The 144,179-nt window shown below is 39.0% G+C and overlaps 1 protein-coding gene across 3 annotated transcripts; it reads left to right on the top strand.

Moving 5' to 3' along the window:
* The first annotated feature begins 34,492 nt into the window (after positions 1-34,492).
* Positions 34,493-142,891, top strand: SPHKAP (SPHK1 interactor, AKAP domain containing). 3 transcript variants are annotated; one of them, XM_081095502.1, is made up of 14 exons: positions 34,493-35,249; positions 54,507-54,585; positions 61,209-61,314; positions 84,438-84,551; positions 119,152-119,211; positions 120,777-120,911; positions 122,999-123,254; positions 124,573-128,338; positions 132,777-132,962; positions 133,287-133,313; positions 134,720-134,806; positions 136,892-136,944; positions 137,034-137,218; positions 142,046-142,891. In XM_081095502.1, the coding sequence occupies exons 1-14, from the start codon at positions 35,222-35,224 to the stop codon at positions 142,187-142,189; spliced, it is 5,226 nt and encodes a 1,741-aa protein (XP_080951628.1). In that variant the 5' UTR covers positions 34,493-35,221; the 3' UTR covers positions 142,190-142,891. The 3 variants fall into 3 exon arrangements, with proteins under 3 accessions (XP_080951628.1, XP_080951629.1, XP_080951630.1); XM_081095503.1 differs by lacking the exon at positions 54,507-54,585 and having other exon boundaries at positions 34,621-35,249; XM_081095504.1 differs by lacking the exons at positions 54,507-54,585; positions 133,287-133,313 and having other exon boundaries at positions 34,621-35,249.
* Positions 142,892-144,179: the final 1,288 nt, after the last annotated feature.

Raw genomic sequence — 144,179 nt, 5'->3', positions numbered from 1 at the left:
GTGTAGAAAGTCTGTCTCTGTTGCGCCCCCCGCCCCCCCTGCCAGGAGACAGAATGGCAATAGTGCTGGCTGAGGGAAAAGGGAGGGGATGTACAGCATTCCTCACACCAACTGGAAAGTGAAACTCTACTCCTTCTACCTGTAAATACTCTGTCACTCTGGCCAGCAGTATGTTACCTTATTGGTTGTAATGCTTGCATTGTTATATATATTTTTAAATAATTTAAAGGAATTCTGCAAAGCATTGTAATACCATCTCTAATACTTGGTGCTTTTGAAATACAAAAGCAATGGCTTAAGCCTTAAGAATTTCAATATTCTGTAATTCAAAAGCCAGTTGGAAATGAAAGAGTTGGTGCATATTAAACACCTGGGGAGGTTATCATGTAAAGTGGAGAGATGAAAAAGTCAGAGACACACTTATTAACATGCTGTAAGAGTCACTTTCCAGGCCTCTGTTCGCTGCTCAGTCAAGTCAGTGAATATGCCTAGACTGGGATAACACTTTTCTACAGTTTTTTTTTCTCTCTCTCTCTCTAGATTCCTTGGGTTCTTTAAGTTTCTAAACTGCCCACACTGATACTCTACTCAACATCTGAAGTAGGCAGATGAACACTGAGATTAGAATGCCTTTGCCTGGGTTCTTTCTTCTTATAGAAATAAACAAAAATAAAAAACAAAGAATGTGAGGGGTGTGGTCAAAAAGATGGATGATACATTCAATGGACAGTATTTCGGTCTTTGGGTTTCATATTTGTGGTGAATATGGGATGGTTTCCTCACAAGGAAAATTTTAGGGAACATTATTTTCAAGACATGGCTCTTTTATTTTGGGTGCATTTGAAAAATTCAAAGAGTTTATATTTAGCAGAGTAAAAAGAGGATAATAGAGGTCATGGTTTAGGAGCAGAGTGCAGCTCTGTAGAAGGTAAAGAATAACTAATGATGAGTTTGTGTTATGGTTGAATGGAAACTTCTCACCCCCCACTCCCCCTAAGGTTTGACTTCCTACATAAAACTAGAGATGTAAGGTACGGAAATAACAGTAATTATAATAATGAATGCATCAATTCAATAAATGTGTATTGTATGCTAGCTATCACACAAGCACTTTTCTAAGCACGAAGATTCTATCAGTGAAGCAAAAAATGTTAGAAATGCCTGCTTTGTAAAATTTACAAGCTAGTATAAGGATACAGAAAATAAACATAGTAAGTAGATAAATACTATACTATCTGAGAACGTAGTAAGTACTATGGAAAAACAGAGCACATTTATGGAGGATTCATTCAATAATCACTGCACTATGACCACATCCTCAGTCAAGTACTGTGTTAGATGTAAGGAATTCAGCAGCGTCCAACACAGCCCTGACCCCTAACGAGCCAGAGCCCACACTCTGACTGTCAGAATGCAGAGTTGGACAGTGCCAGGATGTGGATTGCTGCTCAGGCTCACCCAGCCCCACAGGGTGTTGCTCAGAGATCACAGTACTATTTCCACTGGGCTACACAGCCCATCTCAACACAGTGGTCCAGGCAGTCTCCTCTCATGGATCAGAGCTGGCACTGGACAGGAACCCATTTACATCCTGAGTACAGTCAGCATGAGGATGGAAGCTGAGCTGTCCATAAGTATATCTAAACAGGAAGCCACACTCATCCGAGAGACTGATCATTATCCAATTATCTCAGAAATTAAACCTTATTCATCTGAATGAATATTTTATGACATTTAATCAATACAGATTTCTTTTAGGTATAGTATCAAGGAGCTTTATTACATTTTCTCTTGCATGATGAATACTATCCCAGGAACAAATTATTCCCCCCCCCAATATATCTCTAATTATAAAATAATGCCCCCACTAATTAGTGGAATCCAAGGTACCAAAAAATCAAAATGATAAAAACTTTGTCAGCATACACTATATTCCATAGAACAAAGGACATTAGTAACATACAGAAAACTCTCTGACATTCTTTGCCTCAACTACTACGGAATAGTGATGGCATTCCTTGATGTCAGATGCTGTGTGGTTTGGAGAAGGCTTCCCATATATATAATTGGGGAGGGATTTAAAAGAACTAAGAGACTAACAAATAACAGCCTAACCACTCTACCTAATAAAAGATAGCATATAAACAGCACCTACAAGAAAGGCTGATCATAATTCCTTTATTTGGTATTCTGATATTTGCTTTTTTAAAAAAACTTAGCTAATAGCACAATACAAAGGAGAGGAAGAGTCTTGGAAAAACCTTTTAAGATACTTTTACCATCTGGTATCCCGTTTTGACACGTGTGTTCTTCTCTGTCAGCAATTTTCAAAGTTGATGACATCCTTGAAACACAGTGAATACTCTGTCAATCAGTGTTTCAAAGTATAGAGAAGCCTGAAATGTTTCAGATAAGATAGATAAAAATGCAACTGAACTTGTGAAAATAGCGTTATCACATCTTTATTTCAAAGATCAGTCATGAGAACAGCTAGTCTTTATCTGAGGAATTCTATTAAGCAGGACTCAAAGTTATACATGTATATGTATAAAATACACGTTTTTAAATATCCCATAAAACTGCTAACCTGAGTGACTATTTTCAAGGTTAGTGGTATTGCATCTTACATTTCTATATAGAATAACTTCTTTAAAATGAAAGTTCAGTTGTGATGCATTAGGTATTATATTGTTCACTAAAAACATGAACACATTTTAACATAAATATATGAAAAAAATTGTTAATTTTTCAGTATCATTATCCAAACTCAACACTATTTATCCACTTGAGGATAGAATTTAGACTAAATCATGTGGAATCAGTTAGGCTGCTGTACTGGCCCTATATTCTCTCACTGCATTTTGCTGTCCTGTACACTAACACTGCCTAATGAAGGTCTTCCCTTTGGTTATCAATAGCTCTGCTTTCCTCCACAAAGATTTTTTAAGTTCCTGCATCAAAAAACACTCTCACATAATGGCTCATCCCACCCCATATCTAGATGGTTACCTTATCAAGCAGGAGGAATGCCACCTTAGCAGATTAAATAAATTGTGATGTTTGCAGAACTGATTTTATGCATATTGGGACATCCATGTGATCCTACAATTCCTCCTCAATGATTCATTTGAATTCTCAGTCTCTCCATCTGGATTTAAAAACCTTTCTTTAAATTTTGATGGGTCCTTGACCTAAAGTAATATTTCTCAAAATATAGTCTAATCATGTACACTACACTTGATCATTGCTAATAAAAAAATGCAGAGTTGTAGACTTATTACGTTTTTCTTTAGGATGCACGTGATTATTGGGTATGCTGAAGGACTAAGTCCCTAGTTCTGCATATTCCCACTCCCCCCTCATTCTACTGACAGTTACAATTATTAAGAGCATTTTAATGCCAGAGAGACTGCCATTTTTAATTTCAAGGATATTAATTCAATGAAAAATAAAATTACAGCAGAAAGGGAAATCTATAGTTTAGACCATCGTTTTTAATGAAGTAAAATAAGAACATGATTTTTTTCTTTATATAATGTTGTTGAATATACTACAGGTAATTGTAAAATGATACTAAAACAGGGCTGAACTATTGGTTGTCTCATGTATGAATATCAAGTAGATAATAGTGTAGTGAAAAAGAGAAATATGTGACAGTAAGTGGAAAGACAGCTCAGAATACTTCAGGACATCCAACAGGACACATTTTCTCAGACTGAGATTTTAAAATGTCCTTTATTTTTGTCTTATTCTGAAGAGTAATTTTTCATGTTCAAATTCATATTTTATTGAATTAAAATTATTTTTCATTTATATAAATGCCACACCTTTATACTCAACCACTGTAGTGAACGAAAACTTAAACTATGAACCAAGATAGATAATGACTCTGTTCCAGCTCTTCCACTTAAAATCCAAGTTCCACTATGTGAACTTGGGCTTTTTACTTCAACCACTCTAGTTCTAATTTTCTCAGTAATATAATAACATTGTGCAGTATTTCTTAGAGTCATAGTGAAGACTAAAGAAGGTTATCATAGAAAAGCAACTACCATAACCCTTGGCATGTTGAAGGCACTCTGTCACTCTTAGTTCCAAGTAGACCTGCCTTTCCCTTTGTACAGCAGAGAGAACATTTCATGACTGCATGTTTTATCTTTCATAAATATCGACAGTTTTGAACTCGATTTCAAAAGGCTAACTGAGGTCATGGCTTTTTCTTTCTCCCCATAATGATGTTGAATATGCCATAGATAAATGTGAAATGACAGCAAAGCTATGCTTGACTATTAGTAGCTACCATGTGGATAATGGTGTAGTTAAATACACACAGTAGGTCTCCTTAACTTGTGTTACATATCGCAGGATCACAATTGGAGTTTAAGCTGAATATTTTAATTTAAGAGCTGAAAGCTTTTTTGGACTCTTTCTGAGATTCAGTGTATAAAGACACATTAAGAAATATCATGGATTTAGGCCATGCTACTACACTACCCAATTTCATATTAACCAGGGAGCAAGAATTTATTCTTGATACAATAATTTTATAGTTGTTACCTAGAAGTAATAGATTTTTCTTGCACTGAATAGGAAGGAAAGCATTTTTTTTAAAACTATCTGTGGTCAAAAAACTCTGAGCCTTGGCTAGAAATGATAGAAGCAGGTGCCATCTGGAAAGCAGACGACGCTAACTTCATTTGGGGACCACCTAGTAAAATCTAGTCTCTGCTTGTTAGGAACATTTGCTATTTCTGCAAGTTGAGCAAACTCAAGAAATATAAAGAAGAAGAGACAGGAGTCTCCTCTCCAATTTGAAAGGGAGAAGGAGTCCTTATGCCACCACTTCAAGTATCAACATAACCAGCTTTGCTCAAAAAATTCCACATTTAACTGTGTATTATGGGCTTTCATCATATCACTAACTCCATCTTCTCAAACACTTTCCTTCAAGTTCTGACAGTGAATTATATCTACATGTTAACCCTTTATTTTTCATGTCTTCGTAAACACAATTCTCTGCCTAAATGCCATGACCATTATCTCTTTATACTGAAGCAAACTAAAATAAAGTTTAAAAAATAGCAAAATGAATATCACTCACTAAAGTTAAATATATTATTCTAGTTTTTATGATCCTCTGTTTGCTAAAGATAGTAAAGTTTTGTCAATTTTTTTATTTACTGTGTAAGTCATACTTCAGTTACTATAAAAGTCATATACAATGTCAACCTGAACTCATTACAGAATAAACTTGAAATATATATTTTTTTATTTATTGCTTAAAGTATTACAAAGGGTATTACATATTAAACTTGAAATATTTTTATCAACTAAACATATAATGTGTAAGGGTAACACTGGCTAATTTTATGATTTAAACCGTAATCTACTGTGCAGAAGACAGTTAACATAGCAGGCCTGGGGCTGCTATGGTTAGAAGAGTCTGCTCTCAAGGTTGGCTCTTGACTGGATCTTGGCATGGCTTCTTAAAATTTCCCTAACTGATAGGGTTGTTTTGTTGTGTCCAGACAGTCTGTACATACAATGTGATAGGTGGTTAACATCTGCTGGGCGTGTGGAATTTTGCTGCTTGCTTGGCAGGGAATGCCTTTGTGGCCAGCTTTAAATGGGCTTCCCCGGGGAAGCAGCATCCCTCACAGGTTGCAGCGTTTTTGCTGCTGGAGGAAGATGTGCTCTGTGCAACCACTTACAGGAAGGAAAATGCACTTTGACCCAGACTCCGGTGTGCTTTGTCCTTACAGATCCATCCGTGATGTGTGATGTGTTAATGTGATAAATTTTAGGTATAAGACTCTCTGCTGAGTCCCTGAGTTCCTCTAGCAAATCACTGAACATAGGGGTGATCTTGGGAGTCCCCAAAAGAATTGCCCAATTAAATAAAACACTACACAGTATAAAATTTGCCTTTTTCAATCATGTAAGGCAGAACCAATCATTTTTTCCTGTCTTCTCTCATAGCACATGTATTTCCGTGCTTAACAACCTGCCATTACTACCCACTGCACTTAAGATCCCAGTTCCTCACGAAAACCTACCAATTCCCTGCCAACACTCATCTCAGTTCCTTTATCCCCTTGCTCAGTGGAATTCCACCACGTTCTCCATCCCAAAAGAGAGTCATTCATTGTATCCATTGCAGCCAAGACAAGTCTGCTTCTCTCTCCTCCATTCTCCTAATGCCATCACAAATCTACTGTTTTTCTGCTCTATCACAGCTCCTAGAATTTAATTCCTAAGTACATTTAGAAAATGTAAGCATTTTGATTTTAAAATTAATCTCCAGATCTGGATACTTTTGGCATAATTATTTGGGAGCCACAGATAGCTGAAACTGAGGTTAGCTGGCAATTCCTTTATAAGCTGCTACAGTTGATATAATGTCTGCTAAAATGTTGGTGTTCACAGTTTTCATCAGTTAAGATGTGTTGACTGAAAATAGGGAACACCTGACTAGCCATGGCTTAACCCATAAGGATATTATAACATACTCGCCAAGAACTCTGGGACAGGTGGTCTCCAAGCCTGGAGTTGTGGGACAGGTGGTCTCCAGGCTGCTCAGGAGCTCTACAGTATCAGGCCACTGAGTTGGCGTTTCTGCATTTATCTCAGCCTTCCCTTTTTAGCTGAAATTTGGCAACTGCTGTTCCAGACATCACACAACTATATTCTTATGGAATGTGGTGGGCAGGTGATGTGTTGATGGTAAAATAGCTTTTTCTTCACAGGGCTGGCCCTCTCTTTTACAAAGGAATAGAATCCTTCCCATAAGAGAACAGTTGGCTTCTCTTGGAATGGATTAGCCAGAAGTAGCTAGCAGACCCTTCCCTGTACTGGTCCTGGCAAAGGTAAATGCCATTCACAGGACTGGCTTAGACCAATCATGACCAGTCCCTGGTGACTGCAGGAAAGACTTGATGTTGCTACTAAACAAAGTAGGGATTATGTTAGCAGGAACTGTTGAGTAGGACAATTGTTTTGACACAAAATATTGCATCAGAATTATCTGGAATACCAATTAAAACACAGATTTGGGGGCCCACCCCTCTGAGTTCCTGTTTCAGTAGATTCCATGTCAAACCTGAGACTCTATTTCTAACAATTTCCTACATGATGCTCTGGAGGCCCACTTTGCGAGGCAAAAATAAGCCTCTATTACATGACCATAAGTTCCAGATGAGTCCAGGGTTATTGTTGGCTTATTTCACACATAAATATAGATTAATGTTGATCTCATTTACTGTTATAGACAAGGTATAGCACTGGCCTTACCTATGGTGGTAGGTAAAGGTTAGAGAGCACCCCCCCCCCTTCACAGTGGAAACCTGCACTGAATCTTAATAGTTTTAAAATCAAGTTTGGGATGTGTTTCATTATGTCAAATATATAAAGAAACAAACTATAAACTAACACAATTTATTTGTGCAAAAAAAATCAATTCTTTCATTCAAAATATTGGTCAGTGCAGATCATTCAAAATGATAAGAATTCTTTTAAGAAGGCTAAATGCAATATAAAGTATTTCATTTTTCTCCAAATTCCTGACCATATAAAATGAGAAGGATGATATTTTACATTATCTATAAGCATTACATTCTGGGAAATAGAATCTTGGTGTGGATTAATAACCTCTAACTAATTAAAGGGCTAGAAAATCAGTCAAGTGATTACAATTTGATGTGTAGAGTTTAGCAAAATTGAGAGATCATGTCTAAGAGACTATAGAACACATGCAAAAAGAATGATTTGATAAAGTTCATGGAATACATTTTTATTGCAGTAGGTCGGTATGAAAATGGTAGGTGACATATTATTAAAGAATGTCTGTCATTGGTACCATATGCTCTTGTTATGTCCATATTGGTCATCTATCATGTATCTACTGTGGTGATTATGTCCTGTTGCATGTGTGTGGACAATATGGAGAGGCAACAAGGTTTACCCAAATGAAGTCTCTAAGCCACAAAGGTACAAGAAAATAGACATTTCAATGGCGATTGGCCCAAGTACTATGATAGAGTATGCATGTGCATACTTGGAAAGCATGGGAAAGACTCTACAAAGGAAAGTTCTTCTGCCTCAAGTAGGATAACTTGTTTAAATTAGGGGTGGAGGGAGTTCCAAATTAGCATTGTCAGAATAAAGTCTGGCTGATTCTAGGGTGAGAATTAAGTAATTAAGAGGACACAGACAGTAGGGGGGTAAGGGCATGTGCTGAGGGGTGGGAGGGGCCAGGGAGAGGTCAATGAGGGGAAAAGGAGACATATAAACAATAAAGAATTTAAATTGGGAAAAAAACCAACAATACATAAATAAATAAGAGTACAGCCCTGCCTGGTTTAGCTCAGTGAATAGAGTGTCGTCCTGTAGACTGAGGGGTCTTGGGTTCAATTTCGGTCAAGGGCACATGCTCAGGTTGCAGGCTTGATTACCAGTAGGGGACGTGCAAGAGGCAGCCAATCAATGATTCTCATCATTGATGCTTCAACCTCTCTCTCCCTCTCCCTTCCTTTCTGAAATCAATAAAAAATATATTTTTTTTTTTAAAAAAAGAAAAGAGCACACTTGCTTTTGAACTCATTGTTTTATCCTGGTGAACTACAAATATAAGTTAACAAGTGCATAGTGAAAACCTATTCAATTAAGCATTTTCACAGAACAGATTTCTGAGGTTAAAATTTTAAGATTAAGGAGCTATTGAGTGAAAAATAAGTTTTATGTAAAGTAGAGAAATGCTTTGCTGTGCCAGAAGGAACTATCTTATAAACACATCACATTATATATGAGTGAGGAGCCAAAAAGACCCATCTGTGCTCCAGATATTATTTAACCGTCTAGAAAGAATGCAGGCTCTTCCTGAGGCCCTGTATTTGGATAAACACTTATGATCCCATATAACAAATTGCTCTTTTGTCATGGATACGTTTATCTTTCTTTTTATAAGTGTCACATTTTTGTTAATTTTTAATAACACTTCCTACACATCGCCTGTGCTCTTTACTTAAGAAAACTGGGCTAAAATCATAAAATCGGTTTAAATCTTACCATTTCAAAGATAAAGAATTCTTGGAAGAATGAGAGTGGGGGAAGTAAGAATTTTTCTTTTTACTTTATGCACCTCTCTCTATATTGTTTGAAATTTTTAACAAGCATTTATAATTTTTGAAAAACTTTCAAAGTAATATGGATGTGCAACCATTATTACTATGCATCTCCAGAATTTTTTTATTACCCCAAACTGAAACTTTGTACCTATTAAATAATAACACCTCACTCTCTCTCCCCTCAGCTCCCCAAAACCATTATTGTACTTTCTGTCTCTATGAATTTGACCACTCTAGGTACCATATATAAATAGAATCATACAATATTTTTAGTTTTGAGTCTAGTTTATTTCATTAAGCCGGTTCTTTTCAAGATTCATCTATGTTGTAGGATGTATTAGAATTTCATTTCTTTTTAAGGCTGGATATGTTTATTGGATGCCTATCCTACCTTTTCTTTATCCAGTCATTCATCAGTGAACACTGGATTGCTTCCAGCTTTTGGCTATTGTGAATAATGCTCTTATGAACACGGGTATACAAATATATATTTGTGTACTTGATTTTAATTTTTTGAATACATATTCAGAAGTGGAATTTCTGTATCATATGGTAATTCTATGCTTAATTTTTTGAGGAATCATCATACTGTTTTCTATAGCAACAATACCATTTTACACTTCCACCAACAGTGCCAAGCATTCCAATTTTTGCACATCCTCACCAACACTTACTATTTTCTGTTTATCTGTTTGTTTGTTTTTTTAATAGCAGCCATTCTGATGTTTATGAGGTGGTTTTGATTAGTATTTTCCTAACAATTAGTAATGTTGAAGATTTTTGATGTGCTGATTGGCCATTTGTATATCTTCTTTGAGAAAATCTAGCAACACACTTTGCCTATTTTTAATGGCATTATTTTGTTGGTTTCATTCTTTTGCATTAGATATTAAGTTTTCAGTACACTGTTTGTGAAAAGACTGTCCTTCCCCACTGAATGGTCTTTCACCCTTCTCAAAAATCATTTGGCCATGTATGTGAGGGTTTATTTCTGTGCTCTCTATTCCATTCCTTGGTCTATGTGTCTGCCTGTATTGCCACACTGTCTTAAGGACTGTAGCAATGCAGTAAATTTTGAAATCAGGAAGTTTGAGTACTCCTACGTTGTCTTTTTTCATTATTGTTTTGGAAAGTAATTTCTTCTGTCATTTTGTATTTCTTTTTTATATGAGTTATAGTCCCCCTCCCCTTATTTCCTGGATTACTGTCTTCTGTGTGTTTATTTGATTTTTTTATAGTGAAATTTTAAATTATCTTCCAATTTCCTTTTTTTGTGAATATTCTCTAACTATTTTGTTTGTGGTTACCTTGGAGATTACACTTAACATCCTAAAGTTTTAACACTCCTATTTGAATTTGTACTCCTATTTTAATTTCAATCACATACAAAAAAATCTACTCCTACATAGCTCTGACCCCACTCCATGTCAGTAATTGATGTCATAAAATTCTATCTTTATACTTTGTATGTCCATAGACTAATAATTTTTTTCATGCATTAGTCTCTTAAATCATGTAGAAGACAGAAAGGCATGTTATACAAACTAAAATTATAATACTAGGAAAGCATTAATTGACCCTAATGTTTATGTTGAGGATAAATCTACAAACATAATTTATAAACACTAATTTGGAAAATATGGTATGAATGTTTATATTAGTAATTAAATATAAAATGACAGCTTAAGCTTATAGTTACTTATACATTTATTTCTTCACTAAATTTGTATGCTTAATAGAAATAAAATAAAATTTTATTTAGAATATTTCCTCAGAACATAGTTCCATATAAATAATGGTTAGTCAAATCACTTTACTAATGTAAATTATATACTCTAGTTTGAAATCTCTTCTCATAGAATGATCAATTTTTATATTTAAAGTTCAACAGTAATATTTAAGACCAGCAAATAGTTTTCAATTCTATGATAAATGTTTTCAATATGTCTTGAGGTTTTAAGAACAAATTTTAGAAAATATATTAAATGAAAGTCACTAGGAAAGAAAAAACACTGAAATATGTATTATAAGCTAGAGTTCAGAAGGACAGTTCTGTTTCAAATGAATAGCTTCCATCTAACGGTTACATTGAACAGTTTGTTTTTATCAAATTCTGGTTTTAATTACTTGCACCTGTTATAAATCTAATTCATTTCAGTTTTTTCTTCATTGTTTTTTAAAACATAGGATAATGTCAATAACTTAAAATGTTTTTATAAGACTTCTGGTTAAATGTGTTTATTTAGACATTTCTTACCTCAGAAAACTGCACTGGTGTTGACCCAGTAAAGAACTGAGCGCTAATATGTAACTTAAGCATCCCTTACCTAAGTGTAATTATAAAGTAAGCTAGGAAGTAAAATCGTAGTCCAGGATGAAAGATAATTGCATCCAAAATAGAAATTCAAACAGGGGTGATTGTATCACTGAATCAAACTATAAAAGTCAAAAAGCAGCTGCCAAAATTAAATAATTTTCATAGTGTTTAAATCACATTTTGTTAATTTTGAAAACTCTTGTATTTCCTAAAACCTGGAGCAGCAACACTATGGCACATAAAAGAGGTTATTATCCAGACCCACAATTAAAAATAGTAATGGTATGCCAGCCACAACCACAGCTCTTCTCCTTCCTCAAGTTGAGTATTATGCGTGGAAAAAGTACGCAAAGCATGCACTACACAGTGATTAAGAGAAAAAGTCAATGCCAGATATCGGCCTTTCTTTCTCTATGACCTTATTCAGGTTTCTTAACCTCCCTTTGCCTTCTTTTTCTCATTTGTCAAATGAGCATAACAATTGTACCTACCTCAACAGTGGTTAACAATTAATTAATTAGTATATGTAACAGACTAGTAAGAGTTCTTGGTATATACATAACTGTTTTTAAAATGTGGTATTATTATTATTACGATTACATTTATTATTATCAAGACTGAGAAGAAATATTTAAAAATGGAGGATATAGACCTTTATGGGTTGAATTGTGTTCCCTAAAAATTCTTATGTTGAAGTTGTAACCCTCATAGCTCAAAAATGTAACCTTCTATAGAAATAGGATTGTGGCAGGTGTAATTAATTAAGTTGAGGCCATACTGGAATAGAGTTGACCCTAATCCAGTATGCCTGGTGTTCTTATAAGGAGAAATTTGGACAGAGACATGCATACAAGGAGAATGCCATGTAAAAATGAATCAGAGATGCAGAGATGTTCTCCAAGCCAAGTAAAGCCAAAGATTGCTGGCAAACTACCAGAAGCTAGAGGAGAGACCTAAAAGAAATTCTTTCCCAGAGCCCTTAGATATTAGCATTACTGCCAATATCTTAATCTTGGACTTCTGGCCTCCAAAACTGTGAGACAATAAATGTCTGTTGTTTAAGCCATCTAGCTGGTGGTACTCTGTTATGGCAATTCTAGCAAACGAATATACTGTTTTAAAACTGGTAATATTTTTAATTTTCTAAAGTAAAGTTGTAAAGACAAAAAGGAAGACTTTCCCTGCTGTACTCCTCTGAGTTTTCTATTATTTGGTAAGTGGTCATGCAAACGATGTTGCTTTTGAACCTCATGCAATCTAGTAAGAGGGCCTCCAACTGAACCCCTGAGAGAGACTAGAGTTACCCGGGGGCCTGGAAGACTGGCCTTGATTCACTGGCTGGAATCCTGAGGGGCCCCAGAAACTCACATCCACCATTTGAAGCTACATAGGCAGAGATCTCTGCCAGTGACCTCTTTGAAAAGCCTAATACATCACCTGGAATTTGAGGACTCACATGAGCTCTATATTGGCTTCTCTGGAGAATCCCATGATGTTTGACTACTTTCACTTGTTTCTTAGAGAGGCAACATGTTACAATGTTAAAAGAAAGCTGGCTCTGGAGTCAGATTCTCCAGGTTGAAACCATGGCTTCTCCATTTACTAGGGATGTTACCTTGGGTAATATACTCTAATATGCAAATAGACCGAACAACCAAACAACGGGTCACTATGCAGTGCACTGACCACCAGGGGGTGTGAGCGGAACATGGCGGGCATTGGCTGTGGAGGGATGGTGGAGCAGGTGAGCAGGGGATGCCAGACCAAGGCAGGGCGCCAGTTGCTGTCATCGGGGTGAGCCTCTGGTGGTTAGTGAAAATTCTTTGCCCCCGTGTGCTGCAGCCATCCCCACTCGCACCCGGTGCTGGTGCTGGAGCTGCCATTCGCACCCGCTGCCAGCACCCAGCACCGGTCCCGATTACTTGGTGCCATCAGTGGGTGCAAATGGCAGCTTCCAGCCCTGATCGCCCCTGAGGGCTTCTCTACCTCTCCCTGCTCCTGAGGGGTGATCAGGGCAGCAGCCACCACTCGCACCTGCTGCTGGCGCTGGCCCCAATTACTCTGCACCATCAGTGGGTGTGAGTGGGGCTGGCGCTGTCAGCACACGGGGCTGCTGGCAGACAGGGGACCAGGGCCATTGTGGGAGGGGTCAGGTGGGGCGTGGAGGATGGGCTGAGACCCACCCCTGTGACCACCAAAGCCTCATAGCCCACATTTCCTTTCAATGTGCACGAATTCATGCACTGGGCCTCTAGTCTATAATAATAAAAAGTGTAATATGCAAATAGGCTGAATGGCCGAACAGCAGAATGACTGTCCAGATGACTTTCGGACGACCTTCCAGACAAAGCCGGGGCTGTGAGGGCCAAGGCAGCGAGGGCTGTAAAGGCCTACTCTTGCAAGAATTTCGTGCATCGGGCCTCTCGTTTAGTATAATTCTCTGAACAAACTGGTATTCACTGAAATGTGGCAAAGAAATCTTGCAGTCAAAAGTTGGTCAAATAATTCTCATGTAGATCTTTTGTGTTTAACATTATGACTAATAAAGATACAATCTTATGGCAGAAAATATATGCTCTGCATAGTTTCAAAAGAGACAAGGATATTCCTCCCCAAACCTCCTTCTCACTACCTCATACCCCATTTTGTTTCTAATGGGATCTGGAGCCCTCAAGGAGCTGGGACTAGGCAGTGAAGAGTCAGGAAGGAAGGTTATACTTAGGGGGGATGCCAACAGTAACTCAATTAAGGAAGAGAAAGCTGAACTTTAAGGGATAGATTGTAAGGAAACTGAGCCTGAGAACCCCATACCAAGTCACGAGGGAGAGGAAAGTAGAATGAGACCCAGATTGGGAAAGTTCCTTCCTTAGAGGAAAGGTATCCAAATTAAAACATATAGGTCTTCAACAGATAAAGTCCAAGCAGTAAGTCCACAAATATCAAGCACCAAAACAGACAAGTGACTACAGGAGAACAAGCAGACAAATAAAATATTCTTATTTCTTCAAGGATCACAGGCATTGGAATTGCCAAATCCAGAATATCAAACAGTTATGTATCCAAGTATTAAAGAAATAGAAGATTCAAAGAGGAACATACACCAAGAGATAATCAAGAATAGTTACTTAAAATAGATATCTAGTGAAACAAAAATTGTATTTTTTTAAACCTTTATTGTTGAAAATATTACATATGTCCTCTTTTGTTCCCCACTGACCTCTTCTAACCTGCCCCTGCCCCCCCACCCCAGGCTTTCACCACATTATTGTCTGTGTCCATGGGTTATACATATATGCAAACAAGTACTTTGGTTGATCTCTTCCCACCCATCCACCCACCCACCTCACCTTTCCTCTGAGATTCCACAGTCTGTTCCATGATTCTATGTCTCTAGATCTATTTTGTTCATCAGTTTGTTTTGTTCATTAGATTCCACATATGAGTGAGATCATGTGATACTTGTGTTTCTCTGACTGGCTTATTTTGCTTAGCATAATACTCTCCAGGTCCTTTCACACTGTCTCAAAGGGTAAGAGGTCCTTTATTTTTTTTTTTTTTATTTTTTTTTTTTTACAGCTGCATAGTATTCCATGAGTAAATGTACCATCTACTGGTGGGCACTTGGGCTGTTTTCAGATCTTAGCTATTGTAAATAGCACTGCTATGAACATAAGGGTGCATATATTCTTTCTGATTGGTGTTTTGAGATTCTTAGGATACATGTATAGAAGTGGGATCATTTTTGTACAAATGTCTATTCAAATATTTTGTACAATTTTAAGTTGGGTTATTTATCTTTTTATTTTAATTTGCATGAGCTCTTCACATATTCTGGATGTTAAGTGTAAGACCTTTATCAGATATATGATTTGCAAATATTTTCTACCTTTCCATGGGTTGTTTTTTCACATTTTTATAGTATCCTTTTTCACATTTTTTATAGTATAGTTTCGATATAGAAGAAGAAGAAACCATCTGTTAAAGTGGACATATCTGACCAGACCCATTATTCCCCCTCATGACACAATTGTAAAAAAATGCCAGTAAATTCAAGCAAAAAAGGCTTCCCTTCCCAGAAAACCTACTTCAGATAATGATAACATTTTCCTAGTGTTTTGGTTGGCTCTTTAATGGCAGGCCACATAGTATCGAATGGCAGTTAGTCCAGTAAAAATATGCTGACTCAAGGCTGGCATTATAAAGGATTACTTGAGAATAGGCACATCATGATGAAAGTCAAATACACAAACAACATGTGATGACTCACCAGATTGGCTATAAACATCTGTCAAGGAAATAATCAAATGTGCCCAGAAGGAGTTTCTCCAAAGATAAAATACAATCTATCTATGGCATTAAACAGGAATGTGTTTAGAATGCAATTGAAATGTCAGTCTTTTTATGAGCAAATCCGTTGATGCAACCTATAAGTCACTACTCAGATTCCAGACCAGCATTAAAAATCGTGGACTGCAGAAAGAAAAAGGGAACAAGTACTGAAAGTATTTACTTTCTAAGGATCATTGGTTAATCCACCTTCTTTACAGTTTTCTAATGTTTGGGGGCCAATGCTTTTTCTCTTGTTATTGCTCAGAAAATCACATGGAATTATCCTTTATCTACCAGCCCTGGAATCATGATTACCCTTTTTTCAAAATATATTTATTTTAAATCACTTAGTGAAAATATAGGCAGATATTTTATTAGGCAAATAAACAAAACAATAAAAAGTATTATTAGTCTCAAAAGCATTAAAAAATTCTTAACAACAGTCAGAAGTAATTTTAATACAGAGAAAGAGTTTTTAATATACATTTTTAAAATTAAGACTAAACTATTGGAAGCTGGCTGTACAATATATATGTATATGTATACATATACATAATTTAAAATTTTTTTAAATTATTAATGTTGACTTGTTGAGTTTTGGTGTGCTCAATGCTATTAAAAGACCATCTAAATTTGTGCTGGAAATATGAGGAAAATACATAAATTTCCTCCCAGTTTTTTTAAAAGTCAGTAGATTTAAGGGCATTTATAAACTTTACAGAACAAAACACACCACCTTGAAAATAAGAACCACATCTGAGAAGTTATTTATGTTGGGAATTCTACATATGGGTGCATGTTTTTAATCTATAAAAACAACCCTTAGATGTCATCATTATTAATCTCACTTTACAGATAAGGAAACCCAAGCTCAAAAAGATACACAATTAATGTCTGCAGAGTTTATGAATATAAAACTGTGAATTCAAACCAAGATTGGTCTTGTTTCAAGGCCCATGTTATTTGCTACAAAATCAGGACGATTGTCAGCTTTACACATTCTTACCCAATGCAGGTCTCCGAAGGACTCATTTCTAACTTTGCTCATTCTCTGCTGGTTTCATTTATTTGTCCCATAGGTACATACTGAGAAATTTCTCTGCTAGTCAACATAACGTGGATTGAGGATAAAGATTCAAAGGTTATAGAGTCTTTAGGATTAGAAAGTGTTTATGGCCAGCTGTTGGAAAATCTTTCCAAGAGGGAGACACCTGTGAATGTAATTGTCCAAAAACAACTGACTGTGGCTGCCAAAAAGACCTCAGAGGACTGCAGCAAATATCCTCTGGGCAGTGGAATAAGCTGTGAAGAATGGCTGCAGTTACCAATAAGCAATGACCAACTGGTAATGGCAGAGGGGCACTGAAGGGAAACCCCGCAGTTAGAATGGTGGGGTCAGAAGGGGTTAGAATCCAAGCTCTACCATTCATGAGCTGTGCAAACCTGGACAGTTAGCTGAACCTTTTCATGTTCGTTTACTCAGCTGTAAAATAGGACAATAATAATATCCAATACCTTGTAAAAAAAATAGAATAAAACATATAAGGGTCCAGACACACAGAAAATACTCAAACACTACTATTATTCCTATCATTTTTCCTGTCCCTGAACTTTTCCGTCCCATACTTGAAAATTACTCTAACACAGCAGAGCATCATCGTCCACTCAGTTCCATGAGGAAAAATTATGATATGATAATGCCATTATCGGTACAGAATTTTCATTTTTGGAAATGTAGATATAGAAGGAAGTTAAAGTAAAAATAAATATCTCTTCAAAATGATTATTTTTCCCTCTTACGTACTGAAATACACACCATAAATATAATTGAAGTTGGTTATGGTCCTTTGAAAATGTAAACGCTCAACTAAGTAGATTTTGTTCTTTCATTTTGTCAGTCATTAGTCAGGACCATACATGAGTCACCTTCAAACTATGATTTGGAGCTGAGGCCTTCCTCTTTCCTCTTGCCAGATTCCTCACCGTTGGGTTCTTAATGAACTCACAGACCTTTAAAAAGTGCAGGTGTCTGGGTCCTCATTCCCAGAGGTTCTGATTACATTGTGTGGGAAAATGCCTAACATCAGGAGTTTTTACAGCTCCCCAAGCAACACTATGTGCAGTCAGGGTTGAGAGTAACTGCTTTGCCCATCCCTAAATAGCTTTATGATACACCTGCCATTGACGAATTAAAATTCCTTGTGTGGGTTAGAGTAGAAGAGAAAATTAATGAACTGTATAACATAGCTGATGCAGCACAGAAAGAGAGAAGGAAAAATTACTTCAAGATTAAGAAGCATGGATAAAATGGCATGCTATCTATCTCAGGATAGGAAGAAAAAGATAATATGGTAGATATCAATATGGCTAAGAACTGTTCATTCTTGAAGGAAGGTTAAAAACCCACAGTTTGAAGAAGCACATACTTTTGGAGGGGATAGAAGCTCAAGAGAACAGGGTTTGCTATTCTAAAATACACTTATATCCATTAGGGGTCAAACTCTACATAATAAATGGAATATGTTTGTAATTTAGTTATAAACAGATAAAACACCATTAGATGCAGTAATAAAGATGATAACAACTATACCAGACACTACATGAGGTATTTCTATTTCCACATCTAGTAAAACCCCTACAGTAAAATCATTATTATCTCCATTTATAGTTAAGAACACTGAAATCAAGCAACATTAAATGTAGGTTATAGAGGCTGAGCATGGCAGAGGCATAATTTGAGCCTAGATATATTTGGCTCCTGCAGCAAATGAGCCAAAGAATTACTTTGCTCTGAGCCATTGAGTGGACAATATCCTTTGGGAGACCACTGGTTATACTAAACAAAGAGAAATTGGATTCCTCATTAGTCACCAGCACAACTATTTGCTAAAACTTATTCTTTTTTTTATGTATACTAATTTCACATGTGATTGATTAAAAGTTCTTTCATGATGGCACATCAGGCAAATAATTTTAGGATAAAGTTAAGATTGCATATTTCTCTCTGCTTATTTACTAGAACATTACATAACATTCAGTAAATATATGTGGGCTTTATTATGGGTTGTTGTTGTTTTGTTTTTTGTACTTTTTGCAAAGGGGGTGAGATGTTATAAAATGGTCTCACTTTAATATACACCAAAAAGAACTGAAAGTAAAGTGTGAAAAATATTCTCAACAAAAATACAAAAAAAAAAAATTCAAAACATCACTGGGAAACTGGTCATTAGATTGTAGCAGTGCACACAGGATGATTTTAGTTAGTTAGTTTGAGAACCCACTGTGTTTTTGTATAATCTCATGTTAATAAAAGACCTGGTCCAAGTGCCAATCTTCCAGTTTCATCACAAATAAGAGTGTGTCGCTTCTTTTGTGAAATATTTTGTCTTGCTTTCCCCCGCCTCCCACCTGTCCCCCATACCTCTACTTCTAGATCTTTCAGGAAGGAGTGAGAACGGGATTAAAGGAAAGGGCCAAACGTCATTGTCTGCTTCCCTGTCCAGTTGCTGGAGCCTGTTTGATGCTCCATGTCCTCAGGGAGACAGGTGTTCAAATACTGCTTTTCTCATGGGCTTCAGGACTGGGTTTCCTTGGGAGGTCCTTCGGGAGCTCTGCTCTACACAATTTCCTGATGTGGCTGATGTGACTTGGACCACTATTTGTCACTCCCTCATCTCAGCTTATGTTTCAAAGTATAACCCATAGCCTTCCATGCTGGGGTCTCCTTATGTTGGCAGAGCACGCTCTTGGGGAAGGAACCAGCTGTGTTTTATCATGTCCACTAAGCCTAAGGAAAACCATGAATCCTTGTCTGCTGGAGCTGACCAGCAGATTCTGAGTGAAAGATGAGTGGATTACTCCAACACAATGTTAGCTAGTGAAAGAAAGGACTAAGGGACTGCCTGGCTAAATGAACCAGACAGCCTCAATTGCCTGCCTCGTTAGGCTTCTATTATAACAGCAGTTTGAGATAAAGTTTATCTTTTAGATACAATCAGTAGGGTAAGTAATATTGGGAGGACACATGTGTTTGTAATGTCCTTTAAGCAAGGACACCCAAAAATTAAGCATAAGGATTTCAGGAAACACCTGGGGGTTTGCACATGCACAGACTTGTTTGGAAAGGTCAAGGAATAATTAGGGGCACTGCCTTTGGCACTCCCCTAAGTTGGAATTCCAATAAACAGGGCAGGCGACCTTCCACACACTTCCCTTTTCTCAGAATGTCCTCCTTACAAACTTTCCAACCAAGTCTCCTGTGCCCCTAACACTTGTCCTCCCAAACAGCAGGAGCAAAGGCTGCCTGAGTGCTGCCTGTTCTCCTGCTTACAGAATTCTCCAGAGCAGCAGGCACCTGCCTTGATGTTCACTCATACTCTAACTCTAGGACATGCTATGAGGCTTATCCACACACAGTACTTTGCCCATCACAGCTCCAATTGGGCATAGAGATTTTCTGCACCATGAGTTTCTGTCTAGAATGGAATGCTGACCTCCCATTCTTGCTCACAATCCCAGTCTTGCTCAGTGTATTGGGCTTTTTGTCATTGTCTAGTGTTTGTTTTTTGAGGCTGTCTTAAGCTATTTGTTCTCCTCTTGTTAGTCTTCTAGCTAGACCAGTGGAGCAGTGAGGGTCTCAGAGTTGGTGTGATCAGCTCTTTATGCCATGGAGTGAGCTCTTACATGCTTACATTAACATAAGAGATAATCTCTCTCTGTCTCTCTCTGTCTCTCTCTGTCTCTCTCTCTCTCTCTCTCTCTCTCTCTCTCCCTCTCTCTCTTTTTCTTGCTTTGTGATTAGCACTCATAGGAGGCCTCTCCCATGGGGACAAGAGTGTAGGTGACTATTAGATTGATGTGGATTTAGGCAGATTTTCAGATTCTTATGCAGGATTGTAGGTAGCTCCAGTTTCATTACTTCTGATTTCTCTCTGAAATAAAAGATGAGATTGTCTATCAAGGGTACAAGAGGAGATGAAAGAGATGGTAGATTAAAGAGAATGGGGAATTTTGAAAAACTTTTTAAAAAATATAATAGATAAAGGTTGGGAGAGCAAACTAAAATGGGAGAACACATATAATTACATAAACTGTTGAACACCTACTACGTACCAAATAACACCCAAAAGGGAGGGAATGCTCAGGCTGAAGGGTTGTCAAAGATAAAATGCAATTATCCAACAATGTTACTGTAGATAGGCTAGATACATGAAATTTCTGAGATTTTTTTTTCTCAATCTGTCTCCAAATAGTTCACTTTTGAAATCAGAAAGATAGAAAATAACACACTAAAAACAATAAAATAAAGACATAAAATAAAATGAAGTGCTCAATTTTAGTAATACAAGTATTCTTTTCTTTTCATGGTAATTTGGCTTCTTAGACATCTCCATATATAGATGTGTGTTTAAGTATTTATATATGTTTATCCTATATAATAAAAGCCCAGCAGCCATAACGGCAGAATGACCAGAATGACTGCTCAATCAGTCACTATGAGGTGCACTGACCACCTCTTAGTCCCTTTCCCTGGCCAGCAGGCTCTGATCACCAATGGCGAACGGGGAACCAGGGTGGGTGGCAGGGGATATGGGCGGCACCAGGCCAAGGCTCTTGCCCTGCCGGTCACCCCACACACAGATGGTGACCTGTGGCAGGGGTGGGGCCAGCGAGTGGGCAGGAACAGCTGACCTCTCGGTCCCTCCTCTGGCCATCAGGCTCCCATCGCTGGATGGGGAATGGGGAACCGGGGTGGGTGGCAGCAGGGGGCTGGGCTGGCTGCCTGCAGCCCAGGAAGATGGACCTGATTGCAGGCTAGGCCTAGGAACCATACCCACGCACCATTTCGTGCTCCAGGCCTCTCGTTTTATGTATAATTTCTCTGTGCTGCATTTAAAAATTACAGTTTCCAATTATATTCTAAGGAGCCTATCACATAGATTTAAAACATACATTTTATAGATCTCAGATAGATAATTGGTGGGGAAAGCTCTAATTTTTCAGTACAAATGATCGGTTTTCAAATAGACCTTCATTGGTACACCTCATGGGTATACCCAGAACATACCATAATCTCTTCTTAAATGCAGCAAGTTGCCTCTGCTATTTTTAGTCTCCTGATTCTCTTTTCAATTGTTTAATCCACAGCTTGACACATCTTTGGAAATGATTTCTTGGTAAGCTTAATATATTTTATAAATGATCAAAAAGAGTCCTTTTATTCTCATGCTTCCCATGTGAGTTTTCCATACCCAACTTCATAGTAAACAACAACCACTTCCTGTTCTGGAAATGAACATGATAGTCAACATTTTCCTTGTTTGCTCTTTATTAACAACCAGCACTGCATGTTTTCAAAGCAGAAATATTTTATTTTCACATATAGGAAAGGACACGCAGAATTTTCACATTGCTTCCTTAAGTGGCAGATGCTATTGTTATATCAATGCTATTGTTATAACAATGCTATTTGTTCCTGGTTGACCTCCTTTGCTTTTTAAGGAGAATTTTCCTTTGTGAGTCATCTAATATGACTCGCACATTACTTTCAGTTGATATCTCATGTAAAGGCTATAATTCCCATTTTCAGAGAGCCTACAGACATACTTTCTTTTATGTTTGGAAGAAATCACCTCAATTATCTTTGATTTCCCTTCCTAAAGTTTTCTGTTATATGTGTCTCCAAATATCTCTATATATAAAAGCCTAAGCTACTGGTTGACCGAGCAGCCAGTTGACCGGTCATTATGATGCACACTGACCATCAGGAGACAGACGCTCAATGCACAGAATCGATCGGGCTCCCTTCTGTCTGGATCAGGCCTGTGGGGATTAGGCAGAAACTGGCTATCCAATATCCCCCGAGGGGTCCCAGATTGCAAGAGGGCACAGGCCAGGACAAGGGATCCCACCGGTGCACAAATCCATGCACCAGGCTTCTAGTAAAAATATAAAAATGAAAAAGCTCATTTTCCTGTAAGCAATGGATAACCAGAGTTACTCAGATGAAAGGGATGCTTTATCTGATTGTGGTATGTAGAAAAATGAGGAAGTGAGGGGGGAAATAAGGCCAAGGAAATAATAGCAAGTATATGGGCCCAGAAAGAATAAAAAAGACTTTTTTCCCTAAGAGCCATTAGAATAAAATTGATGCTCTGCCCTTCCACTAGATGGCCTTGTTTTGTAGTCTACCACAGTGGGCTTTGAGGCCTGAAGCCAAAGCCCAGTCAATGGGCAAGGTGAAAGGGTTAAGTTGCATCTGCCTGGTTGTGTTGAGTCAGCTATCACCCCCACATCCATGGCTCTATGTACTCCCAAGAAACCTATGCTCCAGGACTGAGTTCAGGTCCAAGAGGAAAAGCTCAAAGATTAAAATCCAGTAACAATGTTGATACCTTGATTTGAGTGGTGGTTAGATGGTGGTTTGACTTACTTGTCAAAACTCATTGAATCATGCCTATAAACCAGTGTTTTATTATTTGTGTGTAAGACCTCAGTAAAAATAATTATAAAAGTTAAAAATGAACTTTCAGCTATAAAAATGACCAACCTTATGGGACATGCTTGTGACACAATGCTATTTTGTACCGTATTCTTGACATAACCTATAATAATATAATTATCTCCTCTGGCAATTGTTGTGCCCAGATTTCAAGATCCCCAAGGGCCCACCAGGGAGCCAGTCAGTCCGATGCAAAAGCAAAGAGTCCTTCATTTCAAACTAGTTCGGCTCCCCGGCCACACTCACCGATGCAACGGTAAGCCCAGTGGCCGAGAGAGAGCAAAGCCCGATGGGACTGTGGGTTTTATAGGTGGGTGGAGTGAGGGCAGGAGAGGGGACTGTGGGCCCCGCCGATTGGCCAGGCACCAGTAGGGTCTTGTTACACAGGATGTGGTCATCTCTATGGCACACACGTCCCTTGATTGTCATTGGTTAGTTTAAAGAAATCCTGGGCGTGGCCAGCAGGGGCCTGAGCTTCTGGGAAGAAGGTACTCTCCTGAGCACATGGTGGCTGCCCCAACATGGAGGGTACGGGGCAAGATGGAGGGCGCCGTCCTAGCCCCCGCCCCCCCCAGGGCGAGCTGAGCCCGGGCTCCAGGGGCCAGTCCGGTTGCCGGGGGTCCAGCAGATTGACCAGTTCCAGCCCAGACAGGAAGTCCACATCCTCCGTCTCATCCCCGGGGGCGCCGGCGATCGCCTCCTCCTCCATCTCCTTGGGCGAGGGCATGCGCCCCGCCCTGCCACCGCTGCTGCCGCGTGGGTCCGGTCCGGGGGCGGCGGGCGGGTGGCGGCCTGCGCTGGGCTCCTGCCGTGGGCTGAGGAGTCGGTGCCCGAGGCCGCCAGCAGCGTGGTCAGGCTGTGCCTCATGGGGCCTGGCGACGACTCTCCCTTTCACAATTAATATTCAGAATTTAAAACAAAACAACAAAAACTTGGTTCCAGTTTTGGTACCACCATTGAAGTTAATTTCTGACTTTTTCTTTTCTTCTCCATTGTGAGAATTATATCTGGTTTATTAAAATCACAAGGTGGTTGTGAACATCACAAGAAGTACTCTGTATGAAGTGACTTTATAAAGTGACTAATAAATGTTTAAATTTAAATTCGGAACCCATTTAATGATCTAATGAGATGAAAAGCCCTTTCTTGACTAGATCTCATTCACTGTATAACCTCAAGCAGCTATCATAACACAGTGACTATATGCTACTGCTCAATAATTGTTTGTTGATTAAATAAATTAAAGAAGTGTTTATTTAGCACTAACTATTGCCAGGGACTACAGGTACAAAGGGAAATATCCATATAAATCAAATCAAGATTCTACATTGAAAAATAGCACATACTGGTATGCACATAATAAGGGAATTAGTTCTCTAAGAAGAATCGCACTTGAACAACAAAGAGGATTAGCATGGAAAGAAATTGGCACTTTTTGGCTCTTGGGCAGCAACAAGATCTTCAGAGAGAAGGGGTAAGAATACATATTAGCAATGAGGATTCAGTTGTCCAAAATAAAAATGACTGCTAAGACCAAAAAGAACTATTCATTCATTCCGGAGATAAAGAAAACTTTTTTTTTTTTGTATCTCTGAATAATACTGAGAAACATGGACAGAGAAAAGCAAAATTCATTGAAAAAATATTAGTAAGTTATTGACTTAATGACTTTATGCTTCCCCACGGTGTCATCAAAGCTCATATTGTCAATAGGCCCTTACAAATAAAACCTCTAGAAAAAGTTATCTTTCAGTTGCATTGAGACAATAAATGTATATCCTCTTTGTAGGAAAAAAAGAAGAGGACCTTCGGAGAATCAGAGGAACAAGTCTCTTGTGTTGTCTGAATGTTGGAAACTCTGGTTAAGGAGTTAAAACCGAGACACTGGGACAGGAGCTAAAGCCACCAGAGCTCTCTAAGCTCAGTTCATGAGGACCCTGTATTTGGAGAAGAGCTTCCTCCAGGCCACCAGAGGAATTTGTGTGGGTCTGGAAGTCACAGAAGAGTGCTCTGGCTCACAGGAACAAAATTCCTGGAGTTCATACACTCCACTGTTTAGTGATTTTACACAAACTTTCCTTAGACTTGCCAAAGTGTTATAATCACTGCAAATACTTCATCCAGACCAATCACTCATTTTGTCTCCTACTGGGGCAGCCAATTACTAGAGCTGTCCATTCATACTCACCAGGGATTCCAGAGCTGCAATGACTTTAAAATGTTAGACAAGGTTGCTAGGTCTTTTCAATCCTTGAAAAACTGATCTCTTTTTCAGATAGAGATAATTTACCCAAACCCCTGTCTGGTAAATTGAATGCAATTTGAAGAAACCCCTTAGTTATATCTGCAAGTATGTAAAACGGTCTATTCAAATTTATATTATATCGATCATTTTTTTTCTATAAATGAGTGGGAACATTTATTCAGTACTTCTAACGTCTTTCTTTTTAAACTAAAAAAAAAAAAAAAAAAAAAAACATTCCTATTACCAAGAAAAGTTCTGGCGGCACTGCCCATGTTTAGCTGTGCTATGAGCAAATCTTTTATGTGGAACACAAATGTTTGCATGCTGGTCCGCTAACAATTGAGCGCAGGGTAAAAATTTGTATCATTGTTGGCTCAACAGACCACCATCTGTGCAGAAAACTATTTTATCTCGGCCAGCAGGTTGGGTTCCTGAGACATCCTATTCATGTCATCACAGATATTAGGAATATCTCTGACAGTTATTGAAAATCTGAGACTGAATTCAAAATAAGAGTGGGTCATTCGGTCTGTGGATCCTTATGGAAATAAACCTTCTGTGACTTCTTCTTTAGCCAGGGAAGACAGTGTGGTGCCCCGGCAATTATTTCTTTGCCAGAAAAGATTCTAAATCTGGGATTTCACAGGTTGTTCTCTAAAGCAACCTGGGCTGTGAATTAGGAAATGAAAATAGTATATAAATATGCTAGAGGTGATATTGGTCTTCAGGGTCCCAATCAAGGACAATGGGTTGTATGCTCCCCCATGGGTGCCTCTGCACAGTTCAGTAAACATAAGGGCCTTGGTTAAATGCTCCCCGGGCAAGGCTTAGACTAACAAGAGTTTCTGCCTGAGCAAATCAGAGTGACTTCTCCAGACCTCCATCTCCATGTAACCCTCCTATCCCGAGAGAGTAACTCCTGCATTTTGTAAGGAACTTGGCCATAATTAGTCAGAGGATGTTTGAAAGTGGTGATTTACAAGCACGATTCACTTAAAGGCTCCAATTCATCACTCCCCCCTGATGACAAAGCACACGATGGCAAAAAAGAATGCATACTGGTCACATGATCCTCTCCTGGGAGCACATTTGGTTTGGTTAAATGTTCGTGAAACCGAAAGTTTCACAAAATAAAATGCTTTTACCAATGAGGCTGGAACTCCTTCAAGGATGGTGTTCTTGGAAAGGTTTCGCACGCTTCCAGATTTGAATTAATTGGGAAAATCTGCATGGCAGCTCCTAAGCTCATGCATCACATTCCAGAGCGAAGTATTGTACTCTTCCATCCCCTGGGGAGGCCAGGCTTGTGTACAGCTCACTGTGAATTTCAGAGTTGGCAACACATTTTTCTACCTTGACTGGCTGAGAATTAGGTTTTCACTCAGGGCTCCAGTCTGAAGACTTGAACCATTTAATAGATACAATCTCATTAATCTTCTTTGAAGAGAAAATCGTTTAAAGGACTTTGAGGGTGGGGACTATGGTACTAATTTTTGTGGGTGGGGGGACTGAAAAATCAGTTTTGTGCTAAGTGGTCCCTGAGACTCTTGCTGCCTCCAGGCCTCTTTCTAGTCTATTCTTCGTGTGCAGGGTATTCCTCTATCTCACAGAAACGCCCGTAAACTCTTTGAGATCATCCTCATGTCACTGACCACTTCGCTCTGCAGCTTGGTATCATGCAAATAGCATTAGACTTAAAGTGAAAGGACTTTATTTTCTTATCCCTACCATGAACGAGGTGCCAGGCACTGTGTAGCTCACTAACTGCTCTGATATTTCATTTTCTCATTCATTCATGTGTTCATTCATTTATTAACAAATGTTATTCGTCTTTTAAGCTAAGCTTTAGAATGGTATTTATACAGCAATAGATGATGGAGTTACATACCTGCTGCCCTCCGGGGACCTACATTTTTGTGAGGACAACAGCAGACTAAGCAAATTATCACAAAAATGAGTGTAAAGTTAAACTGCAATGCGTGTCATTGAGGGAAGGTACATAGGGCTGTGAACATACAGCAGAGGATTAGGACCAAGTTTGGGGTCAGGGGAAGCTTCTGGGAGGCACTGATGTTTGGATTGCAATCATCGAAGGATAGATACCATGTAACTAAACAAAGAGAAGAGGATCTTATTTGCATAAGGATAGTGTTCCAGGCAAAGGGAGCCGTATGACAATGGCCGCAAGGTAGGGAGGACCATGATGCACTCATAGACAGGAGGAAGGTCAGTGCAGCCAGAGGGCAGTGAGTGGCAGGAGGTGAAGTCAGCAAGGGAGGACTGGCCGATCATGACACACCTTGCACAGACTTAGGAATGTGTGCTTGCTGCAATGGCAAGCATCTGAATTATTTTAACTGCGCAGATAACAAAATCAGTTTAGTCAACCATCAAAAGATATATACTTTCCCAACAGGGTTGCTGCTTGCCTCAAGTGTTGTAACATTATCTAAGTGTTTTGTAAAGCCAAAAGCACTAATAAAATGAAGAGCTTTGAATTATTATGTAAAAATAACTATTACAAAAATATTTTAGTGAGTTCATAAAGAAAAAAAAAAAACAGATATCAAAACCCAGGGTTGAATAGTACATTTTCAAGAAATATTCAAAATGAAGGAAAAACCCAATATTTAGCCACAAAATTAGAAGATTAGTACTCTAATAGAGTATATGGTTAAAATGTACTACAAAAGAAGTAAAGCAAAACCACATGTAAAAACATTTTTTAACAATGTTTTCTACTTGGTATGGTACGGTCAAATGCATAGGGAATTAGAAGTCAGAAAGTGTGATTTGTTGTGTCAGTAATTTACCCTCTGACCTTAGGCCAGTCTTTTAAACTCTACAGATTTCAGTTTCCTATCTGAAAATGAAGAGATTATGCTAACTGTCTCTTTCCTAGTCTATGGTGAAATTTGTTTCTGTTGTTCATAAAATTGCTACATGTTGAAGGACATGTGAACATATAAAGGGGAAATTCCTATATTACATATTTTTAGAGTTTCTGACAAATCTTAAGCCACAACTGTGTATTCATGACATGCTTTATACTAGTTTATCATTCATAAACTGTTTCCTTCAAAGACTAACGGACTGTTCTTGGCCAAGTTACCAGGTACTTTGTTCTTTAATTTTCCAGGAAACATATAAGAACAACTGATCACTCTGAGTCTTATCAGAAAAAAATGTTAAGACATTCTATAAAAGGCTGATTAGTTTCGTTGAAAGTAACTATCAATTTCTTGGCTTAATTTCAAAATTGGACTTAAAAAATAATTTATTGTTTACATCTACTAGTACTTATATGCATGTTCTATCAATCCTATGAGAGGTCTTTTGTAGAAGAAAGATGACTGTTAACAATTTACATTATTTAGCTTAAGGGTTTGTATGTTGATAATGTCTTTAGCTTAGCTAAAATATGGAGCTCACCTAGATCCATTCATTATTGAAATTTACTTGAACCAATAGAATAGAAAGACTTTCTGTAGCACCTTCAAGCCTTCTTGCTAGATGAAAGTAAGATAGATGTGAATAACATTTGGTCTCTGTTTCAAGTTGTTTGAAAGTCACTTAACAAGTAAAACACTGATGCAAGTAAGTGCATTATAAGTCTGAGAACGTTACATCATAAAATAAATGAAGTAGACTTGAAACAAGCCTGATGTTCTTGGGAGGATGAACTGATAAGTGAACTGGCATATTTATACCATGGAATACCACTCAGCAATAAAAAGGAATAAATTACTGATACACACATTGACATGGGTGAATCTCAAGTGCATTATGCTACAAAAATGATACCAGACAAATGACCACAGGCTGCATACTTTTACATATAGGACACCCTAGAAAAGGAAACCTTTTGGGATAGAGAGATCAGTGTTGGCAGGGGTTACTTATGGGAGGAAGGTTTGACTACAAAGGTATGGCATTAAGGAATTTGGGGAGGAGGAGAGGGAACTGGTCTATACCTGGTTGAGGTGGTGGTTCTCTGACTGGATACACTAGTCAAACCTCACTGAACTGTACACACTCAAAAGAAGGTGAATTTTACTGTAAGTAAATGATAAAAAATAAATTTAATAATATGCCCAAAACAAACAAACAAAGTAGCAAAATGTAATCAGAATTCCTTTATTTCTCGCCACTGTACTGCTACCAACATAGACTGGACAATTGCTTTCTCTGTTGCTTCTCTGGACTCTTCTCCCATATTACAGCCAGAGTAAACTTTTGTACACACAAATCAGATGTCACTCCTCTACTCAAAACCCTCGGAGGCTCTCCATTTCTCTGAGAATAAAAACCAAGTCTTTTTTTTTTTTATTGCTTACAGTATTACAAAGGGTATTACATATGTGTCCCTTTTTTTCCCCCGCCCTTGAAAAACCAAGCCTTAAAATGGCCTACAAGGGCTTTTATGATTTGCTCTTCCCCACATCCTCTTCTAAATTCTCCGGTAGCTACTCCACTCCATCTACACCAACCTTGGTATTGACCCACCTTAAACACACACACACACACACACACACACACACACACACACACACACTCTGGCTGTGAGGCCTTTGCTCTAGCAGTCCCCCACCCCCACCCTCTAAAGCCGTCCTCCCAATATGCTCACTCCCATCCAGGCTTTCTTCAAGGATCACCTTCTCAGTAAGGCTGAACCTGAACATTCATATAATGCTGGAAAGTGCCCTTACCTGGTACTTTCAGTTCCCCTGTTCAATTTATATTTTTGGCCCTTATCTTTCATTAAACTAACTAGAGGCCCAATGCACAGAATTTGTGCACTAGTAGGGTCCCTAGAAGCTGGCGTGGGCCAACTGGGTACCCCCTCCCTTTCCCCAACCACAAGCCACCAGCCGGGGCCTTCCCCCAGCCAGCCCCGCCTCCTGGTCGAACTCCTGGAAGAACTCCCAGTCAAGGGGACAATTTGCATACTACACTTTTATTATACAGGACTAGAGGCCCAGTGCATGAAAATCATGCACAGGGGCAGGGTGCCTCAGCCTTACCTGCACCCTCTCCAATCCAGGAGCCATCAGGGGATGTCCTACTGACGGCTTAGGCCCACTCCCTATGGTTCTCTGTTCTCTGCCGGGCCTGGCTGCTTTGCTGCCGCCGCGGCAACAAAGCCACCACACCCCACTGTCTGCTCTCTGTCTGCCGGGCCTCGGGGCTTCGCTACTGCTATGGGGACGAAGCCCCCATGCCCTGCTGTCCACTCACAGCTGAAAGGACTGGGGGACTCCAGCGGGGCTGAGGGGACAGGTTGCCACCATCTTGTGGCTATAGGCACCACAATCTTTGTGGTGGTGTGATGGTCAATTTGCATACTCCCTCTTTATTAGATAGGATTATTTATAGGTTTTCCCTATTATTCAAAGGTAGAGTGTTTCTATGAAACTTTTCATAAGCCAAATGGCATAAAGTAAAGGAGCAATTACCATTAATTTATACAAAAAAATGTTTTGAGTATTCCCAGACCCAAAATAATTGGCAAGTTAAACCCTAACCTACCAAATCATACCAGCTAACAGAGAAAACCTAAAATAACACTAACTTATAGTAAAAGCAGGAATGATATGATAAATACACACTAAGCTTTGTACACCCAACAATGCATTCAAGCAATAGACATTCCATTGTATGCACTACTGGATGTGGACTGAAAGAGACAACCTCACTACCAGCAGAACCAAGCAGACTTCAGCAGTTTCCATGAATCTCCAGATCTGCATGTAAATAGGACCAATGGTGGGTTCAGGCAAATTCAGTTCATATACAATGTCTTTATTTTGTTCACAATCAGAACACTTCATTATGCAGAGTTTTACAGTAAGTTTAACACCCTTAGAAGCTCTCTCAGACTTTTCTGCTACCTTAGGACACATCTTGCTAACAGGTACACAAAGCCAATCGAAGTAAAGCACAGATGCTCACAGACACAGTCCAAAGCTGTGGCAGCTTGATGCTGAGATGCTGAGTGTAAGTTCCCCGGGGAACTCTCATAAAAACAAAGTGGCTTAACTAGAACTTTTGAAAAGTGGAGATACCCATATTTCTACAGGTGTTATTAACTGTGTATCCTTCTATTAGAATGTAAGGATCAGGAGGACAAGAGTTGTTGCATAGTCTATTTACTGATATAACCCAAGTACTTACAAAAAGGAGTCTGCTACTTAATAGGAGCTTCATAAATAATTGTGGAACAAGTAAATACTTAGAAGCTATGAAAGTCGATAAAGTTTGCTGGAACTCTTAGGGTATATAAAGGAAACCTGTAAGATCTGCTAAAAGCACAGTTATGTTTGCTCTCTGACCTGGCACTGTTGCTAGCACAGATATGGCCTTCTTAAGTGGAAGATTTAGAGTAGTTCTGTTCTAAGCCCAGCTCTGCATCTAACTTGTTAAGAAATCTTAAGCAAGTCAACTCCCTATCTCTGTTTTCTGTTCTATAAAATAAGACTTTTTGGGGGAAAGCTTTTCAAGAGCTGCTGTAGACTTGGGAGGGATGCATATAGACTTTGCACATTAGAACCACCTAAGAAACTTCTATAGAATACTGATGCCTGGGCATCGTCTCCAAAGACTCTAATAAGTGGTCTTTATGGAGTTAAGCATTGATATATAGCCAGGAATGAGAACCACTGACCCAAAGATCATGGTACAACAATGTTCAAGAGCAGCCGTCCATGCGTGTACATGAATGTGTCCAGGTACATATTTACTGTTAAAGTTGAATGTAAATCCCATTAAGCTGACCGTACTGAAGTGCGTTTTGTTGAATTGGTCAACATCACCAATGTTGCTGCAGACACCAGGGAGGCAGCACAGCCAAGAGTGGCCATAGCTGGGCTCAGTGGGGGTTCCTTCCCATTTTTCAATTTTTCTGCTACCTTTGAGTATACTAACTATTGATTTCCAAACACCGAAAGAATCACACCTCACTTGCTCCCCTTCTACACCTATTCTTAAAGCTAAGCAGATTGCCCTTCTACAGCTATCCTTAAAGCTAAGCAGGTTATTTGTTCATGCCAACCCAGGTGAATCTGGGTCATTCCGTGCAGTATTTTTTTCAAGTTGTATATTTTATCATTGAATCTTGAATCTGAAATTTCAGAATCCTCCCATTCTAGCCCCTCAAACTTGTTCCGGAAACCAGAACCAAAATAAATGATTTCTGACCGTGTGTTGAGGCCGTCTTAAAAGAACAGCACCTGGAGCCCTCCTGTACCCTTGGGAGCTCAAATTCTGATGGCCACCATCCAGGACCATCTGCTTAATGACACCTCCCTCTTCCTGCTCTCATAATTGGTAGCAGACTACATTTGGAGAGCAGTACCACAGGTACCAGAATTGAGAGCCCTGTTCAAGCTAAGACATTGAAAAGAAAACTTTCAGTCAAACTAATGTTTTGTAGGGTTCCATGATGCCATATTCTCCATGGTTTTTTCTTTTAAATATAAATTTCCCAACTGTTTATTTAAACACGATGAACAAAAAGTTACAAATGTCCTCCATTCGTTTTTGTGAAAGCTCACTGCTTAGTTGTTTTGACAGGTTCAGTGATCATTGCAATTGCAAAACACAAAAATGTTCTACTTTGTTTTGTAACTTAAAACTCTGAGTCTCAGTAATCAGAAAATTTTTGGGACTTTGAATGTACAGAGACATTTTTCTTATCTCTTAACAATCACACATCAGGGCCTTCTATGACAGGGCACAGATGGCCTGTCTCATTCCCCACTGCCTGAGAATTTGTAGCTTCTCTGTAGATTTCCAGGGTCTCATATGCCCAGGGAGGTAGCCCTCATTGAGCCAAGCCTCCCTGCAGGATAAAATAATCTATAAGGGAGCACTTTGATTCTCCCAAGTGCTATGCAGGTGTTGTTGGAGAACAGGGTGTATGGGAGCTTCCTGGTGAAATCTGGAATTGTTCCCCATACACAGAGGGCAATGAGAGACTGAAGAAAGAGGCAGACCACTCCAGATTGGTAGATGGTAGTCTTAATAAGCAAGGGAATTTATATACAATCCTTGCATTGGGTGACCACAAGATGAGTAGACCGTTAAACATTTACAGAGAGGCATTATGAGGTTCAGTCACGGATTCAATCCAGATGGTCTCAACAATAGCTTATCTCAAGGCTGTGTCCTTGGGGCAGCCTGTAGTGTGGAGAAGGCAAACAGAATGCATATTCCAAGAATGGGGGAGAGGGTGAGAAGCCTCTCATTGTCCCAGAGTGATGTTTACATTTTACATTCCCACAAGCAATAGATGAGTGACAGAAACTAATTTTCTCTGCATCCTCACTAGCTATTGTTCTTGTCACTGTTTTTTTTTTTTTATTTTAGTAATTCTGATAGATATATAGTGAAATAGCATTGTTTTTAATTTGCATTTTCTAGTAAGTTGAACATCTTTTCATGTACTTATTTGTCATCTGCAAATCCTTTTGAGGGCAATTTCAGTTTAATGTTCTTTGTCCAAGTTTTAGTTAGATTGTTTGTTTACAGTTGCATTTTGAAAGGGTTTAAAAATATATTCTAGGTACCAGACTTTTGTTGGATATCTGACTACAAATCTTTGCTTCCAGTGTGTGAAGCTTGTCTTTGAACTCCCTTAACAGGGTCTTTCTCATAGCAGACGTTTTTAAATTCAATAAAATCCAGTTTACCAAATTTTTATTTTATGGATTGTGTTTTTGTTGTCAAGTGCAAGAACTTTTGCCTAGCCCTGATCCCAAAGCTTTACTCCTAAGTTTTGTAGTAAAAGTGTTACAGTTTTATATTTTACATTTCAGCATGAGACTTGGTCAAGGCCCATATTTTTAAATTTATTTTATAATGAAAAATTTGTTTTTAAGGACCAGAGTTAACAGCACGATCATCTTAACAGCCGTTACTACTATCGATGTTTTTCTTCCTAAAACAACTGTCATTTTTGCTCAGGGAGACACTGAAGCAGGCACTGTGGGGATTTCTGTGACAGCCCTTCCTCGCAGGGCCTGGGTGCTGGCTCTAAAGGATGACCCCTGTCATTGGCTGTGTGCACACAGGCTTCTCACAAGCCAAGGATGCCTGAGTCACGCTTAAGCAAAATGAGTTAAGTGAAGAATTGTGGGAATGAAAACCTGTAAAGGCTAAGTAAAGAGAAAATAATTGGGGATCAAAGAGCATTGTTACATGGTAGAAGACAAACAAAAATCAACCCCGGAGATGTGGCCAAAGGAGTGGTAGGAGACCAGTGGGAATGTGGGCAGGAGCAGAGTGCAAATCTGAGAAAGTGGATGAACAACTTCAGGGCTCAGGCTGCTGATCCCCAGAGAAGAGGGGAGGGGAGGGGACAGCACAGCAGGGCGGGGAGAAAGAAATTCTGTTGGAGTCACTTCTGCCGGGCACCGGGAGCGGCAGGGAAGGCTCCGAGGGAGCGAGCGACAACTGCGACTGGGGCAGCCCTGGAGGAAGGCGGGAGCTGCGCAGAAGGCTGTAGCTTTGGCCAAGCCTTCTTGCCAGCTTAGAAGGGGCGACGGGGAGGGACCTTTCAGCCGTCGCAGCGCCAGCACTCCCGCCCGGGGAGATCTTGCCTCCACAGCCCAGCGGCGGTCCCAGCCTGCGCGCCTCTGTCCCCGCGCGCTTCGGTCCCCAGCTCCGGGAACCAGGTCCTTTCTCCTCAGCGCGCCCACCGACCATGGATGGCAGCTCTCTGCTCTCGGTCCCAAGGTAAGACCCTTTCCCCCGCTTTGCCCAGCCCAGTGCCCCGCAATCTCCGTTTTCGCCCTGGGTCGCTCAAACTTGCCCTGGGGGCGCCCGGGTCTGCGCGGGGCTCCTGCGAACTAGACCGAGGACTCTGCACCCCCAGTTAATTCGGGCCGGGGCTGAGCGAGGAGCGCTTGGGAGAAGGTGTCCCTGTCAACTGCCCGGGGCGCCAGGCTGGGTGCGGCCTCGGAGCGGGAGTGGCACGGATGGGGGTCAGCCGCCTGGAGGGCCGGGACCTGGGGTCTATTGTGCCCCAGGAAGCTGGAGCCGGACTGTATGCGGACGCAGCCTGGAGAGGTTTCGCACCTTGTAGGGAGGCGGTTTCCGAGGTTCGGATGAAAATAGGAGGAAGCAGGACTAGGGCAAACTACCCCCCATCCCGTCCACCCAGATCTGGGTGAGTGTCAGCGGTTGCTGGGTAGGGATGGAGTGAGGATGTAAGGAGTAGGGGGGGGGGGGGGCTTTGTCCCTAACCCCTGACCAAGACTAGGGACAGAAAAGACCTCCATCCGCCCCAGTCCACCCGCCTCTGCTGCCCACACCCCCTGCCAGACCGCGCTTCCTCCCGCATGTCTGCGGAGCGCGTTCCCTGACTCCACCCAGCCCTGGGGTCCGCCACGCCGGTGAGTCAAGGACGCCCCTCAGACGCCGCCGGGAGGGAGGCACGTGTTTCCCTGGTTTGCGTCTGCCCGGTCTTCTTCTCCCCCTTTGCCCTGTTCTGCGCTCCTCCGACTCAGTCCTTTGCGAATTTGAGAAACTGAGATTTTTCTCTTTTCATCCGCATAAACCTCAGGGGTAAATTGAGGCGGTAGCCCTGGCGGTGTTCCGCCCGCCGGGCAGGTGGCTTCTGCGCTGTTGGTGCTGGTTGCTGAGCGTCCGCCGATAGCCTGCTCATCCTTCATTCCCCCTTTCCCCCAGCAAACATCCAGGCAGCGCCCAGCCGACATTATCAGGCCCTGGGATACACATGTGAAGCTCGCGTTCTTGGAGAGCAGCAAACCCAGCAAGCACAGCCTAGGCACACATGCAGCAAGTTCTATATTGCCCAGGAGCCGCGATGGGGGTGCGAGGGGAGTGGGGGTGGCCCATGGGGACGGAGACTGCTTTTCAAAGTCGTCAAAGGCTGCCACCTAGAGACGCGAAGTGCTTATATTCTGGAATAAAATAGAGCTTTCCCACTCCACGGGCATTTACTCCTTAAGCGTCCCTTGCTGTCCAGGTAGCATAGGGCTCTGAAACGGCGCGCTGTGTTTTCTGTGCAGGGCCGGAGCAGCTCTCTGGTGAAAAATCTCTAACCTTGGGGCCAAACAAGGTCACGATACCACTGAGTCTTTCCATTCTGTCCTAATGCATAAAACGGACAGTACAAACCGCAGGAAGATTCTTTTAGACTTAAAAAGTATATTGCCACTGGTTTTTAGGAACGAGTGTGAGGCATTTTGAAAGTCAAGCAAACTGAGTGATCACTTTCTATACCATGTACTCTATCGCCTAAGGTCATTAGAACTGGAAGGGTGAGCCCTGTGGTTCCAGCATTCCCCGTAGAGACACTTTTGATAAGAGGTTGCTTGTTTTAAATCCCGTTTTTCAGATCAATATTACTGTGCTTGAATCGGGATTAGATTCCTCTTCAAAAGCTTGGACAGCTTTTAAAATATTAGAGATGCATTATGCCAATGATTCCTCAAGATTATTTCTGTCGTGGTCCTATGAAATGACCTGTTAAAGAGTCAGCCAAATAATATCGCTCTGTATTTTTTAGTAGCCTATAAAAATGGTAATAAAGGTTTAACAGTTAGAGCTTCTGAGCATTACTGTTTATTCCCAATACAAGTCATATTTCCACAAGTCAGTGTAGTAATTCAGCTAGTTTATTAGCATCCTTATTCATATAGAAAATTCACTTACCTACTCGATGAGTTAATTTGATTTTTTATTTCCTTGAATACAATAAACAATTTCCTTTCTATAATATTTAATTGGAAGTGATAGGTATTGATAGGCAAAAGTGAACTAGAAATTTAAAATATTGTGTAGAAATATTATATTAGTATACCACTTGCCACAAAACTTTGAAATTTAAAGAATTGATGACAGAATATACAAGCTTTTTGAAAAAAAATGTCAATGATCAGGGAAAATCAAATTGTTATTAATCGAGACTTGCATAAGAAATGGTTCTAGCCCTAGTGAGCTTAGCATGTAATTTCAACATGCCATTGTTTTTTATTCAATTTTTCTCAAACTATAGTCTCTGAATTAAAAACAAAACAAAAACAAAACAGCAAGAACAGGTGGAAGCTTTAAGAAATTTTGACACAGCCACAGGAAAACAATGAAAACCTAGAGCATGTGGGCACATGAGTTAAAAAGTTTGTGTGTATTCCCAAGAAGTCTAAGAATCCAGACACTGAAACCTTTACCTGCACATTTCTTTTTTGAGATCAAAGAAGTGTCATATGGCCGTAGCCGGTTTGACTCAGTGGATAGAGCATCGGCCTGCAGACTCAAGGGTCCCAGGTTCGATTCCGGTCAAGGGCATGTACCTTGGTTGCGGGCACATCCCCAGTGGGGAGTGTGCAGGAGGCAGCTGGTTGATGTTTCTCTCTCATCGATGTTTCTAGCTCTCTGTCTCTCTCCCTTACTCTCTGTGAAGAATCAATAAAATATATTTAAAAAAAAAAAGCAGTGACATATGGTTTGAGAGAACTTCTCTCTAAAAAATTAAATAATATTCAGAACACTGTGCTTACTTTTATTCCTTTCATTTAAATACATATTACATGGCCTAATTATTGACATAGTTAACAGGACATCTTAGAGTAGCTAGGGTTTCAGAAGTACAAGTTAGTTTAAAAATATATAAAGGTATTGTATTAGCTTTCTAGTTGCTTCAACAATTAGTTGCCACACAATTAGTGGCTTAGAATGATACACGTTCATTTTACCTTGCAGTTTTGTCCATCAGAAGTCTGACCTGGGTCTTACTGGAATAGTCAAAGTGTTGGCAGGGCTGCATTCCTTTCTGGAGGCTTCGGGGTGGAAGGGAATCTGTTTCCTGCTTTTTTCCAACTTCCAGAGGCTGCCTGCATTTCCTGCCTCAACTCCTGGCACTCTTCCTCCATCTTCCTATCACTCTAACCTCTGACCTCTTCTTCTTCTAGGAACTCTGGAGATTGCATTAATCTCCAGAAAATCCAGAATAATCTCCCTATGTCAAGGTCAGCTGAGCAATAACTTTAATTCCATCTTAAATCTTGATTCCACTTTGCCACACAACAACATAATCACAGGTTCTGGGGATTTATACATCGACATCTTGGAGAACCCATTATTCTGCTGTCAGAGCACAAGCCTTAATTTAAAAATGTATCATGCTGGCTCTCAAATGGCAGTTGAGATTCTACTAGGGTTCTATTAGGAATTTCTCTCTCTCTCTCTCTCTCTCTCTCTCTCTCTCTCTCTCTCTCTTTCTCTCTCTCTCTCTTTTTCCCTCCACCCCCTTTCCTTCTTCCCTCCCTCCTTTTTTTAAAGATGCAATTTTATTAAATCTTTTAATTAAAGTTTATACTTAATATTATTTTATATTTGTTTCATATGTATAGCATAGTGGTTAGAAAATTACATACTTTGCCAAGTGGTCCCCCTGATATTTCCAGTACCCACCTGGCACCCTTCATAGTTATTACAATATTGCTGACTATACTTCCTATGCTGTGACTATTTTGTAACTACCAATTTGTACTTCTTAATCCCTTCACCTCTTCCACCCAGCCTCCCAACCCCCTCCCCTCTGCATCCTTCTTTCTTAAATAAAGGAAAAGAATGACAAGGCTATTTGTTCCTCCACTGTAATATGTGACTCATTCAGTGCAGCTGGGCTGAAACCACCACCAATTCCTGAAGCTTATTCAAGAACATAAAGCCAGAATCAGTGTAGACCTACAGAATTCACTTTTTGGGACGTATGTTTGTTGTAATGGTCGTTCAGCAAATATCTCTAATTGTGCTCCTAAGCATAGGTGGGATTCCACTTGCTAGTCTCTGTGGTAGAAGGCATGGCCATGTGACTTGCTTAGGCCAGTGCAAAGTGTGCAGAGAAAGGTGTGTCATCCCAAATGGAAATTTAAAAGAGGCTATACGTGATTTGCCTCATTTCCCCCACTTTCTGCCATAGCGAATAACATTTTCATATGGTGGCTGCTTTATCAGCCTGAGTTTCAGCATGAACAGAACTTGAAGCAGAGCCCTCAGCCAATCCATGATGGGCATGTGGTAGGAGCAAGAAATAGACCTTTGTGTTTTAATCCTCTGAGATTTCAGAGTTACCTGATACTGCAGCATAACCTAGCTCACCACACCTAACCCTGCCGCCTGGGGGTAAAATGGTAGGTGGTCTCTTGTGAAGGTTTCCAAGGGACTTCACAGAATTCTCTTATTGCTCTGGACTTCCAAAGCTCCCCATCGCTAACAGTATGCTCCTGGATGTAGTGATGTGAGGGTGGGTTGGAGAAAGGGAGGAATGGCACTCACCCTGATCAGTTGTTGAAGCAGTCAGGAAGCAGGCCTTACGGGCCAGCCCCAGGTAATAACAATAAATACTGCAGCCTACAGTGCTCTCCTCCTAGGCACACAGAGTGTGAACTAGGAATCACACTCATCTGACATCAGCTCACACATTTCCTATTTCACAGATCATACAGCTGCTGCAATTTAAGGATATAACAGTGAACCATATATACATTTAACTCATGCAAATTCAGTATTATATGTTTATTTTCTTTTCTGTCTTTATTTCTCTCTCTTTTTATTAAAAAATGTAGTAAGCTTATATTTAGCTTGTATAGTCTATTGCATATTGTACCTTGCTATATAGTACACACAAATCACTTTTGAAGGCCTTTTTTACAAACTCCAACATGCCATAATTCATAACAAGCCTCTTATGAGATTTGCAAAGGTCATTTTGACTTCACGCACCATTTTCAAGATAAGCAATGACATTAGACCTTAAACCCCCATTAGATGTTTCTAATACTGCACAGTGATTGGCAAAACAATGATTTTGGTAGCATGTCAACACAAGAAGAGGAAGATTGGAGAATCCATCATCAGACAACAAACACTGAGCAGACATTCCCTCCTGATACCTTCCAGATACCGGAATGGACTAAGACAGAGTTCCTGACTTCCTTGCATGTCACCTTGCGGGCAAAGGGATTTTAGATGGAAGGAGACAGGCTAGGAAGTAGATATGCAGCAGCACACACTAACTGCAGTTTATCTTTTCATTTCTTGAGTGACCCCTTGAGAGAGAGTCTAAGACCTCACCAAATCAATCTTATTTGATTCACAGCAGCATTTGACATAATTGACAGATGGTCCCTAACGTATCAAAACAATTTTTCCCTAATGAGAAATGTACCTATAAAATATGCCTTTTGAAATATCAAATGCTTTTCTCTCTGTGCTGGAGAAATGGGAACCCACTTAACATGGTTAGAACCATAAAGGACTTTAGTAAAGGTCACCTCACCCAACCCCCTTCTTTACAGATAAAGAAACTGAAGTCAAGAAAAGTTAAATGAATCAATCAAATCTTATAAATATTTAGAGATAGAGCCAAGAATAAAGCCCTAAGTTTCTGATCCCTTTACTTAGCACTGCATTGGATTTGCTTAAGATAATAATAATAATCTCTAAAATATAGTTAGAAGCTCTTGGAATTTTCTGGAATTTGTCACCCATGTCTTCTTGATGTCACCTTTCTTATGTTCCTTAAGAAATATACTATTTCATGTCTCTATTTCACTTCAGCTTTTAGAAACCCCTGGGACAAATTTCAACTTTGGTCATAACAACCATGTGGGAGCTTATTACCTGAATACTTGTGCTGTTTTTAACCATGATACTGACCTCTTGTTATAATTTCTATTTTTCCTTAGCACTGAATTTTAACTTGTTTTTTGCCATTTTATTTTATATATCTTTTCTGTTAGCTGTCATAAGTTCCTAGTGGGACAAGATGGAATATGCATCATTAAATTCGTCATGCAATCAATTACTTTCTTTATAACCAAAGCAAAAAGAAAAAAAAAGGTTTCTGCACATTAGAGGAATTAAATTGATCTGTGGCAAATGGAACTCATATAAAATAATGGTCTATTCATATTTAATTAGGCTTTCTTTAATGAGACTGATTATATCTGAAAAGCTATAAATGGTTACTTTGAAATGATTAATTATAATATTATGATTAAAATAAAACCAACAGCTTTAGAATAAATATATAATAAAATAGAATGCTAACATTTTGAGATGTATTTCTCAATTATTATTACACATAAATTTTAAATATACGTGCATATGTAATGATATCAATTTGTATATAGAGTATTAACGATTAAAAGTGTCCTTTTTAGTTCATACATTTTATATTTTAGTGTACTTTGCTTAGGTATTAATGCATTTAATAAAATCAGAGAAATCTTAAAATATTTAATTTTCTTCCAGAGAGACAAGGAGAATTTGTAATGTTTCTCTTTTTATTCTTCATATTGTTTAACAACACACTTAATTTTTTTGTCCTAAAAATCTATAATTTTGAACATAATAATAAGAACATAGTAAGAATGAAATAATTGACTTTTGACACATTGTGCCTATGAATAGACTTATCCATTCACTCACAGGTGGAGTAGTCAAAGTAAATAATCTATCTGAGTAACTCAAACCAAAATTCAGATAAAAAATAAGGAACCAAAAGAATATAAATAAGTAAAGAACCAAGTGAAGTCATTTTTTTTTCTATATAAAATCTTGGCCCTGCATAATGTGTTCATTGCTGACTCATGCATTCAATATAACCTGAATATTTTTATTTTTACTTTTTTTCTGAATGAATCAACAGTGCTTTAAAATAGCAATTAAAAGGTGCATATACTTCACGTGTGTAATTTACAACAAGTCAGGCATCTGTGCCGGCATTCTGTTAAACTGCTAGTCTTTCTTTCTTGCAATGGTGGGAAAAATGTGAGTGTGTTGAAATCATGTCATTGTTATGCCCAGATTTCAGGATCCCCAAAAGACCACCAGGGAGCCAGCCGTGTCTGATGCAAAAGCAAAGAGTCTTTTATTCAAACCCGGGTCTGGCTCCCCTACCCTCCTTACTGACACAGCATCAGGTGGCAGAGAGAGACCTAGCCCGGTGTGAAGAGAAGTTTTATAGGGGGGTGGAGTAAGGGGAGTAGAGGGGACTGTGGGCCCTGCCGATTGGCCAGGCGCTAGTCGGTGTCTCGTTACACAGGATGTGGTCATATTGATGGCCTGCACTTCCCTTGATTGTCATTGGTTAGTTTAGAGAAATCCTGGGTGTGGCTAGCAGAGGCTTGGGCTTCCAGGAAGAAGCCTTGCCGAGCACATGGCTCTGCCCAAAAATGGAGGACCCGGGGTAAGATGGAGGGCGTAGTCCTCGCCCTTTCATCATTTAGAAAATGAGCCACAGTTTTATCACATGAGTCACTTTAAAAGAAGTGTCTAAAGAAAAGATTTAATGTCCAGAGAGCATGTTATCCAGAGAAGCTGTCATCTCCACCTTAATCATACTCAGTCATTGTAGATGGTAGACATTCCTCATGAAGGAGAAAGGATATGGACAAAATATTAATAATGACATTTTCCTCAGTATTTCTACTGGGTCTGAGATCTGTTCCATAGGATGGGGAAGGGCATATATAAAGAAGAAAGCATAAAAGTTGAAGATCTAGATCAAGGTTTAACTTTGAAGTTTAGATGGGCTGGTATGGATATTTGGGGAAAATGTATAAGGAGAAAGGCTTATTTACTTACTTGAAAAGAAAGTATGAAAACTAGTGACTTGAATGCCATCCTAATCATGTGAGGATAACTAGAACCTGAAAAGGAGCCCATAAATTTATTACAAAGAAGATTAAATGACAAGTAATTTTAAAAAATAGTTAATATGTTTGGGAATTTATCCTTAAAAATAATAAAATATGTAAAATTTGTTTTGTCAATATCTTAAAACTACAAAGTAAATGTGAATTATATAATAAACAAATAATGAATTGTTTTGATTGGATTGGAAGATCATAATTATTCCTTCATAATTGTATATTAACTTAATACTTTTTCCCACAAGATCATAAACATTGCCAGCTCTGTAAATATAGTCAGTAACTTCATCAGTTTTGCCAATGCTCCCTTTAATTCTTTGATTTTCAAATACTCCTGTGAAGAATCTGTCTATCATCATCCTCATTGATTTTCTCCTTTTCCGGTATGAACTGATCTCACTCTGCCAGACTCTCACTGGGTGTTGGTTTGACATGTGATAAGGAGCTCTCTAGCATTAGAATCATCATTTTAATTGATTAGCATTTTACTTAAATAAAAGTCAAATCAGCAACCACCCAAGGTGTTGAGCAGTGGGCAGAGATAAACACTCGGTTTAGATAGGGAGGGATCTTCACTGGAGACTAAATTGTTAGTGATCAGTCCATTTGCTTTCCTACATATTCTTGAAATTGCAGTGACTAGCTAATGAATAGCAAAGACACCAGGACTTTGGGAGGACAATTTTCAATTTACAATTACCAGATTTTCTCCAGGGAGTGACACTGCTGAAAATCTTTTTAATTTTCACAAACATTAGCTGTAGATGAGCAAATTATCTAATGGAGCAATACAGGTGCAATTGAATGTTTCACGCACTCAAACAAGCTTCTGGGAAATTTTCCACTATAGTTAAGATTACAGAAGTCTTTCTGCTTCCAAAATATCTCACAATTATTAGTCTATTTGTAGTGCACAGGTATTAATTTGAATTGAATGTGTGAAAAATGGTGATCCAGAAAGATAGGAGACCCTCCATAAATGGCAATCCCTTTCTTTTCCCTTTTTATAGGACCACAATTTTGCTCCAAGTCTAAAACGCAGCAAGTAGCTCAATTGGATTAAAGCTGTGTCATGGGTTGTCTGACAGTGTCTGTAATGACCAGAGCCTTGGTGGTGAGATAGATCCAGTCTAATCCCTATAGTCATTGATTCACTGATCCCTGTAATGGGTCCCACATGCTTCTGAGGTGGGTGACAAAAACGCTGCCATGGAAAGTAGCTCCTTTATGAAGAGCTTATCTTATATCAAATATAAGATAAATATAAACCTCTGAAAAATAAAATTTATTTATTCATTTATTTATTTAGTATAGATATTGACCCCTTATTGTATTCCAGGTGATATCAGCTGGGTATGCAATAATAAACACAAATAAAGCCACTTCTATTGTCATGGAACTTCAATACCAACGAGACAAAAAGACATTAGTCAAATATCATCAGTGGATATAGAGCAAATTGGCAGGTGTGCTCCAAAGGAAACGAAGTGATCTTTGCAAACATATAACAACAAAAAAGACTTAAATGGGAGCGGTCAGAAAGTCCTCATAAAGAAGACTGCTGCAGCAGTCAGAATAGAGTTGGAAAGGTGCTGGGGCAAGAGAGAAGCAGTGGAGTATTTAGACTACTCCAGGTGGGTGCCTGGAGTGCAGGAAATGAAGAAGAATAGAACGCATGAGACATGAAAGTTAGATTGGGGCCAGGTTATGTTAAGCCTTGGAGGCCACTGGGTCTTCATCCTAAAAACAGTGGGATGTCATTGTGTCATTGTTTTTCAAGCTAGAGGTGGCTAGAAGTGCTACTTGAGATAATGCATATAAAGGAAATAGCCAAGTGCCTGGCATATTTTAAATGTTCCATAAACAGGAGCTGTTATGGTTGCTTATTAATTAGTAGCAACTGTCATTAGGAGGACACTTTAAAAATATTTCTTGAGCTTCAAGCTAAGGGCATCCTGAACCAAACATCCAATAGGTTGGCCATATGCCATGCAGTAGGGGAGGCAGCCCAGAGCATCCAGAGAGCTCCTTTATGGTATGTATGGAGATGTATATTAGTTACCATGTTCTCAACTGCACATACAAGGAAGAGTTCATACTGCCCCATACCTCATGCCATACCCTTTTCTCATTCCCATTTAAATCACCTCAATTTTGATTCTTTTGGTATTTTTCTTGTTTTTCTGGTGGGTCCCATGTTCACTCTCTAAAATTGGCAATAAAATTCAGTCTTTGGACTCTGACCTTTCATATTCCCTGTGACATACCTTAAACTTGCTTTTGATTCTTCCCACTCCTGGCTATTTTACTCACTACCGGAATGGAGCTGGAAGTGGTTGGCCTCTTGGTCCTATTATAAAGGGTAAAATAACACAAACTATGCTGAAAAAGAAAGAAGTACAATCACAATTATCTTGAATATTTTATTTTCACAGAGCCCTGCTCAGGTCTGAACAAGAGGAAAGTAGGTGAAGAATGCAGTTAGGACAATTTGGACAATAAATAGGAAATTGTTTGATTGGATGATCAACAGTGAACACAGGCACTGATTAAATTCACTAGATCATTGCTGGATTTCCCTGTTGCCTTGTTTTATTGCACAGTCACGGAAGGAACAAATCTGTGAGTGTGGTATCCATACTGCTGTAAACTTGCTGACCTTTGCAAGAGTTATCAGTCACAATTAGCTTCACTAAACTGGGCGGCTGTTTTACCCTGGCATTTCCACATCAGTCTTGTATACTTTGCAACAGACTAATAACTATGGCTTAATAAGAAGCAACACTATTTAAAACTTGGTTCCTCGTTTCTCTTGGTGACTTTCCTTTCCTTTTAAGGATCGCAGTTATTCAACCAAGACAAAACAACTGCTGATCTTGTGTGGCCATCTAAGTAGTCTCATGGACATGGTGATTACCAGGGGGTGGGGGAGGTAGAGGAGGGTATAGGGAAATAAATGGTGATGCAAGGATGGAAGGAGACTTGATTTGGGGTGATGAACATATAATACAGCGTTCAGATGATGGGTTGTGGAATTGTGCACCTGTATAATTCTGTTAGCTTGTATCACCCCAATAAATTCAATAAAAAGGAAAATAAAATAATTAATAAAATATTAATTATTATTTCATCCTAAATGTTTATTTCCAAGGCTTTCTAATGAAGGCTTCCTTAGCAATTGGTAAAAAGTCTGACTCACCCAAATTTCAGTGGTTTCTGTAGTTCAATTCTGCCCTCAGGTATACTGCTCCCTAGCTTTCTTCCACTGCCTTCTCCTCAAAATGATACCTTCTTTACCCCCATCTTAATCAGCCTAAGTAAAAGAAGAACCTGCAATGAGGCAAATAGACTCACAATTCCTCTGAAAGCAATCTCTATAAAAACAAATAGAAAAAGAGAATGGCAGGTGTCCCATTGTTAGTTATCCAGCTGTTTCATTCTATTCTCAACAAGTTCTGCTCTCATTGAGATTGTGAGTGGAGATCCCTTAAATATTCACATATGTATTCAACCTTTCAGATCACTTGGAAATTTTCTTCCCATGATATTCAATACACAACTCTTTTGGAACATTTATTTACTTTGCTTTGGGTGCTATGTTGACAGTTCTTTGTCGTGGAAAAAAAAAATCCAAAGGTATGTAATTGGAAGACTTAGGTATAAGATCCTATTCTTTGACTTTGGCAAAATTATTTAACTACTTGTCTATTAATGTTTCCTGATCTGATTCACATTATTTGTAAGCACAAAAATACTAGGCAACCTATGTGAAAATTTTTATTTTACACAAGTAGCATTCAAATGTTATTTTGCTTAATTTTTTACATGTTTTACTTGTAAATGTTGCTTTTCTTGTCTCCTCCAAAACATTATGAACTCCATGAAGGTGAAGATTTTATCTGCTTTGTTCACTGCAGTATCTTGACCACTTCACACAATGCTTGTTGCTCAGTAGCTATTTACTGAAAGAATGGAAAAGGAATGTGCAAAGAGATTCCTACCTTGTTTATCATTGCTTAGAAAGGATTATGGCTTCTCTGCTTTTTCTGCTTACAAAGTGGCTGATGAAACTGCAAACAATTATTAGAAAGAAATTCCATTTTTAATTGAGCATTTCAGGAGAAATTAAATGCCTGTGTGTTTGTGGAAGATCTTGCCTTAGAAAGTGAGATGCTCAGAGTAATTCTGAATCAGTGACCAGAAATTCTGGCATCTATACTAATAAAAGGGTAATATGTTAATGAGACCAGGTCGACAGGACATCTTCTGGACATCCAACTTCCTTCCAGACAAAGCCACAGTGGCGGGGGCCGAAGCAGAGGTGGTTAGGGGCGATCAGGCTGGCAGGGGAGCAAGCCGTTAGGGGCAAGATCAGGCCGGCACGGGGGAGCAAGCAGTTAGGGGGCAATCAGACGGGCAGGCAGAGGCAGTTAGGGGCGATTGGGCAAGCAGGCAAGTGAGTGGTTAGGAGCCAGCCGTTCTGGATTGTGAGAGGGATGTCCAATTGCCGGTTTAGGCCTGATCCCAGCAGTCAGACATCCCCTGAGGGGTCCAAGATTGGAGAGGGTGCAGGGCAGGCTGAGAGACACCTCCCCCCCCCCCCACACGAATTTTGTGCACCAGGCCTCTAGTATATAATAAGCATGACAATTTACTAATATTAGTCCTTGCACATACAATTTTGGCTGGAGGGATAAGTTTCATTTTACCATGGGGGAGAAGAATCAGGCCAGTCAAGCAATCCTACATTATTATGTCAGGAATACTGAAATAAATAAAGCTTCTTCAGGATTTTTCTCTGGAGTCTTATCACAATCCTGATGTTGCTCCATCTGAGAGGCACATGTCAGCTTCTTTGGAAATCATAATGTAGACACTACAAAAGTTTGTATAAAAGATAGTGATCATCTCAAAGTAGGTCTTGAGGGGGAAAAAAGAGTCTGTTCTCTTCGTTGGCATAGTTTAATTTTAATCTGTCACGAGGGAAGACATTTCTAAGTGTGGTGATCTTCTATATAGGACACAGTCAGTTCTATTCTGCCCAGAAACAAGCTAGTAAACTGATTCCTGCTGAGTTCCCTCCCTGAGCTGCAGTTAATGGCTCCTCAACCTACAGGCTTCGCTTTCCTCTCTTTGCCTGTTCCACACAGAAGTTCTATGGCCTGTTTGCGACTATAGTTTGTAATGAATATTAAACTTGCAGGATTTCTCTCAGAAATGTTTACAGCACTCTTGAACACTTTAGAAATAAGGGAATGACTGCTTAAGGCACTGAGCTGCCTGGCAGTCTCTTTACATAATCTCTCTAGATGGATTTGCTCATTCTCTGCTCTCAGCTCACTTTTCTCAGTGACATCTAATGAAGCAACAACATAAACCTGCTGTGCCAATGGCTATGTTGTCCTAATAATGATGAAACACGTTCATCTGCTCCGTCTCAGTAAAATTCCATGCTCTGCTTCCCCTAGAAAGAATGAAATGTGATTTCCAAGAACAAGTCAAGGTTTCTTAAATTTTGGTTACTTGGTAATCTATGGAATTATAAAATTATATATATACATATATAATATATATTATATATATATATATTCATATTTATTTTATGGTATTTTTAGTGAGCAACTCTTTGTTTGTGATGATTTATATGGGGCATCATACTCATGCTCTAATTAATAATAATTGCATGTAGATTATAGCTATTTAATCATTTGTGTTCCGATTGCTTTTTTCCTCTCGTCATCTACCTTTAGAATGCAAAGAATTCTTACCCTACCAAATTTTAACTCAGAAATAGCTCCTGCTGAATGAGTGAACAGAATATCCGTAGTTAACCTTCCAAAAGAGACTCAGGGCCCAGCTGTAGGCCTTGGTTTCATCTTCTGAAATCAAATAGTTTGAGTATAGGTAGCTTTAAGGAAAAAATAAGAAAATGATATCAGTGAAAAATCAATCATTGAAATTAATTTGGATGAAAAATACAGTTGAACTCTTTGATAATGCCTAATAGTACCTTGGAAAGGAACTAGTGGTTAAGAATATAACATGCACAAAAAGAAAGAATGCTGCTATATCATTTTGAAAAATGTTTTGTCAGGTGGGCTAAATAATGACCCTTGCAAAAGGATAATTGGCTTAAAAATAACTTATCTATAAACTGTGTAAAGATATAATTTAGCCAGTAATATCAATTATTTCAATTTCTGAAGTGCTGCCCAAATGAAAACTTTATTATTTTTAACTAAAATTTCCCTCTCAAATATAAAACCTTAGAGGAATACCACAAAATCTCTCTAACATTCTTTGCACATTGATAATGATTTACAGATTGATTTGGCTCATGTACTTTTTTTCATGAAGTGGAAAAATGCAGATATGTATTTCTTTTGCAAGCTCAATGTATTTAAGCATTATATACTTAGGGCCTAAGATAATGATCTGCATTTTGTCTGGATTTTTATTAATTCATTTACTTTTTTTTAGTTGAGTGAATTCGTGAGAGGAGGAAGTGGATGTTTGATTCTTTGCTCCATTTTTGCATCTCATTCTAAAATCTGATCATCTTGAAGTGGCATTTTAAAACTGAACTCCAGTGAAGAGTCATACAAAAATTGATCATTCTACCTGCCTTAGATATTGGATTGTGCTGCTCAACTTCCATTAGGGTAAAATGCTTTATGGGGAAGCAATTTAGATCTGGCAAGGAGGCAACAGGCATTCTATCTAAATTCTGTATTGGAGTCACTTACCTAGCTTTTTCTGCAAAGTGAAATCTTTAAACACAATGACAGTTATTATAACACAAAAAATATAAGGTTAGTAAGATTATCAATAAATTAACGTATTATGTTTTCTCTTCCTGGATATTTTGACAGGGATAAATGTCCTCTAAAGTATGCCTGTTTCCATGAAAGAGATTGTGTAATATATATTAAGACTATATTTTCTAAACTAAAAACCAGGACACCTATCCTACAAAGTTGCTTTTTTAAATTACAGTCCAGTAAATGATTTTAAATCAGGTCCATCTTAAAAAATATAAGCTACATGGTCAGTTTAGCAATACATTAACCTTCATAAAACAAGAAGACAATTTTATTATTATCATTGCTGTTTTTGCTATAGCTTGCTGCTATGGAATGAAATGCATGAATAACTAAATATCTTTAGGCCACCTAATTATGTACTTCCTTCTCCCTGTTACTGTTTCTAATTCTTTATGAAAGGCTCTTTGGGAGATAGGTCAGTTCTACCTAGTCTGATCTCCTCTGCTCACAAACATTAGGTCTCCCTTGTCCTACCACATTTCTTTCAACTTTGAAACCACTAGTATTATTTCCTCCCTTTGTGCATCTTTTCCTACACTTTCAGGTAACCTTTAAAAGCCTTTGAGTTTTAATTCCAGTCATATAACAAAGTTATTCATCAATCCTCTTGCTGAAGATGACCTAAATTTCAAGAAAACATTTTTAAATTTACCAAAAGAACTAAACAGATGATAAGAAAATAGGAATTATTACCTAAATATCAACAGGCCATCAAAGATAAATAGAAAATCTTAGAAGCATTCAGAAAAATAAAAGAATATATATATATATATCCATTACAGGCTAAAAATTAGATTGGCAGCTGACCTCACAAAAGCAAAAATGAGATTTCAAAGATAATGAAGTGATATCTTCAATGAGTGAAGGAAAACAATTGCCAGTTTAGAATTCTATGCTCAGTGAAAATAACTCCCAAGAATAAAGATACATTCTTAGAAACAAAAACTGGAGTATCACTTTTTTTTTTTTGGTTTTTTTTGTTGTTGTTGTTGTTGTTGTTGTTGTTGTTATATCTTTTTATTCTTCTTTAATTTGGAACACTTTCTCAGCCTTTCTCTGGCCTATATGACATTGACAATTTTTTTGTTTGTTTGTTTTATTCTTTTAATTAAATCTTTATTGTTCAGATTATTACATTTGTTCCTCTTTCCCCCCCCCCCCCATAACTCCCCTCCTCCCAGTTCCCGCCCCACCCTCTGCCCTCACTCCCCACCCACTGTCCTCATCCATAGGTGCACGATTTTTGTCCAGTCTCTTCCCGCATCTCCCACACCCCTTCCCCCCCCCAAGAATAGTCAGTCCATTCCCTTTCTATGTCCCTGATTCTATTATAATCACCAGTTCATTCTGTTCATCAGATTATTTATTCACTTGATTCTTAGATTCACTTGTTGATAGATGCATATTTGTTGTTCATAATTTGTATCTTTACCTTTTTCTTCCTCTTCCTCTTCTTAAAGGATACCTTTCAGCATTTCATATAATCCTGGTTTGGTGGTGATGAACTCCTTTAGCTTTTCCTTATCTGTGAAGCACTTTATCTGACCTTCAATTCTGAATGATAGCTTTGCTGGATAAAGTAATCTTGGTTGTAGGTTCTTGGTATTCATCACTTTGAATATTTCTTGCCACTCCCTTCTGGCCTGCAAAGTTTCTGTTGAGAAATCAGCTGACAGTACCTACCTTGTAGGTAACTGAGTTTCTTTCTCTTGCTGTTTTTAAGATTCTCTCTTTATCTTTTGCTCTTGGCATTTTAATGATGATGTGTCTTGGTGTGGTCCTCTTTGGATTCCTTTTGTTTGGGGTTCTCCATGCTTCTTGGACCTGTAAGTCCATTTCTTTCACCAGGTGGGGGAAGTTTTCTGTCATTATTTCTTCAAATAGGTTTTCAATGTCTTGCTCTCTCTCATCTTCTGGCACCCCTATAATTCTGATGTTGGTACGCTTGAAGCTGTCCCAGAGGCTCCTTACACTATCCTCGCATTTTTGGATTCTTTTTTCATTTTGCTTTTCCGGTTGGGTGTTTTTTGCTTCCTCGCTTTTCAAATCATTGACTTGATTCTTGCGCTCCTCTGGTCTGCTGTCGGGAGTCTGTATAATATTCGTTATTTCAGTCCGTGTATGCTTAATTTCTAGGTGGTTCCCCAATATAAGACTGAGGGTCTCATTAGTTTTCTTGTAGATCTCATTAAGTTTATTGGCGGCTTCTAAACAGCTCTTGAGAGACCATAAAAGTGTGGTTCTGAACTCTTATCTTCCATTGACAATTTTGTCCTGTTTCTTTGTCTCCGCATTTTGTTATGCTTCCTTGGTGCACCCCCTAGTGGTCTTTGTGCGCAGTCTTATAGTTAAACCTTGATTGTTGTAGCTAATTCCAGGGAGGGTTTGACCTCCAGGCCAAGTGGCTATGAGAATCTGCTGTGTCAGCAGTGAGAGAACTTCTGTCCTCTGGGGAGGTGCTAATCTAGCCTTTGCCTGAGGCTATCCGGCAAATGCCTCTGTGCAGGGCCGGTCGCACAGGATCAATAGGGTGGGCTGAAGAGAGCAGTTATGGCGGCTCTCAGTCCTGTCCCCAGGGGCTCTGCCTCTCTGAGTCCCAGCAAGGGCTGCAAGCCTCGGAGAGAAAGCTGCACTTGCTCTGACCGAAGCCAGACAGTCCCGCTTCTCCCGTTTGAGTCTGGGTTCCTAAAGACTCGCCTGTATCTGGAGCTCAGAGTCTGCGACTCCCTCCCAATTGAAAACGCCAACCGCACCCTCCGCCGCCATCCCGCTCTGCACACTCCGCACCTCAGAATTTGACTTCAGCACTGCGCCTCCTCTGAGTGTCCCTATGCGTTTCTCTTTCCTCCTAGTTGTAGGACTTCCACTCAGCCAGCGTTCCTGTGGTTCTGGGTGATGTCCCTTACGTTTTTTGGTTTCACTTTTGAAGTAGTTGTTCAAAGCAGCAAACTCCGGCGTTAACCTATGCCGCCATCTTGGTTCCTGGAGTATCACTTCTTGCTAAAGAAAATTATAAAATCTTGACTTCAGGCAGAAAGAAGTAAAGAAGAAAGGGAGTTTTATCTACTTAGTAAATCTAAGCAAATATTTATTTTATAAAACAATATTAGTAATGCCCTATGATTGTTCAAAATTATTAGCACAAGGCAACAATACAAGTTGAAAGGAGTTAGTTGGATGTAAAGTGTTCTAAGAGTTTTGTATTGACCAGTAGGAGGATAAATATGTTGATTAATTTTAGAATGTGTTAAGGTAAATATAGATATCCTATTTTCTGGGATAACTACTAAAGAAACTGGGAAAGAAAGGGTAACTTTTAAACCACTCAAACATTGACAAAAATCAGTTGATCTAAATGGGATAAGAAACCCAAACTCTCAGCATTTTCAGTTTATTTGCTTGTGTACATATAAAATTCAAAGGATCTGAAGATAAACTATCAGAATTAACAACTGAGTTTAGCATGTCAGCTATCAATCAAAGCACACACATTAACTATATTTCTTTATATGAGCCAAAAATAAAAGGTGAACTTTTAAAAAATCATTTACATGTTATCAAGAAATATGAATTTTCTAGGACTAAATTTAAAGAAAGTATGCAAGACCTAACCCCCCCAAAAATTATAGCCCCAAGTGAATGACAAAGATTGGAAATTTTATGTGACCACAGGTGGTTGCCCCTTCTCACCTGGTTCTGTACCCCATGCACTTACACCAGGTACCTCCTATGTTACCTCTGATGTCTAGTTCCTCTCTGGCATCTTCATCCACACAGCAAAAGTTTCTTGAATTCTAATGAGGGACCAGTAACTACCAGCAATGCACATACAAAGAAAACTTCCCTGACTCCTTGCTTACTTTCTCCTATAGATATTGATATTATTGTTTATTTTTCATAGTTATAGTAGCTTTGAAATTGATTTGAGGTAATATACTATTGACTTGCATTGAAAAAAGGACTAGAGCATGCATAAGGTAAGTATTGTATAGAACCTGACTTACGGGGAACTTAAAGAAAATGAAATAAATGTCCATAAAATCTGTTGTCCTGCTCTACTCCTCATATTAATTTTAATATTAAATATATTAAGCTTGAGAAGCACAAAGTGTGCTCTTTATTTGTCAATACCCATGAACCAGGTTGGAAAAGTCTACATCTTATCTACAAGATGTAAATTACCTTTGAAGCATCAAAGATGTGAAGCTCCATCTAAGACAAAAATCCAGCCTATCTGAAAATATGCATGCAATCTTTGAACACTTATCAGATATTTTTTAATTGTTACAACCTTATTATCTAGCTACTATTGTTCTTTTTAAAGGCAGGCCTGCTGTGAGTGTATCTTTCTCTTTGAATGATACTAAAACTTCTGTTTCTTTTTCCCCCCACTGCTCTCCTCTCCTCCTCCTCTCCTGCTTCCTCTCCACATCTGCTGGTGTTTGTAACTCCTTTATTATGGGTGTGGCCCTCTCCATCAGCCATGTGGGTAGCTGAGCCAAATTCACCCACCTGCCTTTCTGCTGCCTTGCCCACCAGGAACCACTCCCAGGAATCCAGGTTGGTTGTAGGGTGTGGGGTACAGGGGATTAATACTAGTACATCCAAGTCATGACCAGGGCCTCCTTTTTTATTCTGGCATACCATGAGCCCCCTGGGTACCCAAGCCTCAGATATTTTACCCTGCTTTTGCAGGCTTCCTGGTTTACGGTATCACTTCCACCAGAATGCAAACTCTGCTGTGCACCTTAGCTATTTTTGCCATCAAATTGTACTCTTTCTGTGTCCTATCCCTTCTGGTCCTGCTATCCTCTTCTAGTTTAAAAGCCCCTAAACCATTAATAGGGAATTCAGTATAAAGCTCAGACAGAAATTCTTAGTTAGGCAGAGCTATCCTCATCCCGGAAATCACAAATGGAGGATGCTTTTCTATTTCTTTCACGAAGGCCTAGGCCTGGCAGCGCTTCTGGTAACGCTTCTCAGTGACTCAAATCCCCTCTTCTCGCAAAGGAGTGACCATCCAAGCCGGTGCAGCCGCCAGACATCTCTTCCTGCTAACCCTCACCCTTCGTCTGCATTGCTCTCCTCTGAGCCGCAAACAGTTCTTTAGGAGTTAGCATGTGAAGATAGCACGTCACCTGGCAAAGAGCACAGACTTCGGTCAGGTTCAGTTAGGCTTGGACCCCATGTGAAGGCACTTAGTTAACATATATTTAAAATGTCGGGGATAGTTGTTATTTGGAGGTCGCATAATCAAGTATTGTCCAGGCCAGCACTTGGACTAAAAATGAGTGTGACAGACTCACAAAGATGTTGAATTTAAAGGGACCTTAAGTCCACCCATTACTACCCGGTATAGCCTGGTTTACATTTTTTTGAGAAGAAAAAAACTCATGTCATTGTCATAGAAGCAAAGCATTAGAAGGAATGTTAGAGGCTACAGTGGAAAATAACATGGTATAGCATTGAGAAGTAGGTCAAATCTCAGATCTGTTATCTACCAGTGATAAAACTTCGGACTCTGTATTAACCTCTAATCCTTGATTTCTCATTTATAAAAAGGAGTATAGTTAAGTGACTATGCAAAATGCTTTATAGAGTTCTAGACACCTGCTGTGCATTAAATCGTGCTCATTTTTGTTAGAAATACTATAAAGAAGATTGTATACCAGAGTGAAGCATTTCCCTAGGTATTTTGGTGAAAGAACAGAAACCATTGGAAGCTGAGGTAGTTACTGGAACATATTCTGTACGAAAGCTTAGATGCAGCGGAATGCGGGGACATAATGAGTTTTGACCATCCAAAGAAATATGCACCTAAAACTTTTTAAAAATTAAGTAAAGCACCTTAGGGATAAATAATTCAGTAGTAAGCACCTAACAGCCTTCATGGATAAACATATATTTTGCAACATGAACTTAGCAACAGTGATGTATATATTTTTCCCTTATAGTAAAATAATATATTTGCATCTACACATTTATAGAATGTAAGTCTTAAAGATTTTTTCATAGCCCTTATTAAGAAAAGGAAACAAATGTAAAAGCTAAGCTAGCATGTTCTCTCACTTGATTCTCTTTTCTGAACAATGAGTTTTCGTTTCAAAATTATTTCTCAAGGTCTTGGTGAAGACTGACACTGTGAATAGCTTTTAAAGGTCCAAAGACAACAAAATTGATAGTAAGTGATTAAATGCATGAAAGCATTACTTGCCATCTCCTCTTTACTCAAAGGTATATAGATTCACAAAGCATAGCATCTGAAGTAAAGAAGGCTGTTCAATACAGTTCATTTTATAAGTATATATTTACTTTACATGTATTACATATTACTTTGTTGGTATTAACATTGTTCTATAGTGCAACTCTTTTCTTATGTTTCACTGGACATATCTGATATATCTGGTAGTGAAACAGTCTCCACTGAACAGTAATCAATATAATTTTTCAGGATAAAAGATTTCAGTACATTACTAGTAAGTACTGAAAATAGGAAATGACCTGCCATTGGTGTTTACTAATTATGTCCCAAATGAAGTAACAATGTTATAATCATGTCATTTTTTTTAACAATAAAGATTGAATTAGAGTGTAATTCATTTGAGGCCAGTCTTTTTGCTAAGAGTGAGCTAGTTTGTGGTTAATAACGAATGACCTTTTATACTCTCTTTATTGTCGTTTAATAATGCCTCACAAAAAATACACAAACTTAGGTCTTCAACAACATATTCATGATTTGAGAGCAAAAATAATAGTGAAGATGTCAACAACCTTTTCTTAAAAAGAAATAGCCTTCATTTTTAGATAAAATATCATAGTTTCTGTTGCATTGTTACAATGTCCTTTCTTTGAAGAATTATGGTGAGAACAGAGGTAGCAAGGTTTTTATTTTTTAATTATCCTTATTTTTGGCAAATGAAACGTTGGCCACCTTATTATGTTATTGTTGTTGTTGCTATTTTTTAAAAAACTTGAAAATTGCAATCTACAATTATTCAGCTGCCTTTAAATGTTGAAACAATGCATATAACAATGGTTTCTAAATATCTTCAAGGTTTGGATAGTTGTTTCCTTGGAAAAGTTTACTGAAATTCTATAGAATTAATGAGGACTTTATTGGTCTTTCAGCCACAAATGAACTGGTGACATATTTAATTTGAACAGATGACATGATAAGAAAATCATGATATGATGTCTCAAAACTAGACAAGAAATATATAAGTATAGAAGTAAAAAAAAGAGTAAACTTCTTACTTCTTATCTAGGAGATGAAACTAGAGAAGGAACAGAAGAGTATAAAAGAAAACTTTTGCACCATACACTTGTCAAAAATGTAAGACAGATTTTATTTGAGCTACTGCAGTAGGAGAGAGAGATGTCAGTGCAGAACTGAGCTCTACTTCAAATACAACAGGGAGAAAAGGGGGATTTATAGCCAGTGGGCAGAGTGAAGGGGTTAGTGAATGGAATATTTGTAAGAGAAAATATCAAGGATAGGGCAATTCGAGATTTGTTTAAAAGAAGGCTCAGAGTAGCCAAACTAAAGTTAGGAGGGAGTTTTTGCCAATAGATTGGTCAGAATCTGAACATTAGAGAAACTAACACATCATGTGATTTTAAAAACAAATCACATTTTGAAAGACTGACCCAAACCACTGTGTTTTGTTTTGTTTTGTTTGTTTTCTGTCATGTAACAAGTTAATCTTTTTGGCTGAGGATAAAATAAGAACATTCACTTTAGCAAACTTTTATTTTGAATCAAGCAAAGCTGTATTTTAAAATCCTCTAAATTCTTCTTGGAGTGTATCATTAAATTATTTTTTTTTATTTTTTATTTATTTTTATTTTTTTACTGATTTTTTACAGAGAGAAAGGGAGAGGGATAGAGAGTTAGAAACATCAATGAGAGAGAAACATCGATCAGTTGCCTCCTGCACACCTCCCACTGGGGATGTGCCCACAACCAAGGTACATGCCCTTAACCGGAATCGAACCCGGGACCTTTCAGTCCGCAGGCCGACGCTCTATCCACTGAGCCAAACCGATTTGACAAATTAATTTTAACCAGAACAACTCCATTCCTTACTCAAGATCTCTTCTGACAGATGTGAATTTTTTCCCCCAGTATTGAGATGAAAGGATTTAGAAGAAAGCTCAAGAATAAATATCCTTAATAGCACTGAGACAATCCAACCAATGGCAATTACTAAATTACAGTTTACTAAAAGCATTTTTAAGAGGGGAAGAAGATAAGGGCAATTGCAAATCTTATTTTTAAAAATCTGTTAAAATCATTAAACTTCACACTATGTTTACTTGATATGTTAGTAACAAACAACAGCAGCAGGATCCCTTTTCATTAGAACTATCCAGGGAAATTCTCTAAATTATCTCTTTAGATGTGGCTTATCCCACCATCTGTTACCACTGCAGAAAATTTAACATTGAATTCAAGCACCCTTTTGTTCATAATCCTTTGAAGCCAACCAGGATGCTCAGGAAAATAAGAACAAACAACACTAATAAATACTAACTGAGCATCCATCACTAGCTAGTGCTATTCTAGGTCATAGAGGGTCCCCTCACTTTCACTACTTATAGCCTAAAGGAACGGACAAATATTACAAAATTATATGCCATTTTGACAAGTGCTACAGCAAGGCATGGGTCTTGTATGTGCTGTTGTAACATACAAGAAAAGTGGCCATCTCACTTCTTGGGATGAAGTGAGGGTGGAGATATGAGCATGGAGATGTGAGGGTGTGAGTGTGTGCATAAAGCAATGGAGAAAGGTGGTAGAGGAGAAGCAGCCTCCTTGACAGAGGGAGGGAAGGAGGAAGGTGCAAGAGGTGATACAAGTGGATAGAGGAGGAATTATCCAGGTGAAAGGAGGGGGATTGGGAAGGGTATTCCTAAAAGAAGGAACATCAAGTGCAAAGCCCCAAAAGCAAATGAGAACGTGTACAGTATTTAATTCAGTATGTCAGAAAAGTGCTTCTTAAGCTGTAATGGGTCTATTAGTTACCTGAGTTTAATGTCAAAATGCAGATTCTGATTCAGTAGTACCAGGGAGGGACTTGAGTTCCTGGGTGGCTAACAAGCTCCCAGGTGATGTCAAGCCTCCTGGTTCACAGACCAAACTTTGAGTTACAACACACAGAGAACTCAATTCCAGGCACTGGATGGTTCTCTGGGGAAACAGCTGACTATAGCATAAGCCATTGTCATTATTGATGGTGACCTACTTAGTCACACTGCAAGGCTCATTAATGATTGCAGCACAGTGGCAACTTGGCGCCTTACTCAGAAATAACATTTTCTTTTTTTAATTCTTTATTGTTTAATTTTTAATTCTTTATTCTTCATTATTACGTATGCCCCCTTTTCTCCCCCATTGACCTCTCCCAGCCCGCCCCTACCCCCAAGCACATGGGAAATGACATTTTCTGTAGGAGAACATGCCTCTCTTCCCATAATATTTCTAAAGTCCATATTTCAAATTCTGCTTTTGTATCTTTTTCCCCCCACCTTGATCTCCTTCCTGATTGAAACCCATTTAGCAGTTTCAGCATGAAACTGCTCTGAAAGGATGTTCTTAATAAATATTGTCAACACTTGTCAAAACCAAAGGAAAATATCCCAGGGAAGAACTTGCAGCCTTACCCATTAGCAGCAAGTTATGAGGCCGTATGGTATCTTGACAGCAATTCTTTTAATGTCAATTTGAACTCATTTTAATGAATCCCCGAGTTTCATGTTGCTGCCATCTCTGCCTCATCCTGTAGCAGCCAATGTTCTGCTTCTCTGGAGACTAAGGCAAGCGTCTTTGCAAATACTCTAAAAATTCCATCTTCATTCCAAAGGCATGGGAACAGACTGTGCTGTGTTGTAAAGTCACCTACTGGAAATTGACACCCATGGTCTAAAAGATAAGTTTATCTACATAGAGTTTAGGATATCAGGCATCATTGAATTGATTTATAATGTGTGTTCTGGAGACTAGAAGATGCTTTCACTTTGAATTTTGGTGCAATGGCATTGAATCACATTTGTTATCAAGTAACAGACTGATTTTAGTCCCATTGTGTGACTCTACTGCCTCATTTAACTCTCACAACATACTAATATATGTTTTTAAAATTATTTTATGAATGCTATACAGACTTAGCTTTAGAACAATTGGAATGAGCCCTGAAGCCAAACAAGACTTTCAAATTCCCTTCCTCACCTTCATTCCTACCAGGATCTCACAATCATCTTATAGACAGAAGAACTTTCATACCAAGATGTATGTGGATAGTAGACTTACCCTTCCTTCCTAGCACCTGCCTAGCTCAGCAGTTCTAAAACATTTTTATATATAACAATTACTGTAGCACCTTGTCCACTCGAAGTCATACACAATGTGCTTTGTGGAAAAACAAGAAATTTTCCATGTGTGATCTTTTCCTTTTCTCTATGTTTCTGTTACTTTTGAAAGTTCATGCTCTTTTCATGGTATCATCCTTCCTTCTGATTATATATGTTCCCCTCATTTAAAAAATAAAATGAGTAAAGACAGAAAGACATTATTGTTTTAACACTTGCTTAGAAAAGAGGTTAACAAAACAGAAATAGACTCCTAGATGCAGAGAACAGACTGATGGTTGCCAGAGAGGAGAGGGTTTAGGGGGTGAGTGAAAAAGATTAAGGGATAAAGAAGTAAAAATTGGAAGTTACAAAATAGTCGTGGGAAATATAGTCAATAATAGTCAGTAATAACTGTATGGTGCCAGGTGGGTACTGAACGTATTAGGCAAAGCACTGTGAAGTGTACAGTTGTCTGACCACTACACTATACACCTGAAACTAATATAAAATAATATTGAATGTCAACTGAAATTGAAAAATAAATTTAAAAAATAAAATTAAATTGTTAGAAAGATATTAACAGAGCCAGAAGTCAGGCAGATGCATGGCACCCACCTAAGCACTGGGCTGCAGTTTTATATTCACAGTGGAATAGCTCACAGCGTCTCCCAATTACAAAAGTGAAGCCGATATAGAAATGTCAGCAGGAGGATTTGCAGCGGGCAGCCAATCACCAATCTGAAATGATTTTTTTATAAACCCCATTATGCTTCTTCCTGAATATGAAGAGGGCTCACTGGAATGTGTTCTCTTTTGTGTTTTGGCACAAACAGCAACTCTGAGTCACCACTGATGTGTGAGGTTCCAGCAGCCCAGCCGGGTGGGGCCAGCGGCAGCTCAGGAAGCAGCCTGGGAAGCTCCATCACGGCCTGTAAGAAGGTAACCTTGTCCAACACCACCTTCTACTCCCTGATTGAACTTGAACACTAGTTTAGTTTGACTTTTCAAGCACTTTTTCTAAAGCAGAAACAACAAAACAAGCAACAGAATACCCCACAATTTGTTTGCAATAATCCCTAGTGACATTAAAACATGTAATTCTTAGAAATGATCAGAAAACTCAAGCAGTTCAGAAAGATGTGACTTGAAAACAATAAGTGTCCAGGGCCACAGCACCTCAATTCCAACCTCCTCTTAGTCCCTCCTCCCACACTTAGCCAAGGGGACCAGCTTCCTGGATCTCCATTCAGAAAAGTCTTCACAGGCTTTGAATGGCACACCCTATATTAGACACCTAAGTCGGTATCTAAGAAAAATGCATGGCCCTTCTCCTTTTGATATTTTCTTAAAGAGAAGGGTGTGCTTGGCTTATTTATTAGGAGAAACAACATTGCATGTCTTAGACTATAGACTTTTGCAACAGTGAAGGGACCTGAAGAGAATTATGCTCAGTGAAATAAGCCAGTCAGAGAAAGACAAGCAAAATATGATTTCACTTATATGCGGAATCTAATGAACAAAATAAACAAAATAGAAACAGATTCATAGATACAGAGAACAGACTGACAGCTGTCAGAAGGGAAGGGGCTGAGGGGCTCTGTAAAAAAAAAAATGAAGGGATTAAGCAAAAAAACACAAACTTGTAGACACAGACAACAGTAAGGTGATTACCAAAGTGAAAGGTGGGTAGGGAAGGTAGAAGAGGGTAAAGGGGTGGTAAATGGTGATGGAAGGAGACTTGACTTTGAGTGGTGAACACACAATACAATATACAGATGAAGTATTATAGAATTGTACACTTGAAACCTATATAATTTTGTGAACCAATGTCACCCCGATAAATTTAATAAAAATTTAAAAAACAACTGATAAACAAATCTTGCAGAGACATTTGCAAAAAGTTGTCATTTAAACAACATAAAATCATCTACTTTAACAACTTTACCTTTCCAGCCAATTCAACTTAAGGGCCAGAAACTTAATTTCAGATTCAGTTATTCCCCTGGAAAAAAGAGAGTCATTTACTTATTTAAAAAGCGGGTCTGGGAACTCCTGGAAGAACTACTTGAAAAATTAAGACCAAAACTCGATCACTTATTCTAAAGGACTTCATCAGTATATATAATTGATGAGAGAGAGAGAGAGAGAGAGAGAGAGAGAGAGAGAGAGAGAGAGAGAAAGACTGATTTGTTGTTCCACTTATTTATGCATTCATTGGTTGATTTTTGCCTGTGCCCTGACTGAGGATCAAACCTGCAACCTTGGCATATCAGGACAACACTCTTAACCAACTGAGCTACCCAGTCAAGGCCAGTACATATATATTTTATGCTTACAATATATTTACAAATATATCTACAAATAGAAAAGTTTTAAATATACTCTCACACATTCCACAATTATTTCTAGAACAACCAGTAGTAAGTTGAACCATCTGAAATTACCTTTTTTACAGGTCAGACTGATGAAATGTTTGACAATTTCCTATGGTTCAACCTAAATACAGTCAAAATTCTGTAAGATCTTGGACAGAGATGCAATGGTAGATCACAAATCACACTATTGAAGCATTTAGAGTGTAATTTTGGAGATCATACTGGCTTCTCATGTGAAAAGTCAAACAAAATTCAAAACTCAAATGATAATTATATAACTATCTCACAATAAGTCAAGATAGTATAAATTAGGTGAAAAAACTAGTATTATGGGCATTAAAAGCTTAAGAACATAGGCAGACCCTGGGCCTGCAATAGATAGCAACCTTAAGCAGGAAAGTAACCTTAGTTTGGACTTTGGAGTATGATTAAGATTTGAATGAGTGAAAAGAATACTCAACCAAATTTAGGAAGGGCTGCCACAAACTAATGCAGAAGAACTCAACACTTTTGTGTACTGGTAATATAAATTTTTCATAGTGTATTTCTTTCATTTCAAATATCTTCTTAGGCTTACATAATAATTTCATTTAAAGACAGTTTAGCCCAGTTGGTGTGGCTCAATGGTTGAGCCTTGACCTATGAACCAGGAGGTCATGGTTTGATTCCTGGTCAGGGCATATGCCCAGGTTGCAAGCTCGATCCCCAGTGTGGGATGTGCAGGAGGCAGCAATCAATGATTCTTTCTCATCATGGCTGTTTCTATCTCTCTCTCCCTTTCCCTTCCTCTCTGAAATCAATAAAAATATATTTTTTAAAAAAAGAAAAGACAGTTTAGTAGACATATATGCCATTCATCATACACCATGTGAGTTCTAATAGTTTTACTTCTTTTGGAAACAGTAGCTCAGCAATATTTTCTTCTTTGTATATAGAACATATACTCTCAATAAAAAGATATGGACCATTGAATGATTTATTACCCTTATTTTATTACTGCAAGCTGATTTAAATGATTATGGGTCAATTCTTAAAATCTTGTAAATCACAGATAATGGGACTAGGAAAGTGAGGATCTATGTGTTCATATACATATATAATGTATGTTCTGTACAAAAGAGGCAAAAGGAACAAGGACAGCTATATCTTAGAAAAGCTGTCCAGCTGAATCACCACTCTTCACAGTCAATCACCTTTAATAAGAGTAACATGGAATGCATGCATATAAGCATAACCAGTGGACATAAGACATTGGGGGATAGGGGAGGCTAGGGGACTGTCTAGGGCGGGGGGATAAAATGGACACATATGTAATACCCTTTGTAATACTTTAAGCAATAAATTAAAAAAAAAAAAAAGAGTAACATGGATAATTGAAATCCATTGGTAATTCTCCAGACTCATTTCATGCAATAGCTTCATCTTCTTTCCCATCAAATCTTCTTATCAGAACTGACATGTTACTAATTTAACTGATGAAAGAAATAAAATAAGGGTCCAGGAGAAAATACATTAGTCAAATAACCAGCCTTTGAAAAATTACAAATTGACTTCATTTTTTCATTTGCTTCCTGGTGAATTGTTAAGGTTTTCAGGAATCCTACCCAGATGCAATTGCTTCAGCTTCTCTTTGCTGTTGGAGAAATGTGGTCACTGGAATTCATAGCTATGAAAAACTTTGGCATCTGAAAAGAGACATTAGTAGATTTATTTGAAGGAGGAACTCATCTATAATAATAAAAGCATAATATGCTAATTAGACCTGACATCCGTCCTTCTGAAAAAAGCCAGGGCTGTGAAGGAATCTCGGGTCCCAGGTGCCTGCCAGCGGTTGGAGGGAAGCCCAGGTCCCAGGTGCCAGAGGGAAGCTGGTGCTGGCAGTCAGGGGAAGGAAAGCTTACTCTTGCACAAATTTTGTGCATCAGGCCTCTAGTTAATATATATTTTTGTCAGTGAGGGACTGCCTTTTCCCAGACTCAAAGTGACCACACCACTTCTTCACAATTTAATACTGTCTTAGAGTTTTGTTAATAGACCCATTTTTTGCTCTCAGTAGTTCTGCTATGCACAATAAGTTATATAGTTATCCAAGCTCTAGCCTCAGAATTATCTTTTCTTTACTGCCTCTCCTTTTTCTGATATTAGGAAAGTTATGAGATAAATTCACACTGAAGTGTTAGTGCTTGCATGGCTTAGTATAGCTTTGACAAGTAAAATCTGTTTTTATTTAACTACTACTACTACTGATGAACTAGTACCATTGCCTCCCTTAACTGACATTGATAACTGAGCCTATTGAACTTGGACGTGGCTTCAGAATTCTACCCATCATGAAGCTCCAAGCAGATACAGTCAATTTATCCAAATTGGACTGTAAGGTAACCTCTATGTCACTCTAATTTAATGAGCATGAAACCAATGGAGAAATTTTAATGTATGAAATATGATTCTCCAAAATAATGCATTTAAAATTATAGAATTTCAAAATAGTACAGAAAAATGGGAGCAAAAGAGTTGCTAGTGGACAGTGAATACTAGAACCTTCCATAATATCATTTGAACTGTATCTCACACAAACATTGCCTGGTGTTCCCCCTTCTCATGAGACCAGTCCTTCTTGTAAGACAATACAGCCACCACTGTTAACCTGAATCACAGGGATTTTCCTTTAGATGAGCTAAGTGATTATAAATGCTGTCCTTTTACATATGTTAAACACTAAGTGAAAGATCTTTGCATCTCCTTAAAATAAATAAAAATCTGTTATCTTTAGTTTGGCAGTTGGACGTGCGTAACGAACTTGAACTTGGAATTTAAAGACCTGAGTTAGATTCCCAGCTTTCTCCTCTTACTGTGTGATCTTAGGCCAGTGACATAATTTCTCTGATTCAGATGTGTTAGTGTTGATATGATGTTGAAGGTTTGTGTGTAAGTACTTGGCACACATAGTTGATGCTCAAAATTTTTAGTTGATTCCAAATAAATGATCTTTACACAGAGGAAATGTATTGCAATAGAATTTTAAAACTAATTTTAAAAGTAATCTGAACACAACCTGCAGTGTGCCCTCATTGTTGAATATCTGTTAGATTTTCCTCCACGTTGAAAGCATTTTAGTCAATGTCATATCTCACAATAGCTGGACATTTTCAATCCATGCTTGACTTCATGATCTGAAGACCTGCTATTTGGGATATAATAGAACCAAGTCTCTGAATAGGACTCATTCAAGGAAAGAATTGTTGGAGAAAATCAACACCCCAAATATCTTCTTTTTATGTGATGTTAATGAAATCCACCTTAAACTTCTTCTTACCAAAGGCAGCAGACTGAAAACATTTCAGTTTCCCAGAGGCAGAGTTTGATCTTTATATGACTTCTGATCAGCTCTTTGAAGTCTCGAGAGCATTCTCTGCTGTGACCAGCCTCCTTTAAACTGACTTAAATTAGCTGCCGATATTGGCACAGATACATCTAAAGAATGACAGAATGGATGTCCCTGAGTGCTTCCTTTTATTCTGTAAAATACACTTTCATCTAAGCCCATATCTTTCTGATGACATGTAATTAATTAAAGCAATTCAATTAAGGAGTTCAGGCATGGGCATACAAATTGGGAGGCTCATGCACAGTTTGAGCCATATCTCTAAAGACATTTTTATTAGTCAGAACTGTATTGCTCTTGACCAAAAGCCTCAAATTTCAGGAAGCACATGATGAAAAAGAACTATAATATTCTGTATCTGTAGAAGCTGTTTCCATAAAGGAAGGAAGAACTTTAAAAAAAATAAAATTGAGTAAATAAAATTGAAAACAAAATCAGCATAATTGAGTGTATTTACCTTTTTATGGAAGGAAGACTCTAGGCTTTTCCCCTTGGAGTATAAAACATGCCCAGCTCTGTAAACAGTTTCTTCTGACCAAGCAACCTGGCAATGGTCTTCAAGCCCAGCTCTGAATACCTTATCCAAATTTTGTCAAATGGCTGGGTGTCCTGCGTTATTGCCGTTCTGCAGGAATAATCAGAGGCACTGAAGAAAAAGGGATATTTTTAAGAAAAGAAATGGAATTGTCTTAGTAAAAGTGATATTTGAAAAAAGTGAATCCAGTAGATCCAAAGCTGACTCCTTTGAGCAAAGGAAGACTGAAATCTTGGATCTCAGGAGAGGCATCCTTGGTGTGGATGGGAGAGTGGGGAAAGGAGAGGCGAGACCTGTATACAGACAGTGGGAGGAGAAACAAACTGCTGAGATGCGTGCGGGAGTCAAGATCAGCAGGACTCTTTGGCTATGAGAGTTAAACAGAAGAATGAATTCTGACTATTTAGGCCAGGATATACATGAGTGGTAGTGCCATTGAGGTCATTGAGAAGAGAGCTTGGGAGAGAAGCTACAGAAAGGAACCATGGGTTCAGATTCAGGCCAGTTGCATCTCAAGAGCCAACCACACAGTTTCCTCTAGAGCAGTGGTTCTCAACCTTCCTAATGCCGCGACCCTTTAATACAGTTCCTCATGTTGTGGTGACCCCCAATTCCATTGTTACAAACTGAACATAATTAAAGCATAGTGATTAATCACAAAACAATATGTGATTATATGTGTGTTTTCCAATGGTCTTAGGCGACCCTTGTGAAAGGATCATTCGACCCCAAAGGGGTCGTGACCCACAGATTGAGAACCGCTGCTCTAGAGGCAATTTCCCTGACTAAGGACACTCCTGTAGGCCCTGGAACACACTGACATCCAGGAGCCATGGTTGCACTGAGGCCACAATGCAGATAGCAAGGCTCTGGAGGGGACTAATTTCCTCCGCCGTCAGCAAAAACAGGTGGAAATGCTGCATGTCCTCTCCTGCCTTTGGAGCAGCCTGGTCCTTGAAACAGAGAGGTGGGGCTGTGCATGGAAGCTCATTCTTTGGAAAATGTAAATTCGGAAGTCCTATGCAGGAACCGTTGTTTAAAACTACCAATTATGGCTTATTCTTCAGTTTGGCTAGGATCCACTTTCTTATTCCAAAGTCAGTATATTCAAGGACTTCTATTCAGGATGCTTCTCCACCTCCCTTTGCCACCAACAATTGCTATACAGTGCTTAAGAATCCAACATTCTTACTCTGTTTCTACCGCTCCGCTTCTTGAGTGCCCTTTTGGCTGTGTGTAAAGAACTCCTGGAAGAATCTTGCTGTGTCTTTTCTTTTCTTTTTAATGAAAAAGTGGGACTCTGAAAACCCAAAATAGCTCAGAACATTCTGTGGAATTGAGAATTATGTTGTACTGTTGGAATTGGGCAAGAGATCTTTCTTTCAGAATTCTTGTCATTACCTCTGACCTTTATGTTATATACTAACTACCTCTAGCCAGAAATGGAAGGGGTCTGACATTTTTTTAAATATCTAATTTGGCATTCAACATTTTTCTTCCTGTCTGCGGTATTTAAAGACAGGCTTGCCATCCGTGCTTCCTAACACAAGCCTAAAGGTACTTCTCTTTCTTCTCAGTCCCCCATCCAAGAAACCCTCTCAGCTTTGTAGCCTGGAGTAGACACTATGCTTGCTCTAGTCCTAATAGCACTCTCCTTTCCTGTATCCTGCCAAGCTTGCCCTGCTGATTAAAGTGCTCAGGTTTCAGTTCTGCCAGTGTCAGAGGGGGAAGGATGTAGCCCAGATCAGTTGGAACAGTCCTCTAATGGGCATTCTGGCTCATGAGCCCCTCATCTGGGAGGCCACATTTACTAGGCTTATTTCTGTGTTTTGGGATTGACACCCCTGAAAGGCCTCTGCAAGGACTCATACTCTCCAGGATGGAGAGCATCCAAGCAGGTGTGTCTCTTAGCAAATTATGTGTCCATTTGCATACAACTTGCAACTTGAAAAGTAGCTGTTTCCACTAGCTGCTTCCAAAGAAGAGAAAAAAGTCTGATAAATGACAATGGTTACTTTCTTCTCTTTGTCAAAGGCCAAAGGCTTGCACTAACTCAGGTGATCCATGAACATCCAATCTAGTTTCCCTCTGTCCCATGGCAAATTCCTGCCTGACCTCCACTTTGCACATCTACACAAAATCATCCCAAATCAATGGCAGGGATGTGCATTATATATTTTCCTACATGCATAATTTTATTTTACATTTTGCTTCTCCTAACATTAAAAATCACATCCTTCTCACATATTAATATGTCAGCATTATACTGATTCGAAATAGCAATTAGTCAACTGTTCTCTATTTACGTGTCTAATTTGATTTTGTTTAAATGATTGCTGACCACTCATTAATTAAACTATATTTGCATTTCCTGAGTATGTCTGTTTTTGTAACTCTTGCATTTTGTGCTTGAGACACAACCTCTGTTATCACTTTTATGTGGAAAAAGCTCTGATCAACTTTCAAAGCATTCTCTAGCCAGCTGGCGTCTGCATGATATGGCAGAAACAAACAAGCATGGTTTGAAACTTCTGAATTGTCATCGGTGACAGTTCTTGTGCCGGCTTTGAAATACAATGTTGTTTTCAGGATTCAAAACAACCGTGCGGCCCATGAAAAGCTAGCACCTGCCTGAAACTATCAGTAAAACTGCCTGGTTCACTTTTTGCCACATTAGGATGCACTGTGGCCCAGGTCAACATTTGAAGTCTCTTAAGTTATATGCATGGGAATATTCATTTCAAAGAAGAGACCTCATTAGTAAACTAGTGGATTACAGCAGAGGGCGTGTGCAGGGAAATAACTGGAGATGAAGCCTAGAAAACACCTAAATTGGGCATAGAACAATACCCTAAACATTGGAGCTTAAGAAATATTCATGGAATGATTAACAGGAGAGAGCAGAATTAAGATCTGTCTTGAAGGCTAGGCCATAGTCTGGTAAATATCCCATAACATTGTGGGCTTGCTGACAGCAAATATTGTCTTTCTTCCTGGTTTCCCAGGGCTGAGCCTAGTGTCTAATGGGACTAGAAGGTAAAGCATTCATGTGTATTGAGTCAATCAATTTAGGTTAAGGTCCAGAGACAATTTCATAATAGCAGTAACCATATTTATAATAATAACTGCTATTTGTTAACACCTCAAATAATCATATCCTTTTATTTTTTCGAATGTCAATTAAAAATCTCTCCTCATGATGGGTAACGCCACCCTCATTTTGTCAATGGGGAAACTGAGTCACAAAGAGGTTAAGTGACTTGCCTGAGGCTGCACAGTTAATGAAAGAAAATGGAACTTGAACTAGATTTGTCTTCAGAACTTAAGTACTCAGCTCATACTCTGGTTTCAGTGAGCAAGGTGGATCTGGAGGATTGGGGGTGAGAGAAATAGAGAAGAGAGATGGTTATAATGTGAATTGTTTGGTCCCTGTGGGTGTCCAGGCTTCCCTACCCACCCTTCCCAAGTATTGCCCCCATCCCTTTTATTCTCCAGGGCACCATGGTGAGTTTCCTCATATTACTTACCATAATCTGTAACAAAATGTGTGTCCCAATGCTCCTTTATCTGTTGTTTGGCTCCCTTGCAGACTTTAAGTTCTGTAAACATGGAGATCAGTTTTGAATTAGTCTATTGTGTTACCTGGAGACTCGCCCATAAGATGCACTCAAATGTTAAGCGAATTAAAGAAAAAATTAACTTTGGAGGACAGACTATAAGACTAGAAACAGACAAAGAGGTATTCCAGATGGCACGGGAGTAGCAAGGAGAATTGTTCTGTCGTTATCTGCAAATAGGGAAGCCAAGGAGTCAGATTTCTTTTAGAGACAGGAATAAGGGAAGGAGGGGCTGGGGTTTAGACACAGAGAGTCCAAGGTGATAGCAAGAGATCCAAGAGTCACAACTAACAGTGAGACATGTGAGAAGCCAAGCTCCAGGGAAAGGTCAAAGTGGAAGCTGTAGAGCAGGGAGTCACCCTCCAGGCGGTAACTAATGTCCTGAAGGCCCGTGAGCTCTCAGAGGAAAATGACTGAGGGGAGTGGAAAGAGGAAAAGACTGAGGCTCTTATGGCATCAGAGGAGGAAAAGCAGGTTAGAAAGAGGGACGTTCCCTCCCCACCCTCCCCAACACCCCAGACAACTGAGATGCATCTTTCAACATTCTGGTCAGGTGCGCCCTCTCTTGTTAGCCCTCCTGCAGCAGGAACTGGCCACTCCATCCTGGGTGATACCTGACCTGGGTTGCCATTGATCAAAGCACCTGCTTACTTTATCACAGTCCTGTGACTGCTTGTTCTCCCTACTAGAGATTAATTCCCAAAAGGACAGCCGTCATTTCTGTTCATCTTAATATTCTCAGTGTCAAACATCAAAGAGCACAACAAACTTTTGTTGACCGAATATTGACTTAAGGAGGAGATTAGAGAAGCAGGAGGAGGAACATAAGAATGGAGCATCACAAATAATAAACAAGAAGCCTGGCTGATGTGGCTCGGTGGTTGAGCATCAACCTATGAACCAGTAGGTCAGGGTGTGATTCCCGGTCAGGGTACATGCCCTGGTTTCCGGCTCAACCCCCAGAAGGGGGCATGCAGGAGGCAGCTGATCAATGATTCTCTCTCATCATTGATGTTTCTCTCTCTCTCTCTCTCTCTCCCTCTCCCTTTCTCTCTGAAATCAATAAAAAAAAGTTTTTAATTAAAATAATAATAATAGAGGGGAGAGAAAATGGCGGAGGTTTAGACAGATGTGTCGGTGCCTTGTCCCGGAGCAGATAAGGGCGGGCAGCTGAAACGGGTAGCATACAGCCCGAATAAGCAGAGGAGATTCAGCTGAGACAGTCTGCAGCCAGGAAAGACAGAGAAATCCTAGATAAAGGGAACGGTTAGAGGCTGAGGCTGAAACCTCTCCAGGTGCGCCGGCACAGCCGCGGAGACCGTGCCATCTTGGGTGACTGTCGCCGGCATCCAGAGACCAGCTACTAACCCAGCAACAACGGCTCTCAAGCAGCGCGACTACGTGAACTCAGAGGAACTCGGCTTCTCCCCACAGAAAGGTTAGACTTTCCCCAAAGGTGCCGTTTGCAGTTTAGGTTGGAGAGTGGAACGCGCGCAGGGGGGTGGGGGCTCTGCGCCCCACAAAGACCGCGGCCGTTGGAGCCAGCGTGACCCACGAGTGTGGAAGGGCACCCCCAGGGCTGCTGGCAGAAGGGAACGCTATAAATAAGCCCACAGTTGGACGGGACACAAACGGGCAGCCTCAGATTACGCCAGTTTGCCGGCTACTCGGTGCCAGGAGCCAGAGCGCGCGCAGAGACTTCGCGCAGATTTGGAAGGTGAAGCGTTGCGAGTTCGCACAACTTCCCAGGCTCTTAAATCTGTGCGTTTGATTGTTGAACCCAGTGCAAGGGACTACCCAGTTGGGGTCAGTCACAGAGCTTGTAAGGGAAGGCTGTTTTGGGGGAGCCTGGGAAACAGAGCGGGGAGTGACTACTGGAAAACCAGCTCTGGGCGGAGGACATTCCCAGACCAGCTTCCAGTACAATAGAGAACACCTGGTCAGAGAGGTCCTATACCCTCGGAGGTCAATCCCGACGCACTGCCACCCAGAGGCAGAGCCATGAACTGACTCTTCTGTAAATACAGATAAGGGCTGTCTGGGAAACCAATGTAGCCTGCCTTAAAATCAGGACTGTGGCTTACAACACAGAGGAACAGTGTATCAGAGGAAAATTCAACATTCTCCTGAATACCTGGTGTGCCAAAAAGAGGAGCAGAAGATCTGAAGCACCTTCATTACAGCCCATTTTTTTTAATTATTTTTTTTTAATTGTTTCACCTTTTAACTAAGAAACCATTTATTTTCTTTTTTCATCACCTGATATTACCCTTTTAATTACTACATTTTTATTTTTAACCAGTATTATTACTGCTGCCATTTTACCATTTTTTTTTAAAGTGTCATTTTATTTTCTCTTTATTTTATTTTGGGACTAAGGTTCTCCATTCTATTTTCATCGTTCCTTTAGCATCATTTTCCTCTACCTCAATTGTGCTGCTGTGCTAAAACTCTCTTCCCCACTTTTCCCCTTTTGCTGTCCTGTTTCTCTTACCCTATTCCTGCTTTAGATTTTTCCTATTCTTCATACGCCCTGTCTAAATTTCACCCTACTTATATATCCCTTTTTCAATCACCTGCTCTAAATCCTTATCCACCTCTCCCTTATCTTTCTTCACTATCCAAACTTTTTATTCTCTCCTTTTCTCTATTGTTCTGTTGTTGCTTGCTCGATTGTTGAGTATATTGTGTTTTTTTTTTTCTTTTCTTTCCTTTAAGGATTGTATGTGAGGTTGTTCTGCTTTTTCTTTTTCTTTTTCTGTCTCCCATTCCCCCTCCCCACCCCACCCCCAGCCAGTTATTTTTGTGCTTCTGCTTTCCCTTGCCTCACTTGATATTATTGGCTGTTTGTAGTTTGTATTCACTCCAGAGATCCGTTGCTGGAATTTGTTGGGATTAGTGGCGGTTCTATCGGAGTTTTCTCCTCATATGAATAGTCTCCTCCCCTCTTCTACTTCATTCTATTTTTCTTTTTTTTTCTTTTTCTTCTTCTTTTTTTTTCTCTTTTTTCTGTTTTTCTCTCTATCTTTTTCTCTTCTTTCTTCCTTACCCCCCAACTCTCTTAGCTTGGGTGGCCATCTTTATTTGGGGTTATTAATACCGTAATTCATTTGTGTTCAGTGCCTGGTACGTTGTGCCTTGTTGTGTTGTATTTTGTGCCTTTAAATCAACTCAGCAGATCCAAGCAACAGCGGCCTCCTGATCTCCACACGCTCTGTCTGAGGAACAGCTGCTGTGGGTGAAGCCTCCCTCCACCAGCCAGAAGAGCCACAACAGCTGTGAACAGCACCCATCAGAAGACCCGCTAACAACAGAGGAGCAGCTGCTACCACAACCGCCCAAGGAGCAACCACAGCCCGAGGAGCCACTGCCACCTAGGGAGCAGCCACTGAACGACTCAATATCTATATACGTCAGTGAGATCAAACATGGGTAGACAAAGAAATCCCCAAAGGAAAGAAAAGGAGGACTCACCAGAAAAGCAGCTAAGTGATACAGAGGCATACAACATGACAGAAAAAGAATTCAGAATAAGGGTCCTAGAGTGCATACACCGGATGGAGGAAAAAATCGACAACTTATCCAAGAAGCAAGAAGAAACAGATGAAAAAATCGACAACTTAACTAAGACCCAAGAAGAAATGAAGTGCGATATAGCTGCAATAAAGAACACCATTGAAAGTATCAACAGTAGACTAGGAGAAGCGGAAGACCGAATTAGTGAATTAGAAGACAGGGAAGCAAAACACACCCAAACTGTACTTCAGTTGGAGAAAAAAATTAAAAGACAGGAGGAGAGCCTAAGGGAGCTTTGGGACAACATGAAAAGAAACAACATACGAATAATAGGGGTGCCAGAACAACAGAAAGAGGAACAAGGATTAGAAAACCTATTGGAAGAAATAATATCAGAAAACTTCCCTGAGGTGGGGAAGAAAAAAGTCACACAAGCCCAGAGAGTCCCAAGCAAGGTGAACCCGAAAAGACCCACACCAAGACACATCATAATTACCATGGCAAATGTTCAGGACAAAGAGAGAATCTTACAGGCTGCAAGAGAGAGACGGAAAGTTACATACAAGGGATCTCCCATTAGATTATCAAATGATTTCTCAACAGAAACACATCAGGCCAGAAAAGAATGGACGGAAATTTACAAAGTGATGCAAAGCAAAGGACTGAATCCAAGAATACTCTATCCAGCAAGGCTATCATTCAAAATTGAAGGGGAAATAAGAAGCTTCACAGACAAAAAAAGGCTAAGGGAGTTTATCACCACCAAGCCAGCAATGCAAGAAATGCTAAAGGGACTGGTGTAAAAAGAAGAAATAAAAATCCCAGAAAGAAAACAGCCACACACACAAAAAAAGAAATGGCTACAAACAAGTACCTTTCAATAATAACTTTAAATGTAAACGGGCTAAATGCTCCAACCAAAAGATATCGAGTGGCTGAATGGATAAAAAATCATGACCCATACATTTGCTGTCTACAAGAGACCCACCTCATTAGAAAGGACTCACACAGACTGAAAGTGAAGGGATGGAAAAATATCTTTCAGGCTAATGGAAAAGAAAAGAAAGCTGGGGTAGCAATACTTATATCGGACAAAATAGACCTCAAAGTGAAGGCCATAACAAGAGATACGGAAGGCCACTTCATAATACTAAAAGGATCAATACAACAAGAAGATATAACCCTGATAAACATATATGCACCCAATGCAGGAGCACCCAAATACATAAAAAATCTTCTGGAAGATATCAAAGGAGAGATCGACAACAATACAATCATAGTAGGGGACTTTAATACACCACTGTCATCACTGGATAAGTCCTCTAGACAAACAATCAGCAAAGATACAGCAATACTAAATGACTCACTAGATCAGATGGACTTAATAGACATCTTCAGAACACTTCACCCCAGTGCCACGGAATATACATTCTACTCAAGTGCTCATGACACATATTCAAAAATAGACCATATATTGGGTCACAAGCAAAGTATCCCCAAATTCAAGAAGATTGAAATCATAAAAAGCGTCTTCGCAGACCACGATGGCATAATATTAGAAATAAACTGCAATAAAAACAACCCAAAATACTCAAACACCTGGAAGCTGAATAGCATGCTATTAAATATTGATTGGGTTACCAATGAAATCAAAGAAGAAATTCAAAACATCCTGGAAACTAATGACAATGAAAACACAACAATCCAAAACCTATGGGACACAATGAAAGCAGTCCTGAGAGGGAAGTTTATAGCTCTACAGGCCTATCTCAAAAAACAAGAAAAAATGGTAGTTAATCAGCTAACTCTACAACTCAAAGAATTAGAAAGAGAGCAACAAGAAAACCCCAGAGTGAGCAGAAGGAAGGAGATAATAAAGATTAGAGCAGAAATAAATAACATAGAGACCAAAAAAATAATACAGAAAATCAATGAAACCAAGAGCTGGTTCTTCGAAAGGATAAACAAGATTGACAAACCTCTAGCCAGACTCACCAAGAAGCAAAGAGAGAGGACCCAAATAAACAAAATCAGAAATGAAAGAGGTGAAATAACAACAGACCCCACAGAAATACAAATGATTGTTAAAAAATACTATGGACAGCTCTACTCCAGCAAACTAGACAACCTGGAGGAAATGGACAAATTCCTAGAAAAATACAACATTCCAAAACTCAATCAGGAAGAATCTAAAAATCTCAACAGGCCAATAACTATGGAAGAAATTGAAGCAGTCATCAAAAAGCTTCCAGCAAACAAAAGCCCAGGACCAGACGGCTTCACAGGGGAGTTTTACCAAACATTCAAGGAAGAACTAAAACCTATCCTCCTCAGACTACTACAAAAAATTCAAGAGGAAGGAACACTTCCAAGCTCATTCTATGAAGCCAGCATCACCCTAATACCAAAACCAGGTAAAGACAACACAATGAAAGAGAATTACAGGCCAATATCCCTCATGAACATAGATGCCAAAATCCTCAACAAAATCTTAGCAAATCGGATCCAGCAGTACATCAGAAAGATCATACACCATGACCAAGTAGGATTTATCCCAGGGATGCAAGGATGGTACATTATCTGCAAATCAATAAACGTGATACATCACATAAACAAATTGAAAGAAAAAAACCACATGGTCATATCAATTGATGCAGAAAAAGCATTTGACAAAATTCAACACCCATTTTTGATAAAAACTCTCAGCAAGGTGGGAGTAGGAGGATCATACCTCAACATAATAAAAGCCATATATGACAGGCCCACAGCCAACATCATTCTCAATGGACAAAAACTTACACCATTTCCCCTAAGAACAGGAACAAGACAGGGATGCCCCCTCTCACCACTCCTGTTCAACATAGTACTGGAAGTGTTAGCCATTGCAATTCGGCAAGAAGAAGAAATAAAAGGCATCCAAATTGGAAAAGAGGAAGTAAAACTGTCCTTATTTGCAGACGACATGATATTATACATACAAAACCCTAGAGACTCCATCAAAAAGCTACTAGACTTAATACGTGAATTTGGCAATGTAGCAGGATACAAAATTAACCCCAAGAAATCTGAGGCATTTCTATACACCAATAGTGAACTTTCAGAAAGAGAGATTATAAAAACAATCCCGTTTACCATCGCACCAAAAAAACTAAGCTACCTAGGAATAAACTTAACTAAAGAGGTAAAAGACCTCTACTCAGAAAACTACAGGACGTTGAAAAAAGATATAGAGGAAGACATAAACAGATGGAAGAACATACCGTGTTCATGGATTGGTAGAATCAACATCATTAAAATGTCCATACTACCCAAAGCAATCTATAAATTCAACGCACTTCCCATTAAAATACCAATGGCATACTTCACAGATCTAGAACGAACTCTCCAAAAATTCATCTGGAATAAAAAAAGACCCCGAATAGCTGCAGCAATCCTGAAAAAGAACAAAGTAGGTGGGATCTCAATACCAGATATCAAGTTGTATTACAAAGCCACTGTTCTCAAAACTGCCTGGTACTGGCACAAGAATAGGCATATAGATCAATGGAATAGAATAGAGAGCCCAGAAATCGGCCCGAACCAATATGCTCAATTAATATTTGACAAAGGAGGCAAGAACATACAATGGAGCCAAGATAGTCTCTTCAATAAATGGTGTTGGGAAAATTGGACAGATATATGCAAGAAAATGAAACTAGACCACCAACTTACACCATACACAAAAATAAACTCAAAATGGATAAAGGACTTAAATGTACGACAGGAAACCATAAAAATTCTAGAAGAATCCAAAGGCAACAAAATCTCAGACATATGCCGAAGCAATTTCTTCACTGATACAGCTCCTAGGGCACTTGAAACTAAAGAGAAAATGAACAAATGGGACTACATCAAAATAAAAAGCTTCTGCACAGCAAAAGAAACCATCAACAAAACAACGAGAAAACCCACTGTGTGGGAAAACATATTTGCCAATGTCATATCTGATAAGGGCCTAATCTCCAAAATCTATAGGGAACTCATACAACTTAACAAAAGGAAGATAAACAATCCAATCAAAAAATGGGCAAAGGACCTAAATAGACACCTTTCAAAAGAGGACATTCAGAAAGCCAAGAGACATATGAAAACATGCTCAAAGTCACTAATCATCCGAGAGATGCAAATCAAAACAACAATGAGGTACCATCTCACACCTGTCAGACTGGCTATCATCAACAAATCAACAAACGACAAGTGCTGGAGAGGATGTGGAGAAAAAGGAACACTTGTGCACTGCTGGTGGGAATGCAGACTGGTGCAGCCACTATGGAAGACAGTATGGAGTTTCCTTAAAAAACTGAAAATGGAACTCCATTTGACCCTGTGATCCCACTTCTAGGAATATATCCCAAGAAACCAGAAACACCAATCAGAAAGGATATATGCACCCCTATGTTCATAGCAGCACAATTCACCATAGCTAAGATCTGGAAACAGCCTAAGTGCCCAACAGTAGATGAATGGATTAGAAAACTGTGGTACATCTACACGATGGAATACTATGCTGCTCAAAAAAGGAAGGAACTCTTACCATTTGCAACGTCATGGATGGAACTGGAGAGCATTATGCTAAGTGAAATAAGCCAGTCAATGAAGGAAAAATACCACATGATCTCACTCATTCATGGATAATAGAGACCATTATAAACTTTTGAACAATAATAGATTCAGAGGCAGAGCTGCCTCAAACAGATTGTCAAACTGCAGTGGGAAGGCCGGGGAGGGTTGGGGGGCAGGAGGTAGGGGGGTAAGAGATCAACTAAAGGACTTGTATGCATGCGTATAAGCATAACCAATGGACATAAGACACTGGGGGATAGGGGAGGCTGGGGGACTGTCTAGGGCGGGGGGATAAAATGGACACATATGTAATACCCTTTGTAATACTTTAAGCAATAAAAAAATAAAAAAAATAAAAAATAAAAAAAAAATAAAAAAAAATAAAATAAAATAATAATAATAAACAAGGAGAATTTGTCCACTGTTGTGCCAAGATCAATAAAATGTTAAGATGGAAATTGTATTGTATAAATTGTACAGCATTCTCACATAACAGCTATCATGTATCAATTGCCTGCTCTGTTAGGAGTTAGCCCTTTACAAATATTTTGTTATCTGAGCCTTGGAACAACTTTGTAGAGTTGCTTTAATTGTACCTCTGTAATAGATACAGAAACTAACTCCCACTGAAGTTAAATGACTTGCTCAAGCTCACCCACGAAGTGATGAGATGGAATAGAATTTCAGTTCTGCCTCCAAACTTCTGTGCCTAACCATAAGTTACGGTCTTCTCCAATCTCAATTACTTTAAAAAAAATTTAAGGCATTGTTCTCAGCAATGTGTAGGGCAGTGTCCAGGCTCCTGTAAGTCTATCTCACCCACCCTTTTCCACATCAATACTAAACTCCTGCAATTTGGTTCTCTCTATAAAAAAGAAAAGTGTAAAATAGAGCAGAAGGATTTTTTTTCTTTATCGTTTAGGACATTCATGAAATTTTAAGAGCAAATGTGCCATTATTATTTCAAACTTGTGAATGCACAGCACGTTCACTATTAGCTCTTCATCTGAAATAACTGAACCTGCAACTAAAAATAGCAGATAAATAAATGAGCCATTGAGAGCCTGCTGAGTTTTATTCTTTCCCCTTCAGAAAGCGACTCTCTCAGTGGGGAGATTATATTCATAAAGCTTCAAAATCATTAAATTCTCAAGCACACATTCTTCCTTCAAGCATTTTTTATTTTTTAAATCGTTTGTCTAACCGTTAAGCCAGAAGTTTTTCACAGGTTATAATTGCTTTACATATGATGCTAAGTGGTTTATTGAAGCCTGCATTTTTATTCCCTTTGCTTATTTGCCTCTTGATGTGCTTGGGAAAAGGGAGGAAGGGGGAGTGAATGGAGGAGGAAGAGGTGAATTACTGGATGTTATGTGTAGAAGGGACCTTTAGATGACTTGATTTAATTCTTCACAAAGAGCAAACTGAGGCTGGGAGCTAGTGGGCAAGTTTACTTCACAGACAGTAGAATCGGGATTGGAATTCAACACTCCCAACCACCAGACCAAGGCCCTGAAAGAGAGGAGGATAAATGCATAGACTGGGATTTGGTAAAACCCAAGAATGAGAAATTATAGAATTTTATCAATTGCAATGGAGCACTGCCTAATGAGGGCTTTGGGGCCAGAGAACCTGACTCAAATCCTAGTTACCCACTAACTGGACAAATGATTTACCCTTCTAAGCCTGGGCACAGGGAATAATCATTTCTACATTAGCCAATGTTTATTGGGCTCTTGCTATGAGCCAACCACTGTGTTCAAACAAATTAAGTATATTAGCCTTTAAATTCCACTTCGTAAGTCTGAATTATCCCAGAGAGTTCTCAATAAGTCTACTATTATTTGATAAATAATTACAGAATAAAATTTTTAAAATTAATTTATTTTGAAGATCTAATTGTCTTTTTTTTTTTAATGTGCCCTTGAACAGAATTGAGCCCAGGACCCTTTGATTCACAGGCCGGTGCTCCATCCACTGAGCCAAACCGGCTAGGGCAAGAATAAAAGTTTTAAATGACAATCTCTAAATATTTATAAAATGTATGAGAAAACATTTAAATTATTAATATGATCAGGTACACTCTGTTTTAAGTTATGATGAATAAACTTTAAAATTTAAGGTTACATCTCACCGAACAAAGATGCTCTCTTCAAAATATCTCTTAAGTGTTGAAAGATTTAGTTTCATTTCCGATTCCACTTCCTTGTTCTGCCATGTGGGCTTCCTTTAAAGCACAGGTGCACCTTAGAGAAGACAGCCAGTACCCGGGACATAGAATCTCCAATGCAAAGTCTTTCTAGCACTTTCCACTGAGTAAGCAGGTCCATAGGCTGTTGACTTTTTCCTCACTCCTAGGATAGGGTGAGACAGGTCTTTATATAGTTTTAGTTATTTATTTTAAAAATAGGTACAACAAATACCTTAAAATAGAAGATTCGACAGATTACTCTTTCTGTGCTTATTTCCCAGAAGAAATCCAACAGGTAGCCATTAATTATCTCAGTCATGTCTTGAGACTGTTTCTTTCACATCTTGGGGCACCTCACAGGCTGATGCTTTTTGGTGCCTCCTTCTCTGCCTCTCTGTGTTTCACAAGGAAAATATGCTGATCCAGCTCAGCACTTTTCTGAAAGACCCAAGCGGAAGCAGTCCAGGCCCTGGCTCAGATGGTAAGAGTGTTGTCTGGATATGCCAAGGTTGCAGGTTCCATCCCTGATCAGGGCACATACGAGAGACAACCAAAAAATGCATAAATAAGTGAAACAACAAATCTCTCTCTCTCTCTCTCTCTCTCTCTCTCTCTCTCTCTCTCTCTCTCTCCCCTCCCCCGCCGTCATCTTTTTCTAAAACCAATAATATTTTTTAAAAAGAAGCCCAGAGCTTAAATTTTGAGGAGTGAGCTAAGAAGTGATTCTAGGCAGAGGACTTACTAAACTGCATTATACAGTACTACTAATTAGCATATTCATTTGATGCCTCCATTTTAAATCTCTAATGTTCTCATGATGCTGTGAAGGCTTTTTTTTTTTTTTTTTATTGATGGCTGTTCCAAATTCTAAAACTCAAAACAAGGTGAGGAGCAGAAACATAATGGCATGAGTTTGGGTTACTGTTAACAGAAACAGATGCAAAGGCATGCTTTCCTTTGCGAAAGTGAAATACTTGCCAAGTGGATGAATTCAATTACAATTTACATCACTGAAAGTGTCTCCTTCTTAAGGAAAAATGTCACGTCAGCATTTCATTAATTAAAACTAACTTTAAAATGGAAGTCCATAGGAAAATGTACTTATATTTATTAAAATTAGATGCACATAACTTATTAGAAACACATCCAAAATTAGACCCATTGGTATGGGTTATGGGAGGCAGCATTGTTACATGATTTCACTCACACATCTTGGTGTCTTCAAAACCAGACCCAAAATTGGGCTCTGAGCACTTGGCAGGAACTCCAATATCTCTGAGCCTCAAGATCATATTCAAAAGAACCATCTCTGTGAAGAGTCTAACCTTTACAATAATTTCTCCCTTATAGCATTGCAATGAAGATTAAATTTAAAGCTAGTATGTATAGGAACATTTAGCCAATTTCCCAGCACATTCTAAACATGCAAATAAAATAGTAAAAATTATTGATACTACAAAATGCAGAACTAAAATGACACTTTTGATGAGAATATTTGCTAAAAGAAATTGTCTTCACACATCTGAAATGCTTTCAATCCACTAATTTCAGGTGAAGGCATCCAACTTTCAATTTTCCTTTGTAGTCTGTCTCAAATAGTAACAATGAAAACCATATATTGAGAGGATAACCTGCTGTCTGCATGACTTATCAACTCACTGAGTACCCCAGTGATCCCACCTGGGCAGGGGGGTGGGGGGGGGTGCATTATTAGCTCTGTTCCAGATGTGGAAACTAAAACTCAGAATTTACATCAGCTGCCCCAGTTAATCCTGCTACACATGAGCATGTTAGGTTTTCAACCCAGTTAGCCCACCTATGCTCATGCTCTTCAACTCTACTTTATGCTGGAAATAAAAGGGGGCAGTAGTGGGGAGGGGAACTGAGAGCCTATTTCTTACTTTAAATAAATTAACCTAGGACAGTGATCGGCAAACTGCAGCTCACGAGCCACATGCGGCTCTTTGGCCCCTTGAGTTTGGCCACGAAGTTTCAATCGCACTGTACGTGTGCGCCCGCACGTGGTATTTTGTGGAAGAGCCACACTCAAGGGGCCGCAATTTGCCGACCACTGACCTAGGGCAATAGTTCTCAATTTTTTTTTGGAATCAAAATATCTTTGCACTCTAAAAAAATGTATTGGGGATATCACAAAACTTTTGTTTATAGGGGTATATTAATTGATACTTCTGTATTATATAGTATAAATTAAAGCTAAAAGATTGTTTATGTTTAATTACTTATTTAACTTTAAATAATAATACCACTTAAAAAAACAACTTATTTATTTAAAAAATAATGGTAATAGAATACTAAATAAGCACATCACATGTGAACACACATTTCTTGTAATATGTTTGTTTTCCAAAACAAAACATGTTAGTGAGAAGAGTTAAGGAGGTTTGCTTCTGCATTCATTCTGTTGCACTATCACAGGCCATGTGGAATCTGAAAAGCCCCACCGAGTACTCACGAGACCACGAAAGTGAAAGGGAAAATAACACCTCCCTATTAGTATAAAATCGTTTCACCACTGGAGCCTCTGAAAGATCTCAGGGACCCCCCGCAGGTCCAAGCTCACACTTTGAGAATCGTAATTGAGGTAAAACCTGTAAGCGAGCTGAGTTCTAGTGCCAGCTTCAGTCTGTAGTGACAACCCACGTTCATCTTTCAACTACCTGCTCATCCACAAACGTGTCTCTCTACACTGTTCTGGAAAAGAATGATGAAAATTTGTCATCTCTAGGTAATAATAAACATTGAGTGGGGAAAGATTTAAAGGTAATAACATCACTTGGCTAAAACAAAAAATGTTATAGAAAATGTGTCAGATAAATATTTGGTTAGCTCTCTCTTCAGAGACAAAATTAGTGTATTTTTATCTTTACAGAATGACAACCCTTTGTTGCACAAATGAAATGTAATTGAAGTGTCATTCTATTTTTCTGGCATTAACCAAACTAAATCTGTTATATTGCTGAAGTAAAGGTATTAGTCAAATATTAGCAGACATGTATCCTAATAAAATAAAAGGTACCAGGAGACCATCGGAAATCTTACACAAGATGAGAACATCTTATAAAATATTTAGGTAGTATTTAGACATGGAAGAAATTGAATCTAATGATTATTTATGAGATTGCATCTTCAAAATGTTTTGGCTAAGATATACAATTTTTATTCCTTGCTTTAATCCAAGCCCAGGAATAAGGTATTTGTAAAGCATATTTGGTTTTGTTAAATCATGTATTCAAGTGTGCGTTGCATTAGCATACTATTTCTAAATGGGAAAATGATGGCTGTGAGGCACTGTACTCATTCCTGATCATTTTTAAACTTAAAATAGTACCATAGGTGTTCTAGACGGATGGTGCCCTATTTCACAGATAAGTTAGCAAAGCTGAAGAACTGAAGAATGATCATTTCAGTAGCAACTTTGCACCGAAAGGAAAAACATTCCATTTTTTTAAAATTGAAAATATTCAGTGAAAGAACACTTACACTAAAACAAAGTTTGATCTCCATTGCCCATTGCACCATTCCCCACAATAAGCATCTGACTGCAAATTATGCACAAGTCACACATGCATCGTCGTTTTCAGATGCTGGATTTGATGAGAGAGGAAGCATCAGTATTAACATCAATTTCAACGTGTTCCTCTAACATCAATTCCTGCTTGGGTATTTTACACAGTCTAGAGGTACTATTTTCCTGCAAGTTTATTTTTCTAACATCCAGAGACTCCGAGGAAAAGGAAACATCAAGTTTCCTCAGAAAAGAGCTGCTTGTTTACAGAACGCCTTGCCAAATAGCACTGAGAAGGCTTCTCGGTTCCCTCAGGTGCTTTGCAGCAAGAGCCTGCTCGAGTCTACAGACTACTGGTTGCAGAATCAGAGGACACCCTGCCAGATTGGGTTCGTGGAAGACAAGTCCGAAGACACAGCTTGCGCTTCCGTAAGTAGATACAACCCGGGATATGGTCCGAGAAAGCGGGGAATCCAGCTCAGGGACTCGTGCTCAGAATAGGAGTTTCCTAATTCATTAAAGATGAGGTCTCCTCTGGAAAATCCGTACTGGTTACTATGGACTGTTAATAAAATGCACAGAGCTCACTTCTCTATGCCAATTCTGCTCATTTCAACAGGTTAATTAATCTGATCAGTGACCAAGAAAGGAAAAACCATGTTTATATTTCAAAACTGACAGAGAAAAAGATTCAGAAACAGAATTGTATGATAAGAAGTAACAGGCCATGCAGGAGCTCTCTAGGATTCTTTTCAATATATTGTATAACTCCTGCTAGTGGGTTATTTCCCATCATGAAAATTGTGTAACATTTCTGTACCATTTTTATAAGTTACAGTCATTGTTTGAAAACCTTTTCAACCCAAGAAGTGTACAGGCATGAGTTTTAATATACCGGAGTTAAGCTTTATATACGAAACCTTCCTTTTCAAGGGAAGAGATATTCTTACAGCTTAGAATGTGAGTACCTACGGTTGTTGTGTAATATGCTCCTTCCTCTATGTCCTACAAGGCTCTATGTTTCATTTGAATTGAAACCGCCTGGATCTTATAGGGTCATGATTACAGAGATCAGGGGAGAGCATTTTCCAAAAGGAGAGCAATGTAATTCTCATGACTAAGTTGAGAGCATTAGCTCTGAGCTATTCCTGGAGGTAAGATGCATGCCAGCACTTCTGCTGAAAGAAAAAAAAAGCTGAAAATGGGATGGAGAAGTTTTTATATATAATGAGCAGAACCAGATGAACTGGCAAATAGAGGATGTAAAACATTTCACAATGCAGAGCCTCACAGCACAAGGAAAGCGGAGTCCATTCAACAGACTTAATTTGATCTCTTGGTTTGGGCAAATGATTTGAATCTGCTACTTTGGGGATTTGATCCCTTGTCAGGAATACTAGTTGATGGCTAAAAATCTTTGGGGTAAACAAAAAGGATTAGGTGGAAAGTAATTAATACTGATACCTTCGCTGCAAATTCAGTTCTGAGATGAGTTGGAAAATTTGGGCATTAGCCGATACTGATCTCTAATTACACAGTTATAAATTGTAAATGGAGAGAAATGCAGCGTGAACAATGTCAGCTATACTTTGGTCAAAGTTGTCATCCAAGCAGCTCCTGTATTAAGAAGTGTCCCATTTGAAGTTGGGGCACAAAAGTCTGTCTAGCGGAGGGCAAAGAGGTCTTCTCTACACTTTATATTTTTGGAATCTGGATTGCTGATCTACAATTAGAAATGCTAAATTTATAGCTAAATTTAAGATGACCATCGAACCCTCCTAGGTGAAAGAAAACTCTCCTCCACCTATCCCAATGGACTCAAATTTGGACTTAAAACTATCTGACTTCCTTTCTTAATTCTTTGGCCCTTTCTAGTGTCAGATGACTCAGTGAGGTTGAGCTGATTCATCTTGTCTTTGTGGTTCTTCCTATTCTTTCCAAAAGGGGAAACATCTAAGCACACATGAAAGGCATAGTAGAAGATTTGTCTCCCCACAATAGTTCACAATCAATGAAACTGACACAGCCGAGACTGGTTTGGCTCAGTGGATAGAGCGTCGGCCTGCGGACTGGGGGGTCCCAGGTTCGATTCCGGTCAAGGGCATGTACCTGGGTTGCGGGCACATCCCCGGTGGGGGATGTGCAGGAGGCGGCTGATCGATGTTTCTCTCTCATCGATGTTTCTGACTCTCTATCTCTCTCCCTTCCTCTCTGTAAAAAATCAATAAAATATATTTAAAAAAAAAAAAAGAAACTGACACAAATGTTAAAAATTGTCTATGATTCTAAACCTAAATTTCAGGATCCCTTTGACCAATTAGCTCTGATCTCTCAAAAAGTACCCCATGGTCAGTTTCTTAACTTATAATTCCTTTCTCTTTTTCTCATTTGGACCAGATTTCTAGGATGGGAAGAAGAAACAGAGTCTGTAGTTGGGCGTTGCTAAGGGGCAGTTATTATCAAAGGAGAAATAGAGGTGAACTATAAAGATGGTGGACCAGGACAGGGTGTAAAAAAACTTGATCAAAATAGCCACACAGGAGTAGTCCAAACAGTCAAGGGGAAGGTACTTAATTCCTTTTCAAAAAATTCTCCCAAGCCAAAACCGGTTTGGCTCAGTGGATAGAGCGTCGGCTTGCGGACTGAAAGGTCCCAGGTTCGATTCCGGTCAAGGGCATGTACCTGGGTTGCGGGCACATCCCCAGTAGGAGATGTGCAGGAGGCAGCTGATCGATGTTTCTCTCTCATTGATGTTTCTAACTCTCTATCTCTCTCCCTTCCTCTCTGTAAAAAATCAATAAAATATATTTAAAAAAAAATTCTCCCAAAAAAGAACTTTATTTTACAATAATATCATCATTATTAAAGTTTAACTTTTAAAAACTCAGTTTCATAAAAATCATCCCAAATCTAAACCTACTTACAAATAATCACAGCAGAAACCGAGGAACCTGTAGCGGTGTTGTCCCGTATTTTATTGCTTTGTATTCTGTTCACAACTCTGGGGCACTCTGTTGTACATGAACCATTGCTTCTTTCACTCATTTCTTCCTGATCCACATTAGTGGCCAAGTTTTTCATATTTAATTTTGATTGACTTGGTACTCATTCTACTGAATTACAAGTACAGTTTATGAATTTGCTGTGTCTTAGAACTAAGTACCGCAGTGAATCAAGGTTTCTGAGTTCAATATGCCACTTAAGAATTTTATTGACGGACAATCTCAGGCTTGGAAAGATTCAGGGTGTTGCGTGTGGGGCTCAGTATGGCTGTTTTTTCTTAAGCATCAAACAATGATTTTTAGTCATTATTTTGATAGGGAGCTGCATTCATTTCCCAGCTGAAATGAGAAGTCTTAGTGAAGAGCAGTTTAAAGCAGTCAGCATATGACAAGTATGCCAAATGAGGACTATCTGCCAGGAAGTCAGGAGCCCCCTGAAAGTCACACTTAACAGTTTTTCAAAAGGTAGCAAATATGAAAACTGTGCTTATCTTTTAACTACGTAGCATTCTCCTATAAAGCTATATAATTTTATATTCTTTCTGATTTGCCATTCTGGAAAAAAAAAATTGTATGCTAGCCTTCTGGGTATTATTTTAACCTGATTATTTTTTTTAAAGGGAATGTGGGTACTCTGATAAGTGCTCATCCAGTAATCTCCATGACCCAGCCCCCCAGCCCCCAAAGTAAGAGCTTATTATTTAAGCACGTAAGCCTGAGTCAAATACGTAATGAAGTATTTATGGGTCTTGAGATTTTTGCCACTATAAATATAGTCAGATGAATAGATCTGAGTGTACTTTTAAACCTGGTGTTCATACCATTTCTCAACTGTTTTAAAATTTATTTTGACAGAATGCATTATTAAATAGCTCAGACTAGCTTTGAGTTTCAAATTTCATACAATTCCTGCTATTATTGTAATTTTCCTCTGAGTGGAAAGTCTGTCAAGAAAAACCAACAACAAACAAAGTTTCTCATTAAAATACCTTTAAGCTTTAAGGAATTTGACTACATAATTTTGATTTCTTTTTAGTAGAATTATTTGTTTGTATTAACATGTCTTCCTTAATCAGTTCTCTCAAACTCCCAGGAAAACTAGTTAAAAGTGATAGCATTTTTTTTCACAACATAGAGTCTCAGGTTGAAGCATCCTATATAATAAAAGCCTAATATGCTAAGTGTCCAGTCGGACATTCAACCAATCAAAGCGTAATATACTAATGATATGCTAAGGTCACTCAACCGCTCGCTATGATGTGCACTGACCACCAGGGGGCAGATTCTCCAACTGGTAGGTTAGGTTGCTGCTGGCCAATCGGGACTGAGCGAGATGGGCCAGACATGCCCTGGAGACCTCCCACGGCCCCTCCCCAGTTGGCCAACCTCCCGTGTCCCTCTCTGGCCTCGATCATACACCAGTCAGGTCCCTTGGTCTGGCCTGCACCCTCTCACAATCCAGGACCCCTCGGGAGATGTCAGAGAGCCTGTTTCGGTCTGATGGCAGAATGACTGGTCCCTATGATGCGCACTGACCACCAGGGGAAAGATGCTCAACACAGGAGCTGCCCCTGGTGGTCAGTGCACTCCCACGGGGGGAGCACTGCTCAGCCAGAAGCCGGGCTCATGACTGGCAAGCACAGGGGTGGTGGCAATAGCCTGTCCTGCCTCCACAGCAGCGCTAAGGATATCCGACTGCCAGCTTAGGCCCACTCCCCATGGAGATCGGGCCTAACTTGGCAGTCAGATATCCCTCCAGGGCTCCCAGACTGCGAGAGGGTGCAGGCCAGGCTGAGGGATTCCGCCGCCCCCCCACCCCCAAGTGCACGAATTTTGTGCACCATGCCTCTAGTAAATAAATAAAGAAGAAGAAATTTAAAAATGGACCTGGCTAATGACCACTGTGGAAGTCTGTTTTTTAGTTAAGAGTATTATTTCTTTCTTTTGTAACAGTGAGACATGCTCACCCTAGAAGTTTCTTAGGAAATGAGATAGTGCTAAAAGCAGAATTTCTGCTTTTCATGCTTGGATAGTACACTCTTTTTGAGAGCAGAGACAACCCTCACTTACTATTCCAGATAGTACTCAGCCCATCAGCTGGTCCATAGCATCTGTAATGATGGAATTAATGTAATTGCAGAACCTGGAAGCATTCAATGTACTTGCCAGAAGCACCTGAATGGCTGAAACGGGCGCAGGAAGTTTTCCCCTTGCTAAATGATGCCTTATCATTATCTATAATAATAAAAGCATAATATGCTAATTAGACCGGATGTTCTTCCATCATTTTGGATAAAGCCAGGGCTGCAAGGGAAGCCCGGGTCCCAGATGCCAGAGGGAAGCCAGTGCCAGCAACAGGGGGAAGGAAAGCCTACTCTTGCACAAATTTCAGCCTCTAGTTTTAATATAATCATTAATCAGACAGCCTAAGTCAGTAGTGGCTCGGGTAGTTTAACTAGACACCCAGGATGAATTCTTCTAAAGCAGGGTATCTCAGCCTTGGACACTATGTTGTATTAGGCCAGATGATTCTTTGTTGAAGGGCTGTCCTATGCATTGAAGGATATTTAGCAGCATCCCTGGCCTCTGCTCCACAGATGCCAGCAGCACCCATGCTCCAGTCATTTGCCAGAACCTAGTGGTAGCACCAAGGTCAAATATCACTTGGTGAGCATTTATGCCATATGCTAAACAAACAGAATGCACTAGTATTCTCTTTTCTGCCAAGCTCACTGAACTTCTATTCGTGAAATTACCGAAGCCAAGAGCTGGAATAAACCCAAGAAGATATATTGCCCATTTCACTCACTTTTCAAGTGAGAAAACAAAATATCAATGCAGGGAAGGCTTGCTCAAGTCTACAGAGTAAATTAGTAGCAAGACCAGCTCTAAAGCCCAAATTCATCAGCTTCTAGTTCATTGAATACAGCACTTTTTCAGTATCCCAGTAAACCCTTCCCTCAATATAATAATTTTATTAAAATGCAATAAAAGATACAATTTCTACATTGTAGAATTATTTTTATTTGAAGCATAAAAGATTTGTATTACTAATCCATGCTGAAAACCCTAATTTGGTATTATTGAAAAGTTTTAAGGTATTTAGCTTTTCGGTTGTTTTTAGTGAATTTAAGATTGTCACATGTTCATATTTAAATTAGTCAGATTTTAAATTTTTTAAATTAATTACTGTGAGGTTATATGTTATAAATATCTTGTTATCATATCAATAGGTAAACATGTTATTAAGATATGATATGTCTGTACAACTGAGCCAAAGTAACATAGCCCTTGGTCATCTCCAGTGGCAATGCCTGCATTTACTCATCCAGCTGGCATTGACGGGGTCTTATACTATGCGGACTACTCTTCCAGAATCTCTGAACTGCATGAAAAAAAAATGAACAAATATTCTCGGCATCTTAGAAGCTCAAAAAACTGGACATTTAGATAATGTAGCAACTCTGGAAACTAGTTCCCCTTCCCCTTAGCTTACTTTGTTTGATATTTTAATTTTTTTTTAAAAAAACTGGCCAGCTTGTTTTAGTGAAGTCTATTTCCCCCTCACAGGTTAAGCCTTTCACCACTCCTCAGCGATGCCAGCCTTAGGCCTGTGCACAGTCACTGAGGAAGACACTGGTCTTAGCAAGGCTCTCCTTGTGTCATTCCCTGATCTTTCTTTCGCTTTATTGGGTCTTACAGCCCTGCCTATGTGACTCCACTGTTTACTATCAGGTTGCTCTATTGCCTTTAACAAAGCTCGGTACTCTGCTCCCATTACATTTAGGCAGGTGTCTTTTTTAAAACCAGTTTTGGATTTTGTTCTGACCCATTGAAGGCTCTTCTTAGCTATGCCTTCTTGTTCTCTCTCTAAATTAGCTGGTCTGTGTTTTAGTTTACTGCTCTTAATTAAGAGGAGCTCTTGTTTCTAGGAGTGCCCTTAGGCTTGAACTTCCCTAAACTCTGTTTCAAATAATCTCAGTCCTTTGGGGAGAGTTTCTGAGCTCTTCTCTTATAGAGAGCCTCTCCTCCTGGGCAAACTTTCTGAGCCCTACGCACTGGGTAGTGAGTAGCCTCTGGTTTTCTTGGCTGTCCTCCCAGTGAGTAACATCTGCTCTGTAAGTAAGTGGAAATGAGAGTGTTCATGGATTCTTGGTCTGTCACATCTGGGGTAGCATCTGAATAGGGCCTCCATGGAGGAAAGAAGCCCTTGACTTCCTGGCCTCCCTCTCCAAGAATTCAGCCTTTTCAATTTGGAGTTGGAGGGGATGAGAAATGCTGGCAGCCTCTGACTCTTAAGTGAGATCAGTAACCTTTGCCTGTGAGCTGCAGGCAGGGGAGTCCAAATGGAGTTTCTCTCCAGTTGAGCTGGGGGGAGTGGAGGCAGTGGAAAAGAGGAAGTGAGGTGTGCTATAAATACCACAGACTCAATTCTGAGTTTCAATAGATTTTCCTGGAAAATGCTTCTTCATATTCTGTATATTTTCACTTTCTAGACACTTTCTAGAGAATTAAAATATTTGTGTTTATAGTTTTTGCCAGCTTTGCTAGTTTCACTACAGCTCCTCACCTTCGTCCCAAACCTGGAACCCTCTAGAGTTTCTTCTTTCCAGGCCATTTCACTCTGGTACCTTGAGTTTGTGACCCAAGCTAGGTTTGTAACTGGAGAGTCAGGAAGTTTATCTCCCATGAAAGGTAGCTTAATATCCTTTAGCGTTCAGCCTTTTTGTCAGGAAGAGTTGGCATTCTGTCATGAAAGTTAAAACTCCTAATGCCCCTGAGGAAGAGCACCTCATTTTTGTATAAAGTTGAAAAGTGAATATTTTGTTGAGAGAGCCAATATTTTCCCTAGGGGAAAAAATGGAGTTCCTTGTAATACATGGAGTCCAACTTCAGAAGATGCTTTTGTTCATTTTATTCTAAAACATTTAACAGGTGTCATTCATGCCCAGCACAGCCTTGAAAACTTATTAAACAGCATTGATTTTTAATTTTTTTTTCAGGAATGTATTTGAAAATAAGCCCACAAAATAAACTCTTTGCAAAATATTTCCTTTGATTAAGTGAACTGAGTTGCAATATAGTTGTTAGCTGGAAGCTATGTAGACATTAAAAGAGGTCAGACAGAGGATGCTAAATGAGAAATAGCTAAAACTCAGTCATTTTCTAATTGCATAGCAGACTCAGTCGTCTATTTATGTCACTCATTTGTTCTCACACAATCACATTATCAGCCTACAAGAGAATGTAGTCATGTAATCTTGAAACCACCATAATTTTCATGTGTTGTCAACTGTAAATTCATCAATAGATATATCTGTACCAAAGAAGATTCTCTGGTTACTGCAATTTTTGTCTGATAGCATGGATAAGTCAAATAAGGTAGGTGCAAGCTAAAATAACTTATATTAAAATCAAGGTTAGTCATTTATCGTGACAAATTCCTCAGTGGCTTGGTCTCTGTAAACTCAAAAGTTCCTTCCAATGTTAAGACTCTTTTCAAACACTTATATATTCTTGTTGACAGTGCAGTGTTGGAAGAAAGTGATATTTTGCCTAATTAGTGAGAACAGCATAATGTTGGGGCCTTTATTTTTTTTTACACTGACCTTCAACAAGGTGTTGTGTTGCTCAGCAGTCTGCTATTGTTCTAATGTTTGGTCTGTGAAACACATTGTCTGAATTACCGAAGAAGTAAAAGAACCAGGGTTGTATTTTGGGTTTACCTTAGTAACCGTGAAGGGAATTCATCAATCAAGGCCACAAGCTTCAAGCTATTCTTATGACAGCTCAGTTTCATTGACTATTTTTCTTCCTTCACTAAATGTGTCTTCAAAGATGCCCTTTTTCCTCAGTTCGTCATAATCCATTCTCACTCTTCATATAGGCAGAGCTCCCTTTATCTAAAGAGAAGTTCTTTGAAAAAATAAAAGCCAAAAAATGGACTCGAGCCCTGTTCATGTGCCTGGAAACTGAAGGGAGGCTTACCATGCTTAGGAAAAGTCTGTTTTGTTTTTCAGTTTATGAAAGCACTTTTCAAAGTTAATCAACAGTGAACATTTTAGAGGATTGCCTAAAATGAAGCTCTACAAGACATTTAAGATGTTACAGAAATAATGGCTTCCTCTGGTGCATAAAAATTGTCATCACATCATTTGTTTGAAAATAAAACCCAAGAAAACTTGACTAATTTATAATAAACAATATTCATGTATGAATATATGAAAATGTGAAATGAATGGACAATTCATTTCCACAACAATTTTCCACAAACTCTCTCATTCTTGTTTCATCCTTTTTCTGCTTTACCTCTTAGCTTCTTCTAATTTAACTACTCCACGTGTTCTAAGAAATTACATGTTTCATAGCATTTTCCCCTGACTTCCATCTGAGAATTAGACAGGTATACTGCCTTTTCTTTTTCCTCTAAAAATCTGGCATCTTTTAGAACAGTATTGCTTCCTGCTTAAATCCAGCTTTTGTTCTCCAAGCTGTGATTACTACCAGTATTTTTAGTCCTGTAAACCCTAATTTGCCATCCCATTTTACTGTAGTCTGTTAATCACAGTCTTCCAGAAATCACAAAAGCCATGGTCATGGTGGTTGAGAAATATCTGAAGTGTGGTTTGCAAGTCAGAAAGAGAATCAACGCTTGTCAGTTCTATAGAAAAGAAAAGCAAGTCCTCGGTAATTCAAAGAGAGTGTGATTAGAGGATACATTCTGTTATTTCTGGGCCTTTGATTTCAGGAAGTAAGTTGACAGGGACATATAGGTGCACATCTGAGCTCTAAATCTGATTAATTTGGAAAAACAGACACATCTGTGTAAATCCAGAGACCATGTACTGAAAGATCGCTACATTCATGGCACAAAAGAAAAAAAAAATGTAGGCATTATAAAAACCCCTTCATATTGAGTTCCAGTTTTGTGATGATATTCTGTAATTTGAATTTTCTCCCATAATTATGTTCTTTTTTACCTTAATAGTCATTTTACTATAATGGCAACTAAAATAGACATAGTTCATGACCTCTTAAAGTAAAGTTTTTCTTGGCTTTGGAATAGAATGACCTCATTTTTCTTTGATAAATTGGTTATTGTATGCTGAACAGAAACTGGATTGGCAGGAATATATGTTGAGAAGAAGAGAAAGAGAAAGAAGGAAGGAGAAAGGAAGGTGAAAAGGAAGAAAAGAAGAGAAGAAAGGTAGACAGGAGAAAAAGAAAAAAGGCAAGCAGACGCAAATAAAAGGCAAAGTCCTATACTATGGGGGCGGGGGCTTCTGAAAGACGTCAAATAATTCAAGATTAGTTTTCTCAGGGGCATTAATATAGAGCACAGATGATGTATTTGAAATTATATCAGTTAACTCCATTACAGAATAATTTTGTATTTAAATACACTTTTGAATCATGGCATATATTTATAGAAACTTTTGCATTATTAACACCCCTTTTCAAATTATCAAAAAATACAACCTGCCTTCGTGCTGACAATTGCTTGACTTAAGGTTATAAGGAATAGGAGTCCATTTGACCTTGAATTCAATCTCCAGAAGGCCATGTCCACCTGCGTGGTGATTTTTGCAAGCTAAACTTTGAAGCTGCTTTGATTGATTTTAAAATTTTCTTAACATTGTCATTAATAATTCATTGAGTAGTTCTCTCCTAAATTAACCACAGGTCATTGGGAATGGTTCCTTGATCTATCTCATGGCATGCATCACTGCTAACTTCAGACCCAAAGTCACTAACTTTATTATCTTAAAAAAATGTTAGATGATGCTAAGAGTAACTGCTAAAGTAGAATTTATCAAACCCACTCACAGAAGGGCTGAGGTATGGACCCGTCCCCATGGTTCACAGAGCCCAGAAATTATGTGATTGTTGGCATGCTGATTTAATTTGGAGAGCATTGTTGCACAGCTGAAAATCTGGGGAATACATTCCATGTGGAGGTCTTAGGAGCATCAGGCTTCTGTTTATTTATGCTATGGGTTAGCCCCTTCTGCATGTTAATCAGTACATTAATTAGATCATTAATATTACTGATATGGATGTAAGGGAAAGGATGCTCGCACATATTGCTGGTGGGTACTTAAATCATTCAAATCTGTGTAGAGAGGAAACCAAAGCATTTGTTAAAATTGAAATTACTATGCCCTTCAACCCTGGAATCCCACTTTTGAAAGTGAATCCATAAAAGTAACTGAAAATAAGAATCTATACATGGCATTCTTCAACAGAAACAAACAAATCAAAAATACTGGAAGCAAAGTGATTCCCATTAATAAACTGGTTGGATAAATTACACCACCTCCAGCCACGAGATGGGAGGCAGTCGTTGTAAAGACGATGATGGGGCTGTATCACTACACTTGAAGGAATTTCCAAACTGTAATGTTGAATAAGAAAAGTCAAATATAAAGAACGGTATTTATAAAGCAATGTCCAAATTCCCAATTTATATGTAGATACATAGTTATTTGTGCATACACATACACAACAATATATACCATATGTTAAATTATTATCATAAAATCAGTTTATGGAAGGAATAAGGATTTTATATGAAAATGACAGAGAAAGGAGTAGGGTCAATTAAGTTGTAAAAAAAATAATGTAAAGACTAAATTTTCTCTTAGCCTACTTTCACCATCCCCCCAAATACACTTTCATATGTTGTGGATAGAAAACCCAACATGTATTATGATCCCATTTATTGATAACTATAGTGTGTGGATGCAAATTTAGGAAAAATTTATTTAGTAACTATACGGATGTCTGTGTGAAAAACCCTGTTGCAATATACATACTAATATTCTGTTACTCCCACACAAAATTCTTGTATTTGTGTACACACATTTACATATTAATAGATGATAGATTTAGGTAGTAGAGAGATAGAAATCCAAATCTATAGACATGTAGATATATATATATTTGGAGAAAAATGTAGAAAGCATAATAAAAAAAAATTTATTATCACAATTGTGTGGTTATTGGATAGTGGGAGAGTTTATCAGTTTCGTCTTTAATAACTTTTATTATTTTTGTTTTGCTTATTATAATGACCATATTATCTGTAAAGAATAAATTAAAATATTTTAAGAAATAATTTTTTAAAAGCTAGATAAGTTGTGTCCACAGAGTGTTCTGCAGAATTGGGTGGGGGTGGAGATGGGGGGAGATTCACACTCAACTCCAATTCAGTGTGATACTCTATCACCAAAGACACAAATGAGAGAAGGGGGAAACCATAGGAGAGGGAAGAGCTATGTCAGTGGAGGTGATGGACAAAGTGAAACATCCAAAGGAGATTCTTGAAAAGATGTGATTTTCCTTTAAGTTGTAGCATGAAAACTAGAAAAACAGTAATTGGACAAAGAAGGAGAGATTTCTAGGCAGGTATGGAAACACAACCAAAGGCAAATACAAATAATCACCCACCAGGTTTAATATTTACATTAAAGAAAGATCCTAAAGCATCTCTGAACAAAAGAACTTCAGGAGTTACATGATTTTAACACGAGAATGCAACTACTTCATAGTTATCTGGTGATTGATTTTCATTTCATTCCTTAAAAATGAAATCCATAATAATATTAAAATCCAAAGGAATAAAACCTTAAAAGCCAGAAGTGCGAGATGTTTGAAACTGTAAATGATAACAAAGATTTACTAAAGATAACTAAAGAACATCTGAACATAAATGTTAAGGTGCTCAAAATATTAGTGCTGACCTATTCTAGCCTGCTTTAGTTGCTACTTTTAAAGTTTGTTTGGTCCCAAAGAGAAATTCATATACCCATCTCCTGGTATTTAATAATGAATACTGATATTTCAGTGTTATGCTTGTACATTTGTAAATAATTCATATGCAGTCTCTGAGTATGCCCTGCATCAAAGTCTTTTATTCTCAAACAGCAGAAATCTTTTTTCAAATGAAATCTTACCTTTCTCCCACTATACAAACAGAGAAAATGGTAAAGCTCATTTGAAGGTGTGAAGCCCTATTTGGAATAAAATTCACTCACAGCTCTGGAGGAGTGGCCCTCAAAGAGAAGACTGAGTGGCAGTGTCTCTATGGCTGTCTGTCCATCTGCCTGGCTGGCTGCCAGAGGGCCTGTCTGATGGCTGGCTGGCTTAGCCCCCAGGAGGACCTGCCAGTCACTAAGCCAAGATCATTTTAATGGAGCTTATGAAATGAAGTACCTCTACTTTCCCAGATTTCTAGCTCCCTGTGTTACAGTTCAGGCCATCAGGGGGGCAGTGAGGGGCAACCAGGCTGGCGGGGGGGGGGGGAGGGACAGTTAAGGGCAATCAGACCAGCAGGCAGAGGTGGTTAGGGGTGATCAGGCTGGCAGGGGGGGGGCAGTTAGAGGCAATCAGGCAGGCAGGTAGGTAAGCACTTAGGAGCCAGTGGTCCCAGATTGTGAGAGGGAGGTCTGACTGTCGGTTTAAATTGGCAGTCATACATCCCTCAAGGGGTCCCGGATTGGAGAGGGTGAAGGCTGGGCTGAGGGGGACCCCCCAACCATGCACGAATTTCATGCACCGGGCCTCTAGTAATTTTATGTTTAGCAAACTGCGTTAGCTTAATATTGAGCTTTTATCCATGCTCTTTCATTGAGCAATTTTAAGAATCAATACATTGTTACCTGTGATTGGGAGCACTCATCAACATGCCCAGTAGTTACCAGTGAGCCCCTTGAATTCAAATAATGGAGCCTCAGTAGCAGATAGAAAACCCAAATGCCCCCACCATCTTTTAGTTCTTTTTCCTCCTCCGCTGAAAGAGAAACAGAATAGCCTGCCCTGTCATCACCCAAGAGAAAAAAGCCAAGAGTGTTGAGTGTTTCAACAAATATTTTGTGGTTTGGGCTTTTAAAGTCACATCAGTGCAGTTGAATTTTCAAGTGAGGTGAAGAAAGACAACCCTGGGTATGTTCTGCCATAAGGAATAGACACAATGAAGCAAGACAGATGAGAGAAACAAAAGGAAGCTTCATAGAGAGGATAATCCATAAAAAAAACCCCACATATACAGTGGGTGAATTTGAAGAGATTATCGGCTCTGGTCACTTCGTGAATTTCTTATGGAGAATGGATGCTCCTGTAGAACTCTTGGTTCAAACAGTTCTATGAGCTGAGAAACGTGTTCCCTTGCACGTGGACACTGACATGAGTGTGATCTGTCACTTTCTGAGCCAACCATGTGCAACCTAGAAACGCGCACTCCTGACAGCCCTGGGCTCGGGCGCTCCACCCCACACAATGGGCTTTGGAGCAGCTCCGAAGAGGGACAGAGGGTAATTGGGTAACCTTTTTAAAAGAAGATGAACTCCAAAAAGGCACAGATTACCATTTTATAGAAAACGAATTACTTTGTGTCAAGGTGAGATCCACGGGGAGAGATAAGCTTGGAAGGTGCTAAAAGGATGTGACCCATGGCAGATGATGAGGTCAGATGTGGGCCCTGGGACCACAGGTCTTTGAAGTTTCTGAACAGAGACATAGTTCATCTGTAGAATAAACCACATTTCATTGGAAAATTATTTGGGGACAAAATACAATGGAAGATATGAGAAACATGACAAAAAAAAAGCATTCGGAGGGTCTCTGGCTTTGATCAATTGTCTAATTATTAGAAAAAGCTAAGCATACCTCTTTCTTTCTTTCTGGTGCTAATACAGGCTTGGTTTTGTTCTCACCTCCTGAGGGCATATGGAAGTTGTGCTGTGAACTATGCTCTTCTACCTAAACCACAGGTGCTGGCGCCCCCTGGAGTTCTACAGAGCACACTGCACAGCCCTGAGCGGCAGCCACAGGAATCACAGACAAAAGCCTACAAGGCCAATCACAATGAAATAACTGAAAAATCACTGCCAGAAACAGAATTACCCTTTGACCCCATTTCTTTTTTATCGATTACCCTCTGTGCCTCCATGTATAGCCACATTTTTAAAAACAGTTTAGACTTGCGTCTTCGGCCCTCAGCACTCCACAGAAACTGCTCTTGCCAGGTTTATGAAGGACCAATAGAACCTTCTCAAACCTTATCTTTTTTTTAACCTCTTGGTGATGCTGGCAGTCCTTCCTTGAATGAGTGTCTGTCAAGGACTGTGAGAGGGCTGAGGTTTTTTGTCCTACTTCCACGCTAATCAGCTTATTGATTTATGAGTGCTGGGAAAAGACATGAGGCCGGCTCAGAGAAAAGGGATTTTCTTACTCTCAGCACAACAGTAGCTAGAAAAGCAGTGTGATTGTGTTAGTTCTTCTTGCCTCCCAAGAACCACAGGGGTGACACATGTTGACTTTGCATCACAACCAAGGAATGCTGAACTTGGAGAATTCACTGCTTTAATAGAGAGCCATTGTGAGCCCATGCTTTGTAGCCAGGGAGGGGAAACATTACATCATCCTTTATTACTATTTTCTGCAAACAAAGGGCTGAGAAATGGCCCTCGTAAAGATCAGACCGGGCCTTGCCATTTTGGCATACCCAGCAAGAACATACAAGAATATTCAGGATCGTGGCAGATTGCGTCTTCCAACAGTGTCTGCCCTCAAGTTCTTCAGCATCACACGCACCTGGTTTTCTGGCTTTTTGTCTGGCTATTCGTATGCTTTCTCAGCTCTCCAACTCTGTCCCTAGGTCAGTATTTTAAAGAGTCTACACTGGTCCCTCCTGTCTTCTTATTCTACATCTTCTTTCCCTCCCTGATCTCATGCTTTAATTAACATCTGCATTCAGAAACACAAACTCAAATCCCCACAGGGATGAGGCAGGTAATATAATCACATATTCATCAGCAACTCATTTTTATTGAGTGGAGATGAAAATATTTAATATACTACAAACATGACTGAGACAGAAGAAACAGTTTAAAGTAAAACATTTTAAACAATATACTCTAAAAATAGAAACAGCCCATTGATAAATGTTTATATTTATTAGACCTTGATCTGAAACTAAAAATTTTCTTCTACAAGAGATGTTGATGGCAAGTTTTCTTTTTCCATGTACAATGTGCAAAACCAAATTCGGCCACGATGCTTCTGGCCGTGTGTAATGTTTGATATCATTATGTTCCATAGTGGAAAATGGTTCTCAAACACAGGGTACACTCTGCCAACCCTGGGTAGACCCATGCCTCTTATATTTAAGGTAGTTAATGTCTGGGAGAGTTATAGATTTCTGGTGTCCCAGTATTATCCTTTTTAGATTCTAGTTTTTAATGACTCCATATTTCTGTAATCTCCATTGGTAGCACTTCTTTCACAATCTAAATATTAAGAAAGAGAAATTGAAAATGGTAATGAACTCTATTTGCAGTTTAACATCAACCAGAGGAATATTTTTAAACATCAGTCTTTTAAAGGTGTGGTGAAGGTAGTTCATTTTTATTTGGGGAACTGAATTAAGCATATAAACATGGTCCAGGCTGTTTTTTTCCCAAATGATATTCTCCAAATACATCATTTCAGGATGACTGGACCAATAAAATCATGATTCTGATGATTCGGTGGTTAGATATGTTTCTCTGGCAACTAAAATGGCCAAATAGCCTGGCTGGCATGGTTGAGCATCAACCTATGCACTAGGAGATCAAGGTTCGATTCCCATTCAGGGCATATGCCTGGATTATGGGCTCAATCCCCAGTGTGGGGCATGCAGGAGGCAGCCAATCGTCGATGTTTCCTTCTCTCTCTTCCTCTCCCTTCCTCTTTGAAATCAATAAAAATATATTAAAACTGGCCAAATATTTCAAGCAATCAAAAATACACGAAGAACTCAATGTCTTCCAACAATTTAAACTCTCTTCAGCACCTTGTTATACCAAAGCTACCAAAATTGTGTAGTGCTTCACGTCCAGCTCATCCAGCCATTTTATCTTGGCTCATGATATAGGAGCATATTGAGTTCATGGAGTTCATTGCTATGTTCATAACACTGTCTAGTTTTAACTTTTGAACCAAAACAAATAAAATTAGATTATAATGTATTACAAAAACTAAAATTTCGCATCCTTGAAAAATGTTGTCACTGTGTATATTAGTTTCATATGTCTTACTTTAACAACCACCACTGTAGAACCACTACCTCTTACTAATTTTAATCAGTCTGCAATAAGCAAGGTATGTCACTACCTGATAGTATACCATCAGGAGCACTATATCCAAAAATTCTGGATTAAATAAAAATTGTTATCAACACTAAAGAACAAATACAGCTAACTGGATGGTACCACATAGACAGATAGATGATAGATAGATGATAGATAGATAGATAGATAGATAGATAGATAGATAGATGATAGAATAAATAAGATAATCAGATAGACATCAATTTGTGCTTTTAGCAGACGCCACAAATAATGTTTTCATGTAAAATAGATAGTGAAATTTTGTCAGTAGCTTCAACATGCCAAGTAACATTTTTTCCAGCTAGAATTTTGTTTGCATAAGCTCGTTTCTGTTCAGGACACATGCTTTCTGCTGCACTCAATAGACTTTATTTAATAAATCTGTCATCTGGAGAGAGCAATTGCCCAGACAAAGTTATTCTCCCTAATGCATAACTAATTCCACAGAACCATCAGTTATTTTACTCACATCCAAAACAAATGCTTTTTTTTTTTACAGATCACCAATTGTTTCAGCGTGCGTCTTTCCTTTATACCTGTATAGCGGTTTTATGATGAATTGTTCCATAACCTGTATTATGATTTTGTTTTGTTTCTTTTAAACACAAACACACTTTGCCTGATAAACATGTGGGTCAGATCCACATTTTCACAAAGAAATGGGCTCTCTGCCATTTTTCTCAAAACTCAGTCTTGGCATTTTTATTTTTTCATTTATACAGACCTTGGTACAGAGACAAATTTCTGTACTGTTAAAATAATTACCATAAAATCAACAATGACAAAGGACATTTGCCATTAGACCTCAGGGTCCAGGATACAATAGGAAGTGGCAGAGACTGGGTAGCAGGGGGAGCACATACCACACTTGACAGGGTCTGGGGAATTATTTCCACATAGAAATAAAGTCTTATTGTCTCAGATTTTTTGCTTTGTAAAAAAAAAAAAGGCTAGAAATCCAGATTTTTTAATATGAAATCCTTCAATTGATTAAAGATAACTTAATTTCACTTAGTAAAATACAACCTATTCCACACTAAACACATTTCCATGCTTGGTATCAGCTAATTTTGGACAAATGTGCCAGTTTGCAGCCTCTGAAAGGAATTGGATGATATCCATTATATCAGGGATAATTAGGCTGGAGTCTAGACTCAGTCCTATAAGGTCCATTCATTTTTCAAAGAAAAGTGGTTTTTTCTTCCCTTTTATTTCTTTCCTTTTTCTTTTTTGTAGTGGCCACAGCTAATGCTATTTTCCAAGAACATTAATTTGCTGGATATCCAGTCCAAATCGTGCCAAGCACAAATCCTTGTCTAAATTACATATTGTACATTCTTATTTACCAGTTCATATATAAAATTGAGAGTCCAAGTAGTAATAATAGTATTTGTAATGATGATAAAATAATAGTAAAGCTAATTGACTTAAGTTCTTATTCCTGATCATGCTATCCATATATACACATACCTTACAAACAGTACAGTCCATCATGCCTACTATGAATATTCCCCATTATTATGTTGTGAAGGAGAAAGTTTAACACTAAGGAGAGACAACCTCATATGTAATATTTGAAGCACACATATCAAAGTGGAGAATTTGATGGTGCTGTGAAGGTTTTCTCTGGTTGACCCCAAATTCTGTGTGGTTCATGAAGCCATTGTCACCAGCTTCAACCTGTGCTCTACTCTTGGAGACGAGGCCACTGTTTGTGTCCTCTCATGGGCTGCTCTTGGTAATGACATCTCATCTTCCCATGGTCCTTCCTCAGTCACCCATCAAACTTAGAGCACTTCCTGGGAACTTGTGACTTCTCAAGGTCAACAGCACCTTCCCCCCTCTTCCTGGGAAAGATCTTCCAAGCCCTGCCATCCATCCTGGCTCCTGCTTCTGGCTCTTTGTGGCTTTGTCCACCCCACCAATTGAGCCTAACATTAGATGCCTCTTGGAGAGAATCCTCAAAAAACTGGATTCAACTGCAAATATATTAAACTCCTAAAAGTGAATATCACATTCCTATCAATAATCCATGGTTAAAAAAAAATTTTTTTTTGCTAATTACTAGGATAAAATGCTGAAAATGTATCTAATTCCTAATCAAAGTAAAATCCTGATACTCTAACCCAGTGGTCAGCAAACTCATTAGTCAACAGAGCCAAATATCAACAGTATAACGATTGAAATTTCTTTTGAGAGCCAAATTTTTTAAACTTAAACTATATAGGTAGGTACATTGTTATTAACTTAATTAGGGAACTCCTAAGGCTTAGGAAGGGCCACACTCAAGGGGCCAAAGAGCCGCATGTGGCTCGTGAGCCGCAGTTTGCCAACCACAGCTCTAACCAATCCACTATCTTTTAAAAATAACATAGCATTAAATATAACATACACAATATAACCTGTTATATTACATATAACAGTATATTATATAATATATAACATAGTATATGATAAATGCTGTGCTACAAGACAGCATAGTATAGAATAGACTTGATTCTATACTGCTTGGGAATGAATCCTGAGTATCAACCAGCAGCTCTGTGACTGCACAAGTTGCTTAACTTTGCTGTACTTCGGGTTCCTCACATGTATTTTGGGGATCATAATAAGATCTTCTTCATAGGAATGTTATAGGGACCAAATGTTTGGCCCAGAAAACGTATTATGAAAGCATCTGCTACCATCTCAGTTCTGAGAGTCTCAACTGAGCACCTGTAAATTGCCTTGTAACTCTTTCTGATTAATTTATGCATAAGTATCAAATTGTGGAAGCTCTGTAGATATTTCATTAACTTTTTCCCTGAAGATTCATTTCCTTCATTATAAAGAGAGACAGAAACCATAAACGGGAGCAGTTCACTGCATTGCCGCATAGTTCACACCTGGCTGGATCCAATACTGCAGGCATTTCATGTGTGAACATCAGGAGTATAAAAAACACAGTCTCTTCTTGGAATATCTGATGAAAACCCTTCAGTTGTGATGTTACTAGAAGGAAATTTCACAACCAGGCATCAGCAAAAAGTGTACAGAGTACCAGTGTGATGGTATGAGGAGGTGGCATATCTGAGAGATAGTTAGAACTAGATGAGGTCATTAGTAGTAAAGCCCTCAGGAATGGGATTAGTGCCCTTGTAAGAGTCAAGGGAGAGCTTGCTTCTGCTCTGCTCTCCACCATGTGAGGACTCAAGGAGAACTCAGAAGTCTGCAAACTGGAGGAGGGTTCTTACCAGAATCTAATCATCCTTGCTCCCTGCTCTTGGACTTCCAGCCTCCAGAACTGAGAAATAAATTTTTGTTGTTTATAAGCCACCTCTCACCTTCCCCTCATCTGGGGGTCTTCTCTTCACTGGTTTTGCATTGCATTCAGGATAAAGACAAGGTCTTCAAAATTCCCTCCAAAGTCCAGCATAATATGAAATCTCATCCCTCCACCCTTGACGTCCACCATGTGTGTACTAACTCCTATACTCCAACAACTCTTCCTTTTCATTTCTTAACTGCACTATCCTCCCTCTTGTTAAAAAAAAACCTTAAAAATGTTACCTGTTCCCTACCTGGAACTCTAACCTACCTACTGCCTTTCCACCCATCCTCCATCCATCCCTCACACCACCTCTAACACTTTTGGGTCTTGGCTCAAAGCTAGCTTCCTCAGGAAGCCTTCCTTCTCCTCCTTTATCAGTTCAGCGTCCTCTGGCAAAATCTCTAAAGCCCCTGGACTCTCTCTCTTGCAGCTGTGATTTCACAGTTATTACTCTCACAGGCACGCAAATATTTTCCTGAGGAATGAATGAAATAACTCAAAAGTTTTGAACTTCAAATATGCATGTAGTAATGAAGAACACTAGGGGAGGACATTGTTTGAAAAAGATGGCCTTGCTGGTGTTTTGCTTTGCATTAGAGAATTTTATTGCCTATAATCTTAATAAAATATTGTAAGTTCAGTAATATCATGTCAAGGCATTTTGAGTCTATAATAGACAAGACTCCTATGAACAAAAATGTGTATTTAATCTTCATTAACTAAGGCATTATTTCTAGCATACTCTTTCAAGAGTATACTCTTTTAAGATATTTTAGAAAACTTGTAGAGAGCATCAAAACATTTTCTGCATCTGTAATATATTAGATGATTTTAAAGGAAAGGTGGAACATAAAGTGAAGTCAATTTCTGTTTTCAGTTATGCCTCCCTTCTTAATAGCTCAGTGGCATTTGAGAGCATATATTTAAGTTGTCAAATGCAGATATTTAATGCAACTTCTTTACTTTATTGAGAGGTGCCTTGTTGAGCCCTGGTGATTTTTTCTTTTATTACTTATCTAACAATGAGACCATCTAAACTACTCTCAGAAATACTGCTATACCAACCCACCTTAAAATATGCCTGAACTCACACATGCAGGCATTCAAAGGAAAAGAAGCTTTTCCAACACAAGCCACAGGAAATGTGAAGGTGATCATGCATACTCATATTTCAAGGCTGTCTGATAATTAGCTTAAAGTGCATTTGGCAATATTTCATAAGCAAACTTTTATTCATGCTTTTACTCCCTGAGGAAATATGGTTTCCTCTGTCTCATGTTCTAATGTAATACTTCCTGAAGAGCAGAGATATTATTTTTTGCTTATTTACTTTACCTTCTTGTTCATATTCAAAGTGACAACATTTTAAGACACTCTTGAGTCAGAAAGCATGAGAATTGCTAGCTCAGTGCTCAGGGAAAGCAGATTCCACCACATTATGCCAAGATTTATGATATCAGAGCTCCCAATCAAATAATGATAGCCCAAAATAATATACGGTTGGGCCAAATGGGACATTTTATATGGACAATTCAAGATATCTCTATCTTCATTTGTGACCTAGTCATTCTTCATTTATTCAGCAGCTATTTATGGAACATTTTCTGTGCTGTGCACTCTGATACATGCTGGGTACACACTGATAGACATCAGTTCCACTCTTCAAGAGTCTACCTTCTAGTTGGGCAAAAAGACAGGAAATAATTACACAAATAAAGCTTATGCAAATTGTGTTAACTGCTGTGAAGGATAGTGCAAAGAGCTGTAAGAGACAACAGCAGGGGCATTGCAAGAAATCAGTTTGAGGAAGTAGCACTTAAGAGGAGGTCTGAAAGATGAGAAGAAATAAATGCATTCCCTTTTTCTACCCTCATTCTGTTCTTCAAGACTGAATGTGGAGATAGGGTATGCAACAAATAAAAACTCATGCTATGGACAGCAGCATCAGAACTATCTTATCAGTGTGGTACTGATTCTCACACCTGGGGTCTCTCAACTGTTGAAAACACTGGCAGCAATGTGCCCCAAAGAACTGGAGTAGCAATTTGGAATCCTGGGATCTCAGAATTGTGCTTAAGTCCTGAAATAATACTGTTGGCAATTGCAAGAGTCAGAGGTTCACCATAAAGGACAGGTTTCAAGAGACCAATAGACTTCAGATGACATCCCAGTCCCCACCACCCACCAGGAGCCCCAGTGCCATCAGCTGTCATCGGTATGCATATAACACTTGCTGAGGAAAGGTGCCCTAGCTCTTCACAGTCTCTGAGCTGAACTCTCACATGAGATTCCACTGTCACCACTATTTACCCTCCCTACACTCATGGCAAATGCACGTGGGGAGACAGAACCTCCAAGGGGTCGTCAGAAGCAACAGTAAGTTCTTGAAGTCGCCCCACCAGCTGCTTTGCTCCTTGGAGCTTCTGCTTCAGGTGGAAGAGAACCAATGCCATGAACCTTCTAAGAGAGAAAAAAAAATCCTAGGAGCTGATGGATGGCGCTGTTAATTATTTGGCATTTCATGGTCATTCTATTATTTTGCTTTGTTTTTTTATTTAATTTTAATGTAGTAATTTTCAGTTACTCTAATATTTATCACCTCCCTCTCATCTTCTCCTATTTGTTTTCCCCACTGACTTGGTAACTCTAAGAAATAAATGTACTTACCTTTCCTTTGTCTTAAATCCTCTCCTAGCTTCTCTTTATTCCACAATCAAATAACTTTTTATACCTTAATAACTTTTCATCCAACCTAGAACAGGATAAGACTTAATATGCTAATTGCCACATCTAATGCTTATTTACTATTATAAGTCAGTAATAAGAACAGAAGGGCTGCCCTGTAAATATTACTTAAGTGAATAAATGAACGTGAGTAAAGTAAGTAAATGAATGAATGAATGAATGAATGAATGAATGAACTAACTAGGGGATTTAGCATCATTTGCTTATCTAGGTTTCAGTTTCCTTACAGCCAAGAAAGTTAAACCAGATTATTTTTAAATGCACTTTCTGCTCTAAAATTCTATGATTCTATACTGCAATAAAAAGCCTAAAAAGCACATTTTTCTACATATATTTGCGCTTACATTACAGAAAAGTTTTTATTGTTTTCTTATGTGTTTACTCCTAGTAAAGTTTAAATTTATTTGACAAGAGCTGTTTGAAGCCCAAGAATATTTTTTATGCTTTCTGCTGCTTTTCTTTTGAGTGGGAAAATGTTAGTTGGCAACCGGTGTGGTATGATGATGAGGTTTGAACATTACAAAGGAATGAATTTCATGGCCCAAGTTGTCCCTTCCTAGACAGTTCCCTCTCTCCTTGCACAGAGAGTGGGGGTCTTTTTGAGACTTTCCAAAAGCGGCAAATAGGCAACTCACAGTAGCCTTCAACTGAAATCTGGAATTTTACATCTCAGCCAGAAGAATATCATGATTTGTTCTTAAAGGTTTTTTCCCCCATAAATGATGAGGCCAATAATTAAAGTCAAAAGCATCAAAATATGAAGCTCAAAACAAAACGAAAACTCCAGATCCCAGCCCTTTTGCTGTCGCTGTTTTTTGGAGTGGTTAGAGAATATCAGGTTTGAAGAGCTGGGTCACCTGTTTTGAACACGATTCCACAATCAGAGCCTAAGGGCACAGGTTTATTTGCCATATCTTCTTAACAGCCCGAGCTAGCTCAAACTAGCACCTCCATTAGGAAGGCCGTTTTTCTTTCTTTCTTTCATTTATTTATTTATTTATTTATTTATTTATTTATTTATTTATTATTGCTTAAAGTATTACAAAGGGTATTACATATGTGTCCTTTTTTTCCCCCCGCCCTTGACAATCCCCTAGCCTCCCCTATCCCCCAGTGTCTTATGTCCATTGGTTATGCTTATATGCATGCATACAAGTCCTTAGGTTGATCTCTTACCCCCCTCCCTCCTGCCCCCCAACCCTCCCCATGGAAGGCCGTTTTTCCAGAAGTCATTGCTTTCAACGAATAAAGTTCAAGGAAACAAATTGGACAAAAAAAGGGCAGAAGTCAAGATGTATGTCAGTTTTACCAACAGAAACAAAACATAGTATTCACCATGCAGACAGTCTCTTGAAACATGGATAGTCTAGCAATTAGCCATAATCATTGTCAAAAGAAACAAATATGAAAGACTCATTTCTCTTTTTCCAAATGATAGATGTTCCTTCTCATAATTTTATTTATTTTCTCTCTAAACTGTTTTATCTATATACCGATTTTTTCGTTTTGTGGAAACAACAAACTTTAAAATTTCCATTTTCAAAGGCTTGACTTTAATGGTCATTTATTTGAAAAGCAACTTCTAAGCACTTGCCAGCCTGTTTGAACATTTTAAATTAATGAGTCTCAAGGGACCCAGGAAACAAAGCTACAGGAATGGTAATTCTAATATCTGCCTGGAGCTAATGGCTTCATAGGCGCACCTAGAGCAGAGCAAGTAGAGTGGTTCTTAAAGACCCAGTGCAATGGAACTGACACGCCAACTTCTGCTGCCTTTCATCAATGTACATATTCCATGTAGACAGTTTTATTCAACCGAAGAAAAAGTGCATTTTCCCCCTTAGCAACTTCATGTGAAGGCTGAATTCTCTAAATAAGCATTTTACTTCCCTGTGCAGCATCACCCAGGATATGTATTTAGTAGTCACTATTATTTTTGTTTTACACACATTATTCATATACTAATGGGATTGCAGCATTGCTTAACTATTAAAGTGGCACAAAGTTTTTGCTCAGGCATGCCTGAGGCATCCTGAAGAGGTAAAGTTTGCAGTTATTTCCAAGTTTGGCCATCAAAAAATCTGAGGGATGCTAGTTAGAAGTCTAGTTTTAATAAATTATTTGCATTTTAAAATTAGACTATCATGTATTCCTAGTAATTTTGTGTTTAAATTGCTTTTCATCTACTCTAAAATAATTAAACTACCCAAACTACACACGTAAGTTTCTACAGTTTTAACATTTTCTTTGTGTGAACTTTTATGACTTTAAGAAAAAAAAAAAAAGGCAACCACTGGAAGTTTAACCTGTTACTTTAAAGGTGAAAAGTTAGAAATAATCTTTACTGTAAACTTAGTGGAAGAGTTAAAACATAAAATTCTCAAAATCTGAAGACATACAATATTTATACTCAATTTCTCAAGTCTATAGCATTTTATTTGTTCTTATGCCACAGTCAAAGTTGGGTTGTTTCTTCATACCTGGAGAAAGATTTTTGCAATTAACAGATTCACTTTTCAACCCAGATATTCTTTCATATACCATTGAGAAATTGAAACTATGTATTGGATTCAAGTGATTGACCTGTACACATCAAAGTTGGCATTTACTCATTCTGACACAAGATCTTTTTTGCTAATAATAGAGGCTCTGTTGTCTTCAATCTATAAGTTCTCTCAAATAACACCATTCATATTTGGAAATATTATAAATGATGATTAAACAGTGGTTGATATTTGTAATATGCCTATATTTCTGCTTTAAATTGTATTTTTTTTTTACAGTCTTTCCTAGATTTTCATGACCTCGACAGTATTCGGGAGTACTGGTCAGATATCCTGTACAATGTTCCCAGTCTGGGCTTGCACTATTAATTTTAATTTTTATTTTTTTGCAATGTGGCTTCTGAAATTGGATCCTAGAAAACTAGTGGAATCCAAATAAAGTTTGTAATTAGTTAATAATAAAAAAAATGTTTTTTTTTTACTTCTCTATATGTAGGTAGTTACTTCTTTCATGTATGTTGCAATCATCCACTGGTTTTATGACATGTGGTAACAGGCAGTACTCATAACATGGTGAGCATTCAGATAAATTAAATTATAAACACTTCTGAGGATGAAAAGAAAGGAATTTCTTAATTAAATGTTTTATAATCCTGAAAAACAAGATAGCACTCTCTGTCTATACATATTGATTTCTAAACACCTATATATATAAAAGCCAAGTGACTGGAATGCCAGAAGGACCAGTCACTATGATGCGCACTGCGGCTGGCCAACTGGTCTGATCAGGAGCCCCCCCAGCCAGCCTCACCCCCCAATCAGGGGCGGGGTACCACCCACGGCTCCTGCCCCCCACCAGGCTGGTCCAGTAGGCCTCCATCAGGGCGGGCTAACTGGACTCCACCCATGCACGAATTCGTGCACAGGGCCTCTAGTAAGTAATAAATTTTTAGAAAAAATAATTTAATGTTTTTCATATGTAAATATGCTTACATAATTAAATGGAGACAAATATTTATACCAAGTAAGTAAGATTTCAGTAGCAGGGGAGGTAACTACATGTGAGAAGACAAATTTTAATGACTTTGTGTTCTCAGAAATGGCTGTTCTTTATAAATATTCTCTCTCAAATTATTTAGGTTGAACCTTATGAAACTGCCATTTTTGAATGAAAAATCTTAAGAGCATCAATTTCAAATAGTTCACCCTTATAGATTATAACACAGAAATCAATAAAATGTCATGCAATTTGCTCAGATTTTTTCTTTTTTTAAAAAAAAATATATTTTTTTTATGAGAAAGGGAGAGAGATAGAGAGTCAGAAACATCGATGAGAGAGAAACATCGATCAGGTGCCTCCTGCACACCTCCTACTGGGGATGTGCCCGCAACCCAGGTACATGCCCTTGACTGGAATCGAACCTGGGACCTTTCAGTTCGCAGCCCAGCGCTCTATCCACTGAGCTAAACCGTTTTCAGCAGATTTTCTTTCTTTATGTTTCATGTAATATTTATAGAAATTCTGCAAAGTTAGGATTTTATTGTCCCCCTTTTTTCCTATGGCTAAGCAAGACTATAAACTAGTAAGGGATGGAGCCAGGATTTGTAGTTAAGCTTGTCTATGACAAAGTGATTTTTCCTGTCACTTCTTCACTAATGTACCTAAAAGATGGGAGAGTGTTCCAGCCACATAAGTGGAGCACTTTTTCCCAGGGACCAGCTGAAGAGTCAACATAGGTAAGTCATGGGTCTGGAATTTTCTCCACTGCTCCTTGGTCAAACCTACAGAATTTTAACATTCTGATCAATGACTATTTCCTCTTCATGGAAAATGTAAGATTTTTTTTTAAAGACTCAAAAAAATTAGGTGGTATTTTGCTGCAGAGCTTACTTGTCCAGTTGTATGTTATTAGTTCTTTTATCATGGTTGTTCATAGACGCTGGGGACCTGGGTCAGTCTTGGCTTCTAAGATCCAAAGATAGCCTGTTCCCTCTGTCATTCCTTTGCTGGAACATGCTTATCCAGATTAAGTAGTTTTGAACTGAAAGCATTCAAGAGAATGATAAAAGCAGAAAAAAATAAAAGTACAACAAATTTTGAAGGATGAGAGGTGTGGAAGCATCACATTGAACTTGATAATAGGTAAGAACATTATGTTCTAGATATGAGTATTTCAGGGTCAACAAGCAGATCATCTCACTCAGCACCTGCTGAGGCCCCACTCATCTTCCAGGAGACATGATTCCTCTGACTACTCCCCAAAACGGACACGAGCTCCAGGTACCCAAGAAAAAAGTCCCTATTAAACTCACTAGTGAATTCTGTGGCTCTCTGAAACTTGGCTTAAGCAAAATGGAGAATTGAGAAATCATCTTGATTCAAAATATTTGCTACTGAATAGAAGATCCCCTACTGTCATCCATGATGCCTGTAATAACCCATCTATTGGGTATTTGACTAACGTTTGGCTTTTCTTTGCCTGCACTATCCCAGGGCATGACTCCTAAAGTTCAGAAATTTATTCAGGTCTTTGTGGCAGATTTTGAAAAATAAGCATTTCCTTGAAAGTAACTCAAGTATTCATAAACAGATAAATGGATAAATAAAATGCAAGATATCCACACACTAGAATATTATTCAGCAATAGAAACAAATGAACTATTTTTACACAATATGTTGTAGATACATTTTCTTTTAAATTATGTTAAATTGGTCACCAAAAACACATAGTGTATGATTCTAGTTATATGAAATCGCCAAAATAGGCAAATGTATAGAGATAGGAAGTACATAGGATGGGGCAAAAAGTAGCTGTACAGTTGTTTATATGGAAAATAACACAATAATTAATAAATAATAATACAAGAATAAAGTCAGTGTTTCACATACAACTGTAACCTATGTTTGCCTCAGCCTGTATTAGTGGTTGCCTAGAGTTAGGGAAAGGTTTTGGGGAAGAAATGAAGACTGACTATTGACAGGTATGTATTCTTTTGTGAATGATGAATATATTCTAAAATTGCTTTTGGTGGCAATTGGACAACTCTCAATATGTGAAAACTATTGAATTATTACATTTTAAATGGGTAAATCATATGGTTTGTAAATTATATCTCAGTAAAGCAGATCTGAAAATGGAAATTTAAAATAAATATTATGTGTTCTTTATCTGGTCAACATATATCAGACATATAAAAGTGCACCCTCTTGCTCTAAACAAAATGTCTTATAAACAACAAACAAAAATTGTGGGAAAATAAATAATTGAGCACCAACCTTAATTTTTAGTTATTTTTTAGGTAATTGCCCTGATGAATGTTAGCTAAAACATCGGTCATTGTTTAGAAATTTCTATACCTTTTATTGTATCTCTTGTCACAAACTGCTTGAATAGCTACTACCCCCAAAACAACATTTTTAAAATATATTTTTATTGGTTTCAGAGAGGAAGGGAGAGGGAGAGAAAGATAGAAACATCAATGATGAGAGAGAATCATTGATAGGCTGCCTCTTGCATGCCCCCCTGGGGATTGTGCCAGGCATGTGCCCTTGATCAGAGTCAAACCCAGGACCCTTCAGTCTGCAGGCCAATGCTCTATCCACTGAGCCAAACGAGCTAGAGCAACATTTCAAAGTATTTTGTTTTTTAATATTGACAATAAAAAAAGGCATAAATATTTGACACTCTTAGGTGTGAGTCAAACTTTACATTTCATTTGTGTGATTGCTACAGTCATTTCAAAGCAATAATAACTGTGTACAAATGCAGTGCCATTCCAACAGTCCACTCTGTTCCAGAAAGTCTGACAGCACCATGGCAGAGCAACACTGACGGATAAATTGCCATGTTAGTTATCAACACCTTAAAGTACTAGTCAGGGGAAAATGCCATATTCTTTAAGAGTTAATTTTGGCCCCGGGTCCTGAATCTAGCAGAAGCCTCTGGTTGAGAGAAGAAAGGAGACAATTTGTTCTTTAGAAGATTTGTGGATCAGCTTTTTAAAACCATCACATTAAGAGATCCTATCATCATCATATGGCCAGATGGCTGCATTGTTAGAAGCTGCAGAAGGAAGGATTTGGGTTTCTTCGAAGAGAAAGCATGAATATATATTTGGTCATAGTAAACATTCATTCACATACCTAGATTTTAAAGGCAATTTGACATGGTTTTTGTTAACATTTCTAAGCAAGATCTCCATAGGAATGATTTCCTTAACAGGTTTTAGCTGACTTCAGGAGATATGAGAAAATACCCAGCATTCTGAGCTAAGGACTCCACTGTCCTATAAACCCTTGCACAAGGATTTGCCCTTGGTGGAATCATAATGCAATGGCATTTCTCAAAGATTGCATCTGACTCTCTAAAGAGTCCAAAATATTGACTAAAGTGAATATGTGAAAAAATAAAGCTGTCCACATACAATATCATCATTTCTTTTTTATGGTTTCAATTCAACAAGTCAAACCTGAAATTGTTATATGACATAATTACTGTTTGTGTCTGACTTAATTTGTCCTGAAATAAAACTATTTATTAAGAAAGGGGAACTCACAAAAGTTGCTATGGATTATAATCTACTTAAAACTATTTTTCCTATGTCATTAGACTTTAATGTCAGCCTCCTTCTCATAAAATATGTCTTACTAGAGGCCCAGTGCAAGGATTCATGCACCGGTGGGTTCCCTCTGCCTAGCCTGCAGGGATCAGTCAAAACAACTCTCCGACATCCCCCAAGGGGTCCCGGATTGTGAGAGGGCACAGACCAAGCCAAGGGACCCCAGTGGTGCACGATCAGGGCCCTGGAGGGGCCACGGGAGGGCTCCAGGACGTGTCTGGCCTGTCTCGCCCAGTCCTGATCTACCGGACCCCAGCAGTAAGCTCTCCCACTGGTTGAAGCATCTGCCCCCTGGTGGTCAGTGCACATGATAGCGACTGGTCGAACACTTCGCATATTAGGCCTTTATTATATAGGATATCACAATCTAATAAAATTTCACTATGAAATTTTAAAAATGGCTACATGGTTCTCTTTTATGCAAATGGCTTATAAGTAAAATAAATAATTGTACATTAAAATGTTTACTATGTATAGATAACAACATTGAAGACTTTTGGACTTTTAGATTATGTGAAAGTCAAAATCACAAAGCAGCATCGTTTTGTCAGTGATAGTTATTCCGAAAGCATTTCATTTTAAAACCATAATGACAAAAGGGAGCCATCTGAATGTAAAAGTGATGTGCAGACAGCAAATCAGCTCTGTTCAGGAGGCAAGGAAGGGGGTGTGTGTTCTCTGGGTGATGATGTGTCCTGGCCCTGGCGGAGCATGTCTGCGGGTGGTCGAAGCAATTCCTTTCAATATACCAGAGGACATAGTGCAGGATCTCCCACGCTTCAACATTTTAGTCACATATGACACTCACCCTGACCCCAGACACTTATTTTCAATTTCCCATTGCCAAGAGTTTCCTTATAACCTCCTATAGAGATGGACATATCTCATTCTAACCCTCAGGTCTTTCCCAACTCTTCTTGCACAGGGAAGATTCATGGAATTATGACTTCTTGTTTCATCCAACTCTTTAAAAAGTCAACTGAATGACACCCAGAGTCTTCATTGAGCAGAAAGAAAGGCATTTTGCTCTTACCTTTGATCTCGCTTCTGGAATACCTCTAGGAGGTGCCTCTTGCCTTGGACTTCACAGCCTCTGTCTTTTCCCTCTCCTCACCGCATGCTGACCAAAGAGCCTCTTATCATTACTCAGCAGGTGCTGATTCAGGAACAGTCATCGTTTACTGTGTGTGCCATCTTCCCTCTTCTGCTTTTGTAGCTGTCCTGCCTGCCTTCCAAGCTCACCTCACTCACATCCAGCCTTCTCTGCAAATCCAAAGTGATTGAGCTCATTCTCCCAACTTCCTCCAGCATGCAGACCTGTCACTCCTATGATACTTAATACTGTTTTCATAGTTATAGCAATGTGTTCTGCCTGAAGACATACCAGAACTCCCTGAGAGTAAGAACAACACCTCATATTGCTTGTCTTTTCAGCACCAGCACCAAGACCATACACCTCGGAGAGGGAGCACTAAGTCCCCTCACTAAACTGCACAACCTCTACCCCACGCCTCCCATTCCCCAGTGCTTCTAGACAAAGGCCTGTCTTGCACTCCACTTGGGGTTCAGCGTTAGTGAATGCCTAGTGCATACCTAAATCTCAAGTAAAAAAACCAACATCATGAAGAGTGAACATACACAGAGGGCAATTCCATCACAAGGACCATTTTACCACAATGTGGATTTGCTGTGAAATCATTAAAGTTTACGGTCTAGGCTCCTCGGGTGCACAAGCTCCATTCTCAGTGACCTGGGGAATGGGGTTGGCCAATGTGTCCACATGGTCATAAGTTTTTTGTAAATTTTTCAAAAGGAAGATATTTTAACTGCAACTGTTTCCTTCCATTCAGACTCCCACTGTATCTTACCTTCCTTCATATGGAGATCGTTGGAGTGACCACAGACACGTGTGAGGTCTCTCTTAAGGGAAACTGACTGGCATTGTGTTTTTATGAAATATATTCATGTGACTTGAGAGCATTTTCATGGATAGTTAAGTGATTGCTAGCCTTCCACATGTCGGATTGGCTTCCAGAAATACTCTTACCATGGGCAACTCAACCGGACATTGAGACATGAAGGTGTCAGCTCAGAGATGATTTTGCAACATAAGCATGTCCTACTATCCCCAATACCAGAAATATATAAAGAAATATAGACGGTAGAGAGAAAACAAGGAAACTAGCCTGTGGAGAATTGTATCACCAGGCATGTGAAATTATAAATTCAAGATTGGGTTCTCTCCTGGAAGAAATTTACTTGATAATGCAGCATTGAAAATAATAACTAACTACATCATTTGTGTTTATTTCTTTTTTAATGGAAATCAATAAGAAAGAATCTACCCACATTCTTACATTTGTATAGCAGAAACCTGTATTACAAGTAATAGGCATGCCTATAACAACCCATATATCAAAGAAATTTTATAATGGTTTCCCACTAAATTTGTCATCAACCTGGAAAATGTATAAGATATTATCAGCAAAGGTTTGTGAAGCTGAAAAAATGTGCAGACAACAATAAGACTGGTTTATCTTTCTATTCCCTTTAGAGAAAATCTAAAGCTGCTGTCATATGAAGAGACAAATATTATGGAGCTAAAATGTAGGGGGAAAGTATTGTAGAGGTGTATTGTCAGTTGGTTGGTTAAAATATCACTTTTCTGGAAGTTGTCATATTTGCAGTATTTCTCAGCCTTTTTGTATTTGAAATTTGTTGCCATTTCTTTTCTCCTTCTAAAGAAATGAATATTCACTTTCACACCTAAGTTAGAATTTTCAATTTAGTTTTTCTTTCTCTTCAAGAGGGTCTCCCAAAATTGTATGTACATCAGACCCTAAAAACCTGGATCATCCCCAAAGAAAGATATATGCGCCAAGTATAAGCAAGTGGTTGGCTTATATCTAGCTTTATTTCTGTCTTGTCCCAGCTAGTAAGTGTGAAGAGTTTCCTCCAAATGTAGGCAGAGTTCACATTACAGCCTGCAATGAATGAAAAGTAAGTTCATCTCCAGAGAACTAAAGACAGTATCAGAGAGCAGAGAAGTCGTTATTACAGATGCCTTTCTTTGGTCTGTGCTTTGCCCGCTCCCACAGTGATATAAGATAATAAGAACCTAGGGTCAAGGTAGTGCACCTTTCTTCAAGGAGAATGGAAGATTGTCTAATCAATTCAGTAACTGCCATCCCAGCTGCATGCTATTAAAAGCTCTGAGTACTAACGAATATTGAACCAGTTTTCCAAGGGCAAAGTTGCTGCTGTTATATAAATATCCTGAAACCACTCCAGGTCACGAACACTTTATGCTTCTGTTGGCAAAGGAACTCCTGCTCACTTCCTCCCTATTTACCCATCTTACTAACCCTAAGGAAGAGGACCTCTGAATGACAGTGTAGGTGGCACTTTCTTCCCCCAAATGGCCATCTGGTTATTCTCAACAACAACATTTTGAGGATACTGGAAAGATATTGTGAGCCCAGGAATCTCCCATTGTTGGGGAGAGTAAAAAGTAGTGGTTTGACACTTCAGCAACCTATAACTATTTTAAGGACTTTCCCAAAATCTTTTTATTATGTGTTGGTGTTTTTTTAACCTCAAAGGAAAAGGTATGGACTCTGAGAAACCATAACCATGAACAACTACTGAAATCAGAAAGCCCCATATACCTGTGGGCATGGGCTTAAGTCCAAACATCTGATTAAATAGCCAGATAATTAATGTTCTCAGTTTTACGTGGCCAAACCAACTTGTTAAGAATACTAGTAAGTACCTTTGGATGATTTTTAGCAAAATGTATAAAGCCTCATTCCCATGATAACATTTAACGTGAACCTTCCATGACCTTGTTTCTGACTCTTCCCTTTCTGCAGGCCCTTCTGCGCTCCAGTCAGTCCTCTCCCCCTCCCTGCTTCTCTACAGTGTGTGGAACTTTCCATCTCCAAGTATCACTCATGCTACCCAACCTCCCAGGAACACCCTCCTGTTTCCCACCCACCAAGATCCTAGCCAGCTCTCGCGAGTGTATCTCATGTCTTGAAACTTTTCTCTAAGTTTTCTTCTTCCCATCTCCCTCTGAATGCCCGTAGTACATTTGTATCTATGGGATGTGTTTGAGATTTAAGTTATTGTTGTTCTGAATTACTATTTAAAATTGTAGCTGTTGTTTTTATGCTCTAACCTATTCAGACATGTATTTAAGATGGCTAAAAAGAGGCCAGCTATGTAATAAGATTAAATAAATTAACTTAAAACCACGAAACAAAGAGAAATCCACTTAGCATACACTATATTAAAAATGAGAGAGGGAGCAGGAAATGAGAAGAGGAAATAGAGAAATGGGAAGATGTGTTTATTGCAGTTACAAACAGAGGTTTAGAGTATTACAAGTCTTTTTTTCTATTTCATGAGATTCGATAACCCTTTATAAACCTGAAGGTTTTGTTGTAACTGTTACATTGACTCTAATACAAAGACACTGCTTTGTTTGTTGGGCCATGAAAGGAAGAGGGCATTTGGTGGATCAGTGGGAATTATGACCAGGGTAGAGAAGTTGGCATAGAAGCCCAAAGATAACATATTCAATCAACAATATTAAATGTGTAGAACTCAAATCATTTTCCCCAAACTGATCCCTGCTTTCTTCAAGAACAACTGCCAGGTTTCTTACTTAACTGCCTCTTTTGCCCTCTCTCCCAGGTCTGCTTTGTGAACCTGGATGTGAACAAGGATGAGTGCAGTACAGAACACCTGCAACAGGTAACACTGGGGACTCGTGCTCTCCAGGAGTTCATTCCAAGGGTGGGCTGCGCTGACGGGAGAACCAACAGGACTTCACCTCTAAATGATGCTCATTTTGTAGGGGACTGTTTAATTGGATGGTTTCACCACAGCCCATTTCCCTGACCCCCTTCCTTCACCTTCCCATGCACTTTGCCTGCCTTATGTTTGTGAAATTGGTTTTCCCAAGGGACAGAGCTACTCTCCCAGCAGGCACTTCTTCCTCCCACCATTTCCTTAAAGTGTCCTTTTCTGCTCTCCCCTTCTCCACTCTCGAGCACTGTCTGAGACAGCTTTTCCAAGGTTTTTCCAGCCCTTTCCTCTGGCTCTCGGGGTTGCTGCTTCCGGCTGCTTTTTCATTGTCAAATGTTTTATCACCAGCCTTGCTTTCCCAGTCCTACGCTTCTCTGGAGCTCACACGTTTCACACTCTGCAGCAGCTACGTATTCTAAGATCATCCAAAGTTGTGAGAATCCTGATGTAAATCCTTGACAACATACAGGAGCTTGAAGGCTCATGCCATCCTTTGAGCTATAGCCTCTGGACACAATGGGAAGAATGATTGGTGTGATGATCGTTTCATGCCCAGAGCTGCAGATGGTTTGATCTCACTATTGACTGTAATGCTTTTAATGTATAACAGCATGCCATTTGCAGCTTGATTATCACAGAACAGTAGACCTGCAATTACTCAGGACTCCTGTGATGTTTTTGTTTTTTGACAGTGCTTCATCTGAAGCTTTCCAGTAGGTTCCAGATATCATTCATCTGTGTAGTAGTGGAAGGGTTTTCAAAATAAATTGTACATATGATTTCATTTGATGGGATTATGGAGCAGTGTCCATCAAAGAGAGATGCCAAAGCAATTTGGCATCATAAGAACTGGGTGTTTGGAGATATATATGAGTGACTTGAGGCCGTTTTTAGCTATGGCTGAGAGTAGATACTTTGGCACTGACTTAGCTATATACACTTGTGTGAGGTCTTAATCTTCTCTGGGGCTCAGACTACTTAAGTGTAAAAAAAATGTAATAGTGGTACTTAATCCCTATAGGGGTGTTGTGGGAATTAAATGTAGTAAAATATAACATCTAAAGACTTTAGTTAGCTTATTGCCTAGTACATAGAGCAAGATCCATGTTAGTAGTTATTTTATTATTGGTATTATTATTGACTTTATTAGAAAATAAGATGATTATTAATCAATAACTCTCTTACCCCAGGACTTAAAGCAACACAATTTCTAATCTACTAAGTATACCTGTGGTGTGACAGCAATTATTAAATACTAACTTTTAGAAGTTTAGTACTAACAGCTTTTAAAAGCTTTATATTTAAAGACTCTTCTACAATTTGTAGCTTCTACCAATCTAAACAAATGCTTCATTTTCACACCATCTCTTCTAGTAATAATTTCGTAGATTAAGTAACCTATACTATAAATAGTTATATGAGTACATTATTTTTGTAAGTAAATAGTTTTGGGGAAGTTTTTTGGAAGTGAAAAGAAATCATCTAAACTAATGAAGATTCTTGCTCTACAGAAATTGGTCAACGTTTCTCCAGATCTCCCAAAACTTATCAGCTCCATGAATGTCCAAAAACCAAAAGAAAATGAAATTGTCCTCCTCAGTGGGTTAACATCTGGAAATCTCCAGGCAGATTTTAAAGTTTCACAGGTAAGAAGTATAGGCTCTTGATGAGGTGCTCATTCACTAGTGATGTTATCAATGGTTGGCTCTTGGCAAATATCAGTATGAACCCCAAATAGATGCCTCACATAAACTCTTATAGCATAAAAAAAGAACATCTCTGTATTTAATAGTTCATTTGTATTTCTCCGAAATATTGCAACTTAGAGTTTGACAGACCTTCCTTTACATCAACTCAAGTTCTTAGTGCTACGTGGCACTTAAACTAGAGCAGACACACTAGGCACTGGTTGGTTTTCTGAAAATATACCAGGTAGTAAAAAGCAGAATTGTCTTCTGTTATAAGAATAACACCAAAATTCTAATTCATACTATGTGGTCCCAGAATCCCAGAGTTTCTTCTTTCTGGATGTTTTTTAGTTCTTAGGATGTACCAAACAGCCAAGTAGTAAGTATAAGATAGCAGCCCCCAGGATGCAAATAGAGTTTGTTGGTCCCAAAGAATGAAATTTCCAAAAGAAAAGAATGCTACTAAAAATAAAGTAGGAATTATTGTTCTCATCCAACACCCTGTTGTCCATTGTTATTAGATAAATCATTATTATACTCTTTACTTGAAGAAAAATAAAAATATACAAAGTGTTTAATCAACTTACAGAAAAATATGTAAAAGATTTCTAAAGGCACATTGTATGAAAGATTGCTAATTTTCTCGAATAAGATATGTTTATACTGAAAGCTATAGATTAAGATAATAAGCATTTGTTTTTCTTCAAATTGTCCTTTCTTGGGTTTTAGTTTTGCTGCAAATTTTTAAATAATTTATTCTTCAGTATTTCAAATTATCAAAAAATTCAGAGGCCCACCCACTATTTCTTGCTCTACTCCTGATGCTTTGTAAAAATGTGCACACAGCCCATTACAATTTGTTAAGCAAGACTAGAACAAAATCCTCGGAGGCAATATAATAATACATTTCCTTAGTGAAAAAATTAATTGTCTGAAAAGAGAACACAGAAATGTCTCTAAATATCCTCTCTTTATATTAGGCAAAATCATTATGACCAAAAGTAATTTACAAACCTCAGTTTTAAGAATATTTCTAGACCAGTCCTTTTAATTGGGATTTCTAATTAAACGTATCAGAAAATTGACTTAGCACAGAAAGAATGCATTGTCTCAAGTAACTAAAAAATCCAGTGGGTAGATTAAATACAGGGATTTGAACAACGTCATCCGATATGCATATTCTCTTGTGGCCTCTCTCTGCTTTCTCTCTGTATACCCCATTATCAGACAAGTTCTTCTCACAAGAAAGCAATATCCTTTGGATTCAAGTTGAGTAAGAAAGAGAGAATGTCTCTTCCAGGTGGCTCCCAGGAAAAAGTCTCATTGTGTCCTATTAGCTCTCATTTGTCACGTGCCCATTTCTGAACCAGTAGGTAAGCAACTTTTAATGGGACAAGGCAGCCAAACTGAGAATATCCCTAAACCAGCAGGTATTGGCAATAGTTGACTAAGATGAGATTTGGTATTGCTGTGCTACCCCAATATTGCTGATCTATGAAAACATAGGGACTGCGGTACCTACAAAATAATTTAGGCCTTTGTGAGAGTTGCTTCAATTTGCAAAACTGTCTCCTATCATGAAGATACAAAAAAGTTTAGTTTTCCTTTGGGCAAAGCCAATTATTGAGCACAGGCAGACTATAATTCTACACCAGCTCTTAAAAACCCAATCATCTTTTGTTTCAGTGGAGTTGTGGTCTGACTCAGCTCTGGCCTCTCTCCCCTATTTTAATAGCTTTGAAGAAAGACTTCCTTACCTGATTAACTTTGCCCAGGGCAATCTTTGCTTTGACAGAAGAGAACAAAAATATGTGGTACAACTGGTCTATTTTCCCCTATGTCAAATTTTCTCCTAGGTACTCTGTGTTCCCAAATTGCACTTGAATTTTTTTCAAGCAGTTCATCAGAATAAGCCTAGAAGATGTTCCAAATATTTTAAAGGTCCCTACTCCGAACAGGAGAGATTGAGGGAAGAAGAAAGGTCAGAGTCAATGATTTTCTAATTTCTTTTTCTAATAAAAGCCTTTTTTTCTCTCCACTTTTAGTATCCTTGGCTGCCAGACATCTGCTTGGTCCAGTGTGCAAGGGGGAACAGACCAAACAGTACCAACTGCATCATCTTTGAAATCAACAAATTTTTGATTGGCCTGGAATTGGTTCAGGAGCGGCAGCTCCACCTGGAAACAAACATCTTGAAGGTGGAGGATGACACCAACTGTTCCCTGTCTTCAATCGAGGAAGACTTTCTCACCGCATCTGAGCACCTGGAGGAGGAGAGTGAGGTGGAAGAATACAGGAACGGTGAGAACTCTCCAATAAAACAAATGTGCATGCTGAAATTAGTCACCCTATACAAATGTCTACATGCAATTTTAGAAAAGTTTCAGGCCACATCATTTCGGATGACACATCCCAATCTTCACTAAGTTTGGGAGGAAAAGAGGATGAGAAAACTGGTGAAGATGCTGACTGAGGCACTTAGATTTAATGATTGGATGGCTCCATTCTCTCTAAAGATGCCTTAGGTGTTCTGATGAAAATGTGTGTGTTTCAAAAGGAAATCCTCCTGACTGCCAAGAGATGGTGACTATCACTGGGAGGAAAGTTAACCTCCCTAAGCCTTCCATCAAAGCCACTTACTTGTTGAAGCTGAGTTGGACTGGCCTGAATCCTAACACAGTCTCTTTGAAGCTGTGAAACCTGGGGCCAGTTATTTAGTTTTTGTTTAGTCTTCTGAGCCCTTATCTATAACATGGGAGTATAGTAGTTCCTGTAGCACTAATATATTTAAAAGTATGATATGAGGCTGTCGTGTGCTGTTTAACGAGGAGGGATACATTCTTGGAAATGCATTGTTAGTCAAGTTCATTGTTGGGCTAACATCATAGTGCACTTATACAAACTTAGATGTTATAGCCAACTACACACCTACGCTGTCCCGTATAGTCTATTGTTCCTAGGCTACAAGCCTGTGCAGCATGTTACTGTACAAAACAACACAAGATTATTAAATCTAGAACTAGAAAGACCAAATGGTGAAGACAGAAGTAAATAACCCAAAAAAGTGCTTAGTACTCATTTATTCACTCTTTCTATTGACTTATTAGTGGAGGTCAGTGAACAATGGACTCCCTCCCCAACTCTTAGCCTTAGGAAGGGATACCCCAGATATTGTTGTCACTGACCATGGGGCAAATCCTATGAGAACTTCAGAGCACATTTTTGTAACAACACTCACTATTGAGGTTGCTGTAAACATCCTCTCTCTTCCCTCTTTACTCACTTGGAAGTTATAAATGCAGTTTGGAGCTTACTTTTCCCCTGAAGAATGGTGACTAGTTGTCAGCTCCCAAAAGCCTTCTTCTTCTGCTATAATGCTTGCACTTTTTTTCTGCACTGACACCCATTTTGTTGGGCAGCATTCCATAATGAAGCACAGAAGCCTTTTCAGATTCATTTTTCTTGAAGAAACATTTTTTTTGAAGAAACATTCAAATGCTATTTGGGGATGTGGGGAGAATACCGGATGCTTTAAAGCATTTTTAGAAAATAATTATTTTAGGCTCACGAGAACCTGCTATTCAAAAAGTAATTGTGCTCTTCATTTTCTCTTCACTAGGTTATGAGAACATAAATGTTTCAGCCAATATTATGGAAAGTAAAAAGCCGAAGGAAATCACTCGGGAGGACTGGGATTACAATAAGGAAAAGTCACTTTATACTTTGGGAGACAAATACATTAGCAAATACCACACGTCGTTGATTAAAACAGAAACATCTCTGGGAAAAGTAGCAGAAGACACAACTTTGCAGAGTCTAGAGCCGTCAGCGAAGCTATCAGGGTGGAAAGGTGAAACTACAGGGAATGAGACGACAGCCAAAAATTACTCTTATTCAGAAAATTTTAAAGAACAAGTGGAACAATTGCAGGCACTCTGTACTCCAGGCAATGCTTATTTCTCCAAGGTGGTTAAGAAAGATGGACCTTCTGCCCATGGCACTGTCATGGAGCATGACCACAAGGTAGACACAGGAGACCATGAAGATGGGACAAATTCTCTTCTTCCCATACAAGATGGAGAAGTCACAACCGGCGAGTATGCTACAAATTTAGCAGAATCTGTGCTGCAAGATGCATTTATTAGATTATCTCAGTCTCAGCCTACACTACCCCAGGAAACTGCAGTCAGTGTCTCCGTAGGAAGTGCTCTGTTCCCTCGTCGCTGCTCCACAAAAGATATCGTGGTCCCTCAGTCATGGAATGAGCTCCCCAAAATCGTCATTGTTCAGAGTCCCGATGGCAGTAATGCTCCCCCTGAGCCTGACACCTCTACGTGGCCTGAGATGGAAGTCTCTTTTGAAAACTCAGGTGGCCCCTCTGGAGAGAATGCCAGCAGACACCCGCAGAGTGCTCTAGAGGTAGCATTAGCTTGTGCAGCCACCGTGATTGGAACTATTTCCAGTCCACAGGCCACAGAAAGACTGAAAATGGAGCAAGAATCCCTTATTTCCAACCATCCACCAGGTGGCAATGACCTACTGCAGACTCAAGCATCCCAAGGACTCAAGGAACCTTCCATCAGCGAATACTCATTTCCATCTGCTTTGTGTGGCATGACTCAGGTGGCCAGTGCCGTCGCTGTCTGTGGCCTGGCTGAAGCAGGACAGGTGAAGTGCCCTGAAGCTTCAAGTGGAGTCTTGTCTGCAGCTGTGACTTCTGCAGCAATTCCTCCACTTTTTAATTTAGCAACAGGGAGGGGCATGGCGCTGGGAAATGAGGCCATTGCAGAGGCATTGTTCAAAGAGGCCGCTCTGGTTTTAATAAGGCCTGATGCCTACAGCAGCATTGGAGACCTCATGGAATCAATGCACAGAAGAATTATGGAAACGGCTTCCAAGCCTCAGATCTTGTGCTCAGAAAATGCGCTTGGAAATGAACTGGCACATGCTCTGTCCAATATGATTCTGAAGCACTGCATTGATGAAATTCCCCAGCAAAATAAAAGAATCGACCCCAAAGGCACGCATTCATCTGAAACTCTGGACTTCTTGATGGAAAGTATAAATCAACTGCTCTTCAATGTGATATGCTTCACACTCAAGAAGATGAGCCGTATTGTACAGCATGGTGAATGTCCCGCTCTCCTTTCTAAGGAGACCATTGGACGGAGGGAAACAGAACTAGGCAACCAGCCACCTGATCAGGCTGCTAGTCAAGCATGGACTAAAGCCACTGAATGCTCCAGCAGCCATCCACACATTCATCCACGTAGCACTAGTCTCGTTATCAATGACCTTGTAGAGGACATGCCTCCAAAGCAAGACAGCAAGGGTTCAGCAAAGCCAGGCCTCTTCCAGAACCCTATGCTGCAATCTGAATGGTCATGTAGTCCCAGAATGCTTGGTTCTTCAACTGCTAAAATATTCCCCCAGGAAATAAATCTGAAAGGAACCATGGGAAAGGATATAATAAGCCCATATCAGACACTGAGTCACAACGGGAATGAATGCAGAGCCTCTTCAGAGGGAGAAAGGACACGGGTAGCCACCAAGTGCAGCAGCGGTTCCCAGGATGCTGAGGACAGCTGCAGTCCCAACATCCGAGAGAAGGACAACTGTGCTTCACTTCTAAACAATGAAGTTCAAGTTAATCTGTCTTTGTCAGGGAGTGACTTGCTGCTTCCTGCTCAGTCCATGCTGCAGGCAAAACACACAGAGGTATACAGCATTACAGACTTTGCCGAAGAATTAGCAGAGACCATTGTCTCCATGGCAACTGAAATCGCAGCAATTTGCCTTGACAACTCAAAGGGAAAACAACCCTGGTTTTGCGCTTGGAAAAGAGGGACCGAGTTTTTGGTTACCCCGAACCTAACCTGCCGATCTTTGAAAAGGAAGGAAAGTCAGGCCAGTGGGGCCGCTGTGAGGAAACACAAGCCACCACGGCTCAGTGAGATCAAGAGGAAAACAGATGAGCACCCGGAGCTTAAAGAGAAGCTGATGAACAGGGTTGTGGACGAGTCAATGAACCTTGAGGACACCCAAGATTCTGTCAGTGTCTTTGCAAACGAAGTAGCAGCCAAGATCATGAACCTGACAGAGTTTTCCATGGTGGACGGCATCTGGCAAGCCCAGAGCTTTCCCCGGAATCGGTTACAGAGTGGAGACAGGTGGAACCGGCTGAAGGCCTCCAGCTGTGAAAGCATTGCCGAGGAGGACTCTAACTCCAGGGCCTATGTCAACAGCCTGGGTTTAATGAGCACCCTAAGTCAGCCAGTGAGCAGGGCCAGCTCTGTCTCCAAGCAATCGAGCTGTGAGAGCATCACCGATGAGTTTTCCAGGTTCATGGTGAATCAGATGGAGAATGAAGGAAGAGGATTTGAGTTGCTGCTGGATTACTATGCAGGCAAGAATGCCAGCAGCATTGTGAACTCAGCTATGCAGCAGGTGTGCCGGAAAAATGACCACCTCAGTGTGAGGTCACGCTGTCCCTCTAAGCAGTCCAGCACAGAGAGCATCACCGAGGAGTTCTACAGGTACATGCTGAGGGACATTGAAAGAGAAAGCAAAGAGAACGCCTTCTCCAGACGCAGCAGCCAGGATTGGACGGCGGGTTTATTGTCACCTTCTCTGCGATCCCCACTGTATTACAGACAGTCGTCTATGCCAGATGGCAGATCCCTGGGCGCCAGGCTGACAGTGAATGTGCCATTCAAAGCCAACTCCTTAGATGGCTTTGCTCAAAACAACCAGCGAGATTTCCTGAGTGTACAGCCAGTCAGCAGTGCTTCCTCAACGGGGCTCTGCAAATCTGATTCTTGCTTGTATCGCAGAGGTGGAACTGACCAGATCACAGCCATGTTAATTCATGAGACGTGGGCAAACTCAATCGAGGCCCTCATGCGGAAGAACAAAATTATAGTGGACGATGCCCAGGCTGATGCTGAGCCTGCTTCTGGTGGCCCTCCCTTGCAAGTGGACAAGTGTGCAAAGAGGTTAGCTTCGAGCAGAGTGCAAAGTGGGCCAGTTCTTCTTGTCCAGGAGTCTATTGATTACCAGAGGAAAAACTCTGTTATCGAAAGCCAACATCCCCCAGGGTCCTCTCCAAGCAAAGCTGCTCCTCTGAGTTTCAATTCTAAAAAGGAAACTTCCTTGTGCCATGATGGTGTCTCTATAAACCACACCAGGCAATCACTTTGTTCAAGGGAAGTGCCTTTGATTCAGATTGAAACAGATCAGAGAGAAGAGTGTGCTGGTGAACCTGAACACACCCTTCCCAAGTGTGGCCCCCTGGAAGGAGCAGAGGAGCATTTGAAAGACGATGAGAAAGTCCCAGATGTGGTGAGGGGTAGAGACACGGAGAAGAAAAACTGCCAAAACTACGGGTGAGTGAATGATCTGTGAGACTCCATAAGAGTGCATGGGACTGGAGTTTGCATCTTAATTCATATTTATTCTAAATCTTAGGGATTTTTTTGATGCAAGAACTGAATGTCTGAGGCAATACATGGCTTTCTTGGGTTAAGAAGAACTTATAATAATGGAAAGATGGAAGTATTTTTTTTTAATTTCTAAAACAAATGGGATTCATTTACATAATAGAGGAGCTAGGGTATTGTTCTCCCTATTAAAATTAATTACCCATAGTATGCTTAAAAAATTCATGCATGGCAATTTTCAAGCAAAAGAAAAAATATGCCAATTAATCTACTTGAAAATTTTAAATTTAAATAAACTTTAATGTTGTAAGATGACATTAAATATTTTGATATCATTTTTCTCTAAGGCCTCTCCTTTCAAGTTTTCCTTTCTTGTCTTGTTATAAAAATCTCTGCAAGGTCACCATGTCCTGCAAGTGCTGGCCCTTTAGATGCATGGTATAATTATGGCAGCATTAGAGGCAAAACAACTCTAGAGTATTGTTATTTCAATTTCTTCTTCAGAAAAATTGTAATGTAGGTGACAATGCATTTTGAATTTGAGGCAAAGTAATTATTTCTCTTAGGCTGCTTAACAAACTGTCAGTTATTTTTACAGCTCCCATTTTTCATAGAAAATTCATAGGATTCTTAAATACGAGACCATTGTATCATTTATAATTTTTGGCCTATAGTTAAAGTTAAAAAAAAAAACAAAAAACAGAAGAAAACAAAAATTAAGCTCTATCTATGGAAAACATAAGATGAGAAATGGCCTGCATAGCTCTTCAGGGACATGTGCCTATTGCACAAAGAAACTGTGATTTTTAAGTGGTTAGTTACAATAAACAAGTTGAATGCAGCCTTCATCACATTTCATCAGCCCTCAAATGTCCCCAGTACCTTCCCAACCTCACCAGGGAAGCTAAAGGGCTTCATCTTTAGGTGCTGATGTTCCCCGTCATTATAAGGTCTCATTACAAGGTGTGGGTGGTGTGTGGTTCAGATGCATGTGAATATTTCATTCTCAATCCCACAGTGCTAAGAACTTAGCTTTCCAATTGAATTAAATCTTGAAAGAAATTGAAGGAAAGAAAGCATGAAAATATACAAGCAAAAGAACACAAATATAAATCAAATGAAGAATAGGCTAAGATGACCAAGAAGACAAGTTCTTACATATCAGTAATTCTCCAGCTATAGAAAATATTCATCAAAGTTTTATAGGAGCACCATACTTACCATAGTATTCACCTTTAGGAAGTATGGTGAATTGCAAATTTTTAAAAGTGATCAAAGAGGTAAAGATATACAAGAGCCAATGTGTAATTTTTTAAAATTACTTTAACTTGAGATAGCAGGAAATGGAGAACACTTGATTTAAAGTCTCCTAAACACAGCAATCATAAACCAGCTAAGATATTTAGTCAAAGAAGGTGACCTAGTTAAGGAACATTCATGAACTAGTTTAACAAGATTTATGGTTGTAGGTTCAAATCAAATAGTGATTGTTACTACAGTGAAATAAAATTCATTATGCGATTTTTACTTGAATGTCACTAATATTGTGCTTAAAATAGCTACAACCTTGAGGCTTGCAGAAATTTTGGAAAAGCATATGATTAAAGCCTCCAACTGATTTAGCTTTGTGTTCCATATAAGGACTCACACACATGACCCAAGCACAAATCCTCTCAGCTCATGATGTGGATTTCTGATTTTGTTTTCCAAATCAAACATGAAATCATCAGCCTTAGAAATTCAAGAGACGGGTCTGCTCCCAAAATGTAAGGACTATTAACTGTTAAATATATTTTTTCTTTGTGGAGCAATATAAATAATAGAACATGAACTCCACTAACTAACCTTTAACCATGTCACCTTGGGCAAGTGCCTTCATCTCTCTACTTCAGTTTACTTGCCTATAAATGGGAATATAATAATTTCATAAGAGGATTCTTAAGTGCCTACAACTCAATAAATGTTTGCTTTATGGTTGTTATTGTTGTTTGGGTTGGGGTATAGGGCTGCCTTAATTCCAGGAGATTGTTTTCCCAAATGAATAGTATGAGAATTTTATTAAAAAGGAACTTCCTAGGATTTGAAAGAGGAGAAATTAGTCATATTTATATCACATTTTCTAATCTAGGATTTGTTATCATGAAATTTGATGTGTCAAAATAGCTAAACACAGAACTCAATTCCCTCTGAATTCTGTTTGGAGGTGGGGAGATGTCATGTCCTGGAGATATTTTTAGGCTACTCTCTGGGGGACATTTTCATAATTCTTACTAAAAACTTCATAAAATCTCAACATACTGAAATAAAAATCACTTCCTTTTTTATTTTATAAAAGAGTAACTAACCACTTCAAATATATTATGGAAGTCATGTCCAAATAGAAATACTTATATTTTAGGCCACCACATCTGTCCAGATACCTGAATTATCCTTCTATTATAAAGAGTTTAAGTAACATGAGGTATTCCAGTTCTTAATTTCTGGAAAAAATATTATTCTATTATTGGGCAGCAATGTGTATTTAACTCAGCCACCCTATCTGAGATGATTAAAGAATAGTATCTAACTTTTTGATAGTTTGGGACCACAGTATAAACACCAAACTAAGATTCTGAACATCACATGTTGCCCTCACCAACATCATCTGACTTTTTTAGAAACATATTTTATGTTGTGCATTCATTTATATTTGTTTCAACAAAAATAGCATTCATCCAACAAATAGTTGATACCCATTAATGTGCACTATCCTTTGGGCTTCAAATGCAGGAGAATATAGAGATTTGGTGCCTGTGCCCATGGGTCTTACACAGCAGTGGGAGAGACAAACAACATACATGAAAAAATCTCTTTATAACGTAAATTATTGTAGACTGTGACAAGACAAAAATAAAGAGTAATGTGATAGAGAATAACTAATTGGTCAAAGTGGCTACTGGCATTTGAGATGAGACCTAAAAGGTAGTTAAGGGGTGAGCCATATGCAGTGAGACTTGAATTTCAAGCCAGCTTGAAAACTTCTCCCACTATGAATCAATTATAACTTCTGGATTAATATAATAAGCATCCTTTTAAATACAAGACAGAATTTAACATTATTATTAATAATGATCATCATCACCATCATCTCAGGGGCAGAAAATGAAAGGATCTGGAAACAAAAGTGGCTAGTTAAAGCTGATTCTGCACCTGCTCCTGAAGCATTTGTCAGTTTCAGTAATATCCGAGTTTATTTTCTAAAGGCTAAAGGAAAGTGGGAAATTATACTGTGGTTCCAGCAAACGGTGAATGGTTAAGACTTAGAACTGACACTAACCTTCATATTTTGAAGTTATCTCCAATGTAAATTTAGGCAAAAGAATCACCCACAAGCAAAGGAGGCTGATTTAAAAAATAAAATCTGTATTTCAGGATTAGGGCTCTGGATAGAGGGGGGAAAAAATCCCCTAAGAATTTATAACCACAGCTTGTCCTAATGCATGCTTAAAGGTCTAATTTGTACCATGTAGTCAGTCCAGGGAACCCCCAAGCTGGTAACTTACCTAAAAGCAATCTCAGGTTAATAGCACTACATATAAAACCTTAGCAAAGGCAAAAATAAATCTCTGGAGATTGAAGCCCACGTTTCAAAGGATTCCAGCAGAGAAAGCCCCATCAAATATCGGGGTGGGTAATTTTCCCAGCATGGCCCACCTACCACTTGCATTAGAATCACCAGGGGTGGTTGTTTATAATACAGCTTTCTGGGGCCTCTCTGCAGAAACACTGAATCATAACTCGGGGGAGGATGCTCTGGGTATCTCGTTTCAAATACCGCTGCCCTTAAAAAATTCTTATATATGCACAACAGGGTGCTTACAGGTGTTTCTGAAATAAATGGAGGGAGTTCAAAGAAAGAGAGCAAATTAAGAATTGGGCCCTAACCGGTTTGGCTCAGTGGATAGAGCGTCAGCCTGCGGACTCCAGGGTCCCAGGTTCAATTCCAGTCAAGGGCATGTACCTTGGTTGCGGGCACATCCCCAGTGGGGAGTGTGCAGGAGGCAGCTGACCGATGTTTCTCTCTCATCGTTGTTTCTAACTCTCTATCCCTCTCCCTTCCTCTCTGTAAAAAAATCAATAAAATATATATTTTTAAAAAAAGAAAAAAGAATTGGGAAAAGCTGATGGGGAGTTATCCTGAAAAGACAAAATGGGACCTAGGGCACCAGCAGAAGTAGAAGTATTGACCTAAAAGAAAGACCGCACCTGTGTGCAAGAACATCCTGCTCATATGGCAGAGATTCATGCTCAACAGCAGCCAGCGCGAGGTCCTGTGAAAAGTTCAGTCTATGCTCCCACTCTTTTTTTTCCCACTCTTGGTAATAATATCCTACCATCTATACAGTGACAGCCTTGATGCCAGCAACGTACCAGAGTCTGAAGTCCCGACAGAAGGCAGAGCCCCAGATGAGGTTCCCAACCCTCCCGTCAGCAGTGGGGAGAGCACAGACAGCTGGTCTCAGCTTGCCAATGAGGAGGACAACCCAGACGACACAAGTAGCTTCCTGCAGTTCAGTGAGCGATCCATGAGGTACCTGCTCTTCACTTGACTTCCCAGGGAAACAGGCCTCCACACATATTTCAGAAATGCATTTTAAATGGTTCTCTGCAAAGGGTCCCAATAGAGTGTACAAAAACAGAAAGTTCCCACTGGGTCAGGTTGCCTGCCTATCATGATTTGTGCTGAGAGTTATCTTAATATGCAATTATGGCTTCACTTACCTTGGCCAAGGTTAAGAATAAGCTGCAAGCCCCAGCTAATGTATTCGGTGATGACAACTGTGAATTTCTTAATAGGAGCTGCTATTACACCTGGTATGTTTGATACTTTCTTTCTGGTTCATTTGTATTTCAGATGCAACCCAGGCTGGGTTTACATGAGGCAAGTGTTTCCACACTGTTGTGTTGTTTGGCCTGACTGTTCCTCCGCTTTCTCTGCCCTGCCCTCTATTGTTGCTCTGGAAAAACTAGAGAGGATCTAATAAGAGGTCAGATCTGATTAGACCCCAGCCAGTCAGCAGATATAAACTAAAAACTATCCCTCTATGAGATAAAAAACAAATGAAAAGAATCTCCATGTTTCAGCCTGAAGTCTTGTTTGATACTGGAGACTCTCCAGAGTCCAGTTGATATGGGGATTCAGATACATCTGGGTGTCTTGATCCTTGAAAGTTTTATTTCTGGTAGTTCAGTCTGCCAGTCTTAGGAAAATTTCTGGATGTTGAGGAATTTATCCAAAATTCAAAAAACAAGGTAGAGATAAAAAGAGAGAGAGAGAGAATTTGATCTTTGGACGTAGCAGACATTGATAGGATTAATTACTTTCAGTGTAAGATCCGAGTCATCAGATTTCAATCAGTGAATATATTCAGTACCCCAGGCAACACCCAAGACAGGAATTTGAAATGGAGGGAGTATAGTTGGTTACTCATGGTGCTCCCCAGGGAAGTCTGTCCCTTTGCAACACACCAACTCTCACCCTTTGGAATCCTTACTTGGAAGAGATGTCATTGGACAATAGAAAAGGTGTGCGGAAACTTAGTGGGTTTGGTAAAATTGGATTCATTCCCCTTTGAAAGTACAGACAGAACCTAAAAATTAGCTGAACTCTACTGTTTCAGTAAGTTAGTTTCAGGTTAGTAACTTGACCATATGTTGATTGTGCAACCTATGACAATGATGCAACACATGATCCCTCCTCCATGATTCATAAGGTAGCAGATGTTGCTGCTTCTCAAAGATTTTAAGATAAATGAGCTATAAAACTTGGCATTCCTCAACTTTGTACGTGTGCATTCTGCAGTTCCCCAAAATAAAATAAAAAATGAGCCAAGTGCACATCCTGTGGAATGTCCCTCAGAAAAGTCCCCTGAATATGTGCCCACTGTCAAAAGCAGGCAGATCAGCATTCCAGTAACTCCCCAAACTGCATTCTCAGAAGCCTATTAGTCTCTATGGGTCTTTTGCTAATAGATAAACATCCCCACTATAACCAGAATGAGGAAGAAGAAAGTCATGCTGACTGTCACCTACTAAGTATGATCTGCGTGCAACACCACTGCAGACATTAGAAAACATCGATGGTGGTTGGCTTGAGCCAAAAATGTCTTTAGTTATGTGTCCCCTAATTTGGTCAGAAATAAATATCAATGTAGGAGTCCTGGAGACACAAAGCAATATTCTCCTGAGCACTAAAGGGAGGACCCGTGAGAACGGTAGATGATCGGTGTCAGAGGTGTGGCCAGGTGGTGGAGACAGGCATTAATATGTAAACTTTTGCTTTGTCAGCAATGGCAACAGTAGTGCCACTAGCAGTCTTGGCATTATGGACCTGGACATTTATCAGGAAAGCATGCCATCTTCTCCCATGATTAAGTAAGTAGCCATGGAGGTGCAATGATTGTGAGACCGCCACTCCAATTCCATCTGGCAATCCATTGTGATCATTCAGGTCGTGCCCAACCACTGACTTCATGATGTCTGTACTGCCGTGGTTCCCAGGCATGTGTGGTTCCATGTCACTGGAGCAAGAACTCAAGCCTAGAATAGCCCTAGCCTACCATCACCTCCTTTCTGGATTTCAAATCTGTCCTCTATAATATAATCATTTCAAATAAAGCTCATCCATACAGTCAGAAGTATATGTCACTGTACCTAACTGGACACCGAGAATCAAAAATTTCATTTAAATTGTACCATGCCAACCAACATGTGATGCCAACCAAGTGTGATGGCTTTTCCTTTACTTGTAGACACCAGGGATTGTCAGTACTAAATGTTTTGCCTAACACCAAATGGTACCATGATGAAGATGTGTCATTCCCACACAGTAACTCTGCCCCCTACACCATAGGACCTTCTGAAAGAGCAAGGAGGAAAAGCACTAAGAGAATATAAGGAGAGCAACATGAAGTCAGAACTACATCCTGAATTGTGATGCTTCTGGAAAATTAAATGAGTTACAATCTATTTTTATCATGATGACTTAGCTTGTTATTTGAATATTTCTGAAATTTCCAAAAAATGTAAATAAAGTATAGGAAAAAAATTGCTCTCTCATTTGAGGTATTTTATCAACTACTCCATATAGCTAAATCATTTTTGCTTTATGATCTAATCAAGTATCCTGCCTGTGGGAGTACGCCTTAGTGACTGGAAGTGCCATTCATTCTCTCTTGTTCCCCAAGGCCATGATTCATGAGAAGAGATGAACATACATATTATCTTGGGTTTGTTTTCTAAAGGGAGAACCAAAAACCAAAACAAATAAAAGGACAAATTTCTTTTCCTCTTTCAGGAAATATTTGTTTAGCTACCTTCCCTATCTTTCTCTGTGGTATGAGCCTACAATCCCACAGACTGTATGAATTCAGGGAAAACCAAGACCACCACCGCCCATAGCATCATTCAGCTCTGTAAAAGCAGAGACTGTACCTACCATCTGTCATTTCACTTAATGTCACTCACATAGAGATCTAGCAGAAATCTAGACCCTGAGGAAATTGACCATCCTTCTATGTAATTATTAGGTGTGAATGTAAGAACAACAAGGATCTCTCAACTTTAGGAATAAAATGAAATTTATCAGCCAGATCTTAGCAATAACATAAAATGTAAGAGGGAATCTTCTCTCATAAAAAGAAAACATATTTAAGACAGGAAAAAAAATGTAGGACAATCATAGCCTTCCCCAGAATGGTTAATTCCTTTTAACTATTGGGCCATATGTTCTCATTTGGGAAGCACTGTATTCAGGGCTCCCTAATAAGTACTCACTATACAAAAAACACCTCAAATATTTAATATGTCTATAATGAAATACTCACTTCAGTCATGAATCTTTAATTCTAAATCACCTCCAGCTTACTACACTCTCCTGATAAAAAGGAAAAGTGTCAACTAATTGAGATATTTTATACAATTTAAGTTCTACAGTTAATTGATTATTTTTTTCCTTATTTCAGATTAAAAAACTATAGTCATGTAGAAAAAAATATTTTCCTAGACTAAAATGCAAATTTATGTTGGTATTATAATGTAGAAAAAAAATCATTGTATCAAGATAGAGGCATGTGATGCTTTAAATGACAGGTAAAATACAGAAGACATAAATCCTCCAATCAGAACTAGTTAACATCATCTCTCCTGGACTGTTCGAGCCTCTGAAGGTTAATGGAGGATGCCTCTCTCAGAGTCTCCCAGACTAATTTTCCCCACTAGAACCACGCAGTTTCTCTGGCCTTTTCGTTTTTTAGGGGCAGGGTATTTATTGAAGACTCAATAGTCCTACATAATAGACACAATTAGTACTTTTCTAGTATCACTTCAGTCTATGAAAATGATAAACACAGAATAAAACTTCAGAAGCTTTTAGATCAGTAAAACCCATCGCCTCATCTTCCATGCACAGCTTACTCTTCCTAACCATTACCAATCATATACTGTTGTTTTCTTCCAAAGTGAATTAATAGAAGAAAAGGAGATTCTTAAAGGACAGTCAGAAAGCAGAGAGGGTAAGCCGTGCTCCCATAATTTTGACACACAATTGGCCCGCGATGTCCCTGTGGAAAGTGAAATAAGGCTGTGTGGTTGTCTGTGTTAGAATGTGCCTCGGGAGCACCTGTGGGAGCCGCCAGCCGCCAGGGGAGCATGCTGGTGATCAACTTCGACCTGGAGCCAGAGTGTCCTGACGCCGAGCTTCGCGCCACTCTGCAGTGGATCGCCGCCTCCGAGCTCGGGATCCCGACCATCTACTTTAAGAAATCTCAGGAAAACAGGACTGAGAAGGTATTGTGTTCTGTGTGTGGATATCAATGAAGCTGAGTCCCTATTTGTGTGAATTTTGACTTTTTTTAGATAAATTAATTTAGCTAACATATCTCCCTTATGGTATTTCCCACTTTATCCTCCAGCCTCGTGAAAATGATATTGACTGATTTCTCAAAAACACCACCCCTTAAAGCAGCGGTTCTCAACCTGTGGGTCGCGACCCCTTTGGGGGTCGAACGACCCTTTCACAGGGGTCACCTAAGACCATTGGAAAACACATATCATTACGTATTGTTTTGTGATTAATCACTTTGCTTTAATTATGTTCAATTTGTAACAATGAAATTGGGGTCACCACAACATGAGGAACTGTATTAAAGGGTCGCGGCATTAGGAAGGTTGAGAACCACTGCCTTAAAGTTTCAATTTTGAAGAAGTACACAGCAAAGGAAGGGAAAACAAGGAAGAATTAGATACTGCCTTAGTCAGCTTGGGCTACTTTAAAATACCATAGACTGAGTGGCTTAGATAAGAGACTTTTATTTCTCACAGTTTGGGGGCTGGGAAGTCCAAGTTCAAGATACCAGCAGATTCAGTTGCTGGGGAGGACCCTTTTCCTAGCTATGTCCTCCCACAGCAGAGAGAGAAGGCTCTGGTGTTTCTTCCTCATCTTATAAGGGCATGAATCCTACCATGGGAGTCCCATCCTCCTAAGACCTTATCTAAACCTATTTATGTCCCTAAAGCCCCACCTCCCAATACTATCACACTGGGGGGTTAGGGTTTCAACATATGGATACTTTCAGTCCATAATAGATAATGCCTCTTGGCTTATAAATGTAAGAAATGTTCTTGAACTAAATCCTTTAGTCATGGTTCTCAAACTCAGTGTGTGCTAGAAGCACCTGGGAGCTTGTAGAGGTCCCCATGCTCTGCCCAGGGAAATCGGAATCTCCTCTTGGGATGAAACGCAGGCATTGGGGTTTTCCAAAGGTCCCTGATGGTCCCTGAGGGTGCAGTGAAGGCTGAGAACCACAGCTGTACAGGCCATAATTGCAGGAGCAAGGTGAAGACCAGCTCACTGGTGCTTAATGTAATGGAATTCTGACTTAGAGCCAAAGAAGGTAGCTGCTTTCAGAAGTCTATGTTGAATGTTTCCAAAGAAGCAGCCTAACACAGTTTGCAACAGCTCCCATAGATTCCACCATATGATTTGGTAAACATTCTAATTTAGTAAATGCACCTGAGAATATAAAAACCGCCTGCCATGTGATACTTTTCTTCAAATGCGTCTACCAATGACATACCATCACAGGATGTAAATTCTTCTAGTTTCCTAAGACAACACATTTGCTCGAGAAATGCCAGCTATGGCATAAATGAAGGGAATCTAATTATTAATGATTCTGAAATGGCAGGAAAAGAACAATTTTGACTTTTATTTTTTCAATTAATTGGAAAGAAAAGCCCAGATCCTTGACCTATGAAAACTGATTATGAAGTTACCAAGGCAATAACATTGACAGGCACAATAAAATATCCAGGACCAGCTGCTATTTTTAAAAAACCTATGGTAATGAGCTGGAAATGTCCTTTTCTGGCTTCTTCACTGGAACAGTTTCATTTTTAGCTAGAAGCTTTGTAAGTGAAGGAAGAAAAGAAAGTGTAAGGCCTTCCTGCTCATCAGCCCTGCAGATGTTTCAAGGTCTTAATGTCTGGGATTAAGTCATCACTGCCTCCCAGCAGGATATATTTAGTGGGACCAGATCCTTTTTGAAAGCTCTATTATTGTGATATTGACCTAGATTTAGAAATCATGAGACAGATTCTAGCCTGTGACGATTGTACACATTACTGGCACAGTGGCCTTGCTAGTGGAGCATTTTGACAACTTTGGGTCAGTCAGCATCATCCTATAGTCATCACCACATGGAGAAACCTTCCTTTAGCAGGTCCCAAATATATGGCAAGAAGCTGGCATTTGGCTTCTAGAAAGGTCTGTGGCAGAGAGCCTTCTGGGAAAGGTTTAACAGTCAAGAGAGGTCCTGGGTATCCACCCGCACAATGCTAGCTCTCTGTCGCTGGGCCATAGGAGGCATGCACCATGACCAGCTTTTATTTTGCTCCTTGCCCACTACTTTTGCCTCAATCTAGGCTCTGTTCAGCCTTTGCCTAGATCCATGGCCTCCAATCATTTTTTATGTGTTTCCTATCAATATAAAACTATTGAATAAGCAGCCCCAAGATATGCATGTTTATTTTTAATTATATCTGTGCAAATATATTACATAAAACTCAAGAATAAATACTTAGACAAGGTTCGCCTGTAATGATTCTGAATGTCACTCCGTATTCCAAATAGTCTTCTTAATCATTTTGAAAGTGTATGACTTCATTTGAACACTCATACCTCCTGTCAATCAGCAAATATTTACTGAATATCTATTAAGTACAGACACAAGATATTAAAAGATGGCTAAGATGCTATTCTTCCCTGAGGGATTTCTATCTATAACATAGTTGCCATTGGCCTCCCATCTGTCTCCCTTTTTATTTTACCCTGAAACTCTTTGAGATAATGTTTATGTTTCCATGCATTGAAAGTTAAGTATTTCATTTTCCAGCCTAGAAAATTGCTTTATTCTGATTAAGCCAACACAAGGCAAGTGAGCACAATAAAGCACTGATTTCTATAACTGTGCAAATAGTTGGTGCCATCGCAGCTGCAAGAAGAAACATAATTTAATAGGAACTCTTTAGAAGATGACTTCTCAGTAATTGAAATGAATTAACAAATTCAAGCTGGAGAGAAGGAAAAAGACAGATAGAAATTAGCATTTCAGTTTCTGGTTGGTGTTAAAAATCTGAGCAAACACAAAGAGAACTGAGCAAAAAATCCTAGAAGGAAATGTTGAAGAAATAGTAACTAAACCACAATCCTCATCTTTTTATTTTTATTGAATTTATGAGGGTGACTGGTTAATAATATCATATAGGTTTCAGGTGTACAATTCTATTATTCATCATTTGTATATGGTATTGTGTGTTTGACACCCAAAGTCAAATATCTTTCATTCACAATTTATCCCCACCCCTCCTTACCCTCTTCTACATCCACCCCCTTCTCTCTGGTAATCACTATACTGTTGTCTGTGTCTATGAGTTTGGTTTTTGTTTTGCTTTTTGGTTTTTGCTTAATCCTTTCTCCTTTTCCCCCCAACTCCTCCACCCCTCCCTTCTGACAGCTGTCAATATGTTCTCTGTATCTATATGTCTGTTTCTATTTTGTTTGTTAGTAGATTACACATATAAGTGAAATCATATGGCATTGTCTTTCTCTGACTGGCTTACTTCACCTAGCATAATGCTCTCCAGGTCTTTCCATGCTGTTGCAAAGGGTAAGATTTCCTTCTTTTTTTACGACCCAGTAGTATTCCATTGTGTAAATGCACCACAGCTTTTTTATCCACTCATCTACTGATGGGCTCTTGGGCTGTCTCCAGATCTTAGGTATTATAAATAAAGCTGCAATGAGCATAGGGGTGCATATATTCTTTCATCTTCTTAATAGGTCATATTTCTTCATAAAACCCCAGCCAGTGCTTTCTCCAAGTACTCCAAATAAATATCAATGCCGTATTCTCCTACCACCAAAACGTAGCCAAGGGCTGGAGTAGAAACTGCTCTGGGCTGGCGTGCTAGAAAACCATGCATTGTGCTACCAACTTTTCATCTCTCAGGCCCTCGGTTTTTTCATCTGTCAATGGCTACTTCATAGGGTTGTTGACAGAATTGAATGAGATTACTTACGTAAAAGTACTTCCTAGAGCAGTGATGGTGAACCTTTTGAGCTGGGCGTGTCAGCATTTTGAAAAACCCTAACTTAACTCTGGTGCCGTGTCACATATAGAAATTTTTTGATACTTGCAACCATAGTAAAACAAAGACATATTTTTGATATTTATTTTATATATTTAAATGCCATTTAACAAAGAAGAATCAACCAAAAAAAAAGTGAGTTCATGTGTCACCTTTGACACGCGTGTCATATAGGTTTGCCATCACTGTCCTAGAGGTTTGGGCTTTTAATAATTGTTACTTTTTTTTTTACAAAAGTATCTTACTAAGGAGTTTGGAAAGTCTTCAGGTTGGGCTCCATCCCAAAGTATCATGAAGGCAATGATCTATAACCATCTCCCCATCTTCCAACACTTTAGCTCACAATTTATCTGCACTCGAAAGCTTTCTAAATTGTGGTTAATTGAAGCTAGTAGCAATAATCAGGTGACAAATCTAGGATGTTTCCTCAAGCTTTCCTTTTCCTGCTTCAATGAAAAGCCAACCTCTCTTGCTTCATGTTTGATGATGGCAGAGGGGAATTTCAAAGATGGAATGAAGAACCAGTAGAAGACCCAATGCAAAAATTTAGCACTTGATTTACTGGGCCTAAATGTATACATCCAATGAGAGATTATTTGTGACACAAATAGAAAGAATTGGGGAACTTACTATACAGTCCTGTCAGAGAAAGTCTATTCCAGAGAAAAGCAGACCAGAGGAAACCATTTAAATGTTTAAAAGACAGACTCTTGAAAGATTTCCATCTAGTCTCTCTCAATCAATGAATGGCAACTGCTGCGAGGAAAATTCCAGGTCAGTTGAAAGAACACTCCAATGAACTGCACTGTCTAGAATGAAAATAGACTGTTCTGGAAAATAGAATCATGGCACCAGAGATATTCAAAACCAGCCTGGGGAACTGTTGGCTTTGGAGGAGTGGTTGAATGAGATGGACTTTGAGGATCCGCTGTGCTTTGTGAGTTCTAATTCAATGCTTTACTCTAGTTTCTAGATGTCGTGCGGCTGGTTCACCAGAAGTCCTGGAAAGTCGGGGACATCTTCCATGCCGTGGTTCAGTACTGCAGAATGCGCGAGGAGCAGAAAGATGGGGCCCCGAGTCTCTTTGACTGGCTGTTGGGACTGGGATAAGGCAGCTAGGCCCTGTACAGTATTTCTTTTCTTTATTCCACTTTAGAATATAGTGATTTGTTTTAAATGCTCTAAACTTTCTCAAACGTTGCATTCCATTAGCAGAGCTATAAAAAAAATCTGCTGTTCAAGGCTACTGCCCATGGAGTAAATCAGAGGAAAAGCAAAATATAGATCTGTACAAGTCAATACAACCTGTGGGTGAGTTCAAAAGAGTTTGGATTAGAGTGGCTGAAAAACTGAAAGTTTACGAGGACTGAAATTAAAAGCTTATAACCCTAGCCAGTTTGGCTCAGTGGATAGAGCATGGGCCCTCAGACTGAAGGGTCCCAGGTTCGATTCCAGTTGAGGGCACATACCTGGGTTGCAGGCTCGATCCCAGTTGGGGAGCATGCAGGAGGCAACCAATCAATGTTACTCTCTTTCTGTCTCTCCCCCTCCCTTCCACTCTCTCTAAGAATCAATGGAAAAATATTCTCGGGTGAGGATTAACAAAAAGAAAAAATTTAAAAAAAAAAAGAAGCTTATAACTAGCCCCAATCTCTAAGAAAGCTGCTGTTGCATATTTTTATAATATAAGATAAAATGTGTAATGTTACCTATTATGCAGATCAACTGGAAACAAAGTCACTTGTCAAAATAATTTTGTAAACTATGTTACTTTTCTGAGCAGATTACAGGGGTGTCAGCCCAGGTGAACACAAAATATGACTGGAAAATTTTCAGAACTTATAAAAAATTTCCATTTTCAGACTAATATCAGTGGGTGTTAACAGAAATATAAGAGTATCATCAATGTTTTCTACTGAGGTGATTTTATTTATTTACTGCAACCCACTGGTAACTATTCCACACTTCCTCAACAATACCTGGATTCCTAATCAGAAAACTAATCAGAAAACTCTTGGTGTTCAGCTGAGATCAAAGATTGTCTTGTTTCCATCTCTATATTAGGTGGTTAACATGGTTACGGAATTCTTACCCTAAGGGCAAACTTTCCCCCCAAAGGAAAGTCTTTTGTGATAAAATCTGCTTGTGTGTTAAATTATATAAAATATAAACTTTCATTTTATTATTACTTTAAATTGTGAAGAGATTATCTTAAATAATATATTGGATTATCTTAGAGAGCCATAAAATCTGAAGAGATTATTGTCTTAAGTCACATATATTGATACTTGAGCTCAGTGGTTTCATTATAAATGTGCTGGTCCCTCTATGGCCGACCTGCTACTCAGATGGCATTCATACTGACAGAGGCAGGATTTGACAAAACCAGTAAGGACCATACACTCTTCTGGATCCAAAGATATTATTGTTTAATTTGGGGAAAAGAAAACCGTATTACATTTAAGTATTTTAATAACAGAGATTTAGTCTTTTGGAAAATGAGAGCAGCTAACTTCTCCTTAATAAGTCTCCTTTCCTTTCAACTAAATGAGCTACACTGGTTTTTATTTTCTTGATCAAAGAAGGTGTTTATTAAAGATTTCCTGAAATACTATGCTTTTACACTATTTTTAGAGATGGTGAAGTAATTTTAAATGGGAACAAGGCCCCAGACCAGGAAAGGCCCCAGTAATACTGGCCTGATGTGTCATCCACGTCTTGAGATGTCAAGAAAGTTTCATTGTAAGCCACACTTCCCTTTCCACCCTCCACCCCACAAATCCATCCCACTACTCGTTAGGCATTTATTGTATAAGTAGTCCAAATCTAGGTTATTCATGGAATTTGACACATTAATCAAATGTCAAATTTTAAAATTTATTCATCATCTCAAGCTGCAAATTCTCTGTGCTAGTAAATGAAAAAGGATCTATTTATTTTTAAAACAATCTCAGAATACTGTGTGTACTTTTGTTGTGCTCTAATGAATGTTTACGTATCCTACAAAGCACAAATATTGGATTGTAACCATGTGATGAAGTTATATGTGTTGTACTGAATGTTGCAAACAAATCAATAAATTTTTGTTGTCAAATCTTTC

Source organism: Myotis nattereri, assembly GCF_964212035.1.
Source record: "Myotis nattereri genome assembly, chromosome: 7".
NCBI classification, from domain to species: Eukaryota; Metazoa; Chordata; class Mammalia; order Chiroptera; family Vespertilionidae; genus Myotis; species Myotis nattereri.
This window is presented reverse-complemented; position numbering and strand designations above follow the sequence as displayed.

Excerpts from the sequence above, each read along its gene's own strand:
- SPHKAP (XM_081095502.1), top strand. The coding sequence starts at position 35,222 with ATGGCAGCTCTCTGCTCTCGGTCCCAAG. Across the intron at positions 54,586-61,208 it reads AACCACTCCCAGGAATCCAG|CAACTCTGAGTCACCACTGA; the intron begins GTTGGTTGTAGG and ends TGGCACAAACAG. Across the intron at positions 133,314-134,719 it reads CCAGGCTGGGTTTACATGAG|CAATGGCAACAGTAGTGCCA; the intron begins GCAAGTGTTTCC and ends TTGCTTTGTCAG.